At 36.8% G+C, this 144,179-nt stretch overlaps 1 protein-coding gene across 1 annotated transcript; it reads left to right on the forward strand.

Moving 5' to 3' along the window:
- Positions 1–35,181: 35,181 nt before the first annotated feature.
- LOC149807912 (metalloendopeptidase OMA1, mitochondrial-like) lies at positions 35,182–103,759 on the forward strand. The gene is made up of 9 exons (XM_089971925.1): positions 35,182–35,241; positions 43,659–44,053; positions 52,362–52,581; positions 57,618–57,791; positions 64,888–64,995; positions 67,840–67,968; positions 80,554–80,628; positions 84,664–84,810; positions 92,690–103,759. The coding sequence occupies exons 2-9, from the start codon at positions 43,749–43,751 to the stop codon at positions 92,864–92,866; spliced, it is 1,335 nt and encodes a 444-aa protein (XP_089828051.1). The 5' UTR covers positions 35,182–35,241; positions 43,659–43,748; the 3' UTR covers positions 92,867–103,759.
- The last annotated feature ends 40,420 nt before the right edge of the window (positions 103,760–144,179 follow it).

Here is a 144,179-nt window from a genome sequence, read left to right on the forward strand (position 1 = left end):
TAATATGTATTTATACAAATGAATATTGTTTGAAAATTGTATTACCAATACATACGAGTTCTGAGAATATTCATACAAGTATAAATTATTTACTGCATATATGTCGAACATCATCAACATAGACAAGTAGATAAATATTTTAAAATATAAACTAATTTGGATAGAACATTTGTAGTTTATGACGTTTTAAAATCCCAGTCCTGTCTGACTTCTCATATCGTTTAGAATAAAACTTTGATATAAACATGGGTCACATTTATGACTTTCTAAAATCCCAGTCTCCTCTGAAACATTATAGATATTCTTTATAGATGTAATTAAAAATATACACCAGACAGCAGAAAATGCTCTTCATGGAACCTAAAGGAGAATTTGTGATAATATGTGAAATTATTTCATGTACGGAGAAATAATATTGTCGTACAGGATTTATTATCATTTTAATGTGTCTCTTGATTGACCACTCTGGAGGCCTAGTGGTTAGAGCGTCCGCCTCGGAAGCGGGAGGTCGTGAGTAGTAGTAATTGGGGGCACCCTAGCGACAATGGGAATTAGCATTACAAGACCCCTTGGGCAACTCTAGTGACAATGGAAAATTAACATGGAGAAAAATCGTGGGACAATCTGGCGACAAGGGAAATTAACATGGAGAAAAATCGTGGGTCACTCTAGCGACAAGGGGAATTTAACATGGAACTATAGTGTGGGTCTGTCTAGCGACAAGGGGAAATTAACATGGGAATAGAGTTTGGGTCTGTCTAGGGACAAGGGGAATTGAACATATGGAAATTGAACATGGTGGGTCTGTATAGCGTCAAGGGGAATTGAACATGGTGGGATTGTCTAGGGACAATGATGGTAGAGGGTCAAACACAACAGAGACAGAAACATACATACACTAGTACAAGCATGAGATTTATATATAAAGCATTACCAAGACCTGAAATCTTGCTGGGGTGTTCAAAAATTTGCATAATTGTAATGATGCTATAAATAGCTATAATCAAGGAAATGCTCAACGACAAAATGGATGTGACTAAAAGTAACGCTAAAATGACGAAATTGTCCCAGAATTTAAAGGAAAATAAACATATCCCCGAAAATTAAGTTACAATGGTTTAGACTAAAATGGATAAAATTAGTAACTACTTACAATATCAACTTCTGTGACGATCGTGAACAAATACCTATGTATCTATAATCAGCTGAAATTCCTATGAAATCCCACTATCTATTTATAGCTCCAACTTGTGGGTTTTTCCTTTGGAAAATCCCACTATCTTTTTATAGCCTCAGCTTGAGTGACGTTCCTGTTTATGAATTCTAGTATATATGTATAGCTACAAAATGTGGAAATCCCCAAGTCGATATTTATAGTCTCAAAATTTCCAGCGTCAGTGACGTCACTGTACTGAACACTAGGGGATAAATGTCAACCTTGTTGCAAGTGGCTGACCTGAATACACGCTACTGCAGGTAGGTAGGTAGAGTGTATCTGATAGGGATAAAGTGAGTTTTTATAGGGACAAACAGAGACCAATACACACACACACACACACACAACGTACGCGCGCAGACATACGCACACACACACACACACACACAGAGGGAAGAGGAAAAAACAAACCCCAAATATACTATCAATACAGAAGGGAGATAACACAAACCCCAAATAAACTATCAACACAAACGTATGCGAACGCATACAAACCCCAAATATATTATTCACACAACGTCGCTAACGCATACAAACCCCAAATATGCTATCCACACTCGGGAGGAAGAAGAAAAAACAACCAAATATACGATCTACACAACGTACGCGAACACACACACACACTCACACACAGAGGGAAGAGGAAAAAACAAACCCCAAATATACTATCAACACAGAAGGGAGATAATACAAACCCCAAATAAACTATCCACACAAACGTACGCGAACGCATACAAACCACAAATATGCTATCCACACTCGGGAGGAAGAAGAAAAAAAAAAACAACCAAATATACGATCTACACAACGTACGCGAACAAACACACACACACACACACACATACACACACACACACAGGGAAGAGGCAAAAACAAACCCCAAATATACTATCAACACAGAAGGGAGATAATACAAACCCCAAATAAACTATCCACACAAACGTACGCGAACGCATACAAACCCCAAATATACTATCAACACAGAGTGAAGAAGAAAAAGTTTTTTGAAAGCACCTAAGCCCTCACCTGCAATGACCAACTCTGCCAAACACCTACACCCCACCCCCACTCCCAACACTACAAAACCCATTTAACCCGTTATTTTATGGCATCAGTGTGTGATTTAGGAAACATCAAGACACAAAATGATGGATGAATAGACTGACTATTGTTTACCGACTTGCATGCCTAAAGAGCGTGCGTGAAGGAAAACATCCTTCCATTTCAATTCTAACTAAAACATGATCCAGAGGGATAGAGAGAGGTGAAAGAGCACAATTTCATAAAGTGTGAGTAAAAACAAAACACGCCATCCTTATTATACAATGTCAAGACCAAGAGACACTTACGTTTTCTTTCTGGTCTATTCTCTTTTAGAAGGTAGTATGAAATTTCACATCAGGGCCAACGCATCGGCTCACATTGTCAATTTTTCCATTTCCATGTCTTTACTGGCACAAGTTCTTCATCATCTTCAATTTCTTCTTCTTCTGAATCCCTCTTCTCTGTTTCGTCTTGTTTTTGTTTCTTCTCTTTTCTCGTAGGGCACTCTAAATTCCAGTGTCCTTTCTCCTGACAACGATATTAGGTATCTTGACTTTTGTCTCTCTTTCTTAGACGAAGCAGGTATTCTGGAGACAAATACCCATTTACCTTTGCAGATATAGCAAACTTCATTAGCACTTACACACTTTCGTATGACTCTCATCAAATCAACGATCAAAAGAGTAAGTTTTGTTGCCACTTTCGCCTGTGAATTAGGCTTTCGTATGACTTTTAGCAAATATTTGACCAGCAGGTCGATCTGTGCTGACTCTTCCATCTTCTTGATCGTTTGAGAGTGGAATGAATACTCTGACGCTAAGACACTCTCCTTATATACAGGGACCTGCTGCGTATGAAACCTAGTCAAATGTAATTTTGCAATAAGATGAAACGATTTCATTGAGGAAGTAAAAAGCAATGATGTACCGTATCGCCTCACACAAAACCTGAAGTGTTAGTTCAAATCCGTGTCAGCGATTTCGAAGACGACATAACTGAGCTTTAATCAATGCTCTCCAATTATGCCACAAAACCACGAGTCCTGATTCACGCCAAAAGAAATTTCGTTCGGTCCATAAAAAATAGTATCATATCTGAGGAACGCAAAAAGGAACTTCCAGAAAACTGAGAAAGACGGCTTACACCTACAACGTAAATGTATGAGTTCAAGTAGTGCGTAAAACTTAGTCAAATTAAATTTTTATAGTCAAGACGAAACGATCTCTTTTCGAACAAGAAAGCAGACACCAAGCGACAATGGCGATCCGTGTCACACAACACTTTTCAAAATGTATATTATCAGAGGTTTGTTCTAGCGATCTGCACGGTTAAATTAAATGTTGATGTATTTTGCAATAAGACGGACACAATTTCCATGGGATCGCCCATGGTACGAATGTTCGTGCATTAGTTTAATTTTTAAAAATATTTTTTTTTTATAAATCGCCTATAGGATAGACCCAGTAAAGCATGGCCATTCTCGTCACTGTCTGAATAGCTACTCAAGTCAATTCGAAGCGAACGCGGTAAGAAAATAAGTATAGCCAATGAAATGGCTTACAACGGGCGATGCATTGTTTTGTTCTAGGACTGTGTGGCATAATAATCCCTATGTTCTTGCGTTGTTACCATTACAGTGCAGACAGACTGAAATGTGAACTTACAAGCCCTCTTTGTGTGTGTTGTACCATTTCCTCTTACCACATCAAAATACTGAGCGTCACAGTATTGGTTCGCGTTTTCAAACTGACCATTTTTTTTTATATCTCACTTAAACATTTCGACATAAACACTCACACTCACATCGGTAGAGTCAGAACAGACGTGTTACAGTATTGAGGGGCATGTTATCTTTTCCTTTTCAAACTAATAAATTTGGGGCTTGTATGAAGTAAAGAACCGAAAGTACAGTGAAACTCAAGGATGATGTCCCAATCTGTCTGTCTATTGATACGTGTATTTACTTAAGAAGAAATATGACCTCTAAAACACAGAGATACGGCAAGCATGATTAGATCAAACACAACGATGTTTTCCTTCACGCCCGTGTAATTTAGAGTTTCAATCGTCTTTGAAGACAAACTTGGTCTCCTTTTGTAGGGCTTGAAATAATAAAAGAAACTGAAAAATCTTAAGCACTTTGCTATAGATAATTTCATCAACAGACTAAACAACATAAATACCGTTACAACAATAGAAAGCCTTAAATCTTCTATCAAAAAGAAATGCATGAAAAAAATTAAAGATTAACGATAACTAACCAATGAAACCGAATTTAACAAAGGCAATGACATGTGAAGAAATGCCTCTCACTTTGGAAAGGTAGGCGAATGTACTCTGTCATGCACCATCAACTTGAAAAAAAATTATAAACAGAGAGAAACCTGAATTCAAAATTCAGTTGTTTCTTTTTCTTCAAAATTGTTTCGTTTCTTTTTTCTTTTTTTTTTTTGGAACAAATCTAAGCACTAATATAGAGTGGAAAAGGGAAAATGCACATACAAGCTTTGATATTTCTGAAAAAATGAGGGGATATTCCTAACGTTCATAACCACCTATATATGCTTGGACTTGTCTGTGACTTATCCACAAAACAAGATGTACATATTTCTGGTCAAGCTGCAGGTGCGTGCGTGTTTTTGAAAATGGTAAAAATGGGATATACAATTTTCTCGTGACACTTATAAAGTGAAGAGTCTGTGCAAGTGTCAAAAGCCAAAGTCATATAAGTTTTGTATTTTGTACGGCTTGTAAAGATTTCCACTTTAGAAAATGTGAAGTATCACAAGTTATTATCACAAACAGAAGTGGAACATAGGGGCTTGCAAGAAAGAAAATAACCCAAACAGTTGGTGTCATCAAGAGTGCTAGAGACGGTACCCGAACTTGCTTGCTTGCTTACTTGAATTAAAGTGATTTTCACTCTAATGGAGCATGTATCACTGGTTTAATAACGCACCGCGTGATTTTTAATTACTCCTGGGGAAGGAAAGAGAGCCTCATGCCCCCAGGCTTTTATGTACTCACAGACTACTTTTAAATTTAGCCAATCAGGTGTAGGACTAACTAGTCCTTAACAACCTGACTGAAAGGCTTTAAACATGAGTGGGAATTGTCTCACCACACACTCATTTTTCTGTCCGAGCGTGGTAAAGGAGGAAAAAGGTGCTCAGCAAGACAGCCATGGATGTTAAGTACTCACCAAAACGCTAGCCCGTACTTATTTCAAATCAAGTCGTGTCACCAAAAAAGACGACGTGTACGACATCAAAGGCATTGTCAAACGCAGAATGCCTCAGTGCTAACTGGCTAGGTCTGCATTTCTTGCTCCCGCTGCTGTTGCGTATATTTCTTCCCTCCACACCGAGTTCTGGGCCTAATTCTTTAAATTTCGTTGTACCCGAACTTACATTATCCATATTATCACCAACAAAAAAAACAACAAAAAAAAATGCACAGACCTAAAAGAAACACTCACTCACTTTTTACAGAACATTACTATTTTAAATATTTTGATAAGCGACGGAAACGAACAACTTAGAGTCACACTTTCTAACCAAGATAAAGAAATCATGTGCTGATAGACTCACTTCTGTATTTTTTCTTCTAACTGACTAACATATCATAGGCAATGGAATGTTATTTCTTTTCGAGAGTATGGGGTAGCCCTAAAATTTTTTTGGGGAAATTGAAGCGATCGCCATAGCGATCAATGGTACGCTATGGCGATCGCTTCAAGTTCCCCAAAAAAATTTTAGGGCTACCCCATACTCTCGAAAAGAAATAACATTCCATTGCCTATGATATGTTAGTCAGTTAGAAGAAAAAATACAGAAGTGAGTCTATCAGCACATGATTTCTTTATCTTGGTTAGAAAGTGTGACTCTAAGTTGTTCGTTTCCGTCGCTTATCAAAATTTTAAAAATAGTAATGTTCTGTAAAAAGTGAGTGAGTGTTTCTTTTAGGTCTGTGCGTTTTTTTTTTTTTTGGTTTTTTTTTTGTTGGTGATAATATGGATAATGTAAGTTCGGGTACAACGAAATTTAAAGAATTAGGCCCAGAACTCGGTGTGGAGGGAAGAAATATACGCAACAGCAGCGGGAGCAAGAAATGCAGACCTAGCCAGTTAGCACTGAGGCATTCTGCGTTTGACAATGCCTTTGATGTCGTACACGTCGTCTTTTTTGGTGACACGACTTGATTTGAAATAAGTACGGGCTAGCGTTTTGGTGAGTACTTAACATCCATGGCTGTCTTGCTGAGCACCTTTTTCCTCCTTTACCACGCTCGGACAGAAAAATGAGTGTGTGGTGAGACAATTCCCACTCATGTTTAAAGCCTTTCAGTCAGGTTGTTAAGGACTAGTTAGTCCTACACCTGATTGGCTAAATTTAAAAGTAGTCTGTGAGTACATAAAAGCCTGGGGGCATGAGGCTCTCTTTCCTTCCCCAGGAGTAATTAAAAATCACGCGGTGCGTTATTAAACCAGTGATACATGCTCCATTAGAGCGAAAATCACTTTAATTCAAGTAAGCAAGCAAGCAAGTTCGGGTACCGTCTCTAGCACTCTTGATGACACCAACTGTCTGGGTTATTTTCTTTCTTGCAAGCCCCTATGTTCCACTTCTGTTTGTGATAATAACTTGTGATACTTCACATTTTCTAAAGTGGAAATCTTTACAATCCGTACAAAATACAAAACTTATATGACTTTGGCTTTTGACACTTGCACAGACTCTTCACTTTATAAGTGTCACGAGAAAATTGTATATCCCATTTTTACCATTTTCAAAAACACGCACACACTTGCAGCTTGACCAGAAATATGTACATCTTGTTTTGTGGATAAGTCACAGACAAGTCCAAGCATATATAGGTGGTTATGAACGTTAGGAATATCCCTTCATTTTTTCAGAAATATCAAAGCTTATATGTGCATTTTCCCTTTTCCACTCTATATTAGTGCTTAGATTTGTTCCAAAAAAAAAAGAAAAAAGAAAAAAGAAACGAAACAATTTTGAAGAAAAAGAAACAACTGAATTTTGAATTCAGGTTTCTCTCTGTTTATAATTTTTTTCAAGTTGATGGTGCATGACAGAGTACATTCGCCTACCTTTCCAAAGTGAGAGGCATTTCTTCACATGTCATTGCCTTTGTTAAATTCGGTTTCATTGGTTAGTTATCGTTAATCTTTAATTTTTTTCATGCATTTCTTTTTGATAGAAGATTTAAGGCTTTCTATTGTTGTAACGGTATTTATGTTGTTTAGTCTGTTGATGAAATTATCTATAGCAAAGTGCTTAAGATTTTTCAGTTTCTTTTATTATTTCAAGCCCTACAAAAGGAGACCAAGTTTGTCTTCAAAGACGATTGAAACTCTAAATTACACGGGCGTGAAGGAAAACATCGTTGTGTTTGATCTAATCATGCTTGCCGTATCTCTTTGTGTTTTAGAGGTCATATTTCTTCTTAAGTAAATACAAGTATCAATAGACAGACAGACTGGGTCATCATCCTTGAGTTTCACTGTACTTTCGGTTCTTTACTTCATACAAGCCCCAAATTTATTAGTTTGAAAAGGAAAAGATAACATGCCCCTCAATACTGTAACACGTCTGTTCTGACTCTACCGATGTGAGTGTGAGTGTTTATGTCGAAATGTTTAAGTGAGATATAAAAAAAAATGGTCAGTTTGAAAACGCGAACCAATACTGTGACGCTCAGTATTTTGATGTGGTAAGAGGAAATGGTACAACACACACAAAGAGGGCTTGTAAGTTCACATTTCAGTCTGTCTGCACTGTAATGGTAACAACGCAAGAACATAGGGATTATTATGCCACACAGTCCTAGAACAAAACAATGCATCACCCGTTGTAAGCCATTTCATTGGCTATACTTATTTTCTTACCGCGTTCGCTTCGAATTGACTTGAGTAGCTATTCAGACAGTGACGAGAATGGCCATGCTTTACTGGGTCTATCCTATAGGCGATTTATATAAAAAAAATATTTTTAAAAATTAAACTAATGCACGAACATTCGTACCATGGGCGATCCCATGGAAATTGTGTCCGTCTTATTGCAAAATACATCAACATTTAATTTAACCGTGCAGATCGCTAGAACAAACCTCTGATAATATACATTTTGAAAAGTGTTGTGTGACACGGATCGCCATTGTTGCTTGGTGTCTGCTTTCTTGTTCGAAAAGAGATCGTTTCGTCTTGACTATAAAAATTTAATTTGACTAAGTTTTACGCACTACTTGAACTCATACATTTACGTTGTAGGTGTAAGCCGTCTTTCTCAGTTTTCTGGAAGTTCCTTTTTGCGTTTCTCAGATATGATACTATTTTTTATGGACCGAACGAAATTTCTTTTGGCGTGAATCAGGACTCGTGGTTTTGTGGCATAATTGGAGAGCATTGATTAAAGTTCAGTTATGTCGTCTTCGAAATCGCTGACACGGATTTGAACTAACACTTCAGGTTTTGTGTGAGGCGATACGGTACATCATTGCTTTTTACTTCCTCAATGAAATCGTTTCATCTTATTGCAAAATTACATTTGACTAGGTTTCATACGCAGCAGGTCCCTGTATATAAGGAGAGTGTCTTAGCGTCAGAGTATTCATTCCACTCTCAAACGATCAAGAAGATGGAAGAGTCAGCACAGATCGACCTGCTGGTCAAATATTTGCTAAAAGTCATACGAAAGCATAATTCACATGCGAAAGTGGCAACAAAACTTACTCTTTTGATCGTTGATTTGATGAGAGTCATACGAAAGTGTGTAAGTGCTAATGAAGTTTGCTATATCTGCAAAGGTAAATGGGTATTTGTCTCCAGAATACCTGCTTCGTCTAAGAAAGAGAGACAAAAGTCAAGATACCTAATATCGTTGTCAGGAGAAAGGACACTGGAATTCAGAGTGCCCTACGAGAAAAGAGAAGAAACAAAAACAAGACGAAACAGAGAAGAGGGATTCAGAAGAAGAAGAAATTGAAGATGATGAAGAACTTGTGCCAGTAAAGACATGGAAATGGAAAAATTGACAATGTGAGCCGATGCGTTGGCCCTGATGTGAAATTTCATACTACCTTCTAAAAGAGAATAGACCAGAAAGAAAACGTAAGTGTCTCTTGGTCTTGACATTGTATAATAAGGATGGCGTGTTTTGTTTTTACTCACACTTTATGAAATTGTGCTCTTTCACCTCTCTCTATCCCTCTGGATCATGTTTTAGTTAGAATTGAAATGGAAGGATGTTTTCCTTCACGCACGCTCTTTAGGCATGCAAGTCGGTAAACAATAGTCAGTCTATTCATCCATCATTTTGTGTCTTGATGTTTCCTAAATCACACACTGATGCCATAAAATAACGGGTTAAATGGGTTTTGTAGTGTTGGGAGTGGGGGTGGGGTGTAGGTGTTTGGCAGAGTTGGTCATTGCAGGTGAGGGCTTAGGTGCTTTCAAAAAACTTTTTCTTCTTCACTCTGTGTTGATAGTATATTTGGGGTTTGTATGCGTTCGCGTACGTTTGTGTGGATAGTTTATTTGGGGTTTGTATTGTCTCCCTTCTGTGTTGATAGTATATTTGGGGTTTGTTTTTGCCTCTTCCCTCTGTGTGTGTGTGTATGTGTGTGTGTGTGTGTGTTTGTTCGCGTACGTTGTGTGGATCGTATATTTGGTTGTTTTTTTTTTCTTCTTCCTCCCGAGTGTGGATAGCATATTTGTGGTTTGTATGCGTTCGCGTACGTTTGTGTGGATAGTTTATTTGGGGTTTGTATTATCTCCCTTCTGTGTTGATAGTATATTTGGGGTTTGTTTTTTCCTCTTCCCTCTGTGTGTGAGTGTGTGTGTGTGTGTTCGCGTACGTTGTGTAGATCGTATATTTGATTGTTTTTTCTTCTTCCTCCCGAGTGTGGATAGCATATTTGGGGTTTGTATGCGTTAGCGACGTTGTGTGAATAGTATATTTGGGGTTTGTATGCGTTCGCATACGTTTGTGTTGATAGTTTATTTGGGGTTTGTGTTATCTCCCTTCTGTATTGATAGTATATTTGGGGTTTGTTTTTTCCTCTTCCCTCTGTGTGTGTGTGTGTGTGTGCGTATGTCTGCGCGCGTACGTTGTGTGTGTGTGTGTGTGTGTGTATTGGTCTCTGTTTGTCCCTATAAAAACTCACTTTATCCCTATCAGATACACTCTACCTACCTACCTGCAGTAGCGTGTATTCAGGTCAGCCACTTGCAACACTGTTGACATTTATCCCCTAGTGTTCAGTACAGTGACGTCACTGACGCTGGAAATTTTGAGACTATAAATATCGACTTGGGGATTTCCACATTTTGTAGCTATACATATATACTAGAATTCATAAACAGGAACGTCACTCAAGCTGAGGCTATAAAAAGATAGTGGGATTTTCCAAAGGAAAAACCCACAAGTTGGAGCTATAAATAGATAGTGGGATTTCATAGGAATTTCAGCTGATTATAGATACATAGGTATTTATTCACGATCGTCACAGAAGTTGATATTGTAAGTAGTTACTAATTTTATCCATTTTAGTCTAAACCATTGTAACTTAATTTTCGGGGATATGTTTATTTTCCTTTAAATTCTGGGACAATTTCGTCATTTTAGCGTTACTTTTAGTCACATCCATTTTGTCGTTGAGCATTTCCTTGATTATAGCTATTTATAGCATCATTACAATTATGCAAATTTTTGAACACCCCAGCAAGATTTCAGGTCTTGGTAATGCTTTATATATAAATCTCACGCTTGTACTAGTGTATGTATGTTTCTGTCTCTGTTGTGTTTGACCCTCTACCATCATTGTCCCTAGACAATCCCACCATGTTCAATTCCCCTTGATGCTATACAGACCCACCATGTTCAATTTCCATATGTTCAATTCCCCTTGTCCCTAGACAGACCCAAACTCTATTCCCATGTTAATTTCCCCTTGTCGCCAGACAGACCCACACTATAGTTCCATGTTAAATTCCCCTTGTCGCTAGAGTGACCCACGATTTTTCTCCATGTTAATTTCCCTTGTCGCCAGATTGTCCCACGATTTTTCTCCATGTTAATTTTCCATTGTCACTAGAGTTGCCCAAGGGGTCTTCTAATGCTAATTCCCATTGTCGCTAGGGTGCCCCCATTTACTACTGTCGTGGGTTCGAACCCCGGCCGAGTCATACCAAAGACTTACAAAAATGGTACTAACAGTTTCCTCGCTAGACGCTCAGCATTAAGAGGTTAGTGTTAGGACTGGTCGGCCTGGTGTCAGGATAATGTGATTGGGGTGGACATCATGCTACATGTCTGAGGCATGATGCCCCAGTGCTAGACCACTATAAAATGCCACACTGCAGACATCGTAGCAATATGACTGAAAAATTGTTAAAGCTACGTTAAAATCCTAATCACATAATCACATACATGTCTCTTGATTGGCACCTGTCACCTTGCCTGCATGTACAAACCCCAATACTCTCTTGACTAAGTACATATTGCCAAAATCCTAGGTATGGATATATGCATTCATCCACATCAGACAGACTCGCATGGTAACCAGATAATTAACACTCGTCTTATTACAGTTACTCTGGATTCCTCTAACAGAAATCAAAGTATACAAAAGTTAATACAAACAGTGTCACTATGTCATTGCTACTCCCTTTTGCCCATTTTGGATCCTGACTAGTCACAACAGCCTCTATCCCCCATGACTTGGCAAACAAGATACATACATCGTGCAACCCGTAGAAAGTGAAGATTGTTTTACTCGACTTGTATTGTCTGTAAATCCGCAGTTGCACGGTTCCTGCTCTGTGCTCGGAGTTGTCGGTGATTTTCCATTAACGTCAGCACTATCTCGAATTCGGCCGCGCTAATGTTTTCCTTGAGTACCACCAAATACAGTTTACTAATCATGTTGAGACTACTTTGTGCCGCAGCAAGAAGTTCTGAATAAACATGTGTTCGTGTAGTATGGAAATCAATTTGTTAGTACCACCAGAGACCTAGGTTACCATCGATATAGCCCCGACAATAATTCCGTCTGGCACACCTACAATGATTGCTGTAGTTGCAATTCTAGCCATACCAACAGTTGTCGCCGCAGCATGACCACAAATGTAGCATCTACAACCAAATATGTACATTTGTAATTCAAAATGAGCGCGGTTCTCTTGGTAATTGTTTATTTCCGCTTGGATTACTTTTTCATGTCGGTAACACCGAGGGTCCATCATGGTCCTATAATCCAATTGCGTAGTTCACGACTGTTAGACATGAACGGACTCTTCTCTTGGGTCGGTGGTTCTTCCCAGGGTTTTCCCGGATTCTTCCTCCACCATTAATACTGACCGCCATGCATAGCCTATCGTGTGCTGAAAAATGGCGTTAAACCCCATAACAACAACAACATGAACGGACTCTTCTCTTGGGTCGGTGGTTCTTCCCAGGGTTTTCCCGGGTTCTTCCTCCACCATTAATACTGGCCGCCATGCATAGCCTATCGTGTGCTGAAAAATGGCGTTAAACCCCATAACAACAACAACATGAACGGACTCATCACGTTGAGGTGTAATACGCACACGTACTTCTAGAGAATTGATCTTTTTTGCTGGTACAATTGTTATATGATAATAGAAAACCTCTTCTTATTGAATATTTAAATTTCCGGTAAGTGTGCGTTCTGGAGGTTTAGTGCCCCTTTCACTTAAAAACACAACGATTATGTCTTTTACTTTTACATCTGATGATCGTATCTCCAGTAACTTTAACCAGAACAAGTGGATCCTTCCTGAATAATAAGTAGAGATCTTATTTTGTCTCAGTCGAGTCAATAGTGTTGTAAAACATTTGTTGGTGAATGTAAAATGAGTCCCAAAGAAAACTCAAATTTCAACTACTGTTTCAAACTGCCTTTCAAACGACTAACAAAACAACTGTAACACCAGCAACTAAATTCCAAACAACTATGTTTATTTTTCCGTCCACAAAAACAAAACGTTCAGTAGTCGAAATGTTTACCAATTGGGGAAACAGCATCACCGATATATAGAACCCCAACCCCATGCCACCACCACCACCACCCTCAAAAAATAAAAACGTGTTTGTACTACCTAACAACTAGAGCGAAACACAAATACATCAAAGAGAGATCTGCCGTATCGAGGTGTCTCCATAAGGGCTGTTGCAATCATGGAAACTACCACAAACCTTGTCGAACAGATGTACGAACTATCGAAAAATCCAGATTAGCCACTATTTTGGAGACAGGCGATACAAAACCAATAGCGAGCATTAGCAGCTACTATACATTGCAACCTGGTACTGCTATCGAAGGCAACCAAAACACACCATGTGCAAAAAAAAAAAAAAACTGCAAGCGAATCCCTTTCTGCTGGAAACACAATTTCTTCTACGTATTTTGCAAATGACCACCACCAGTACCACAAACAAAACAATGCGTGTTATCAAAGAACGTGCTCCACCTACAACAACCCAACAAACTAGGATTCGACAATGTCCAGCAACGCACAATCCGGCAATGTTGTGTCTCTATGTACTGGGGAGCTAGATATTTTGCTGTCTCGTCTTCGTTTTTGATACACAATTGCCGCCGCCAAACATTTTTAGCAGCCCAAAAACAAACAAAGAAATTTTCGCCTTTTCCCCTGTATATTGTATTATTGCTAATTGAAAGGCTCACATTCGGAATGCTTCCATTCTTGCAGCAAATCAAAAACGATTTTTTTTCTCCTGCTCGACTGTACGAAATAGATACACATCTTCTCGAACACGATCTAAATCTACAACCATTTTGTTGATGGACGGTACAACGGGCAGCGTCGATGGTGTCATTGTATATAACATTGGTAGTCCATGGATCCACCAATTGATAGTAGGCTTCACGAACGCTTGTCGAAGACTCCCCCGCCCCCCCCCCCCAAAAAAAAAATAATAATAAAACAAACAATAAAACGTTTGTGCAGCACTTGCAAACAAAAAAGATCAAACTATTGGCGAAGTAGCCAACAACAGAAAATCGATGGTGGCATAGACAAAGACAAATTAAAGGCATACCCACAAAGATGTGCAGGGATTTGGCAATCTTCCACCAGCTCTGGGAATATGTTGCCATTAATAAAATCTCCCAACAATCCCTCCTGCAGTGTAGCTGTCGGATACACCCAAGCTGGTATACTGCTATCTGGTTCAAGCCAGAGACGTTTAGCAGGCATAGTCTTTGTTGTAATATCCAAACGGTTCTCCTCAAGGGCATCCACCACAAGATGTTTTACAGCAGTTTCCAACTTGATCACACTCTCCTCCAACGGGTCTATCTTGTCTTCCACTTGTATTTGCTCCGTCACAACCTGCTCACATGATACTCTAACGGGTCTAACTCGTCTTCCACTTGTATTTGCTCCGTCACAGCCAGGCCAAATGATCATTGAACGGGTCTATCTCGTCTTCCATTTGTATTTGCTCCGTCACAGCCTGGCCACAAGATCCTTCAGCGGGTCCGTCTTGTGTTCCACTTGTATTTGTTCCGTCACAGCCTGGTTAAAGGATCCTCCAACGTGTCTATCTCGTCTCCACTTGTCACAGCCTGGTTACGTGATCCTCCAACCGGTATGCCTCGTCTTGCACTTGTATTTGTTCCGTCACAGCCTGGCCACGTGATCCTCCAACGGTTCTATCTCGTCTTCCATTTGTATTTGTTCTGTCACAGCCTGGCCACATGATCCTCCAACGGGTATATCTCGTCTTCCATTTGTATTTGTTCCGTCACAACCTGGCCACATGATCCTTCAGCGGGTCCGTCTTGTCTTCCACTTGTATTTGTTCCGTCACAACCTACAACCTGACCAAATGATCCTCCAACGTGTCTATCTCGTCTCCACTTGTATTTGTTCAGTTACATCCTGGCCACACGATCTTCCAATGGGTCTGCCTCGTCTTCCACTTGTATTTGTTCCGTCACAGCCTGGCCACATGATTCTCCAATGGATCGACCTCGTTTACCACTTCTTCTACTACAAACTTTTCCAGTGCAGCAGCATGATCTTCCAATGGGTATGCCTCGTCTTCCACTTGTTTTTATTGCACCACATACTTTTCCAACCTGGCCACATAATCCGCCAACTGATCTGCATCGTCTTCTTGTTTTTTCTTCACAGGTGTATCGACTACCATTTCTTGCACCACACCATCCTTGTTCTATTTTTTTTTCTGTGGGGGGGGGGGGAGATAGTTGTTTTCTGCATTTGCCGTTTTCCATGTCAGATAGAACCGATTCCACGATTCCACATCGTTTCCTGGCTTCTGCCACGGAGATCTTTCCACGAAGGTTTCATGTCTCTTGTTCCTGTCTAGATAGAAGGACTCGTACAACAGGCATTCTATAAATCTAGAATATGTCCAATAGACATAGGTGTTACGATAGATCTTGCTATTGTGCTGGAAAATTAGGACGTGTCTAGATGACACCCATACAAGTACTAGGAATATATACAACCAAAGGCGAAGCAGCAGAGAGACTGAGCCCACCAACTATTTCGTCAAACAGAACCTTCTATCGAAAACACTCTTGATAGAAGGTCTTGTCTTCACAAATAAACCCTTCTAGTCAGAAAACACTGATAAATAGGCTTTCTTCGCTGACCAGAAAGGTTATCTCATGAAAAATATCTACCTATATAACTACTTCTCGATACAAGGGTCTACTAGACGAAACATTCGGTGTTGTTTCAGTCTCTCTGCTGCTAAAATCCTTTAGGATTTTAATGCTAGCATTTCTAATTCTAGAATTTCTAACTAAAAATTGTATCTAACCCAACTCGATACCGTGTCCGAGGATCATGTAAATTTATCGTTACAAATCCGTGTGGTTTTGCCTGAGCACGACTAAAGAAATTTCTGAATTTATTTATGTCCATGTCACCGCTGCACCAAGTCTGATGTATATTTCGTAACGTGTGTGCGTCAACGCCGTTAAATACCGCGAGAACGTTACAGTTATCTCTGATCACTTTCGGAATTTGTGTATATCGCTGAGTTACATAAATCACATCAGTGTTTTGATGCCTGCCGCGTGAGAATATCCTGGCAGGGTTTGATTGTCGTCGCCGTTTCTGCTGCTGTGAATTAAAAATTTAAGTTAACAATAATGGCCAACATCGGAGAAGCTCATTCTGCTAGACTAGCTCGAGAGCGACTAGAAGCAATAAAAAAATTTCTTCCTGTACGAGATAGTGTAAGACAAAAATTACAAGCACGGCAGCAAGCACAAGTTGAATTTTCAACAGGTGCAGAAGAATTATTTAAACCCGTCACAACAGCTACTGAGAAAGCTGCGGTGGTCACTGAAAGAGCTTTACTGGGAGATCCAGGTGATATAACAAAACCGGGTATTCTTCCAGTGTTAAAACAAACCGCCGAACAGACTGAAAAGATTGCTAGGAGAACTAAACAAACAAAAAAGATTTTACGAGAGCTTCCATCTGGCATTGCCAGGGATATAGCTGCGGCAATACCGCCCAAAGAAGAAGAAGAAGATGCTCCAGAAGTGGTATCAGAAACAGCTCCAGTTAAGGCTAAGGTTGATTTGGTTGATAAATTTATAACGGGTGCTGTTGATGGTTTAAGAAAAATGCCAGAAAATCAGTTAGGTCCAATGGCTTATGTGCTTTTTACTAAGCGAAATAAATTTTTAAAACCCGAGCACGTGAAGAAAATGGGTCGTGAAGAATGGTATAAGGGTATATTTCGTGGGTATTATGATATTCCTCAGGTTAGACAAGACAATCCTAAATGGCTGATTTTATTGGCGGTATTAACAATCATCTTGCGAGAACTGTTCAACAACAAGAAAAACAAGAGCAAGATATTCTCGTGGATCTTGGACTTATTGATCCTCCTAAAAGTTTAACACCATTAAAAACACAACCAACTAAAAAATCATCCGGCAAAGGTTTGGTGGGTGATTTTATTCCCTGCCCTGATAATATCATCAATGACGTATCGCGGTTAGAAGTTCTCATAGGAGGAAAACGTGCCCGTAATAACTCACCAGAAATAATTAATGAAGCGGCTGATATCTGTCAGCGATTATTTCGCGGTGGCATCATGGATACTCACATCTATCGAGAACTTATTGATGAACTCACGGACAGCGACTGAAAGTCGTCGCGATTAGAGAAATAACTAATTAAATAAAATGATCGTACACAATTCTCATCGTAGACCAGTCATGGTCAGGGTGGTAAATTCACGAGTACCCGTATATAGGATGACTTATGGAAACGGACTTGGTGATGTTCTTCGGGGTTTATTTGCGAGGATGGCACCGAAAGCAATACCGACCGCAAAACAATTATCGATGAAAGCCATTGATGTTATTAAAGACAAAGCTGTTCGAACCGTTGGTGACCTTGCCGGAAAGGCATTTCAATCAGTCAAGGATAGACTAGCACGATTAATATGCAGAACCCAAAAAGGTCCACTTCCGCCAGTAAAATTACCAGCCACCGCAGATATGCCTGCAAATGTTAGTAAAGTAATAAATGAAGTCGCAAATCAAAAACTAGCGGCGCTGATAAATCCTGAACAAATAAACACAAGTTTGGTGGCAGGAAGTGGTCTTCGTTTTAGACGATAACTTTTATAATAAAATGTTTAAACGGGAATCCGACCCAGCATTCGACATAGACGAACCGGTTCTTAAAAATGAATCAGTGCGTGATTATCAGTATTACTCTTATGACGCACGAGAACCAAATAAACGAGGACGAACTGAATTGCAAGTTCAGGATACAAGTAGATATTTCCTGCCCGCTGAAGCATTTATTGAGGTAGAAGGAGACATTATAAAAACAGATGATACAGAATACGGACCCAATGTTAAAGTCGGTTTTGTCAATAACGGAATTATGGCTTTGTTTGATAGTGCTATCTACATGATTGATGGAAAAAATATTGAATTGATTCAGAAGGATGTCGATGTTGCTACAACAATAATTGGTCTAGCAAGATATTCTGATGATTATACAAGATCATCTGGTCCATCAATGATGTTTGCCAAGGATACTTCTAATTTTCCTAACAGTGATCAATACGATATTAGACGACCAAGAAACTTTGCCGATAACGCTGACGCTGATGTGTGGCCGGTGGTTCGTGGTGCTAATACAGAATTTAATTTAGGTTTCGCTGCACGTAGACAAATGTTGAAAGGTAATCGTAGAAATTTTTCATGTGCCATTCCGCTGTCGCACATCTTTGGATTTTGCAGAGATGTCAGAAAGGTAATTTTTGGAGCAAAACATACGGTCGTGCTTGTTAGAAAAGCCAACGACAATGATGCTATATGGCGACCTCTAGGTGACGCTGGTAAGGTAAACATAACAAAACTATCACTGTGGATGCCGGTAATGACTCCTGCAATTACTGAAGAACAGCGACTGCTTTCTTTTATGGATCAAGGCGGTAAAGTGTTGTTATCGTGGCTTACAACAACCACAGATAGTGCTCAAAGTACCAATAACGGTTTATTCACATGGCATATAGCATCACAGCAGGGAGTTTCCGCGCCGCGACATATTTTCATTGCTCTTCAGGATGTTGCACGGGTGGGTAATGAAACACGTTCGCATATGATATTTGATCAACTTGGTATCACTGACGTTTCTCTGAGAATAAACGGGCATCAAGAACCGTCTGAGAACATACTGTTAGATTTTGGTAATAATCATGTTGCACGTGCATATCAACGATTGACAAAGTATCTAGCGCGTGATCTAAATATCGATACTGGTTTGCAAATATCACAATTGGATTTTATATCTCATTATCCAATCTATTACTTCCCGTTAGAGCATCTTGATTTAACCAGACAGTCTGTCGTTGATATACACTTTCGGGCTACCGTGAATAGAGACGTAGGAGGTATAGCTAATTACAGAGCAATCGCGGTCATACTTTCCGATAAAGCAATGTTGCTTGAAGGTGTTGGCGGCCGAATGATATTCGCTGATGCACCAGTACAAAATATGTAACAATTAGATCAATCTCGTATTAAATAAAATGTCGTACAATCACGTTAATGTCACTCTGACTCCTGGTCAGGTGAAGAAATTACAATCGAAAAACGCGAGCACATGTGGGGTAATAATAACACTAAAAAGTGATCAGATTACTGGCGGCCAAAACAAGCTATCGCTGACTAAAACACAACTTAATCATTTCAATAAAGCAAAACAAGCAAAAAATGGGGTTCAACTTAGTTTTGCTCCAAAAGCTGTCAAGGACATGATTAAAACCGGTGGTATATTTCCTCTTCTCGCCGCGATACCAGCACTGATAGCTGCTGCTGCTCCCGCAGTCGCAAAATCAGCCGCGTTAGGGGCTGTTGGAACAACTGCTGGAATGGCATTAAAGAAAGCCACAGGGAAAGGATACAAAAAAAAGGAACGCGGGTTAAGACTTCCAGGAACTCCACCCTCATGGTACCCAAAACGGTTCTGAAAACCGCTGGTTTTCTACCAATGTCCAATTTTGATTTGCTCGATGCTGTTAAACAATTAAATATAAAAAATTTCAGAAGCGTCTTTATGCGAGATCAATTACCAACACGACCGAATAATCCAGAAACTGGAATTATTAATCTTGATAACAGTGATGGTCCAGGAACTCACTGGGTTGCTTACGCGATCGATCCACGTGGAATTATCTATTTTGATTCGTACGGGTTAGCACCGCCAATTGAGTTTCTGAATTATGTCAGCAGAGTACAAAGTACTCTGGTGCCAGGCACTGCAATTTGGTACTCAACGTTACCAACACAAACACTGACCGATCCTCCGATATGTGGTCATGAAGTATTAAATGTTCTTGATGCGATCTCGAAATCAAAGATTTCTCCTCACAAAATCGTGCACGAATATACTATGGGTCGATTTAAACAGTTTCCTATCAAATAATGGTTGATATTTACGGAAGATCTCTTCTCGAAACAAAGATAAAAAAAAACGCGCCGATGTGGATTTATCAAAATATGCGACCAAAGATGAAATCGATAATCTTTTAACGTTAACCGGAATAGACCCAGATGAGGTTGTTATTTTTCAGGACCGGCACGGAAAACTAAAAACCAGTAACATTAAGTGGAATGACATAATTCGCAGGGTCCTTGGAGCTACCACGGACAACATCGTTGTATTCACTGACAGCGGCAGAATCAGAGATTCGTCGATATCAATTGCGATGCTGCGAGATGATGCACGAAAAGCCACAGGGGAACGTGTAGCGAAGACCGGTGATACAATGACAGGTGAACTCAGTATGAACGGTAACAAAATAGTGGTTTTAAGAGATCCAACATGCCCGGAAGATTCCGCAAACAAACAATATGTGGACACGAGTGTCCACGCAAGAGTTAGCGCCGTTGACGGTAAACTAACCACGTTGCGGTCAGAGTATGATGTTCACGTAAACGCGTTTACAAATCTCCGTAAAAACTTTCAAAAAACTAATAAGATGACGGATAAGTTCTTTGGGGATCCTCCGGCCGTCGACATAACACTTTCTGATATCAAAGAAAAACTTACTGGTAACGCCAGCGAAGTCAACGCGATTAATGCCCGGTTAGGTCTAGTCAGATCAGATAGAAGTATTTCAGATCAAATCGTGTTGATACAAAATAACATTGACACGATCAAACAAACACAGCAAAACATCGTAGCGGGGATTCCTGAGATCGTTAACAAAACCAGTCTGATTAAAGTCCCCACTGGAGTTACCCCCGGGCATATCACCAACATCGTATATACAGTATCATCTGGATTCGCAACATGGTCTCAACAAAATAATACTATCAAATATACAGCAACAGCCACTGGCGCGTATAGACTGTCTGTGTTCAGTGCCGCTAAATTTGAGATTTTTACAATAACATATCCCTGGAGAAGCCATTCCACTGACAAGTATTCCGGGGTTGTGACTATCATATTAAACAAGGGAACCGAAGAGGATTTTATGTTGGTAGCAGCTGATGAGACATTAACCGCAACATCTTACTGGTGGTGTTTGGAATTTGTAGCTGAAACGCCTCAATTGGTTACCGCGTAAAATAATAAAATGAAATCAGCATCAACGACAACATTAGATGCTCAGCAATATAGATATGATCAAGTACGCGAATGGCAATCAACGCTAAAAGATACTATTGACAAATGCGCAACAAAGATAAAAAAAATACAAACGGCGTGTAAATGTATTAGACACAATAGTGTATTCGGTACCCGCAGTAGTTGCATCTACTGGGGTGCTATTGTCTGCGTTAACTCCGGTAACGACCGCAATCGCGGTCACAATTACAGTTTCAACATCAGCGACAATTGCAGGAGTTGCTAATATCATTGCGAAAAAAATATCCTCGTGTGCCTTAACAAAATTGCACGAGTATGAAAAGTTAAACAGCGCGGCCACAAGCACCTATTCGAAATTGTCCTCGTTGATATCATCCAGCCTTGACGATACAACAATATCAGATTCCGAATTCACGCAGATGGCAGCCGCGTACAACGATTACGAAAACACAAAGAACTTCGATTTGAAACGACGGCAAATAAATAATGACGGAATTACTTCAGCAGATAGTCGCAAATACAAGCCCGGCGCGAACATCTTTGTTAACAGTAACATCAACTAAGCCAGAATTCAGTATTAATTTTCCAACTGCGATTCCAGTAAGCGAAATCGCGTTAGCGCAATTACGAGTATGTCACAGTTGGCCCAACATCAGAGAGAAATCATTTGGAAAATTGTCAGCGAATAATTCGTTTGTGTTTGCATATAAAAATAAACCCGATGGCACTCCAGACTGGAACGTCATTGTGTTACCAACCGGATCTTATCAAGTTGAAGAAATCAATGAGGAATTACAACGTCGAATAAAAAGAATCACCTGGAAGGAATCAAAAATAGAAATAACTGCTCACGAGCCAACGCTCTCGTCCGCGATCGAAATAAACACCCCAGACTACGTCGTGGATATCTATAATAGTTCGATCAGAACAGTGCTAGGATGGCCTGAATCAAAAGCACCTGAAATACCACGTCCACCTGAACCTAAAAAGTCTGATTATGTCACTGACACTCAGTCATATCATGATGTTATCCTGTCATTCAAAGAAACTCTGGATCACATAAAAGGGTCAACGTCTAGTCGTTATTTTTACTTCACCGACAAGGACACTGTTCAGTGGGGTTTTACCCGGGGCTCTGAAACTTTGATTATTACCCTAAACAGTATTATTGAATATTTTAAAGAAATTGATCAAGAACATAAAACACAACTAACACAGCTGCAGTGTTTCTTCCAAGAACATCTTTTTGATATAGCGCTACGTAGCAAAATTATTAAGCAGATTGAAATATTAAATCAACTCGCATACGACATGGAATATCTTAACCAGCGAGTAATTCAGGCAACAATTGATCACATTGATACCGACATACATCGTAGTAAGCAAAAATTTTTAAACTTCTTTAGAATACCAGAGGAGAATCTGCCAAATTTTAAACTTCCTTGGTATAACGTGCCCGAGTTAAGAAAATCCGTCACCGACCTTATCGATAAGTCCTTCGAAGATATACTTGCACAATACAGAAAAACACTGCCGGAGCCAACTATCCTCAGACACAACAATAACACCGAAGGGCAAGGCCGTCATCTATCCCCGGGCATCGTAAATATAACTTCAGTGGTCGCGGTCAATCTTGTGTGTGATGTCATTGATGGCAGTTACAGCACGGACACGACAGTATCAAATCAAGCCCAGCAAGGATTTATTCTTTATTCATTTACTCCGAAAGAACCACCTGGATTTCAGATTGTGCAAGAGCCAATCAATCCGGTCTATCTACGATGTCATAATCCATGGCTGACCAAAATAAATTTCGCGCTGACGGACCAGTCTGGGAATTCCCTTGATTTACGGAATGAAACACTACATATTAGCCTGCTAGTGAAATTCTAAAAATCTTCGATTTTCGGGACTTTCAATCGTAAAGGATTTTGGGGACTTTCATCGTAAAACGATTTTTCAATTAATAATATTATATAATAATAATGTCCCAGAAGAAAAAATGTGATGATGATTTCATTGATGATAGCACTGATGTAACTGACGATGATAGCACTGATGTAACTGACGATGATAGCAGTGATGTCACTGACGATGATGATGTCACTGACATCACCGACGACAACAGCAGTAATGTCACCGTCAACATAAAAAATATTTCAATAAATTATAAAAATTATAGCATGACTCATGCATTTCACAAGATCGTCTCAATAAGATATTGCAGTAAAAATATTTTACTTTATATATATTTTCTGCAACACTGACAAATTCACTGAAATTTATAGGGTATTTACTAGTAAAAATCACAGAAATCGTCTGAAATTCACAAGCAAGTATTTTTTTTGTGCAAGCGAAATCGTGAAACGATTTTCCAGTAAAAATATTTTACTTTATATATATTTTCTGCAACAGTGACAAATTCACTGAAATTTATAGGGTATTTACTAGTAAAAATCACAGAAATCGTCTAATTTTTCAACCCTGATGGGGTATTAGCTAGTAAAAGTCAGTGCCGGTGACAGATTTCCCTGACTTGATGGGGTGTTAGCTAGTAAAAGTCAGTGTCATCGACCGATTTCCTTGACTTTACGGGGTATTAGCTAGTAAAAGTCAGCGTCGGCGACAGATTTCTCTGACCCGATGGGGTATTAGCTAGTAAAAGTCACAGAAATTCACAATTAATCAAGCAAGTATCATATAACGTATCACCACGTGAAATGTTTCATATATGATAAAGTACTTCTTGATAACGCTGTCAGAACCGGAAAAGTTACCCCGGTAAAAATAATTGTTGATATATACGGTCATGACGATTTTATACTGACTGATGCACAACTGCAAGTATTGATAAAAGATCATGTTGTGATCGCGCAATTCGATACGCATCAAATCCTCTAGTATATACGCTTTATTAGATCGTTAGATTTATATAAATCTCAAATATGTACCACCACATAAATGTTTTTGTGTATGACAAACAAGCACTCGAGCAAGCAGTCAAGACTGCATTTGCACAAGAAGAAATTAACGTTAAATTGCTCATTGATGAATACGGAGAAGAAGATTTCTTACTAACACAGCAACAGTTAGCTAGTCTCAGACGCGAGCATATTACCGCAATAGTCTGTTACAGAGATCAAATTCTCAATTATGCACACTCCTGCATTGAACCCAACCAACTAATCACCCTGATTTCATCATCTTGACGAAGTCAAGGATTTCATCTCCTTAATTTTGTTGTCCCGGGACTTTGTTGTCATCCTTGATGAAATCATCTTGACTTCGTCAAGGAAGTAAAAAAAAATATATTACTTTATTTTTACTTTCGATTTCACTTCCAAGTAATTGATAAAGTCAATGATGATGAAATCAAGGTGAGGTATTTACTTCCTTGATTTCATCATCCTTGACGCTGTCATCGCTGACTTTGTCAGCGGACATACAATGTTTCAATTTTCTAACGCGATTATTTATTATCTTTTTTGTTTCATACTCGGCTGCCAATGCCAACCTAATTTTTTCAATTGCACGAGACAATGGAACAAATTCATTTATTTGTGCTTCTTCTACGCTGGCCAGCGATTTATACAAATTATTTTGGATCATCTTTATGAATCGATATTGAGCAGGAAGAATATAACGCCCTGCACATTTAGCTTCATATAATGATTCAAAATCGGACAGAATTGTTTCAGGATTTAGTGATATATTAAATCCTTGTTTTTCTAATTTTTTTAATAGCATCAATCACATTATTGATATTTTCATGATTCATATATTTTTATATATTTAAAATAAAAAAATGTGGGTCGTTTTGTATTTACATATATAACTTAATTCTAACTTATCCTAGGACGGTACAACATATAACTTAATTCTAACTTATTTTAAGACGGCACAAACACATAGTATTTACAATATTTACAGTAGAAGCATATTTACAGCAGTAGAAGCATATTTACAGCATTGTATTTACAGTAGAAGCATATTCACCGCAATAACTTAATTCTAACTTATCCTAGGACGGTACAACATATACACAGCACAGACAGATGCGGGGTTATATTCTACGTCCAACAAAGTTGCACTCCCTCCTCCAAAATCAATCCCGTTGAGTGGTAAAAGACCACCCCTGACGGGGCGATAACGGAGAAAGCTGTGCAACTTCGTTGGGTTTCGAAACCCCGTTATTATTTGGACGATGTCGTATATAAACCGACTGATACTTGGAAGTTCAAAAATAGCTCAGCATGATTTGTTTAAAATGTTTTATCTTAAATATGATCGTGTGGAAAATACAGATGTACCATAAACCCGAATAAGTGTAATAAAATAGTGATATTGTTCGTAAAACAAAAGATAAATACGCGTATGTCCCTGACTTTGTCAAGGATAAAATCATTCTTGACTTTGTCACCTTGATAAAATCAAGGGGAAATAAAGGGAAATTATTTACTTCCTTGTACACAGAAAACCGTCTGCTGTTACCTGTAAACGATTTACCGCTGAATAAATTTACCAATCGCACAAAGGGAGGGAACTAATTGCATGAGATATGCCTAACGGAGTTATCTCCATTTGGAAAATCCTCGTGATAATGAAAAGTAATCTTCTGCTTATATGTTTTTGACAGAGTAGATTTGATTATATTTTCTGCAACACGTTGAACCGAACGGGGGTTAATACCAAAATATTTGGCAGCTGAGTTCATTGAGTGAAATATTATTTCTTCACAAGTACTTATGTTGAAAGATCTGACAGCTCTGGGAATTTTTGCAAATTTACCAGTGCCACCTCGTACAGAATTCTCTCTCGGAGTAATGGATTGTACATTTTGGAGAGAGTTATTAAGTTTATTATTTTCTTTGTGATCGATTACAAGACCATCTTTGATCTCTCCGTTAAATACCTCAAACATAAACCTGTGAATGTGATAAGTTTTTTTTCCAACATTAAATCTAAGATAACCAGCATTATCAACAACACCAACTGGGTTTTTCAACCTTCTATTTCTGACTATTCCCCCGCGAGATGCTTCATAATTCTTAATGGTTGGATGTCGAACAAATTCTTGATTCATTTATACTATAATATATTTGTTAAATTTATAATTTGTCTGAAAACTTAGTTATATAATCACTCTCGGATTTCAGCGCATCTCCATTATTTTTTTTATTGTAATATCGCTTGAGTTCACGGTATCGCTTTCCTCCGCATCCCGCACATAACTGTGTTTTACTCCTGACCCCAATGCCACATCGCAGGCATGGTATAGGTCCTGTGCTTCCTCGTTTGATGCTTTGTATGTGTTCACCGCAGAATTCCTTCCTGCAGGGCTTATTACAGACTGTTACAGATCCAACTTTTAACCACTTGCAGTTATTCATTTGTATATATATAATATTTCTTATTTAAATATTTGTCTTAAATATAACATGAAGGAGTTATTTGGCGCCGGGAGATTCGATCTTGACAGACTAAACAGAGACTCACAACGACGGAATCTAACTGATCTATTTAATATTATCAGGGATGCCAAAAAAGAATTCCGCGACGACGGCGCATCTCATGTATGGTCGTCGTTTAAAATTATCCGCGATATTGACGAAATTATCGATGACAACATCGATGTTGACGAAGTCATCGATGCTACAATGACTGATGCCCGAGCGAGAACAATTATTGATTATCTTCCCCTTGATAAACATCAACGCGGTAAGAAATATTTTTTCAGAATAAAATTTATTGTGCAAACAGATTCCGATACGTGGATTATCCGTGACAAACTCGACCCCGTTCTTGCTAACGGAAAGACCATTCTGTTAAGTAAAGATTCCAAACCAGGAATGCTGACCGGGATTGATAAACCATATTACGCTCGAGCGTATCCTGTGACCTCAGTCGTTTATGGAATCTATCCGGTAAAAAAAAACAAAAATTGATAAACTCACCCCGATGAAAATTACTTCGTCGTTGGCGTTAAATTGTGTAGCCGAGCGAGTAATGGAACATTTTAAAAACGCAAAACGAGGAAACGGTTTAACCGATCTGCGACATGAAAAAATTGCAGTATGGGCTGAGCAAGTCAAGGATACTGGGGCATCAATAAATGATGTTGCTGTGCTATCAAGTAAATTAAAATTTTCAATAACAGTAAAAACACTAACCGGGGAAATATTATATAATTCGAAGCATTATAAAAAGTCAGGATCACCGATTGAAATTATTGATCATAACTCTCATGCCTGGACTGATGCAGTTACAATATTTCCACGAGATCGTGTTGTAAAACTTTACTTGGAAAACATATTTGATGTTATTTAAACGCTGAGTAAAACCGACCCTGTGTCAGTGTGGTTATTTAGGAGTTCCGAAGATGGCGAATATGATCAATTTGTAAAACCCAACGGTGAATTATACCGGACGGAGTCGTTGCAAAAACAAATAAAAAACTCGCAGAGAAATATGTGAAAATCGAAGGAAACATTGAGCAGTTATTGGTTAATTGTTTTACAGTTCCAAGTGTTGCCGCTCACGCCGCAAAAGAAAGAAATTCGTGGAGACCAACCTGAAGTCAGTTTCTTTCGGATATACAATTAAGTTTTGTCGAGTATGGGCATGGCGGGTTGTGGAATAGCCGTTATGATTACCGGGACATGATTTCTGTGGATATGATTGCTTGCTACCCACGAAGCTTTCTCGGGATAGGCAAGTGTCGCGAATACTTTAAGCGATTTGGACATCCCACGAACTCGATGACACGAGTTGCTATAAACGGTCCTTTACCCGATTTTGACCTGACAGGATCTGCTCGTGTGACTTCGTTTGAATTCGCCGCGAGACTTCATCCGTGCTGTTATGTTTGGTTTGGCAGACACTTCAGTGAAAAGCGCTGGGTACCAAAAGTGTTATTTCGATATATGCTTGACAGCCGAATACTGGTATCGTTGACTGTCAGTGAAGCAATCATATCATATCAACCACAGACCTCAGTTTGGTTGCCAACACCGGAGCGTATCAGTCTCGATGAAGTTATTAGCGAGTATGCACGAGAGAGTCCAAATACCCCGATGGATGTCATTATTAAAGAAGCTCCTAAAGTTCTCAAGATCAAACTTAGCAATAGTGAAAAAACAGCAAAAGATCTTGGACGAAGAATAATTGGTAAATTTACTCAAGGTGCTGCATATGATCACAAACTACATCACTCGCGACTGATTATCGATGATGCTGAATTGGATTTTATAATTGCTGATGCCGTTGCGAGAAATATATTTTGTAATCGGGAGGATGCTTACTTGTCCGACGGGAAAAAGTTGGGCACAATTGTAAGTTATATCAACGGAGAATCACCTCAATACACACATCTAAGATCTTCAATGCTGGCTTATGTTTCTATAAATTTGCTATCAATGATAAATCGATTTCCTGACACCGCATTTAGAGTTGCAACGGATTCATTTTATATCAGTAGCAGATACTCAGAATCACTGGCTCGTTTTACAAAGAGCGTCGAAGACTTTTGCGATGAATCATGAAGTTCGTGGAGAATAAGAGCGGAGATGTTACATGAATATTGTGAATCCGCTGATGTTGTAATTAAGGATGATTATTGTAAATCAGAATTATCAGAAATGTCGACGACATTGACAAAGTCAATGTTGCCATCTGTGTATGATCCAATCACTAGACACAAAACTGTTTATTTGAACGGGCCGGGTGGGTCTGGTAAGACAATTCGAGCGATTGAATTATTTGGAAAATCGGACATAATTGTGCTAACACCTACACACAGGCTCGCCAGGGAGATGAAACAACGAGGAGTCAATTCTTGTACTTATCACAGCTTTTTCAAATACAGCGGCGGTGTGTGGACGTCAGATCGAATGGCAACAAAATATATTCCCGAGAAAATAATTTGGGATGAGATATGTACGGTGCCGTTGGAAACGTTGAAAACATTTCTTGATTGGCTGCTAACGAAAAATACTGCACTGATTATGTGCGGCGATCACGGTCAGCCACCTCCGTTTGTCGGCGCATCTCCGCATGATTGGTTAAAAGATTTTGTTGATTATTATGAAGAAGTGTCTGATGATCATAGAGCACTTGATGCAACGTTGAAAGAATTTAAAACATTAATCAGATTACAACCGAATAAAATTCAATGTGAAATTATGCGCGAGATGATTCCTGAAACTTCGATGAGCGACTTTTGGAGCTCGTGGAAACCAGACGATTTGATAGTGGCAAGTAGAAAGATAGTCAGAGACACACTTCAACAGCAGTTATTTCAATTACAACAAGAAAAGTTTCCAATGTTGCCAGTGCCGTTATGTTATAGACCAGCTGATACGCGGTTACAAAATATAGATGTTGATATACCAGGGCGCCTGACTGCGTCAGGGACAGAGAAACAGAATTTAGTATTGAATGATATTGTGTTAGTTGATATTAATGCTGTCAAAGACGCACTAAAAATGAATAAATCCCCGTGGACGCTAGGATACGCAATGACAATTCATTCATCTCAAGGACTAACTATCAGTGATACAACTGTCTGGATTGTTGATGATCGAATCAATGGTCAAACCTAGTCTACTTGGCTGTGTCCAGAGTCAGAAGAATATCTCAACTGCGAAGGATTGTATTGGAAGATTCAATAGCTGATAAAAACAACAGCATCACCGATGGTGATGTAATAAGAAGAAAACTCGCCGGTTACAAACAGAGTGGCAAAACAAATAATCGCGATTTCGACCTCGACGATGACTTCGTTGTTGCGCTGAAACAACAGCAGAATAATCACTGTGAGAGCTGTAATTGTATAATGCTATGGCAGTATTCGAGTAATAATCCAAGACAATTTACCGTAGACAGAAAAGTTAACAGTCGCGGTCATGCACGTGATAATATCATGCTGACCTGTCTTGAGTGTAATCGACGTAGAGGCGCCAGCGCTAGTTAAGTGATCGGGGTGGTAATTGTGTGTCCTCTGGAATTACTTGTAATTGCTCACGTGTGAATCCGCGTTGAGGAGCAATTGAATCCAACCTGTAGATTGCTGGTCTACCAGTAGACCTTGTTATGTTAGATATCTTGTGTGTGGTAACACTCCAGATAGGATCAGTTGCTCTTTTTTTACCACCTTCAAGTTCACCTGGTTCATATAAATATCTTACAGTGACATTACCCAGTATTGGCTGCGCTGAAGAATCACGTCGTTGTGGTATATGTTTTTTTGTGATCGCGATGGCAGGTTTCATGTTGGTTGTTCGTGTGATCTCATTATTTAGCGCAGCTATCACGCATGGTAATCTTGCAACCCATTCGCGCGATCTCGTATCCTGAATAAATTCCTTCGCGTATTGATATCCAAATAACCGCTCAGCAAGTGTTCGATTGAATCGCTCAACAATTGCCTGATCGCGATGAATTTCAGTATGTCCTGGTCTGATGGTGACGTTATGTTGCTTCATCAGTGATGATATTGCACCCTGAAATTCTTTGCCAGGATCAACTTGTAATAGATTTGGCCATCGCAGACCACGTTGATAAATTCGTTTAAACGCAGAAGCAACCTCAGATGCTGTTTTAGTCGTTAACGGTTCAGCATCTTTGTATCTACTTGCAACATCAACTACAATTAACGCGTACTTGTATGTAAGTCTTCGGATAGTATCATGTGGCAGAAATAATATATCAGCCTGATGAACCTCATTTGGCACACTAACATCGAAATGTGCAAAGTGAATTTGTTTAGGACGCGGCAGATAAATTTGCCATATTGCCTGTCGGGATAACCAATTTTTAGCAGTAACTTTTGTAACTTTTGCTGCTTCAGCGAGTTTACTAATTGCTGCGCTACCTCTCCAATATCCGCTTGGGGAATAATAAATCGACTCCATTATATACCAGTACCTAGCGCTAATTTACCTTTCATTGCAGATTTTATCAACCAGGATGCTAACTTTTCTTTGAAAGATTTATCAGTGATGGCATTTAACGCATGAATTAATTTCACGTCCGCCAGATGGCGCTGTTGCAAATCCTTACTTCGGTAAGCTACATCATGCGCATGACACGCCTTATCAATAGCGTTTATCGGATACTCACCTGGATTTGGCTGATCCTGAGCATCAAGTTCTGATATCAAGTCGGGTACCAGGACCACGGTAATTATATCCTGGAAGATGTTCTTCTCCTGGGTATTTAGCCCACGGTGTTCCTGGTAACTTGGCTAAAATGGCTGCGATATCACCTCCCTTTTTTAAAAAAATAAATTTAAACTTTTTATGCCACATCGTTCACACTTGCCTGTAAGCGCTTGTCGATTATTTTTTGTTGTAATTGTTGTCATATCCGCAGTTGGGGTACGTGCTCGGCATTTCACACAATATAAATTCATATTATTTTTATGATATATCTAATGGAGATTACTGACTTTTCTGCGTCAAAGCGACGAGAGCCAATTAAACATAACTCAGTGCTACCAAATTCTGTTCGAATGATTATTATAGGTCCATCTGGGTCGGGTAAGACACAGTTGTTACTTAATTTAATAATGAAGTGGGATAAATTATATTTGATAGCCCCATCAGTGGACGATCAGCGATGCTACAGCGTGTTAAAAGATTTTAACGAAAGTGCAAAATCGATAAGTGAAGAAGATGTTGTTGATTTTATAACTGATATTGATGAAGCACCGAGTATCGATGATATTGATGGGAGTATTGATAATTTAGTTGTGTACGACGATATCATGTTGGACAAACAATCAAACCCTGCCAGGATATTCTCACGCGGCAGGCATAAATTTTTGTCTTACACTATCTCGTACAGGAAGAAATTTTTTTATTGCTTCTAGTCGCTCTCGAGCTAGTCTAGCAGAATGAGCTTCTCCGATGTTGGCCATTATTGTTAACTTAAATTTTAAATTCACAGCAGCAGAAACGGCGACGACAATCAAACCCTGCCAGGATATTCTCACGTGGCAGGCATCAAAACACTGATGTGATTTATGTAACTCAGCGATATACACAAATTCCGAAAGTGATCAGAGATAACTGTAAAGTTCTCGCGGTATTTAACGGCGTTGACGCACACACGTTACGAAATATACATCAGACTTGGTGCAGCGGTGACATGGACATAAATAAATTCAGAAATTTCTTTAGTCGTGCTCAGGCAAAACCACACGGATTTGTAACGATAAATTTACATGATCCTCGGACACGGTATCGAGTTGGGTTAGATACAATTTTTAGTTAGAAATTCTAGAATTAGAAATGCTAGCATTAAAATCCTAAAGGATTTTAGCAGCAGAGAGACTGAAACAACACCGAATGTTTCGTCTAGTAGACCCTTGTATCGAGAAGTAGTTATATAGGTAGATATTTTTAATGAGATAACCCTTCTGGTCAGCGAAGAAAGCCTATTTATCAGTGTTTTCTGACTAGAAGGGTTTATTTGTGAAGACAAGACCTTCTATCAAGAGTGTTTTCGATAGAAGGTTCTGTTTGACGAAATAGTTGGTGGGCTCAGTCTCTCTGCTGCTGGCGAGCATGTCTATTTTTCTGGTTATGTGGTTTGTTTATGTTAGGTCAATGTAAAAACATAGATATTACACGTAGAATTTCATTGAGCGCGTTCTTTTGTTTAGTTTGGAAAGTCATTCCATAGTTTAGCATATCAGTGTAAACATCAAACTTTAGCGCCTATTGCCTCATCCTTGAAACTTCGTACGTCATTGTTACGAATGAAATTACTGAACATATCAAGAAAGAAATCATATTAAGATTCAAAATGGGTATGTACAAGAAAACAATTAAAAATAATAACTGGTGACTAAATACAGTCTGGTCATTTTCAGTTCATGCAATACCTATTTTGACCATTTTGGTGCCATTTTTGGTGAAAAACGTCTATTTAAGCCTTCAGAGACTTGACCAGCAGTTACATTTGTCACTTTAAATTTAAACTGTTTTCTTGTTGCATACTACTTCAAATATTTGAGTGGTGTTTTATAAATTAAAATAGTTTCTTACTTTACAACGAGAAAGCATCTGAAGTGCCCATTTTATATTATATTCATAAATAAAGTAAGGAATTATTCGGTTATTACTGTAATGCACAGGGGCTCGTATCGTTGCTTAAAATTGATGTGTCCTACATGTACTACATAATAACTAATTATTCTATAGTACATGTATGACTGGTCAATTTAAAGCAACGAAACGACCCCCTGTGCTGTAATGCTATTCATCACTGAAGAATAACTTAAGATGGCGATCTATATCATTTATTAATTAAAAGAGACAAGACCTCACTGAAGGTATTTTTCTCATAGTGAAGGAAAAACAAAAACCAGCCGTTGGTCTAGATCAGTTCTAGTCCAGTGTGGAATGAATATATGTTTACCTTTGCTGTCAAGAACAGGTGAGTGATAATTTAAAGCTAATCCGATTAAGACCATCACTGCAATTATTAGTAATTTCTAGAAACAGAAAACATGAATCAGTTTAAACATTAATCCAGAATGAAACATCTATAGTTGCTCTTTTGACATAAAGGTCCAGATGGAATGTGGTATGGTGATAGTCCGTTCTCTTGCAGTGTACAGGCCCGACACTAACAAGTTGTTTTTTTTTTTTTTTTTTTTTTTTTGTCTCACCCAAAACCTTGAAGGTTACGCTGGACAGATATTCACAGCTGTAATGAAGCCATATCTGACAGTCCTTACATCTAATATTGTTTGTTATAGCATAATCCTTGCATTCGACATCGCCAACGTGATACGTGATATTCGCCACATTACCAGCGTGATACGTAATACTCAGGGTCTTTTGGGACAAGGCATTGTAATTGAAGTTCGTGAATGAACTTCAAGAACAATAATCAAGAGAAAAATGGATGATTTTGGTATAAATCAAGTTTGTTACATATTATATACATGATTTATTTATTGGTGTTGAGGCAGAATTAATAATTAATGAATGAAATAGTAAACTTCGTCACAAAGTAGGTGCAAAGACAAAGATTTTGTGAGAAAATTGTCGGAAGTGCAAAACTTCCACCATTCAGTGTAATGATTTGCAAAGTAGAAATTACAGAAATGATGGTTTCACCGAAAATACTTTTCACTAATTATTGCAAAAAATTTAACAAATCCCACCGGTCAGTATGAATTACAAATAGATATTAAGGGTTCACAGATAATGCTGTTCTAAACATTATAAAAATATTATATGAAAGTTAGGTATTCACCCAAACAACTAACTCTTATTCATGTTAACTACATAATATGTTATTAAGTGTATAATGAACAGATGTCGGAATAGTGTGAGGTCAGTTTGTTTTCTTTTACTCAGAACTGAGAATACATTATTTAGTCCAGTTTCTATCGTTTACTGTGTTTATTTTTTAAAATAATTTTTATGATGTTATATAACACCATTTGATAAAAAAAAAATAACGAACACAACCACGATATGCGGGAAAATGTTGATGTTGTCCCTCAATTCAAGATTTCCTGTCTTTCCATTATAATTATTAACTAATAAAACTTCATTATATTCTTTATTATTTTTATGTTTTTAAACAACACCAATAATAAGAACAATGACACAAAAAGAAAACGATCGTAATTCGTCGATTTCATTCTTACATATACCATTTACGGACATGAAGCGTGTCATTTTAATTGTTTGATAGCTATGTCACGTGCGGAGTAGGCAAATCATCAAAACACGTCTACATCAAATAACAGGAAGTGGAGGATCTTAAGTATATACCTAATTCGCTTGTATGTATTTCTTGGATACACTTTAGTGTATTTAAGTAAAAGAAGAGGTGCCGAACTACGTACTTTCATTCTTGCACAAGAATTGTATGCTCTTTAGAATTTCTTTGAAATATTCTGACACAGTTTTTTGGGAGCTTGACACCACTTCTAATTGGCATGGTTTCTAATCAACATTGGCAAATTTCTAGGTCAAACATACGGATCATATTTTTGCCTCGCAGAAATAGTAGAGGTGCTCCGAATGAACAAGCAATGGTAAACGTTAATTTAATAAATCCTGGTGTTGGTTTTGTTGTAAGTTCTGTATAAATTTTTTAGTTAAAATCTACAAATGATTGGATGGATTTGATGATATTGAGTCTAAACAATCATAAAGCTAACCGGTCATATTACTGATAATCTCAACCAAACCGCAGGTGTTCGTAATCGTGTAGTTGCTTATCTATCTATCTATAAATACGTTGACGCAGTCACACTTGACTATTAAGCAACGGGTGGTACATGATCAAAGATAAAGTAAAGATGGAAGTGATAGGGCAGTCAGAAGAGTAATGATAGGAAAGGCAGAAATAAGTATAAGTGTGGCAGTGTACGTTTTCGTCCATACTCAGACCAATCCGGCTAACGTAGCGGCAGTGAGATATGGAGCCTCAACCGGCATAGCCCTGAGCCCTGAGAATCACTAGGTCTTATTTGTAGCTGACTAGTTCATTAGAATGTGATTTTGGAAAGCTCCAGCTTGTGAGATACCAAGTCAGGAGCTTCAGCAATTATTGATGGTAATTTGTTCCAAGTCCTTTTTGTACATGGGAAGAAGCTGAACTTGAAACAATTTGTCTATGCTGACTTTATGAAGTAGAATTTACCTGTCGGTCACAGGGACATCACATACTTTAAAAAAAACCTGTTTTTTATAGTACATGTATGACTGATATGTACATTTTAAGCAACAAGACAAGCCCCTGTGATCTGAATTTGTGATGCTTGCTGTTATTACCCACATGTACATGATTCAGGGAGAAACCATAGACCTACATATAAGACCTCGACGCTGATATTTATGCTTTGGCTATAGTCCGACTCTACATCCCCGTTTGTTTGTACCCCCCTACCAATTTAAAAAACGATAACGTTTAATGTGATAAAAAGTGCACAGAACTAAGTCAATTGAATCATTGATTTATAATTTCTAACCTGACTGTGACCAGAATGGCACTAATGCTGGCATCCCCTGCACCATTTCATGTTTAAAGGACTTTCCATACTAACATGGCGCCATATTGCGTACACTATAGACTAGTTTATTCCCATCAGATGACATAATGACGTAGTTCATCCTGTTCGGCAAATGCTGAATAATTGCGTAAATTATATAACGTTGAGAGTTTGGAATTATATCCCTCCACATACATGAACATAGAAATTAAACCGCTTGTTAAATCCACAAGAAAAGCGTAGTTGTCATTTTCCTTTGCTTGATTCGACATTGTAAATATCGGAAGCAGACGACTTACGTATGTACATATGTACATGTGTAGTAATGATACACCCCTTTGCTGAAAATGGACTTGTCCAGAAACTGGAAATGGATCCGAGCATGGCCATCTATTGCACTGAAAACTTCCGTTATGCATGAAATGCGCATAAGATGGTGGTGTTAGGGCCACTCTACTAGAGTCAGGTTAGAAACGTTAAATCAGTGAATGAATTGACTAAGTTCCTTGCACTTTTTATCACATTAAAGGTTTCCATTATTTAAATCGATAGAGGGGTACAAACAAACGGGTTTGTATTATCAGACTAAACATAAATAACACGTGATACGTCTTACATTGTATGACTAGGAGTAACTAATGACAACACCCTAAATTGGAGATGATGTTAGGCCTACTACTACAATTTAATACATCTGCCCTGATGTTTATGTTCTGGGGTCCACTCAGGGTTAGACGTCTTACATTGTAGGACTATGGAGGGTGTTATCATTAGTTTCCCCAGGAATCAAGATATTGTGTTACAACCATATCATTTTAGAATGTCTTCTGCTAGGAATATTATACCATGAAAGAATATAAGCCCTCAAAAGTATGGATGAAAGATGAAACTCGACTTTTGGGCAACAGTGGAGCATTACATATTATCAGGTGATTTCTTGCAAAGGTGTATATGTTTCCAATGTGTAAATCCATAAAAGTATTATTTTATTTTCACTTGCTAAGGCTGCATTTTTCCCCACAAATTTATAAATGTAATTAGACCTACACTTTATACAATGAATAAAATGATTTAGTTTAATTGCAATGAGTCTAAACTTGTCCCACGCCACATGTTGGGCAAACAGTTGATTGCTGTTTATGTGTAAACCACTCATACATATCGTAATGTGCCATGTCTCATGAAAAACATGATTTTGGATGCCCAAAACCCTTGACACAGTCATGTTTCAAAAAACACAATTTTTAAGAATCTTAGCTGCAATTTTTTTTCTAAAGACAAAAAAACCCCAACATTTCTTGACCATCATGATATAATTATACTCTTAATCAGTATGTATGAACAGTAAACAGTCCGGCTCAAAGCTCAGCAGTACCAATCAAATTGGGTATGCAGCTAATGTAGAGGCAGTTAAAATGTAAGGCATTCTGAAATAAACAACCACCTGTCAGAGATTACATAATTGGCTGACAATAGCCAAGACCTGCATGGGTGAAGTGTTTAGTCCAGTTCTGCTTTGGGAGTGTCCATTTTGCTAATTTGCATAGGAAAAGTATACACAGTAGAACAACCCAATTCTTTTGAAGTGCATCACAGATATGTGCTGAAAACTATTGTTATTGAATGAAAATGTTGAAGCTGACTTTAATAAAGTTTGTGTTCATCTGGCAACTTTTCTTTGAAGTCAGACTTTTATTTTATATAAAATGCAAATGATGATTAATTGTCTGAATAGTATTCAAGTGTGATTCATTTTTTAATACTGCAATTCATGAACAAAGTGCTGTCAGCAAAGCAAGAGTTGTCCATTAAAAATAAATTAAAAAAACTCTTGGTTGTCAAGCACAGCAGCTGGAGAGGGAGGGGCATATTTAATTCATAGCTTATACTGTCAACATATCAACATTAGTTATTCTGAAGTATGTGGCATCCATCTGTATATAGAATATCTGACACGCTGAATTGAACATTTAGGTTAATTTTATTTTTAATTTGTTATCTTAATTAATTGAACCATGTTTTTCAGGATGATTTTAGTCATGAAATAGATTGATTGAATGACAGTAATGAGCACACGCTCGTTTGCATAGTTGATTTGTGTTATTAACACCCAAACTGGACAGAGGTGTATATTACTTTGCAACCTGTAAAATCCCAATTAAACTTAAAAGTATTATGTTCTTCCCATTTCCCCATTGATACAATAATCGGTCCAAAATGTGTTATATATTCATCTAGCTATTGAAATAGGGTCCAGTTGCATCAGATTCAGTTCTAACAATGCTAATGTTATGGTTGTTATGAAAAATTCAGTTCTGACCAGGATTCACTCATAGAATCCAACAAGGAAGCTTGGACAACAGTACCATACAGTCTCTAGTGAGTGCATAGATGAAACATGATGTCACTTGCATTTCCTTTAAACCCCTTATTGAATTATTGGGAGCAGCATAAACTGCATCATATTAAGCATATATTTTGCCATCCAATTAATTTTAAAGATGGAAACTTGATGTATTTTTTTAGTTATTGTCAGTGTGGTTGTGATTATGTGAGTGTTTGCATGTGTGTATGTGTATGGTTTTGATATTTGACAATGCCAAGGTTATGAAATATTTCTTGTTTTGTAAGTGTATGAAATGCTTTTGAAAAAATAGATAAGTTTATTTTTTTGTTCAGATTTGGATTTCCAAACATTTATATAGGTTTATATGAAAATATAGCTTATTTGCAATTGGACCTCACTGTTTTTGGTCATGCACACTGACCCCATTTGAGTCTTACAAAAAACAACACTGTTTAGGAATGACCTCTAGGTATGACCTCTATCCATTAACTAATAACCCTTAATTTTATTTGTAACAATCTGCATTCTATACATTGCTTATCATGTGATTGTTTGTATGTGGTGTATCGTTTGACTCGTGTTATGACAGGGTTGAGTTCTTACAAGCTGTGTTTATATTGGACAATTTAGGTAAGACATATTTTCCTGATGATGACGTGGATGTGAAAATCATCCGTACTTCAAGGACAAGTTTAAACAGTCATCATAAGGGCTGTTCCATTTAAACATACATGGTACCCAGGGAAGGCAGTTTTTAAATAATATATACCAGGGTACTTTGATTTCACAGAGTTCAAATTAAAATGATAAGGAATTTCTAAATTGCATATATGGGTGAGTAACCCACTTTAAAAGTGCCTTCCCTGGGTCACGTGTATGTTTTAATGGAACAGTCCTAAGTAGAGATTCAGAACTATATCACATAATTGGAATGGTGGGTAGTTCTTGTGTCACTGACAGCCAGGCACATGTTCATTCCCATGTTTATTGATCTTGTAAATGTTTATAAATGGGAAGCTAAATTAAACCATTTACATGGGTAAGTGTGAAGCCCTTGTCTTGAATAGAAGATTGAGATATACAATTCACTTTTTTTGCAGCAGTGGCGGTGATGTCAACTTTGAAATGTTGTGTTTAAATTGTTGCAGATCAAATATTGGTTAGAAATTAGATTGTAGCACAGATATAGATCAGGGTCCAATTTCCGCACAATGCTTATTTTCATTTTTTTCAAGTTGATTGGTATATATATGCCACACTTTTGCTAAATAATTTGTTTCCATTATTTCAACTGAATATAATTAGTTAATTTTTACGTAGTTTAAGAACATCATTCAGTTTAGTCACCAGCTTTTTGTAACAGGTTGAGGTTGAGGGTCTGCACAACTTGTAGCATGGAACTTGTAATTGCACATTTTGATTTTGTACAATACATTCTAAACTGACAGAGGAAACTAGCATGTAACATTAAGTACATTTCATCTCAGCAACTTAGAAAACTGCTGTTAAGAATAAAAAATAAATAATGACCATGAACTGACTTGATCCATGCAGCGACTGGCATAGACCCAACTTAGTTACCTAGTTGATCAGAAAATGCAGATAAGATAACACTTCTTTAAAATAGCTGAAATAAATATTTGAATATCGTTTGACAAATATTTGAATCACAAATTGGTATTCAATATTCATTGTATCACTGTGTCAATTATTTCTAATGATATCTACATTTACTGCACTGACCCTTGCCGAGTCAGTACAAAGACTTATAAAAATGGTACTTGCAGCTGCCTCACTTGGCACTTAGCATTAAGAGGTTAGTGTTAGGACTGGTCGGCCTGGTGTCAGGTTAATGTGACTGGGTGGGACATGATGTTACATGTCTGCGGCATGATGCCCCAGTGATTGCCATCACTACAAGCTGTTACACTACAGGCATCGTAGTGATGTGACTGAAAAATTGGCTATGTTAAAAGTCCAAAACACACATTTCCTGCACATTGTAAACTAAAACTTTGAGATGTCAACTCATAAATGTTGTGTTACTTAGTGACCATACTATGTACATATGCACCTACATATTACACACCTACTGTATTTCCACAGAGCTGGCAATACAGGTGAAGCCATGGACAAACCATGCAGTGCTATATGTGAACATTTTGAAAAGGATAGAAAATAAGGACAAACAGATTTTGATAACTGCTATTGACACATTACTGCCATTACATGTAATAACAACATTGATAACTGCTATTGACACATTACTGCCATTACATGTAATAACAACATTGATAACTGCTATTGACACATTACTGCCATTACTTGTAATAACAACATTGATAACTGCTATTGACACATTACTGCCATTACTTGTAATAACAACATTGATAACTGCTATTGACACATTACTGCCATTACATGTAATAACAACATTGATAACTGCTATTGACACATTACTGCCATTACTTGTAATAACAACATTGATAACTGCTATTGACACATTACTGCCATTACATGTAATAACAACATTGATAACTGCTATTGACACATTACTGCCATTACATGTAATAACAACATTGATAACTGCTATCATGACACATTACTGCCATTAAAATAATAAGTTTGGAGGCAAGTAGAATTTATTCATTGTTTGAAATGTTGAAAGTGATGAGTTGTTTAGTAACTCAAGCTTACAGAGAATTTACCTAATGATTTTGTTTCATTTCCATAATTTTATTAATTCAGTGATATAACCAAAATACCCGAAGTTCTAAAATATTTTATCCACATTGAATCTTTTTGATGTTTGTTTAGACTTTCACGTGGCCCTTCTTTTCTGTACTTTTTCATTGGGCTCCATAGTTTTTGTTACATTTGTATTTGTTACACTTCATTCCTATTATCCATACCATTAAAATTTTGGAGACATTCCTTTCTCCATTAAATATGCATTTACCATCATGGAGAGACTCTGCAGCACGGTGCTTACTGTTCATTGACTTATGCAGTTTTAAGGGATCATCTGGTGCTCTGATGTCATTTATTTGCCTAGTTTATTTATTTGTTGTGCTTCATGAGTAGTTGAGGCAACATGTCAGCCTTGTATGAACTAAAGTAATCATTGTTAACTGCTGGACTCAGTTTTTTATCAGTAATCATTTGATGAATACTACATAAATACTGCAAATAGCAAAACTGTTTTCTGTGAATCTGCTGGGCATACAATTTTATGGAGAAATAAAATTCTGAGTCAGGTAGAAAAGTAAGCTTACAGATTAGATACATTGTTAAAGCAGGGTCAGGCAGAGTCGAGCTGTATATGTTTTAGTGATGAATAAGAAAATATTTTGAGATTACACCGTGTCAGTTTTCTCATGCATTTTCAGTTTTCATTGGCCAGTGCTTATTTTGCAGATACAATAAATATATATTAATTAAAAACAAAGATTGTTGATTAAGGGTGTTTCACTTTGTCTGGACTATAATCTTTTTGCTTTCCACATGTGAAACTGTAATCAGTAACTATAACTACTATACGTAGCTAACAGTTGGGATGTCTTTGTGGATTTTTGGTTATTATTGCAGAATCCTGAAGTCATTGAAATATGAACTATGTTGGGCTGCAGACCAATGTCCCTTGGGTTCAAACCTATCATATGGTGCAGAGGGGATATGTCTGAAGGGTCCACATTCCATTCTGTGGTACAGTGGTTTTCTCTGGGTGCTCCGGTTTCCTCAACCTAATAAAGGCAGCCCTTGACCAATGTGGGTATGTGAGAAAGCTTGCCAGTAGCTTCCCATGGGTCAGTGATTCTTCCTGGGGTCTTTCCAAAATGTCAAAGGTTAATGCCATATACTGAAGAAAAAAAATGGTTTCTGCAATTTGAGTTCTCCAATTTACAGTTACCAAACTCTGTGGAGAGTCATAGGAAGAACCCTGTGCATGTTGGGGTGAAAATGTCAAAGGTCAATGTCACAAGAGTCAACAAATAAAAATGGTTTCTGTACACTAACATTAGTTCTGCCTTTTCATATTTTGTTGGAGGTTTGCATTCATTGTAAGGAAAGAAGTCTACCAATGTTGTGGTCAGATGCCAAGGTCATAATGACTAAAAGAACAAAAATGGTTTTCACATAATAATATTAGTTCTCCATTACAGGCATAGACCCATCCTTGTGGATAAATTGCACTTTGGGTAAGAAAAATGTATCAGAGGTCAAGATTATTGTAACTGAAAGAAGAAAAGTGGTTTCTGTACAGAAATTTCAGTAATATATATGTATGTGTATATATATATATATATATATATATATATATATATATATATATATATATATATATATATATATATATATATATATATAACACTATTTTATTTAAGACTATTTACATGGAGAAGTGTATAATATTCCATTCATGGTACTCTTGTTCAGTTATGCTACAGCAGAGCACACAAAACATGACAGTCTTTGGAATTATTGTTTCCATAGCCTACATACAGTAAGAAGAGTTACATGCATGTAAGCATTGTTAGCAACTTTTAATTTAAAAAAAACATGTGGTGACATCATGGAAATCACCCTTTCAATATCTAACAGGTCACACAGCAAGTTCCCTCAATGGATAACTGATTTTGCTTGCTATTGGCAGGACTCTTTATCCGCAAGAGGGCACCTGCTCATAACACAGTTTCAGCTAAATATGTCATGGGTTGATTTGAATCTAAGTGGATTGATGAACCTGGACTGGTGAGAATTGAAAGGGAAATGACGTTGTACTGGTTTTTAGAAGTGTGTTTTGATATTGCTATTGATGAGAAATTAAATGTAAAATTGCTTTCTTTAATTTCAGAGGTGATAGCAGGATCTCAACCTTTAAATAGTCACTCCCGTTGATGTTACTAGCTTTTAGGGGAAAGGAAGGCAAAGGAGCAATTCAGACATGGCTTTCTTTACATTAAGACCTCTTCATCTCTTTAACTGCCTGAACATTACAAAAAATGCAGATAAAAGTATTTTTGCCCAGAAGTTATTGACAAACACTGTACAGATCCCAGAGGGCAGAAAAATCAGTTCTCATTCTGTTAGAAAGTGGAAAGTTAATCTGGATGTTCAAGCTCACAAGTCATGTTATAATAGTATAAGAAAGCACAGATTTCACACAAGTGGTCAACAACGAGCAGTACCTCCACTGATCTGGATGGTGGTCAAACCTGTGGCCAAGATTGGAGTCATAATAACAGGGAGGTAGGAGCAACTGAAATTTTTCTTTTGCTTGCATTATCAAACAGGAAGTCACATGGTACCTCTTTTGAGAGCAATGACATTGGTGTCAACATGAATCTGTGTTAAAGTTTAGTGTTTGCAAATCACTACACTAGGTGTACATTACAGTCTGGTACACAGGCAAATTACATATTCCTGCACATGCATGCATTTATGTTTGTATGATTGTGTCATCGTGTTTGGTTCATTTCCAGTCTCATAAATGGCAGTGATTGTCAGTTCTCTTCGAATTTTGAATGTCTGACAACACAATTATCGAGTTAATTGTTGTAAATATTTCTGAATAAATTCCTCGCTCACTTGGCCAAAGGTGCATACTGAAAATTTCTTGAAAAATCTTTGAAAAATGGTTATATTATAGCAGTTGAAATTGTATATGATCTACAGACTTGTCACTTATCTCTATTTACACAGGATCATCCTGATTTGTTTGTGTAAAAATCCAAAAATTACAATTCTGCATAATTATTTTACCCAAAACTAGCGATTTAAAAATGAATTTAAAAAAAACAAGTACCTTTTTATTCATGATGGCTGCGCAAAGAGAGCAAAAGTGATGCCAGAATTCCATGAGGAATACCTGTTTGTTATTCTGTGAAAATCATTCTTCCATTTTCATCTGTTATGCTTATATTTGGTGTATTATTTGAATTAATACTAAGTATCAGCATAAAAGAATAAGATGGAAAAATGATAGATTTTCACAGTATTACTGCAGCATACATTTTCAGCATTAAGTAAATAGCATAAGACAGCACAGATGTCATGGCCGCAAACACTGATTCTGTTATTTTCTACAAATCCTGAATTTTTAAAACTTTGACATCCAAATTTTCATTCAAGGTGAGTGGATTGCATTTAAAGTGGCAGTCAAACATGCGAGGCTGTTTGTCTGATAAGCTGCCATTGCACTTGTAAATCACATAATGCTGATCCCTTTGCCAGTGATACTATTGGTCAATAGTCCTATATGTGAGAGTTTGAAAGACCTGTGGTGATATGTTAAGTCACCCACATAAAGCACATGGTTACTATTATTAGAGTAGGCAGTCATGTTACTAACAGTTTCTTCAATATGCACAACCAGACACTAGATGCAAATAACAATGATGATAACAGAAAACAGAAGTTTAAAGAACATTGCACCTATAACTCAACTTACTGTATATATTCACTTATTAGTTAGGCCAGGTGGAAACTGCATAGACCCAGGTTTGCCACTTAATAATGCACCAGCAGATCTGGGTCAATGAAGTTTGTTAAGAGTAATAAGTAGAACAAATGATATTGACCCTGATCTATTGGTGCATTATGTGACTGCAGATCAGGGTCTGTGTTGTTTGCAATTGTACCTGACTTATAAGTAAGTATATATGATAAGCAAGCTTAAATGTTTTTAAACCCTTATATGTTTTCAGTTTTATGAGCAGTTTATGTGTATGAGACAAATCATATAGTTCCTCTTATTATGCATTACTAGTCAGTTCCCATTCATTAGCTAACTTGATTGAATGGTCAGTAGAGTTTATAGTATGGCCCTGTGTTTAGTGTGGATCATTTGTTGTCCTTCAGCATTGCTGATTTTGACTTCTCAAAATCTATTGGGCCAAATTGAGGAAAACTTGATAGGAATGTCCCTCAGGAAAGCACTGCCTAAAATTATATTTGGGACAGCTGTCAGCATTGGGATGGCTTCCATGTGTAGGTTGCTGAGATCAAAATTATATTTGGGATGGCTTTTTTAGCATTGGGATGGCTTCCAGGTGTAGGCTGCTGAGATCAGAATTATATTTGGGATGGCTCTTCTAGCATTGGGATGGCTTCCAGGTGTAGGTAGCGGAGATTAAAATTATATTTGGGATGGCTCTTTTAGCATTGGGATGGCTTCCAGGTGTAGGTTGCTGTAACCAAAATTATATTTGAGATGGCTCTTTTAGCATTGGGATGGCTTCCAAGTGTAGATTGCTGTAATCAGAATAATATATATGAGTGCTCTCCTAGTATTGGGATGGCTTCCAGGTGTAGGTTGCTGAGATCAAAATTATATTTGGGATGGCTCTTTTAGCATTGGGATGGCTTCCAGGTGTAGGTTGCTATAACCAAAATTATATTTGGGATGTCTCTTTTAGCATTGGGATGGCTTCCAAGTGTAGGTTGCTGTAATCAGAATAATATATATGAGTGCTCTCCTAGCATTGGGATGGCATCCAGGTGTAGGTAGCGGAGATTAAAATTATATTTGGGATGGCTCTTTTAGCATTGGGATGGCTTCCAGGTGTAGGTTGCTGTAACCAAAATTATATTTGAGATGGCTCTTTTAGCATTGGGATGGCTTCCAAGTGTAGATTGCTGTAATCAGAATAATATATATGAGTGCTCTCCTAGTATTGGGATGGCTTCCAGGTGTAGGTTGTTGAGATCAAAATTATATTGTGATGGCTGTTTTAGCATTGGGATGGCTTCCATGTGTAGGTTGCTGAGATCAAAATTATATTTGGGATGGCTCTTCTAGCATTGTAATGGCTTCCAGGTGTAGGCTGCTGAGATCAAAATTATATTTGGGATGGCTCTTTTAGCATTGGGATGGCTTCCAGGTGTAGATTGCTGAGATCAAAAGTATATATAGGATGTCTTTTCTAGCATTGGGTAGGATTCCAGGTGTAGGTTAGGTTGCTGCAATCAAAATTATATTTGGGATGGCTCTTCTAGCATTGGGATGGCTTCCAGGTGTATGTTGCTGAGATCAAAATTATGTTGGGATGGCTCTTTTAGCATTGTAATGGCTTCCAGGTGTAGATTGCTGAGATCAAAAGTATATATAGGATGGCTTTTCTAGCATTGGGAAGGATTCCAGGTGTAGGTTGCTGTAATCAAAATTATATTTGGGATGGTTGTTTTAGCATTGGGATGGATTCCAGGTGTATGTTGCTGAGATCAAAATTATTCAGCCGATTTTGTCTTGCATATAAATAGCATAAAATACTTTTAACCCACCATCAGTCCCGCTAATGAAAAGTGTCACACATATGGACACACCAGATTAATCTGTTTGAAATATATATAAAAAACACAAGATAACTGAATAATATCCTCTACTTTTTTTGTAGTCTGATAAATTAGCTGCCGTATTGAAAATGAGACTTGATGTCTTATTGTCCATCAGCTTGTATTAGTGGGTTACCCCTGACCAGAATCCTATCTACCTTTTAGTGGGCCACCCCTGACCAGAATCCTATCTACCTTTTAGTGGGCCATCCCTGACCAGAATCTTTTCTACCTTTTAGTGGGCCATCCCTGACCAGAATCTTATCTACCTTTTAGTGGGCCACCCCTGACCAGAATCTTATCTACCTTTTAGTGGGCCACCCTTGACCAGAATCTTATCTACCTTTTAGTGGGCCACCCCTGACCAGAATCTTATCTACCTTTTAGTGGGCCACCCCTGACTAGAATCTTATCTACCTTTTAGTGGGCCATCCCTGACCAGAATCTTATCTACCTTTTAGTGGGCCATCCCTGACCAGAATCTTATCTACCTTTTAGTGGGCCACCCCTGACCAGAATCTTATCTACCTTTTAGTGGGCCATCCCTGACCAGAATCTTATCTACCTTTTAGTGGGCCATCCCTGATCATATCTACCTTTTAGTGGGCCACCCCTGACCAGAATCTTATCTACCTTTTAGTGGGCCACCCCTGACCAGAATCTTATCTACTAGTGGGCCACCCCTGACCAGAATCTTATCTACCTTTTAGTGGGCCACCCCTGACCAGAATCTTATCTACCTTTTAGTGGGCCATCCCTGACCAGAATCTTATCTACCTTTTAGTGGGCCACCCCTAACCAGAATCTTATCTACCTTTTAGTGGGCCATCCCTGACCAGAATCTTAATTTTAATTTACCTTTTAGTGGACCAACCCTTGACTAGAATCTTATCTACTTTTTATGTTTATCTAAATTTACATTAATAAGGTGTTAACCTGAGACTACTCTTGAACTGACAGTGTGTAATGTACTATTGAGTATTAGGATGAACGCCATCACAATGAATGTTTTGTTACATAATATGCTGATAATTTGTGTAGTAAAATCATGATTAACGGTACCAAAAGCTTTACATAGGTCTAACAATAAAGCTATTGTTTATTTTCTGTTATTAGTATTATTTAACCATTGATTAGTAAAACCAGCAAGTGCTATGGTGCATGAATGGTTTAGACGGAAGACTGATTGACAGGGGGCAATCTTCTTATTATTATTAAAATGAAAAGTCATAAAATGCATTGACAGCATATTTGCTTTTAACTTTCCTAGAGTGGCTGAGCCGATTTTGATCCAACTTGTTCATGATGTTTTTTTGCATGTGTTCTGTTAAAATTGTGTCCTGACGACTTTCATTGTAGTGATGTAAATTATGTTTAAGATGGATCTACAGCAGTAATGCTGCTTCCAAATCAGCAGGATAGAATTTCTGCTCCAGAATGGTTGGGTGAGATTTGATTAATTTGTATTAACAACTCATTGTGCTCAACCAGAGTTTTTATCCACGGTGAACCCATAGTACTAGTGTATCTTCTGTGGCAACTAGATAGAAAACATGTTTTCAGCATGTCTTCAGAATGATGGGATATGATCTGTCAAAGCTGTGTCATGAGTGGCTTCTCTAGCAATGTTATGGCTTCCCTAGCAACAGTGTGGAAAACATACTTATAGCATATTCAAGTATTCTGTTGTCAGTACTGGTAATATATATAAATATCATATAGTGATGTTTTCTCCTAAACTTCTCTTTCCTTATCAGGCCAGATGCAATAGATAGAAGCCTAGCTTGAACACCTTGTTCACATTCAGATAAAAGCACTAACACCTTGTTCACATTCATACAAAATCAGGAACACCTTGTTCACATTCATACAAAATCAGGAACACATTGTTCACATTCATACATAATCAGAAACACATTGTTCACATTCATACAAAATCACAAACACCTTAAGATTACTTTTTGTTGAAACTTGACTTGGGATTTTACAAATTCCTTTTAACACCACCTAACATAGTTATAAGGGAGTCATGCATAATTATTGAGCAATATTGTTTGTTTGATTGAACAGTCTATATTAATAAATATAAATATATGAATACAGATAGATATCTTGAACACACACCCCCAAGTGGCCGAGTGGTCTAAAGTGCTCTCCATTATGGATCACATTCAAGAGGGCTCTCAAAACTCACTTATTTTGACTGCAAGAACAAACTTAAAGATCTAATAATGTTTCCTACCTGAAATATTCTCAGCATGTTTTTTATTTTTTAATGTTTTTTCTAATTTCATGGTGTTTATCTTATAGGTGTTGTCTAATGTTGTAAAGCACTTAGAGCTTCTAAAGATTGGGCGCTATACAAAGTCCTCATTATTATTATTATTATTATTATCATCTCACCTCTGTCTGCGTGGGTTCAAGTCTCAGATTCGGCTAATATGGGTATGTGAGAAAGTTTGCCAGTAGCTTCTCGTGGGTTGGTGGTTCTTTCTGGGGTTTTCCCAGGTTCTTCCTCCACCATTAATACTGGCCGCCATGTATAGCCTATCATGTGCTGAAAAATGGCGTTAAACCCTACAACAACAACAACAACAACAACATCACCACCCACCCACACACATGAAGAATATGCAGAAGTCTTAACATCAAGAGAAATAGGCTGTTACTTAGGTTGGAAAGTGACACATAAATTACTCACTCATTAGTAGATACATGTTAGCTGTTGTATTCTACAACCTGTTCAAGTTTAACGAACTGGATGAGTTGTAAATTCTTCTTTTTTCTTCCTCATGGAGTACCAAATTGTATTGCTTCATAATTGCTACAAACCTCAAACCAATGATTTATCAGTAGAAACAATAGGACTTTGTCTTCCATCCTTGAATTCAAATACCAATGTGGAGCAGAGCAGGTAGATGATAATAGTCATGAAGATGATGATGATAATGATAAAAGCACTCAGGAAGGAGAAAACATATGAGGAGATAGAGATGAAGAAAGGACAAGATGATATGAACAGGTAGATAAAGAGAAGAGTGGGATAAACAAGAAGATAAATGGTACAAAACTTGGGCAGGAGGAGTAGGGTATTAAGTGGGAGAGGTAAAATTGTAGCAAAAAGTCAAACAATACTTGTGCAAGTGTTTGACATGTGAACCATTGCTCTGATTTATCATGAAATTGATCAGCATCCCATGGAATGGATGAAAAATGTTGAATGAAAGAATAATTATTGCCTCAGATTTGTTCAGAATAATTTATCAGAAGTTTCTCTAGGAATCACCAACCAGTAAGAATTTTAAATATGCTATAGAAATGAAATACAATAGACTGACTTAATATGTGCAAAATTGGTAGCCTGTAATAAACAAGAAATAAAGTTTAGTTTCATTCTACACTGCATGTAGCGCTCCTTACTCTATTTACATTTACATCGAAAACTGAATACCTTTTTGCATTGTAATTTGCATATTTTTTTTATAGCTTATATAAGTTTGCAATTATCAAAGCAAATTTTTTGAAGCAGAAGCTAGGTAAATGAGACAGAAAGGGTTTGAGATTCTTTGTTCCTTTGAATATTTGCTTATTGGTTTGCTAGAGAAGCCATTCTGGAGACAATTCATACAAAAGATTCCAATACACCATCTAGCCCAGCTGTAGTTACTCAGAGTAAAAACACTGCTAAAGAACAAAAGGCTGGGAAGTATCATGATGTGTGTGTCTTTCAACCAAGGTACTAACTTCATACATTTTCTTTTTCTGACCAGGTGAATAATATCAGACCAGCTCTTGACCTCTTGTTTTCACTGATATCACTATTCAGTATTTTTTTTCCATATTGAATGTAGATATGGTCATATTGTAGTCAAACTGTTGCATGTATTGTTGCCAGTCATGTCGCATAGGACACAGACAAACTGGCATCTTGAGAGGTTTTTGGCAGGGTACTAAAACTAATATGTAAGATTTTATGAGAAATTTTCATTATGATGGAGATATTGGTAGTATCAGATAGTAGAAAGAAAGTGAAGTATAAAAATTAGACAACACTGTCACTTGTGTGTTTTTTTCTTATTTTACTCCAACTTTATTTGCAACAAAGAATCACAGCTCTACATGTGTTTTAACTATTATGCCATGTCACAAAGAATTAAAAAGGATTCGTTTATTCATTTTGAATTTACAATAGGCAAGGTAATCAGAATGAAGATGAAATATTGACTTGCAAGTTATAACCTCTTAGCTTTATATTTTAATTACATATTATATGTGTTATAACCTATGTGATATTTATAGTAATTGTATTCACTTTGTGTTTTGGTTTTGAATGAGCTTGCCCAGACAGTTTGTCCATATGTTTTTCAGTACAAATTATTTGACCCATATCTACACCGTTTAAGATGAAAACTGGATCATTGATTGCCAAACCAGTTGTACAGTTTGATTCAGAATGTTTGGGTTCGGTTTGGGTGGATTGTGGAATGAGGAATTAATCAGAAGGATTTTTGAAATATTTGGGAAAGTGTTCTGAAGATTCTGAGATACTAGCCTTAATTGTAATATGTGCTGTTTTCATCTGGAGCCATCAGGCTTAAGTAGGAGGATGCTAAAATTATAAAAGACAGTTTATCAAGTTCAGATTAATAATGTATTGAGTTTTAGTTCGACTCGTCATATATCAAAAGACCATATGGGATGGCCTGTTGTCTGTCATCCATCATCCATCCAGTCCTCTGTTAGTACAAGTTTGTTATTGCTACTCTGCCTAAGCTACTTGTAGGATTGCCATGAAGCTTGACACACACTGATGCTATTGTCTTGTTGGTGGTAAATGAAAATCGCCCTACTTGGATATCCAGAATGGCCACCTCAGTGAAAAGTGTAGATTTAGTCTCTGGATGATTGATATTTCATTGTATTTAGAAGTGAGTTGAAAGTCGTGCATCATTTTTGTGACTAAAAAGGTTCTGTCCATGTGAGCCACTGTGGCCAGCCAGCCAATTATCTCTGTGTGTCTTTGGGACAAGCTCTTTTAGCTGCCATTTCCTTGGCATGAAATAGCCATTAACCTGTTGAATGTACCATCAGACACCAACAAACAATCAGTGTTTTTGGAAAGGCGCTTATCTTAAATTGTTTTTTTTTTTGTATGCTAAAGCCAATAATGTATTAACACTTAAAAGTGTCATTATAAACCAACCAACCATTATCTTATTTACAGGCTGACTAGAACATGGTTAAGGAGTCGTCCTAAAGTTGAGAGGATTTTTTATTGTCGCTGGATTTTGTTTGGCTGGTTGGGTAGTTTGACAGTTGGAGGGTTGACTGGTTTAGCATACTACTACTGCCACATACAGGAAGTTCCAGTGACTAATAGAAAGAGGTTCATCACACTTACTCAGGAACAAATGCTGAAAGTTTCTCAGTATGAAGCAAATGCGGTAAGTACTTCCAGATTTTTAGGCTATGGTTTTGTAGGTCTTTTGGTTTTGTCATCACTTCCTTTGTTGGTCTTTATAAAGGTAGCTCTGATAATCATTAATATAAAGACACAGCTTAGACATAACCCTAGTCACAGGTTAGTAGGGCTAGGGTTAGACATAACCCTAGACACAGCTTAGTAGGGTTAGGGTTAGACATAACCCTAGACACAGCTTAACAGGGTTAGGGTTAGACATAACCCAAGACACGGCTTAATAGGGTTAGGGTTAGACATAACTCTAGACACATCTTAGTAGGGTTAGTGTTAGACATAACCCTGGATGCAGCTTAGTAGGTTTAGGTTTAGACATAACCTACACAGCTTAATTTAGTTTTAAAATTCAGAGGAAATGCTTAGAAGCAAATCTTACCTAGATAGTATAGTGCCAGCAATATTGCTTTGCACCTTTGTGGGCTTGGTTTAAATTCCAAGTTATGTCATTTGTGTTTTAGTGGTGCCAGTCCCAAACTGCTATTTGTTTTCAAATTTTCTCATTTAATTCATGAAAAAGATCACCTTATGCCAACAGCGGCACTATGGGAAAAGCTTGCGATAAGTTGTATGAGTGTTTAGTTATCACCTGACTGTAAACAGTTTTGTCATCATCAGTGTTAAGATTCATTGTTAAAGTGCGGTAAAGTTTCATTAGTCAGGTACAGTACATGCATTATGGCATCACTGCAAGAGAGATAGCACATTCAACAGGCCTTGCATAATCGTCATCAGAGATCTGGAGATGCTTAATTACGCATTTTGGACACAGAACTTTTTTCTGAATGCAGAAATTTATCCACGAGGAGTCCTCCGTATGCACTCTTTTTTGCAAACAGGAAACTTTCGCGACAATAAATACGTTCTAATCACTATGAAATATTAAACAATGCTTTTATTATAAGTTTGTTGCTGACTTACATTGTTCAAAGGTCATTGGCTTGCTTTGATGAAGGTGCATGTGTTTTTGAAAGCATCGCTAAAAGCTTTCTTTGAAGGACCAAACAAATATCTGTTTGCTAATTTTGCTTTAATATCAGATAATTGTAGAACATTGAGACAGAATATTTTTTATATTCTTATCATATATTGGTGCTTCAGAGGTAATCAGTTTTCTTTGAAGTTGCTGCAAAACTATTTTTTCTGGTATTTTTTTTTATTTTATTGCTGTTGTCTGGCCAACTAGTCATATCCCAATCCAGCCTTCAGAGTTGGTCGATTGCAGCTAGTCAATTGCTTGGCTGTTTTTGTTATATGACAGTAGACAATACCAAGACCAGACATCAGCATAAGCATATTATGATATAACAATGCACTGTTAGGGTGGTTTGTCAATATGAAACAAGGATTTGTTTATGTAACAATAGATTCCTGTGCATTTTTATATTCACATTTGTGGCTTCCTGTCATGGTGCCTTTGAATTTCTCTATACCAAACCCAAGACTGTATATCAAGTTTTTACCAGCCAATAATGTTGTTGCCAAAAATATTGTCACCAAAATTACTGCCAGATGTATATTTTATCGATAATAAGAAAAAAAATCAATAAACTGGGACATTGGCAAAGCCCAGCATGATCCCTGTTATTGTCTTCATTTCTGATTGTAGCCATATAAATATTTAATGTGACCTCGAAATCAAGACACGTCAAGACTTGGACAAAATGCTGTTTGCAAATTTGGATAAATATTTTGGGGTTAAACAGAAAACTGATGACGATTTTAATGAGATTCAGAACTGTGCTAAAGTTGCTATAACTGATAGTTCGGATGGGACAGTAGCCAAGTGTAATAAAGTGCGTGATGCCTGGCTTCGAGTTTGGAATAAAAACATTCCTTGGATTGACAAAATTCATTCTGATGGACAGACAAGAGCTATATGCCAGTGGTGTAAAGAATGTGGAAATTAAACTCTGTGGCAACTGCTGGTTCTTCAGATCTGCAAAGTTACACATTATCTAGACATAAGAGATCTAGAGACCATCTACTTGCTAGGTAGTCATAAAATCATTGAACTACACACTGACAGAAGCCTGTACAACTCTGCTTCAAGAGTACAGAGACATGTTTACAAACTTTGCAGTCTTAGCTGCAATTGTGTTGATGTCATCAGTGATATCTGTGGCATGCGAGGGAGGCTTTAGTGTGCAGAACAAAATCAAGAGGAAGGGAAGGTCCAAAGTAAAACGTGAGACCTTAACGCAACTGATGCAAAGCAAAGAAGAGGGACCTAGTGTGGAGGAATACGATCCAAAGCCAAGCATCAGAAAATTTTGTGAAATGCGACATAGACGAAAGTGAACTATATTGTAGTTAAAGAATATGATATTTGTACATGATATCAATTTCAATACATAACCTTTTAAAGAATAATAAATAATTACAAATAAATAAAACTGAAAAAGTTTTGTGTCTGTTTATTCCTGTCATTTTGATGGATAATTAGCCACTTTAACATGTTTCTGGAAGGGGACTGTGACTTTGCTGGTGGGACTACCATTTTTAGCAAATAAAGAGTCATGGACTCCTAGTTTTAAAATCCTAATGAGACCTCTGATCCTAAAGTAAAGTTTTTTAGAAAAGTGTTTCTTCAACCTTCACTTCTGAATTCAGATTTCTACGATGTTTTTCATTTCTCATGAATGATAGAATTACTACCTGCATTTGTTTTGATGGCTTGAAAGCAGCTTGAATAATACAATTCAGATTCTTTTACTTTTTGAAAGATGTTATTTGAAGAAAAAATAATTCCATCCAAAAGCCTGTATATTTTCATTTTTATTTGAATGTAATTTTATGCAAACATCTATCAAGATTAGGTGAAAACTGACGAGAAGTCACATGGGCTATATAACATTTTTTAACAGGTGGAAAGAGCATTGAATATAATGTCATAAAAGTATATAGCTACTTAATGGATAAGGAATGGCCTGCATTTTTTTTAATAGTTCTAAATCAAAACCATTAAAATAATTGGACTCTTAAAAGTCAATCACTTTCTTCTATAGATGGCTCCAATTTTGTTATTTTCATGGACCTACATACAGTACAAGTAATAGACAGCTGTTTTCAATTAGGAATAATGGTGTTAATTAGTTCAGAAGAAGAATAGTGCCAAAATACAGTCAAGAAGAAATGCCAATTAGTCTTTAAATATGTAAATCAAAATTTTCTTTCCTTTATGGATAGCTACAAAATAATCTTTAAATTGTGCTATTCCATGGACTGTAATTTCCAGTCCGACTAGTAAATCACCTTTCATCAGTTTTGTTTACATGCATATAACTAGGTATGGAAATAAACAAATAAATAAAAAGTCATTATCACTGACTTGATCTTTATGTGATCCAAGGTATATTCAATAATCGACATAGTAAAATACATGGCATCAAAAGTTGTCATTTTACCCTGAATTCATCGCTAAATTATATGAAAAGTCAAACATAAAACCTGAACAAGCCAAATTTCTTTTCCAGAATGGCTGAGCCAATTTTGATTAAACTTAATTGGAATATTTTGTTAGGAAATGCTTGGTCAGAATTGTGGCTTGGGGTATTTCCATTAGCAATGAAATGTTTTCTATACTTGTTATGAGTCTATGCTCTTAAAATAAGTAACAGAAATGAGCGAAAGGCAACACGCTTAGTAAAATTCAACAAATAATTTATTTCCCAAGAATAAAAAGTGAAAATGAGAAAAAAGAACTTAACAGTATTGCAAATTAGATCCCAAGAATTACAGACAAAAGTCCTAATAATTTAAAGTCCTGAATAAAATTCAGTTGAAGTCCAGAATAAATCCAAAAACTGAAGGTGGTGATATGTCTGTGGTAGCTTTTAGAGTGTTTATGTGTCATCAGTCATTTGTTGAATCACAGTAATATAATTCCAGGTTTGAATTCACTATAAATTCTATTGAATTTCTCTGTCCATGAATTTTGTCAGAGCACTTTTGTATTTCCAGAGAAAATAATCACTTGAATTCAGTAATTTCAAGAAATAGAATTTCCAGCCCAAAAATGATATACTGGACACCACATTATACAATTTGAAAGTGCTAGATCTTAAAGCACAACTGACAAATCCTCTCAGTTACAAGATTATATTAGTTCTCTACTTGACCTTAGGTCACGATTAGCATTTTCTAAAAAAAATACTATTACTGTACCTAATGGAAAATAACCTTCTAAAATGATCCTGATGTTTACAGAATAAAAACCAGAACCTGGATTATGTAGAATACACTAAAGAAATTACAAAAACTTGACCTAGACCAAAATAAACATTTATTTATATTGATAATAATACTGATTTTAAACACATACACACAAATAATAATTTAGCTATTAGTTGTTTACACAGAATAATATTTAAAAAGTCAATTCAGGTCAAGCAGAAATGAGTTTTGGACAAAGTCAAATCCAACATACAATATTACATTACAATAGCATGTAATGAAATAAAAACTATAAAAAAAACCTAAGAAACAAACAATGCAGATTAAATATACATAACAATACCAAATACATGGAGAACCTATTTTCAGCTTCTCTGGAATATTTTTGTTTCCTTTGAGAAAATTTAGTTTCATTGTTTTTTAAAGTATATTTTATCAAAAGTGCATTCAGACTGCCAAACTTTCTGCCTAGGTATTTGCTTTTCTCCTTTTTTCTCTATTGCAGATCCTATTTCTGCCAATATGTAGTCAGAATAAATTCCACAGGAAATCAGGTATTTTGTTGTGGGTCAAGCAAGAATTTAAACAAAGAAAAACAGTGGCTTTTACTTCTTAAACTCTTACATTTAATGATTCTAGAACGGGTCTTTGTCATACAGCAAGAAAATAATGTAGATCAAACTTTTTGTTTTTGCCAGGTAATGCAGGTAGTGACTCTTAAAGATTCTTTGTGAAAGTTCTGCATCGTGTACAGGGGTGGGAATATGTTACATCAAAGTATTGTATGCATACAGTACAATTGTTGTAGTTTTAATTCTTCTCTTTCAGTACCATGAACAGTTTCAAAAGCGTACAGTTGGTACCACAGATCCAAGATACAAACGAGTTGTTGCAGTTACAGAGAAACTGGTGATGAGCAATCAGGACATTCCCATGCTAAAGTCTCAGAAATGGGTCATTACAATAGTCGAGAGCAAAGACATTAACGCATTTGTGCTTCCAGTAAGCTATTCAATTGATAGTAATACTTGGATGGGGATTATCAAAAACCTGTACCAATGCACAGAAATTCTTTGGTTTCCTTTGATTTACATAGTAGAAAAGAGACATCCTACACCATTTGCAAAGATAATATATGTGCTGAATTACACGTTTTGAATATAACAGTGAGTACATTATTTTTTTGCTTAGGCAAACTTTTGAATTCAGTAAACTGTGTGCAGTCAGCATCCTTTATCTTTGGTGAGCAAAAGAATCGAATTAGGGTGAATTCTTTTGTTTTCCTGTCTATTGATTTTTGTATCGGACCATATATACCCATATACAAACTGAGTTCAACTGCAAACAACAGAGACTGTGATCTACCATCACATAATGTGTTAGTAGATCAGGATCTGTGTTGTTTGTTCTACTGATTACACTAAATAAACCATATAGACCCAGATCTTCCACTGCATTATGCAGTGGCAAAACTTGGTCTTTTAAGTTTATAGTTTAACATGAAAATGAATAGAGAAGATAACAGAAAATGACATTGGTACATGAATTGAAGAATTGAAGACAAAGTTCTATTGTTTCTACAGATGGACAATAGAATTGGGCCTGGTGATTGTAGAAAATATATGTATCAAATGAATTTTGAGGTTGCAAAAATTTCTCATTTCCTTTCTACATATTTTGACCAAAATACCATTATTGGTTATGGAGATCAATAGAAATCATATCTGACCCTCATAGCATGGTGTGAAATATACAGGAAGTACAACATCACAAAAATATCAAAGCATGGTCTGAATTTTGTGTGTATGTGTGCGATTTGGATTTTTAACGTAGCTTTAACAATATTTTAGTACTATTGTGATGATGTCTGCAGTGTGGCAGTTTATAGTGATGTCTAGCCCTGGGACATCATGCTGCAGACATGTAGCATCATGTCCTACCCAGTCACATTATCCTGACACCGGGCCAACCAATCCTAACACTAACCTCGTGATGCTGAGTGCCTAGCAAGGCAGCTGTTAGTACCATTTTTATGTCTTTGGTATGACTTAGTCCTGGTTTGAATCCTTGAACTCCTGGATCCAATGCAGATGCTCTAACCACTAGGCCACCAGAGTGAATTTTTTTCCAGGAAGTACAACATCACTAAAATATCACTGCATGGTGTAGATTGTCCAAGGAGTCCACGATCACTTCAAAGTTATAGCATGATGTGAATTTTTTTGTACTACTGATAGTTATGTATCTAAGTCCAGATACTAATCGTAAGATAGAAAAGTATGGGAAAATGTACTTTGTGTCAAATTGATAGTCGTTAGCTTGAAAAGTATGAGAAAAAGTACCGTTTCACTGATTCTTCATGAAATAATAGTGGAATGAGTATTAAAAAATGTATAAAATGTACACAGATTGTAGTTCATAGACTTCTCTTATCCAGTACAGAAAGTAAAGGTATATAGATGTGTCAGTTTTTTTTCTGAATTACAGTAAGTCATAAATTAACCTAGATTGCACAAGGACTCATTCTTTCTGTTCATTTGATCATTTTCTTTCATGCAAAACTGTTATTGTGATTATTATTATTGCATAATAATATTTCTTGCTCATTATTTAATAATAGGTAGAAGTTGCAACCACATTATTTTAATCAAATCTTTCTCCAGTATGTATAAAACTCGAGTGCCCTTTAGAAAAATAGTGCCCTATTGATGACATCATGATATAATGATCATGTGATTTTAAGCTCTGTAGTAAGCATAGACTTTTCAAAGGGAGATTATCTTAAAATGGGCAGTTATTAAATTGATTAATGCTGATTTAATAGAATGAAACAAAAATATTGTAAAGGCTAAAGTCAAAATGACTGATACAATGGCTATTGTCAACAGTACTGATACAATGGCTATAGTCACCAATACTGATACAATAGCTATAGTCAGCAATACTAATACAATAGCTATAGTCACTAATACTGATACAATGGCTATAGTCACCAATACTGATACAATGGCTATTGTCACCAGTACTGATACAATGGCTGTAGTCACCAATACTGATACAATAGCTATAGTCACCAATACTGATACAATGGCTATAGTCACCAATACTGATACAATGGCTATAGTCACCAATACTGATGCAGTGGCTATAGTCACCAATACTGATACAATGGCTATAGTCACCAGTACTGATACAATGGCTGTGGTCACCAATACTGATACAATGGCTATAGTCTCCAGTACTGATACAATGGCTATAGTCACCAGTACTGATACAATGGCTATAGTCACCAATACTGATACAATGGCTATAGTCACTAATACAATGGCTATAGTCACCAATACTGTTACAATGGCTATAGTCACCAGTACTGATACAATGGCTATAGTCACCAATACTGATACAATGGATATAGTCACCAATACTGATACAATGGCTATAGTCACCAGTACTGATACAATGGCTATAGTCACCAATACTGATACTATGGCTATAGTCACAATGACTAATGGTCATGGCTAGAGTCACATTGACTCAGATACTAATTTCCGTCTTTTGCTTTTATCAGTTTTGTCTTGATATATATGATACATATTAGCTGAATATGATTTGTAATGTTCACTTACAAAACGTCGCAGTTATAATTAAATCTGGTTTTTAAAGACTGGCAAACAATTAGTCTATCAGATCTGTACATGTGTAACCTATTTTTGAGGTACAGATTCATTTGGAAAATCATCTTTGAAACATTTGCTGTAAAGCTTAAGGAGTGTAATATTATTGTTTATCTGCATCACATAGTATATTACCATAAGTAATTTATGTATACTACAGCCATAATCATGAAAAGATGCGTCCTTGTAGGGTCCTTGTATCATGATGTCTGCCATTCTGGATATACGTTAGTTTCATATTTGGAGACTCTCCACTTTTGCTATTATTCCATCCATTGCTAGCACTTAACTGATAAGTAATTTCTTGTTTTAGTAATAATATGGTTCAGTACGGTTGTGTACATGTACAAACCTATGGTAGTTGTGCTAACATTATGGAGTGAAAGGCAATTAAACATCAAAGTACTGGTATAGTCACTGGTCAAAATTCCCTCTTAACCCAAGCCAGTTTCAGGGTTTTAATGATTAACTGGCCAGTATTGCTGTTGGAAAACAAGAAGACAAATCCACCAATTATAAAAAAAGGACATGCCAAAACATCCAGCTTTCCATTATGTGGAAAATTATGATTTAGTTTCCAGCCAAACTATAAAAGTAAAATAGATTGATGATGATCTTAGCTGATTTATATTTAGAATTTTAGCCTTTATTATTACCATTCCTTCATGAACATGCGACAGTTATGCTGGTTATGTGCCTTGCATAATTAAACATAATTTTTCATATTGATTACCTCAGTTTGTAGCATCACTTATATCATTGAAAAAGAGTACCGCGTGACTGTGTGGATCAACGTAGATGAAACAGCTATTACTGACTAGCTGAAGTGTTATCTTGGAGAATGCGGTTTGGTGGAAACAATAAATAAAGCCAAATCTGCATCTGATATATTTTTGAAAATAAACAAATATTAAAGTGACGCTAGGCACCAACTGTATCTATTACTGAGATGTTTTTTATCACCTGAAATATTGAGCTAGTGTCCAGGCCTTGGGTTCACTATCATTCTCAACAGTTTTCTTCAGATTGACTTTTTATTTGATTTTGCTTATGATATTTCAGGCAATATCAATAGTTTGATCAGAGGTCAAGTTAATGAACTCTTTTGTTTTTAAAATTTAATTCATGAAATCCTTGGCATATTTTATTATTTTCATTAAAGGAGCCTTGCATTATCTCAGTGGAAATTACTTCTTTAAAAGATTTATTTAAACCTTGCTGTTAGTAATTATCAGAGAACTAAACACCTACTTCCATTACAGGGAGGGAATGCTGGCCATAAACTATTTACTTTTATTTTTTAAGGTTGCACACAGTTTGCACAAATTGAAAAGTTTGATTTTGTTTCTTATATTCTTTTTGACTGTTTTTATTACTTGTACACACAAACAGAAACACACACACACACACATGCACTGGTTTTTCATTATGGCATGGCTTTAAACAAATATTATCTGACTCTAAATACCATATTTCATGTAATTTTTCATAGACTTTAATTTTTCATACACAATCCAGTTATCAAAATAATATTTATTAAAGTGTATCATAATTTTTTGTACATATCACTTTGTATTTTTCGAGAGAAAAAAATTCGTTAAATTATCGGACATAAAATTTCTACTAAGAAGAGTTACGTTTGCAGAAAAGATCGAAAATACTGTATTGCCATTTTGTTTTCACAAAAATTTATAATTAATTGTTAGTGAGAAAATACAATGATTGATGCATAAGCATGGGTGCCTGCAGCATAGGTCAAGGTGGTCATTTGACCCCAACCCTGGAAATCATACTACAAATATAGATATATATATATATAAATTCCGACAAGTTTAATCATGCAAATGAAGCTGAAAATATGTCACAAGATTCAGTTCAAAACGCTTAGTAAATATTAGCTTTAGTTTCAGACTGCTTGCTATGCTAACTCTCCTGGCCGTGACTGAGTCCCTCCCCCCCGGCAAAAAATCCTGCGGGCGCCCATGTGCATAAGCCTTCTTATTGTAATTACAATATCTGCTGGTGTTTATTAACAAATGGACAAAGGACTTCACAGACCATACCTTTAAATATTATCGTTAGTTAGTTCTCCTTATTAAGTCTGTCACCATAACAAAACACCATGACTTTGTGCATTTTAAAATAAGTTCGGAAGGCCTCTGATGTTTTCTTATCCAACAAAAATTACATCTCAGTACATGTTAAAGTGAAGACCACAGACCATTGGTCAACTAGTTTTATTGTTTCATTATAGTCATACAAACATAAAATATAAAAACCTAGTCATTTTCTATCGTAAATATGAATGTCATGGACTTCGTTAATATGAATGTCATGGACTTCGTGCTTGTTCTGTTTTGACTTGGATATAATTAACATTTTATTGCAAATCTATTCTACGATTTACCCCACTGTATCTTTTTTGGCAAGTTCGAATAACAAGTAATGTGTATGATCGCTTGCCCTTATAACATCTGCTGTATGGACAACAGTTTCAATAGCACATTGACAGATTTTCATTTCCCTAAAGTAAGCCTCATTTCCCTGCTGGAAGCCTCACTGATTTGACCTCATCTGTTCATTCTTGCACTCAATCTGGTTTGAACTGGAATAACCAAAGCGCTAAGCATGTTTAATTACTGTGCAAATAACACTGCATAGCCGTGTGGTTGTTGTGACAATGTACATTGTAATTAAAACAAGAATGAATTGTTGATTTAGCAGTGTTTATTGATAATGGAATATAGTAAGGTGATAATACCTGAGGACTATCATAATCGTTAGGTAACAGTCTTTTCTCTCTTTGTAAAAGCTACAAATAAAAACCACCCTGAATAAATACGGTCTTGTACACTGACAACGTTTTGTTTCATCTCTATCTTGCTCTCAAACGCACATGCGCTCATGCACATGAACTAAAACATGATTTCACGTTCTTTATTTTTTTATTGCAATATGATGAGATTATTGTTGCTGTAAAACTACAAGTTACATTTAATTTCTTGACAATGTGGTCTCATATTGTTGCATACAGTTTACCAATAAATAATACCCATGACTAATACATATTCAAACCATCTTAATCATTTTGCCAACATTACACAACATAACGGCTACATATGCTCTAAATGCAGACGAGCTTGCACACTGAGACCAAATCATCTCTCTCTCTGTCTTTCTCTCTCTCGTTCACTAATAACAACAAAATTCTTTGAGTTCCTTTGTTTTTATTGTAATTAGATTCTTGAGTTGAGAGCAGAATGAGACAGAAAATATATGTTTACTTTGAACATTTGTCCTGCTAGGTTGTCGAGTAGCGTGTGTTGTGTAGAACTTGTTCAGGTAAGATCCCTTTATTTTTGTACGTGGTCAGTACCACCAAATGATAATTATTTATTTTACCTATAAATATTTGTCCATTGAAATTAATAAATATTTTTTCGTGTACGAAAACTAACATGAAACATGGTATACACATACCTTTTGTCAGGTTTAGAGGGCATTAAGAGGATTAGCTGTATGCTAATTATGTTACCTTCTTTAAATAAAAGGTCATTACTGTATATCATTTTTGTGGATATCAATAGTTTTAATTTTGCAAAAAAACATTTGTATATAAATTCATGTTTCTAGAAAGGGGGGAGGTATGTTGTTTCCACAGAAACATTGTTGTTAATTTCATTAGTCTAGAAAGTTGTATTTAAATTTGTGATTCAGAAAAGGGGGTCTTTTTTTTCCAGAGAAGTATTATTGTATTTTAGATCATGATTCTGGAAGGGGCTCATATTGTTTCCACTGAAGCATTATTTTTCTTAAAAATTCATGGTTTGTAGAAACTTAAAAATGCATGAGAATTATTACCACCCAAAGGAACTGAATTCACACATTATTATTATTATTATTATTATTATTGTTCTGAAAATACCTCTTCTGGTACTTGATCATGTATTGATTGCCATCTGTTAGTTCTTAAAAGACTACTCCTATGGTCCAGTTGGTTTGAGGATATGCATTGAATGTGGGAGGTTGTGGGTTCAGACCACGCCAAATCATACTAAAGATTTATTAAATTGGTACTAGCAGCTGCCTCACTTGGCACACAGCATTAAGAGGTTACTGTTAGGACTAGTCATCCTTGTGTCAGGATAATATGAGTGACTGGGTGGAACATGATGCCACATGTCTGTGGCATAATGCCCCAGTGCTAGACAACACTATAAAAACTGCCACACTGCAGACATCATAGCAATAGAACTGAAAAATTGTTAAAGCTACATTAAAAATCCAAATCACACACACAATTTTTTAAAAATTTCTTTGATGATGATGATTTATGGAATCGTTTTATCATGATCATACAGATGTATACTATTTTTTGGTATGTTAGAGAATGGTACATGTTTTTTTTATTTTCTTCCTTTTAGACAGGTGATATCTTTGTGAATACTGGACTTCTGGAGTTGGCACCTAACAATGATCAGCTAGCTGTTGTCCTTGGCCATGAGATGGCTCATGCTGTCTTATCTCATGCTGTAAGTGTACACTGTAGATCTTAATGAGTTCTCATTGTTAATATCCATATTTTGTCCCTCCTGGGGGATTTAGAATAGGATTGATATGTCCTTCTGTATGTGATAAGAGGTGACTAGTGGATGCAATTTGTTTCACTGCTGGATGCATCCTGTGATGGTGCTCCAACTGAGAGCATCCTGACCTTTTTTTTCAAAACTTCATTATTCTCTGAAAGATTTTTTTATATTTTAAGAATTTGACCCATTATTGCTTTTATCTTTATTTGTACTCTTTTCATTAATGTTTTGCAATACTCTTTTTGTTCTACATTTTTTCCAGCAAATTTCACATGTAGCCGTATATTTATGAAATTGTCTATACAAGCATTCAAAGGAGATATAAAACTTTTACAGATAAAAAAAGAAAACATCATGAATTTTTCTGGAAAAATGTCCTTCTTGCTTCATATTTGCTGCTGCTTTAACATTACAGTTATCCTTCCATAATTCACTGGTTTCCTCTCAATTTATTTCAAGCAACTACGTGACTGTATACTATGTAGAATGTTGTGCAACAACAGTATTATATTCCACTCTACTGTTTTTAGCACCACTGGTCAAAGACCGAAAGAGCTTAATATGTCTGTTGTCTGTCATCTGTCTTCCATCTGTCCATTTGTTTTTGCTAATCCTCCTAAGCGACTAAGCCATAAAATAATTAAAATTGTGCCACATGGACATTAAATATGGCTGACATAGTGCTTAACTTTAAAATTGTATCACTACTCCTTGTGAATGGATGATCATGTCAGCAAGTTTTCATTAAATACTTCTTGTAATGTCATGTTGGTGCTGATCTAAGCAGAGCAGCCATCTTGAAAATCTTGTTGCTATTCCTCCTAAACAGAAAATCAAAGAGTTTTCAAAAGAAACTTCTTATGTTGTTCTTAATGAAAATGGTGCTTCTTAGACATCCAACATAGCCACCAACACCATCTTGAAAATATTATCACTTCTCCACCTGAATGGATGGTCATATCAACATAGGGTTTACACTAAAAGACTTCTATGATGTCTCGTTGGTCGTAAATGAAAATAGGACTGTTCTGACATCCAATATGGCCACCTCAGTAGCCATCTTGAAAATGTTGTTGCTTCTCTTCCTGAACAGAAAGCTTTAGCAGCATGTGGTTTTCACCAGAAGTCTTATTGTGGTGTCTAGTTGGCCCTAAAAAAAATTGTGCCGATCTGATATCCAATATGGCCACTGTACTGGCCATCTTGAAAATTTGATCACTAGAAGGAAAGTCAGATCAGTATTGGGGGCCCCGAGTGGCAGAGTGGTCTAAAGCACACAGCTATCTCATCTCTGTCTGCGTGGGTTCGAGTATCGGATTCGGCTAATATGGGTATATGAGAAAGCTTGCGAGTAGCTTCTCGTGGGTCGGTGGTTCTTTCCGGGTTTTTTCTGGGTTCTTCCTCCACAATTAATACTGGCCACCATGTATAGCCTATCATGTGCTGAAAAATGGTGTTAAACCCTACAACAACAACAACAACATATCAACATTGGGTTTTCACTGGAAGATTTGTTATGATGTCTAGTCCATACTAAATGAAAATGATGCCTAGTTTATCACAATAGTAATGCTGATCTGATGTAAAATATGGCTGCCACAAATATGGCTGTTACAATGAAGATCCTGAAAATCTTGATAATAATGTTTCTGAATAGGTGGTCATATCAACAAGAAGTATATATATATATATATATATATATATATATATATATATATATATATATATATATATATATATATGAATGAAGTTTTGTACTTGAGTTTCTACAACTGTGAAATGGGATAATGTGGAGATGGCCATAGACCCTGAAACATCCTTACTGAATCACATTAAAATTCTCATAATTACTCCCTTTCTTGACAGTCATATATTTTGACAATGATTTGACTAATTTATTGTGTAATCATTGAATGGCTATTTATATATGTATCATGTTTCTGGTGGTTAGTACAGTTGTCAAGAATGTTACAATATTTATATCTTGTTTCTAATAAATTGCTGTATTCAAATAATACTCTCTGTTCACATAAGATTTTTTAGACAGTGTCTAAAATGTTTATAACAACTTAAGGTTTCCTCCATTTGAATGTGAGAGATGTCAGTCTATCCCAGTATAATGATCCAGGTGTGTCTTATGTGAGAGATGTCAATCTATCCCAGTATAATGACCATGGCGTGTCTTATGTGAGAGATGTCAATCTATCCCAGTATAATGATCCAGGGGTGTCTTATGTGTTCATGCAGGGATAATGGTAATGATTGTGCAGTGAACATGGAATTGGTAATACTGTTTAGGAGACAAACCAGTAAACAGATTGGCAGAGACAGGACAAGAGGTTTGATGTTGGATGGAGGAAACCAAAACACTAATGAAAGTATGGAGTGACTCCAGAACTTAAAAATGATTTTAAACATGCACAGTAGTTTTCATGATTGAAAGCATTGCATAGTATAGCTATACTGGCAGAACTATGCCAGTTCATAAACCTTATATATGAACACAGCATATAACTATAGGACAATATTACTTTTTACCCAAAGTTTGTGTCTGATTGTTACTTACTTGCTTAACACTGTTTATATGCTTTGCACTGTGTTCAGTCTTTATATTGTGTTCATACTTCATACTGGATTCATACTTCATACTGTAATCATGCTTAATACTGTGTTTATGCTTATACTCTATTCAAACTTCATATTCTATTCATATTTCATACCGTTTTCCATTAAACTCTGTTTGACTCTTGGAATGTTACTGCATTAAAATCCTTGGTTTATTTTCAGGCAGAGCAGATCAGTTTCTCCCAGCTGATTGACTTTTTAATCATTGCAGTGATGGCAGCTATATGGACTATCATGCCAAATGATGGAATAGCCATTGTCACACAGTGGTTCTACAATAAAGTCATGAAAGTAAGATAAATAGAATCCTAAGATTTCATGGATCAGAAAACTCGCCCATTGTCAGAATGTTGGATCAGATGTAAGGCTTAGCCAGATGTTGTTTGCCACATTTTGGATCGTGGGTTTCAAGTTTATAATCCAAGTCTGATATTTATGGAAGGATTGTTTCTCACATTCCCACATTAGAAAACATAATTTATGTTACTTTTATTATATTTGATTTAATTTAATTGTCTGTTTGCAAGTTTTAAATTTTTTAAAATTTCCATTACACGTTATAGTAATGTAATTTTGTTTACTGGAATTTGATATTTCCCAGAAATTAGTTCGACCTGACTGTTTTTTGTAAATACCTAATAATAGAACTTTGTATCTAAAAGCTGACATAGTTCCTGGCCTTGACTGAGAATCAAGTAAACAACTTTTTTATTATTATTCATTCTTAATGTGGGATTGATAATAGTGAGATCAAGGCTTTACTGGAGTATGTGACCTTAGACATGTAAATAGCTTCTAGAAAGTGACCACATGGTCCTCATATGTGGATCTTTGACATTGAAAGGTGTTTTGTTGTGACCAGTTGATTTGAAATTCTATTTTATGGAATTATTAATTCTTTTTCCCTAGGAAGATTTATGTGCTCATACAGAATTCTTGGACAAAGACATTTATTGAAATTTAATTCATAATTCAAACACTAGACACATTCATGCTATACTGACTACACTATTTGTCATCGCCTTCCATTTTGGATTTTTGTCGGGACTCAAATTCATTAGGACATTATATTCCTAGGACTAATAATTTTTAATTCTTGGATTATTTTTGGATTTGATTCTTAAAACCATAAGTTCTTTTCTTCATTTTCCCTTGTTTTTCAAGGGAAATAAACTATTTGTTAAATTTTACAAAGCTTGATGTCTTCACTCTTTTCTTATTGCATTTATTAAGAGCCTAAACAGAACAGTTACAAACAAAATAGTGCCCAGTTGGTATAGATATCATAACCAACACAAGAATACCAATACAAAATGTTTGAATGTTAAGAAAGAGTGAGGAAATAAAATTCACTCGAAAATTCTGTTAACATGGGAATATGGTTATAACACGAAAAGATAATTTCATGAGTGAATTTGAATCAATACAAAGATGGAGATTTTCAAGATGTTTTGTATATGATTGTATCATATATACAGCTATCCAACAAAGTTATTGTTCCAATCCAAATGTATTTTTGTAACGTTATGTAAGATATTAAAGATATTACATGAGATGTTATTAAAGAATACTTCATACAATATCCTGTAAATTAGAGAATATGTGATAAAACAGAAATAGGAGAATGTGAGAAAAAACACTGTGATTGATGGATTAGGTTATGAAAAGATAATGTTTCACTCTTCCAATGTAAATATGATTTCAGCAGCTGTCATCTTGTCTTATTTCAGAATGTGTGCAGTAATGTTTTGGGACTCTTCTTTTTGTCAGAACTGATTTAGAGTTTATTGTACAATCCCAGAATCTGTGTTGCTTTCTGCACACCTTAAAGCATATAGATATGACTGCATCCAAATCCTTCTATTTTCTCAGGACACATGAATGGGGTGGGGCAGAGGGGGCTAATACTGTATATAATTTACATTCTTGGTTTTAGTGTTTAGTTCATTACCATGTAGGGGTTTTCACTCTATATATGTACTGTTTATACCTGGAATTATGAATCTTCATGAGTTGTTTTATATAATGAGTACTACACCCCTCATCTCAAAAGTATGATGCTGTGACCACACATTTCTCATTTCACTGACTGGTTACATTTTGTATTTATTTCTCTGCCTCCCGAATCCACCCCCACCCCCGATGAAAATTAATTTTTCCTCTTGCATTTGTCTATAAAGGCAATAACTCTTTCTCATTACCTTCCCTTCCTCTGCAAGGTGGCATTAGTTTTAAGCTTTTGCTATGAATTGGTAATACATTGCAACCTCGCTTTAATGCACCCCGCAATAACACAAATTCGGATAAAACGTGGTCGTGGTGTGGCTCCCGAAATTTCATATATCCAAAAGCACATTCAAAAATATTTCTTGTTCAAAGTACATGAAATAGTGTATAATAAATTTATTATCATTATGGGGAAGAGATTGCGTATGAATTCGAATTTAATATGATCGTGGCATGGTTCCTGAAATTTTAAATACATGTATGTGTATTTTTCTTGTACTGGGGAAAAAAATATTTTTTTTTAAGTACGAGAAATAGTGTGTAAAACATTTATTATCATTTTGGGGAAGAGTTTGCATATGAATTTTAATATAATACGATCGTGGCAAAGCTTCTGAAATTTAACAATATCACCAGGTTCTTGAAGTGTTATGCCAAAATAAGCATTATCGGAAATGTTAGTTATTACTGGTCTATGAGTAAAGCCAGTAAGTCGTCTTTGTGATTGTCTTCAATTAATTCTGAATACAATCGTTGCTCAAACAATAGCCAACATGTTTCTTCTTTACCCGCATACACAACCAAGCAGCAGACAATGCAGTGGTTGATAAAAGATTCTCACAGTTTAATAAACATCAAAAAACAAAAGTCACCAACATGTTTGCTCAGTTTGGCGATGCTATTAGATGCAGTCAGTTGACCAGTAAATAATGTCCGCTTTATTAGCTGGAAATTGAAAGGATATGAAATTGTACATGCGTTCAGTTTTAAATTTTTTTATAAAAGTGACTCGTGACCATTGCAAGCCTACTGCACTTAGTTCTCGAGTTTTACATGTGTAATGAGGTTTGCTTATGAACTCGTTATTAATTTCCTATTTTTTCAAGAAAATTATTTTACCCTTATGCAGGGATGGTCCTGGCTTTTAAAAAGCTGTTGCCAAAAAAATCGCCAACCTCAATATTTTGTCGCCAATTTTCAAAAAGTGTCGCCAGAACAAGTAGTGTACATTTTTGAAGTGTTAATTTAGTCTATTAATGTAACAGGCAATGAAAATTACAAAAGATGGGTTAGTTAATACTCTAATTACAATAAGCATTAACAAAATGTTACAAAGTGTTATATGAAGATCCGTCGCGATTTTAGGGCTGCCAACTTGTTGAATGCAGTTTCAACGTCTAATTTTTCACATCAGTACATGCTGATTCTCATTAAATTCTCGAGAGATGAGATGCAGAGTTTACTTCTGATGTCAGTTTTTATGAAGTTCATTTTGCTGAATCCACGTTCACAGTCTACAGTGCTGACAGGTGACACCAGTTGTCTCTCGGCAGCCCCCCCACCTTATGGCTAGCTTCACAAAGCTTGAAGTGAATTGCTTCCTAAATCCCAAGAATGATCACTGAATGCTGTATAAATTTTCTCGACAGGAAAACTAGGATCTCCATTCCCACGAATGAAACTTACATGAGTCAACACCTGGCAATATTGGACCGTATATATAAGCATAAATTCACACCCAATTTAGGGATTCTTTCACTCCTGTATTTTGAGAAATAAATAATTATTATTAATTATGCAAAACTGTGGCTTTTTTTGCTATTTCTTGTTGCGGAGTTTAAGTCTCTGCAGCCATAATGGATTGATGGCAAAAGGAAAATATCAATGAGTAAAATGCTGCACTGGCGACAGATATAATCGTGATTGAGATTTTTTCCATTTACTTTGTATTTATACGCAATAGTCGGTACTTCAAAGGTTATCAGTTTTCTATGAAGGTTCAGCAAAACTATTGTATTGGTATATGTAAAAAAAATAAAAAAAACAACAACAGAAGGATTAGCCATTCAGTTAATTGTATCTGTTCTATTCACGTCTTCAGAAGTTGGTCAGTTGTAGGTATAGTTCGGTAGCATGATTGACTATATCACAGCATACAGTACTCAGCCCAGATGTCAGCATAAGCAGATTATGATGTAACAATGCACTCTAAAGATGGGGTTGTCAATACGAACAAAGGATCATTTGTGTAACAGATTGATTCCAATGCATTGCTTAGTCAAGTTGGTGGCTTCCTTTCATTCTCCCTTTTAATTTATCCAGTCAAAATCCATGACTGTATGTACAAATTAAATCACCAAAAAGTGTGTCGCCAAAAAAATCGCCAGATGGGATATTTTTGTCGCCAATAAGGAAAAAAAATCGCAATTTGCGACACTGGTGAAGCCCAGGATGATCCCTGCTTATGGAAAAGCAAATTGACAAATGCAATTCGTTCTCTACACTTTACACAATTTTTTTATCATTTTGGGGAAGAGATTGTGTATGAATTTGAATATAATACGATATATAATACGATCGTGGCGTGGTTCCTGAAATTTTAAAAACATTACTTGTATTTTTCTCATACCCGGAAAAATACTTTTTTAAAATACGAGAAATAGTGTGAAAAACGTTTATTATCATTTTGGGGAAGAGTTCGCATATAAATTCGAATATAATACGATCGTGGCTTGTCTTCTGAAATTTTACAATTTCACCAGGTTCTTGAAGTGTTATGCCCAAATAAACTTTATCAGAAATGTTACTTATTACTGATCCATGAGTAAAGCCAGTAAGTCATATTTGTGATTGTCTTCAATTAATTCTGTATACAATCATTGCTTAAACAATAGCCGACATGTGTTTCTTTTTTAACTGCATACACAACCAAGCAGCAGACAATGCAGTGGTTGATAAAAGTTTCTCACAATTTAATAAACATCAAAAAATGAAAGCCACCAACATGTTTTCTGGGCTTGGCGGTGTTATTAGACGCAATCAGTTGACCGGTAAATAATGTCCGCTTTATTAGATGGAAATTGAAAGGGTATGAAATTATACATGCGTTCAGCTTAAAATTTATAAAAGTTACTCGTGACCATTGCATGCCTACTGCACTTAGTTCCATAGTTTTACATGGGTATGGTGTTTGTTTATGAACTCGTTATTAATTTCCTATTTTAAAAAAAAAATACTTTATTATTTTGGAAAAGCAAGTTCACAGATGCAAGTCGTTCTCTGCACTTTCCACAATGATTAGTATAGTAGTTTTCACACGTTTCTTTCGATATTCACAAAATCAGAAGTAAAAGTTATATGCACGCTTAAAGCATGTATTGATTGTTAATTATTGGAAATTTGCAATGGATAAATGTACACAGAAACGCATATGAGAAAATTTTAGCAGTATGAAATTTGTACAGACACAGTTCATAGACCCTGGAACATAATGAACCATACACGTGCTTCATCTTTCTTAACCTAATTTTGCTGTTAATATTTCCCATTGAATTCAGACACATAATGATGTGTTACAAAATTATTGAATAATTTAAATATGTATGCAATTTTTGCAATGGAATTACATATAATATAGATTAACTGCAAGCCCCGATGGTACGATATCCGACAGCAAGTAAACGGTATTGATACTCTGTTCATGTTGTATATTAGATGTTGAATTCAGACACAGTGATCTGGGAAAAAAATTATTGAATATTGTAAATCTGTGCGCAGTTTTTCAATGGAATTACATGCATTATAGATTAACTGCATGCCACGACAGCACGATAGGAAACGGTGTTGATAAACTATTCATCATATACATTAGACATGAATACACATATATGTGCCAATGACTTGTTCTCTGAAAAAAGTAAAATACTGTAAAATCCCACATTAACGCGACCCCGATATTAACGCAATCCAACTTTATGAACCCCAATTATCGCGTTATAGCGGGGTTCCACTCTACTTCGTTCACATCACCTCCTGAAATGCATCGGAAATTTTTTATTATTTCATTCAGCCACTGAAGATTTTATATATTCAGATGTTTAAAGGTTATTCTACAGGTGGTTTACATAATTTTTTAAAATTGTTACCATAATTATGTGCATTTTTTCACTTATGTGGACTTAGTTTCTGCGATATCTGACCACATGGTTATACAATGCAACATTGTAATAGTACATGTTGTAGTTCATGTTCACACACACTATTTTGTCAAACCTGTCACTAATGCAGTCAAGATTTAATTTATTCATTATTTTTCTTAACTTTGTTTTTCATATTAAACATGAGAACAAAATGCATTAATTGTAAGATGTTCAAAGCCAGTGAGGATTCTTGTGACTCGTGTCTTGCCTGTACAAAGTGTTCAGTGTTGGCTCCTTGCAGCTTGCAGCACCGTGAAAAGCAGAGACAGATTTGGAAACTAAAATTAGAAAATAATGATGTCTTGAGTATTCGTTCTAATATAGAGTCTTTGACCAGTCTTGTGGGGGGGGGTTGCCACTGCCTCCACCCCAAAGATATGTTCTTTACATATGGCTACAGTTACGTCTGGGATAGTGGAGGAAACTGATTTCTCTTAAACTGCCTATACTGTCTCTGTATCTCTGTAGTTAAGGTATGTCACTTGGTACAGCAAGTCATGATAGAGTTTATTAGTTTTGGCCAGTTTTTCCTAATCCTTTCATCAACTTTTTCAGTCAAGAATTTTGACACTTTGTTGGAGTATCCCCCAATTCCAGGCAGGTCAGTGGATGTAAGTCCCCCAGCATGTCCAAGCATGACCTTTGAACTTGTAAGTCCAGATGCATGGGGTTTATATATGACCTGAATAAGCCATACCATCTAGCTTCACCTCAGGTTCTCGCCATATCGACCGCCAATCATAGTGTCCAGCCATCCATTTCTAGATCTATAATGTTCGGTGTTCGTGTAGCATCGGTAGCATATTGATCAGTGCCATGCCATGTAGAGCCATAAAATGTTAACATTGCTGGTGATCTTAGTGACAGATCCTTAATCCATCTAACGGTACCAATACTCCAGTAGTATAGCTGCTAATACTGCTTTTTGCACACCTGACGCCCATATTGACTGATTTTGATTTTGACAAGCCGTCTGTGGCAATTCAAAGACTCCACCCCATGGATGTAGCTAGCCATTTATTCCCAGTTTACCCTCTTGAACAGCATTATGGTAGTCTTTGAGGTGATGACCATGCCTCATCTATGCCACCAGGAATGTATTATCTGGACATCGACCTTGATCCAAACCAGGATGACCTGCACACTGAGTATAGGGATAAGTCTGATGATGTTTCATACTCAGATCACTGAGTATAACTTTAAGGCTGCAATACAGGAAATATATCAGGTGCTGCAGAGCTTGGAATGTTTACCAGCTCTCTCTTCTATACATCCCAGCAAGGAGGGTCAAGACCTCTGTTGAAGTCAGCATTTCCATCCATCTTCTCCCATAGTCTGAGAAAATCAAGAAAATTGCAGAATGGGCATCTGCCAAGATCAGTGATCCAGCCAATCCCAAAATATTTTATCTATGAACCAACTACCAGCATCCTTTGCATCTCGCTGATAATCCATCTTTGTTGTTTGGTGGCACAGTAGAGGACACATGATGGCTTGCAGCCCAAAAACAGAACCCCCACCTTGCTGTGCAGCTGCCATTGCCTACTAAATCATCTGTGTCTCATCCTCAAAGATGTGATATGTTGAGACAAAGAGATGCAGGATCATTTGCTGCTCATTTTCCAAACAGGCTTCAATCTTGACCTAATGTATGGAGACAACCAGCTAGTCAGTCTAGGAGGCAGTCATATTGGGTATGTAGGAAATAAAGTTTCTCTACACCCAAGCCCCCATCTTATTGCCATTGACTCAAGTCCCCAGTCACCCGCAGACAGCTTTCCAGTAGGTACAAGAATGTTTCAGTTCAAAGAGCATTAGATTGATCTTCCAAACAGTGAGTGATCCAGATCATCTTGGAGGGTCTTCATATCTCATTTTGCTAACCCCCTGACCTTTCATGCTTTCCATTCCTGATGGAAGTACCATCTGACACAGTAAAGGATGCACTTTTACAGTAAGTGAGCAGGACAATTGCCTCTGCATTTGTCTGCAAGAATTGTTAGACACATATTTTCAAGTTAATGCTCCGGTGGCCTAGTGGTTAGTGCATCTGCCTCAGATGCGAGAGGTCATGGGTTCAATCCCCAGTTGAGTCATACCAAAGATTTACAAAAATGGTACTAACAGCTGCTCACTTGGCACTCAGCATTAAGGGGTTAGTGTTAGGACTGGTCAGCCTGGTGTCAGGATAATGTGACTGGGTGGGACATCATGCTACATGTCTGAGACATGATGCCCCGGTGTTAGACGTAACTATAAATTGTCACACTGCAGATATTGTAGCAGTATGACTGAAAAAGTGTTAAAAATAGGTTAAAAATCCAAACCACACACACACACACACACATTTTCAAGTTCCCATCCATCATTTCTGTAGTTTGCATACCAAAGGAATTGTTAATAGTTTTGCACTCTCCCTTTCAGGTTGAACACAAGTCCTTTTGTCTTATGAAACTAATCAACTGTTTCATCTTCCTATTCTGTGCAACTTCATCTGCTTCTATGGTGGCATACTTGGATGACATCCTTCAGAAATCTATTGTACGTTTAATTCTAGTCAAGGGAAAGAATGATCTCAAATCCCTTTGAAATTATCTTGTCTTCCTGATCAATTAGGAAAAGTTAAATCTTTGTCCATCCCAGCATATCATACATCTTTGTATGGAATTTCTCACCCACCTCAACCTTGTACCTCTTCATCACCTTCATGTGGTCCAAATCATCAAGCTCAAAACATTGATTTCCAGCAAGCAATAGATCACAGCTAGGAATTTTCTTCACCTCCTCAGATTGTTAAATGCAGCAGTGAACCTAATTCTGCTGGATCACATCTGCATGCTCCCTTTGCAGATGTTCTTGCTGCCTGAGTGGCACCTCTTTTAAGTGCTGCTTGATTACTGGATTATCGTAATGAGCAAGGTAATATAATTCCTGGATCAATGGTGCAGCCAAAGTTGGTTCACAACAGGACATCTGGAACAACCCCAACCAGACATGGTGGATGCAAGTGCTGATAGTTGGGGAGCCCATCTGTTGTTGGGCTTTGACATTGACAGCAGCAAATGGGGTAAGGAGAGTGCAGGTCTCCATGTCAATTTCTTGGAGATGAAAAGCCTTTATTTTTGAAGAGACTATCTTCAGGGCAAGATCATACTGATCTTGTTTGACAGCTCGATGGTATTGATGTGCCGCCTCAACCATGGTGGTACCAAATTACTCCACTGCAGCATTCTAGTCTTGTAGTTACGTCATTGGTGCACACATTGCATCATTGATATTCAGATCAGACATTCCTGGCAGATTCATTGCCTTGACCAATTCTTTGTCCAGGAAGGGCCAGATTCTCCAAACAGAATAGTCCATCCATCCATCCATTGATCTTTACTTAAATTTGCCTCCTATGGGGCCATTCAGTGATCAATCTTTAAATCACAAACTGCCCACCTTTGTCTCAGCATTACCAGATCCTGACAGGGTCATTGACACCCTTGCTTTCAATAGGAAAGTTTGTGGGCCTTTAGCCCTACAGACACCATTTCTGTCATTATGGAAAGGTTTGTGAACCCCCCCCCTCAACCTTTCTATCAGTTGGAAGGTTTTGTGTGCCTTTGCTCCCCCACCCATGAATGATTAAATAATCTTACAGAAATTGCAAAAGTGCAAAATGATTCTGATTGTCCCTTCTGTTGGGAAGAGTTCTGATTCAGTGATCTCCTCAGTCTGAAATATATCTGCCCAAGAAGATCCTGGCTAGACCAGATCCTCTCAAATAGCTTTGGACCCCAAAATGTGTTCCATTCTAGTCAGGGCTGACTTCTCTTTCATGCCTGGTTTTTGTCAGGAGAGCCCTGCTACATAAACAAGTTAACTCTTTGATCATAGAAAGAATTGCAAAAGCAAGAAGGCCCTCCACTGTGATAGCATATGAGGGAAAGTGATGTGTCTTAGGGATTGATGCAAAGTGATTAACATCACCCCATTGAGTACCTCAATCCCACTTTATTTTTTTTGGCCTCAGATACTATGAAGGGCCACTTCTCTATGATATTAGACACTTTCCTTCATCATGGCAGGGAGGATCTTGGTCATGATGTTGTTGTTGTTATTGTGAGGTTTAACGCCATTTTTCAGCACAGGATAGGCTATACATGGCGGCCAGTATTAATGGTGGAGGAAGAACCTGGGAAAACCTCGGAAAGAACCACCAACCCATGAGAAGCTACTGGCAATCTTTCTCACATACCCACATTGGCTGAATCTGAGACTCGAACTGCCACAGACAGGTGAGATGGCAGTGATCCATAACAGAGAGTGTTTTAGACCACTCGGCCACTCAGGGCCCCGATCTTGGTCATGACAAAGCCTCTTTGACTTGTTGGTCAACTGTGACTTGCATAGGCCTAAATCACTCACACTGTTTCTCCAAGCGAGATTGTTCCCAGGGTCTGACTTGACTAAATTCAATCAAATTTGAGCCATGACCTTGCTCTATGACCTTGCTCTAGCTCCTTTCATATACAAAACCTGTTTCCTGATAGCTTTAGCTTTGTAATGTAGAGTCAGTGAGTTACCGTATTTGCCGGCCTATAAGACCATACTTTATTACCAAAAAATCTTACCTTCTTCTTATGCTCAGAATATGAATTATTTCATTCGAATCCTTTTTTGTTAGAAAAAAAACTCCTCAAAAGCATGTGTGCAAAATATTTCATTTTGGAGAAGAGATTGTGTATGAAAAAATGTATAAGCCCACATTGAGAAGGATCTTAAACAATTACATGATCGTCAGTATTAAAAGTTAATGTACATCAGATGTAATTGTGCTAAAGCAGCATGCACTAGTAATGTACATGGTTTGTTAAATAGTTTGTTTAAATTTGACTACATATATGTGCATTAGAATTGACAAGTTAAAAGATTAATAACCATGGCAAAGACAGATATTCAATTACATTTTTCTTCTTGCACTTCATGATCAAATAAAAATTAGTCTGTATTGTTCACTTACCTGATGACTGTGATCTTACTTGTGTACAAATGCAGTAACACATTCCATTATGAAGTAATACCACTAGGTGAGCAATTCCTTCTAGTTTTAGTTATCACTTCCATTGTCCAAGAATCACATGACTTTGTAGTGGTATTTACATGCTAATTAAATATGCTACAGCTGTAGTCAGGTTTTCCAAGCTAACACCTGTTTGAGGTCAAGATTCAGCAGACCAGATCAGATTAGTGAGGCTACCAATAGGGAAATGAGGCTACCAATGGGTATTATGAATATGGTACCATATCATGAAAGGAAATGCCGGGTGGTTACTCATGTACATTTCTCAACCTGGACATCTTTTTAATTTGCTGATAGAACTGACCGCAATTTAAATTAACATCTGGCATGAGCAAAGATCAAAAACAGTTGCCCCCTAAGTACACAAAGAGTACATGCACTTACAAAATAATCTTATTTGTTGGGAATGGAGAGGTCATTATACTTGCAAAGAAAAATACACGAAATGGTCATTCTTTGATTTAATGTAAATGGATAAATATTTATACCTTGAAGGAGTATGGTATGTATTTTTATAGTATACATTTACAATTTAATTTATTAATGTTTTCTCTCTTTGACAAAAGCATTAGCTAAACAGGGGCAATAAGGTAAAAGAAACAACTCAAACAGGATCTTTTCTTCTAGTTAATAGGGAAATAGGATATAGCCCTCTCATCATGGTTGAAGTGGGTAATACACATGGGATTCTCTCGCCAGAACAGAGTCAGATCTTGCAAATCTTTGTTCATGAGATAAAGCAATCTCTGCAAGCTTTGCCATTGATCATGATGTTTATATATGAGACATTGTTGACACTATTGTCTTGCATGCACAGTTGACCTTCTTTAGGTTTACTTAACTCCACAGCAACACGATGGCTATGGTAGGCCCAGTCTCAGTAACACAGGTGGCTACTATTTATATCAGAACAACCTCTTGTTAGGCCTTCTTTGCAGCTTTCTCTCAATTTGCCCAAGTAATTTTGTTTTGTCAGAATATTTATTCTTCCTAGACGTAAGTGACACTACCTCCATTGTGCTGGAGGGTGGGTCGCTGTTCATTTGAAGACTCCAACAATTTTCCCTTGAAAAATACCTGAGGTATAGATTCAATGCTCAACATTCCCTCCTCCTATTACCTATTATGCTAATGTTAAATTGTAAAAAGGGAATGAATATGAAGGAGAAAGCACATTTTTCAGTAAATTATGTTTCTCCTAGTATTCTTACATTAATATCCTCCCTGCAATATGAACAGCCCGTTCACCTGGCAGTGGCAAGAGGAGGTAATGGGTAAGTGTTATTGTCCTTTGTCTATGTTAGACGGGAAAGACAAATTTTCATCTTATGGGAGTGCTGAATTTGGGATGTAGAAAATTTATTTTTTTGCATATTAATTCATGCTAACAATGGTTGCTGGCTGGAAACTACTTAAAGCTCTATAATCTGTGGTTTCTGTCTTATTTTGCAGGATGTTTTAACAAGTATAGACAAAACAGTAACATAATGGTGGTTATTTTAGATTGATGAAAGTGTCTGTTATGGATGAGTATCTAGTGTATGCATGTGTATAGTATAGCATCTTACTCGGTATATTTATCTTTCAATGTTTGCCTTTCAGCTGACAGTACATATGCCATACAGTCGTCAACTGGAAAAAGAAGCGGACCAAGTGGGCCTACAGCTGGCAGCAAAGGTACAGAGAAAAGCTAAACACAGCAGATTATAATATTTTTATATTTGCCCTTTAGTGGATCTATTGTTATTTGGCGCACGTCCATCTTTCTTTTGATGGGTCTCTGCATCTGTCCATCAATTTTCCATGTAACCTGAACTCCTTCTACACTTATTCAGAAAGGTTAATCATATTTTCTATCTTGTTCCATGAGGTAGAGTTAATTAAAACGTAAGTTTTGGATTAGGGATGTGACCAGATTGGAGAAGCAGTTTAGTTTTAACAGTATTTACTTAAGAAAACACGATCACATGCAATTCAAAACCACGAATATCTGTGGATTTAGTGGAAAGCTGGAAGCTTAGTATACTCTGTCTCCCATTGTTGCAGAGAAATTCTAACAGTCAGGATTTGTCTACTGACTTAAAGCGAATAGATTATGTACAAATATAAATGTATCTTACATGATCAATTCTTATATATTTAATTAATGCAGAGATCATATAATAGTGAGAAAAGTTAGAATAGATAAGTTGGTTTTAAACCATGTAATAATTGTAATAATCTGAAAAAAGTTTGATAATTTAAAAAAAAAGTTTGCACTGATGTAAATATATCATTAATTTCATCAGAGTACATGGATTTGCCAAATAATAATGTCTTAATTTTAAGTTTATATGATAATATGAAAAGGACATGAAGTCTTAGAGCTGTATATGTTTTGACATTCTAATAGGAAGCATTCAGCTGTCACAGTATATCCATATGTACAATACCTATTGTTGATAACAGTATTTGATTTTAAATCCCCTGTGCTGAACTTGAGCCACCCAATCAACAACACAACAGTATTAGATAAATATATTTTTGGTCCCAATTCAGGTAAGTTTTGAAATGTTAAATTGATGGGTTACATAACATTTATCTTGGTATCATGTAACATATTTGAATTACAGAAGTCAGAAACTAATTTTAATACATGGTAGTTTTACAAAGAGGCGACTGAATGGTATTTTATGATCAGATGGTGAAGGTCTCATTATTGACAACAGAGGGTTGAATTGCATCTTGTAAGTAGTTTGGAGTAAGACCATTGGACATTTTAAATGACCAAATGAATTTTATGGAGGAGAAGTTGGGTACCCAACATGACATTTTTATCAGTAATATAAACTTGTCATTGTAACCAGAATCCATCTGTTTTGGTTGAGAGATGGTGATCATGGTACATTCATTCAGGAGTAGATGTAGATGACAATGAAGGTTTTGAATCATTAATTCAGTCCTGTGGGATGGGGCATATCAGTATTTTCACCTCAGTGTGGTACTTGTCAATTTCTGCAAGCTGAAACCTTGAAAGTTGATGCCTTGAACCCTCTTGAAATTTACTTGATACAAGCACCCCTACATGTAAAATTGGCTAACTAGGGCACTTAGAGTAGAATAATTTTAATAGTTATATAAAAGATTCCTTAGAATATAATAATTATGGTTAGTTATATATGTATTTAACATTCAGAATCATTGACATTTTGAATTATAATGTGGGATGCATATTTAAATATGGGAAACTTGTAGTTATCTTCTAATACAGATGTATATTCAGCTTCTTTTAGCCAGTATAGCTTAGCAACCTTTTTATAATTGATTTCAATTTGATAGAAGAACTGCCTTCTATTTGAGCCTATAAGAAGCAATGCCTGACTTCAAGTATATTTTATGTACAGCTTTATATTCATTAGACCTTGGATGTGTTTTATCTCCAGCTTTTACAGGGAATGTAGACCCTGACTGCCCATCCTCCTGAACTTTGTTTCCACAGAACACATTTTCTGTCATCCTACAGGGAATGTGGACCTTGACTGCCCATCCCCCTAAACTTTGTTTCCACAGAGAACATTCTATGTCATCCTACAGGGAATGTAGACCCTGACTGCCCATCCTCCTGAACTTTGTTTCCACAGAGTACATTTTCTGTCATCCTACAGGGAATGTAGACCCTGACTGCCCATCCTCCAGAACTTTGTTTCCACAGAGCACATTCTGTGTCATCCTACAGGGAATGTAGACACTGACTGCCCATCCTCCTAAACTTTGTTTCCACAGAGAACATTCTATGTCATCCCACAGGGAATATAGACCCTGACTGCCCATCCTCCTAAACTTTATTTCCACAGAGAACATTCTTTGTCATCCCACAGGGAATGTAGACCCTGACTGCCTATCTTCCTAAACTTTATTTCCACAGAGAACATTCTTTGTCATCCCACAGGGAATGTAGACCCTGACTGCCCATGCTCCTGAACTTTGTTTCCACAGAGCACATTTTCTGTCATCCTACAGGGAATGTAGACCCTGACTGCCCATCCTCCTAAACTTTGTTTCCACAGAGCACATTCTGTGTCATCCTACAGGGAATGTAGACCCTGACTGCCCATCCTCCTAAATTTTGTTTCCACAGAGAACATTCTATGTCATCCTACAGGGAATGTAGACCCTGACTGCCCATCCTCCTGAACTTTGTTTCCACAGAGCACATTTTCTGTCATCCTACAGGGAATGTAGACCCTGACTGCCCATCCTCCTAAACTTTGTTTTCACAGAGCACATTTTCTGTCATCCTACAGGGAATGTAGACACTGACTGCCCGTTCTTCTAAACTTTGTTTCCGCAGAGCACATTCTCTGTCATCCTACAGGGAATGTAGACCCTGACGCCCATCCTCCTAAACTTTGTTTCCACAGAGAACATTCTATGTCATCCCACAGGAAATATAGACCCTGACTGCCCATCCTTCTAAACTTTATTTCCACAGAGAACATTCTTTGTCATCCCACAGGGAATGTAGACCCTGACTGCCTATCCTCCTAAACTTTGTTTCCACAGCACATTTTCTGCCATCCTAAGGGGAATGTAGACCCTGACTGCCCATCCTCCTAAACTTTGTTTCCACAGAGAACATTCTGTGTCATCCTACAGGGAATGTAGACCCTGACTGCCCATCCTCCTGAACTTTGTTCCACAGAGAACATTCTATGTCATCCTACAGGGAATGTAGACCCTGACTGACCATCCTCCTGAACTTTGTTTCCACAGAGTACATTTTCTGTCATCCTACAAGGAATGTAGACACTGACTGCCCGTAATCCTAAACTTTGTTTCCACAGAGCACATTCTCTGTCATCCTACAGGGAATGTAGACCCTGACTGCCCATCCTCCTAAACTTTGTTTCCACAGAGAACATTCTATGTCATCCTACAGGGAATACAGACCCTGACTGCCTATCCTCTTAAACTTTATTTCCACAGAGAACATTCTTTGTCATCCCACAGGGAATGTAGACCCTGACTGCCTATCCTCCTAAACTTTGTTTCCACAGAGCACATTCTCTGTCATCCTACAGGGACTGTAGACACTGACTGCCCATCCTCCTAAACTTTGTTTCCATAGAGCACATTCTGTGTCATCCTACAAGGAATGTAGACACTGACTGCCCGTTCTCCTAAACTTTGTTTCCACAGAGCACATTCTCCGTCAACCTACAGGGAATGTAGACACTGACTGCCTATCCTCCTAAACTTTGTTTCCACATTCCAACTAAAATTTGGTATGCAAATTACATTAATGAGGCCCTGGATGTGTTTCATTTTTTGTCACCTACTTCTATTTAGATTTTGGTTCCTGTAATATAAGAACACCAGGCATATTTGGATTTCAAACCGATTTATTATAGGGCTTTGTATTGATGAACTATTGTTTGAATTTTACTGCCTAGTATTTTACATCTTTATTTTGTAGAAGTATGGACCCTGTTTGTTGTATACACATATAGTTCCTCTGTTTTTCAGGCCCTGTTAAGCAAATTTTGTTTCTGCAAAGCTCCTCTGGTAAATAAGCCCTCTTCAGCAAATTTAAGCAGTTGTAGCCCTCAAGATACACATTTTTATTAGCTTTGGTTTTTTAAGCAAAAGCTAACAATATAATCATTTAAAATTTGAAAGTATTTTGTAGCAGAAGTGGAGATTGTTGTGAGCTGGGTGCACTTTTTTTTTCAGGCATGCTTTGATGTGCGACAGGGAAGTGTCTTTTGGTCCAAGATGAAAATGCTTTCAGAACTGAAACAGGAAGTTCCCGTCGAATTTTTGTCAACTCATCCAGCTCATGAAAAAAGAGTAAAGCATATAGACCACCTTGTTCCCAAGGTCAGTTTTATTTCACATTCTTCCAGGACCAGGAATAATATTACAATATTGCAGGTTTTTTATTTGCACACTGTTCATTCTTATTAAATTCTACCCATCCATTTCTTATGTAATAATAATAAACACTTCAACATTTACAGGAAAACTTGAGTTAAATTTGCAGTATGTTCATATGAATATTATTTTAGTGATAAATCCATCGTCCTCCTAATATTAACATTGCTCTGGTAGTACAGGTGTCTACATTGCCATCCATACCCCTGACACCCATACTGGATGTTTTGATTTTGACAAGCTGTTTGTATCGATTTGATGACTACATCCTGTGGATATGTCTGGCCATTTACTCACGACTTGCCATCTTGGATAGTACCGTGACAGTCTTAGAGATGAAGGACATGTACTATCCAGATATCTATCCTGATCCCATCCAGCACACTGAGATAGAGATAAACATGTTTATAGTTCATGTTCAGATTCCACCATAGAGCAAACTAAGTATACCCTTAAGGCAGCAGTCGAGGAATTTACGGGGTGTGCCAATCTCAGAATGTCCACCACCCCATACACTGTTCTACAGACATGCACGGCAAGGCCTCAGTTGGTTTTGAAGATGGGGAAGTCGGCCCTTCTTTCAGCCTTTTCCTGCAGGTGGAAAAATTCTTTTTTGCCAAGTCTATCTGCCATGATCAGTGACCCAAGCAATTCCAAAGTCTTCTTTCTTCTGATAGGCACCTTCCAGCATTCTTTGCACTGTCGCTGATAATAGACACAGTTTGACACCTTCTTTACAAATCTCACGGTATTGACAAGCTCTACATGGTGGTCAGTCTGACTTTACCTGTTTCTAGAGTGGATAAAGACATTTTCCACACCACTTTGAAGCTTGTTTGAAATATAGTGGCCATGTCTTTGTTTTGGACTTGGTGTCTCTAGCAGATTTTTTTCCAACTTGCAGTGAAGTCTGGCCATGCATATCGTGCCCTGACTCTGTGAACCTCCCATTAGATTGCCTTTGCTGTTTGGTGGCAAGATAGAGGAATTGTGCAGGCATGCAGTCCATCTCTGTGTGCAGCAAACATTGCCCTATACGTAATCTACGATTCACTCTGAACGACATTATGACCAGAGAAAAGGAGAGACAGGATTGTTCACTGCTCAACCATAAATCCAGCTGCAATTTCAGTCCTTTACATGAAGATAATCTGCTAATCATTTTGGTGACAGTTGTATTAAGGGGGTAGGAGACATGCCTCTACTCTCTCACCATTGACTCATATCCCAGAATGCCTGCAGGAAACTGTCCAGTAGTCACCTGACTCTCATTTATTTTTTCAAACAGCATTGCATCAGTCTCCTTCTGCCAAACAACTGGGCAATCCAAATAGTCTCAGAAGGGTGTTCAGGAGTTTGTTATGCTAACCCCCTCCCCTTTTGTCCTCTCCATTCCTGACAGAAGTACTGTCAGACTCAGTAAAGTACACACTTTTGTTGCAAGAAATCAAGATGCTCATTAAGAATTGGGTGGTGGAGATTGTTTGAAATCGACATTCCCTGGACTTTTCCTCCAAACCTTTTCTGGTTAGGATGTCCAATGACATTTAAGATAGGGATGGCAAGATCAGTCCTCCTCTTTGTCCGAATGAATTTGAGTCAGTTTTGATCTGACAAAATGCATATTTTCATGTTTCTGTCTATCCATCCTTATGGAAATTCCTATGGTTTATATATCCAGGAAATTTTTGTTAGTTTACATGCTCTCTCATCTGGTTTGAACATGAGTCCCTTGGATCTTTATAAAACTAATCCACTGTATTGTATTCCCTGTTTCATATGACATCCTCTATTTCCATGGTGGCATATTTGGAAGACATCCCCCAGAAACATATGATCTGTTCCATTCTGATCAAAGGAAAAGCATGATCTCATTTCCCTTTTACATCATCTAGGTTTTCTGATCAATTGGAAAATGCCATCTTTGTCCATTTCATCAGTTCATTCATCTGGATATGGATTTTCTCACCCACCTCAACCTGTTACGTCTTCTCACATTTTGGTGGTTGTCCTCACAGATTCCATTTTCCCCCCAAAATGGATCACAACCAGGAAGTTTCTGCAACTCATCAGATTGTTCTATGCCACAGTGGATCTTATGCCACTGGGTTGCCTCTAAATGTAACCTTTGTAGATAACCTTGCTGTCTCAAGAGCATCCTTGTCACTTGATTACAGGATCAGTGTAACGAGTATCATTCCTAAGCCATGGATACATCCAGGGTTGGCTCATGACAGGAATACCTCCTGAATGTTTGCACCTGGATGTGAACATATGTACAAATGCAAGCAACTGTGGGTGAGCAACCCATCTGTTACCGTACTTTGACACTGTCAGCGACCAGTGTGGACCAGCACACACAGGTCACCACAACAATCTCATGAAAGCTATCATCTTCAGAATGAGATGGCGCTTATCATATCAGACAACTCCATGGTTATGGCATACCTTGTCAAACAGGGCTGTGCCAAATCATCCTAGCTCAACATTCTGGTCTGTGCATTCTGATGTTGGTGTACACAATTCAACATTGACATAGGGATCACATATATTCCCGGCAGACTCATTGTATTTGCCAATTCTCTGTCAGGGAAAAGATAGTTTCTCCATACAGAGTTGTCCCTCCATCCGTTGGTCTTTCATCAGATTTGTCAGCTATGTGGGTATTCGATGATTGATCTTTTTACAACAAGGTGGAATCACAAACTGTACATCTGTGTTTCACCAGAACCAGATTCAAAGGCTTGATCCTTCAATGCTCTTGTCATTTGTGAGGGTTTGTGGCCTTTTGCCTACCCACCCCCCCAGCAATCTTAGTTCCTTGGATTATGCAGAACCTGTGAGGCCTCTGGTTGCCCCTCTCTGGTGGTACAAATCCAGAAAAAAACGATCTTCTTGATTAGTTATAGATCTAGCCAGGAAGAGACTGACCAGGCTGAATTTTCTCAAACACCCTTGAACCCACGTGTTCCATCCTAAACCAGACTGCTCTCTCCTTCGCACTTAGTTCTTGTCCAGAGAGCCCTGCAGCAGAAACACTTCAACCCTTCAATCATGGGAGGAATTGCATGAGTTACAAGGCTGTCCATTTTAACGGCTTGTGAACAGAAGATGCACATTTTCAAGGACTGGCACAAAGTCAAAACATTGTCCTTTTCAGTGCCTTTGTCTCTAGATATAGCTGACTTTTTCTCTGCCTGTTTGAGGAGAAAAGGTTTGCTCCAGGTACTGTTAAGGGCACATCTTGTTTTTATGGTAGGGAGGACCTTGGTCATAACCACAGCCTCTCTGACTTGTCCAACTTTGACTTCATTAAGTGAAATCTTTCCTGTGTTCTGACTTGGCTGAATTCAAACAAATTTAAGCCTTCAGCCATGACCTTGCTGAAGTTCCTTTCATACAAAACCTGTTTCGTGATAGCGGTCACTTCGGCTTGCTGAATTGGTGAATTACATGCTGTGTAAGTTTTGATCAGATGGCTCACTGGTTCTTATGACACAAATGGGTTTTGTTGCCAGTAATTGGTTGTTATCATCATACAACCTCTCTCCTGTATTGATACAACCCAAGGGCAAACAGGACCTGGTACATTTGCTCAGACTTTATCTTATTGTGGAGCTCCAGGGCACTTCTTTCTCCCCATTAAGCCTGTGAAAGAGGACGTAACCTCTTTTATAATGGTTGAAATGGGTGGTATGCATGGCATACATATCGCTTGTGAAGCTTGTCATGAGATATGAGTAATCTCTATGAGCCTTGCCTTGAATGTCATATCTTTGTTATAGATGTCAGTTAGCATACACAGTAAACCTTTTAGAGTTTTATTTAGGAGACTAGCAACAAACTCTTGATCTGGTAGACTCAGTCGCAGAAGTGGCTACCAGACCCAGTTGACATCATCGTAACCTCCAGATGAACACTGCACTGCTTTTCTTGAATTTGTCTGGAAATTGTTTGCAGTATAGAAGATATCATTATTTCTTCTTTCCATATGTAAGGAATGTCACCTCCAGTTGTGCTGCTTGCAGTTTAGAACAGTTCATATGGGGAATTCAATGATCTCCCCTCGGAGGTTACCTGGTGTATAGGTTAGAATCTCAACATTCTGTCTGACTGTTGTTTGAAGAAGAAAGAATTTTGTTTTAGTGAATTGCTTCTCCTAGAATACCTGATCACATTAATTTAATACCCTCCCATCATCCCCGCAATGTGAGCATCCACTTCATGATGTTCCACTCAGCTTAAATTAGAGACAACCATGGACATCAAGAGGAGGTAATAAGCAAGAGTGATTGACACACACAGAGAGATATATATATATATATATATATATATATATATATATATATATATATATATATTAGGGACAGAAAAGACACATTTTTGAATTTGGGAGGTAGTTGGGTTTATATTCCTAATGTTAATGTAATCGGGATGGCGTTCTAGGAGAAAAATAATTTACCAACAGATTTGCTTTCTCTTTAAAGTAATTTCATATTCTTCATTCTCCCTTCTCCCCCAATGTATTCCCAGTCCTTTAAATTGTACCAATTGGCCTCTATTTTCATAAGCTATGCCAGGAGCTCTAACTGTGATGGAATTGACATAATAATAAAATACACATGCCCTGAATTCATAAATTTTGAATTGAAAAATTTTCCGCATTGATCCTAACTTAGGATTTTGCATTCATGATTATTTTGTGAAATTACCAACTGTTCACAGAAAGTATTGGAAAGACTAAAGACTAACTTAATATAAAGCTGTATTTTGGACAACAGACATTAAAAAACATGGAAAAGATCATTTCATGGCAATTCAATGGAAATCTTCATTTTCACACTTTGAGAACATATTTTTGGTGTAATTTGAGACAGACATTAAGGAGATGGGGAGGTGGCAAAAACAAGTTATTTCCTGTAATTTTGTAACTGGTCTGTAGATTTCAGAATTGATCCTCTACCATTCCAATTTACATTCATGATAACTGATTTATTGTTCTACCCACTACAAAATATCCTATTGAATTTTTTTTTTATTAAAAGGTTTGTTCCAAACCAGGTGGTGAATACCCAGTTCATTAAAATCTTATCCATAGTTTTGAAATTGGCCATAAATATATATGAGAAACCCCATACAATTGACAAAATGGTTTTTAATGGAAGTAATCAGTAAGAGATTTCAAAGCTGTTTCTTTAAAGGTACAGTCAAACCCGGTTATCTCGATTACGTCGGGGGTGTAAAAAAATCGTCGACATAACCGGGTCCCGAGATATCCGGGTTCATAAAAACCGGTAATTTTAAAAATGTCCTTGAGCATTACTCCTGTCTCTTGCTGGTGTTTACTGGAATCCCCTCCCACTGCATGTTACAATAAAATAAACAAAACGCTTAATTGATAATAAAATGAAATGAACTAACCTGGTGTTGTTATCATTTATTCCTTTTTTATCATCATAAGTAATTTATTAAAGAAAAAATATATCTATGAACTCCTTATATCACATGTAGCGTATGCATCCATTACTGTAGTGTGCATCACTTATGTCAGATAACACACGACACATTTTTATAATTGATGTGAATATTGAAAAACAAATCATGTTTGGTTGTACTCAGAGGTTTGAATATGTTAGCAGATTGAAAAATGGATCAAAGAAAATCACAAACGAGAGAGTGAGAGAGAAACATTCACCGATTGCTTTCAGGCACCCGCCATTCACGCATAACGCGGTGTTAGGTGCAAAATAACCAAGATTGTATTATATCCAGGTTAATATATGACAGTATCTCGCAGATAAAGATCAATAAATGTTTTTGAAAATACATGTACATGTACATGTACATGTACATTGACTGTGAGTGCAAATGACACTCCTTTTGCTAGCATGGGTTACAAAGAGTATTTATTAAAGCAAGTTAATGTTGAGTAGACTACTTACCCCGCAGGCATCAGTGCGAGTTTGTATCAATTATGATTCCAGTCAAATAGCTGGATGACAGGTGATATCTTTACCAGCTGGTTACGCAAGTTAGATCGCCACTTACAGTTTGAAAAACGAAAGATCGCATTGATAATAGACAACTGCCGTGCTCACCCACGTGTAGAAGGGTTACAAGCAATCACAGTGTATTTTCTTCCTCCCAATGCTACCAGTAAGCTTCAGCCACTCGACCAAGGAATAATTCAGGCTTTTAAAATCCATTATCGGAAAGCTTTAGTTTGCAATTATTTGCTTGCAGTTGAGGAAAAGTGATCCTATAAACCAACTCTGCTAGACGCCATCATGTATGCCCGTGCAGCTTGGAACAGTGTATCGCCGAAAACCATTCAAAACTGCTGGTTCCATTGTATTTTTCCGGAAATTTCTGATGAAGAATTTCACCAGCAGTGTTTAATTGCACAAGAAATTAAAGAGCCTCAATCAGAAATAGGTCTTGAAGCGATGGCTGATGAGATTGCGGACTCCATAGGCATTGCTCGGGATGAATTTTCTAATTATGTTCACGTGGATGATGATGCCAATGCCTATGGTGAACTTACTGATGAGGAAATAATCCAATCGGTGACAACGAAGCAGATACAATCATGCAAGCAAGATGATGATGATGATGATGATGATGAGCCTATCACTATCCCAAGCTACAGTGAAATGGCTGAATGCATTAAAAAAATGAAATTGTTTGTGGCAAGTGTCGACGGTGCCGAGCATATGTATGAAAACATAAGTGCTTTTGAATCGTTCTTGTACAATTTCTGTGAGATTGACGTTAAAAAGTTGCATTTCGTCGAATTAAGCGGGTCCACATGTTACTTCGGACCGAAACTTATGCCCGACATAACCGGGTTATCGACTTAACAGAGGTCGAGATAAGCGGGTAAAAAATAGCATAACAAAGAAGAATTTTTTCGGGACCAGACCAAAACGCTCGACATAAGCGGGTTGTCGAGATAACCAAGGTCGAGATAAGTGGGTTTGACTGTAATATGACTTTATATAAATGTTGAAGTGTGATATGCCTTTAACATTAATTGTATTTAGTTGCAGTAGTAATGGCATTTACCATTGGTATGTCTGGCAGACTATTCACGTTTATTGTCTCATCTACACCATTTAAAACTTAGTTAAAGCACTTGTCCATCAGCCTGATGTCTTTACATATGCTGTTGCTTGTAATCAGTACAGGTCAAGAACAGTTTAACATATTCTAATGCAGTTTATTATGAACATTGACTTATATGTGTATTTTATGGGTTGAGTCTTACCTGCTCTATTTTGAATAAAGTTATGGCCTATGTCAGTCAGCTTCATGTCTCTGCATGAGATGTTACTTTGTATTGAAGAAACTGGATTTCATATATTCATTCCATGTATTCATTCCATTTATTCATTTCATGTATTCCTTCCATGTATTCGTTCCATGTATTCATTCCATGTATTCATCATTTAGAGGAGTTGCAACCCCACAGTATCACAATATGGCTTGTTTTTCTGCAGATTTTGAATAATCGTTTGTTGCAGAGCATTTTTTACAATCGCATTTGCCATTGAAACCATAATTACTGTAGATGTTCTGATTATTGGGGATATATTGTATTTACTGGCATGTAATGTGCATCCATTTAAAAACAGTATAGACCCAAATCTGCAGATTGAATGTTTGCTGGAAATTTTGAGCAGGACAAGCAGCCAGTATAGACCCTGGTCTTCTAGTGCATTATGCAGTGGCAGATCTGGATCTGTTTTGCAGTTGGTTACATTTTATTGAGAAGAAAATATTTTGCACAGGTTTGTTTAGTAAATGTTACACCCTTTTTTCACAGTTATTGGAGGTGATGAAGGACTGCAAATGCCCTCCACTGAGTAAACAAGACCCAAGAGAGGAAGTTGCTCAGGTGCAGGAAATTGTGACAGATACCATAACAGCCATGAAGGCAAGACAGAACTTGAGCAGTGTGAAAACTATGTCTCTTCCTCAACCAAAGAAGCAATCAATTTAACTGTAATACAAATCAGTATTTGTTGTGTTTGCAATGAATATATCTGTGACCAATACATGGGTATCATGTTATTGTAAAACCTTTCATAGAGGACACCTGTATAGAACACATGCATACACATATACAAATGCACAAAATACTCTAGAAAAGGATGAAACTTTTTATACAGTGAAACTTCCCCAAAGTAGCCATCACTAACCTTGCTTCCTCTGCACACTGGCTACATATTTTGGAGCTAATATTACTGCTTTAATACTAAGCAAACCTTTGTATATGGTCCACCTCTATACAGCATCTGAGTTTTTTTTAGTCCAAACAGATTCATGTTTAGGAGAGTTTTCTGATAGGAGGTCTCACTTGTCTAATGTGGACATAGGGTACATATTTTGTTGCATGTGCTCATTGTCATACATTTTAAAGGATGTCATCTTTTAATATCAAAAGGTAAATGTGAACTTTTGATTTTATTATCCACCTGCCTCAGTAAAATGATGTCCATCTGTCTCTCAGTCTGATCGTCCATCATAGACTCGTTTCTACAGTATATTTTTAATTTGTTTTGGTATCTTTTGCTCAAACCTCAGATGTGCTTTACTCATAGGGAATAGGCAGAAGTTAGATTTGGAGCTCTCAAGTCCATGGTCAAGTCACTTTAGCAGATAATGTGATTTTCCTATCCATATGACAGGTTGAGTTTCCTTGGCTTAGTTTCATCAAACTTAATTGCACACAGACAAGCTGCATGAAGCTGAGGTGAAAGGTCAAGGTCATTGGAAATGACATTGTAATGTGTATGGTTTTCCTCAATAAAGATTTGAAGATCCAGTTTTCATCTTAGGTAGTCTGCACTTTGGCAGTGGCATCTAATCTACATATTGGTTCTTGGGAATGGGAATGTGGACAGATCTTGAAGATGGTTGAGATCCCCCCACTTTTACTGTATATACATTAAGTTGATGTGAAATATAAAAAACTAACATTCATGCTACAATGGCCTTGGAAGCATGGCATTTAAATAGGGGATGGGATGAGTGTTTTCTGTTTTGGTCTTAACTTTGAAATCATTGAGAACCCAGCCCTCTAAATACATATGTAATATTCGGCATGAAAAGAAAATAGATATGTACATGTTAGATTGGTTCCTCATTCATGATTCGTAAAATTGAAGTGTTGCCCTTGGGTTTTAACTTGGAAACTCTTCAAAATTCATTTCAAAAACAGCATAAATTCATGCATGAAGAATGTAAATAGTCAGAAACGCATAAGCAGCCTACATCTGATCCATGGCCTGTCCTTACAATCAGGGACTTGACCAAGGGTCCCAAAGGATGGGATCTAAATGGGCAAGATCTTTGTTTTATGAACACAGGATTCTTGTTTTAAAGAAAATGTGTGACCAGAGAATAAATGTTATTATTTATGTACTGAGAATAATCAGTTGTATTATTTGTGAGCCTTGGTGAGTAAAGATAATAGTGATTGAGTGATGTTCGTCAATTTCACTGCTCATACTGTTCATAACAAGGTTACCTGCTTTTTTTAGTAAAGCTACAAAGTTGTTTTGTGAATTGATTGAAATATTTGTGAATCCTTTGGACATTTTATGCTTTTGTCTTGCACAGCATATGGACATCACTGTGATTCTAAAAAATGTTGTGTCAAACAAATGGAGATGGATTTTAAAACTTTAAATTTAATGATTCAGAGTCATTCCAACAAATAGTTAAATTGAATTTGTACAAAACCTGTCATAATGAGGACACTGTAAATGACAAAATGCCATGTCTGCTGACTGTATTTTGCATTAAGGACACTGTAAATGACAAAATGCCATGTCTGCTGACTATACTTTTTATTAAGGACACTGTTAAAGATAAAATGCCATGTCTACTGACTGTACTTTGTATTAAGGACACTGTAAAAGATAAAATGCCATGTTTGCTGAATGTACTTTGTATTAAGGATATTGTAAATGACAAAATACCACATCTACTGACTCCATTTTATAGACACTGTAAATGACAAAATGCTATGTCTGCTGACCATAGCTTATAGACACTGTAAAAGATAAAATGCCATGTCTGCTGACTGTATTTTGTATTAAGGATATTGTAAATGACAAAATGCCATGTCTACTGACTGTATTTTATAGACATTATTTATTGTAACCATGACCTGTTGTTCCTTGCTCAGTGCTTGAAGAATCCCTTGTCTGACAGTCCAGAAGTTTGAAATAATGTTAAGTTCATCTATACTTGCCCATAATATTATACTGTATATTCTTCTTTATAAGTTGGTTCCAACTGCGAACAAATAGATCCATAACTGCCATAGCATAATGTGTCCGGATATAAGGGTCTATGTTATTTGTTCTTAATAATACTAACGAGCTTCAAATGGCCATATTTGCTGACTCGATGTGATGGCAGGTCCTTGTCTATGCAGGTTGCAATCAAATCTGACATATAAGTGAGCATATATGGTATAAAGAATGTGAAGGAAATGTTCTAGGTGTTAGACAAGTTCATAAAAGTTTTATTTCAGGCAAGTAAAACATTTAGAATGATTTTTCAAGCATTGCTTCTCCATTGCTATCATACATTTTTGGAAATATGACATATTCTTTGTTTGGGATGAATGGTTTATAAAAGTCCGTATTCTTGTTGGGATGAATGGTTTATAAGTCCATATTCCTTGTTGGGATGAATGGTTTATAAAAGTTCATATTCCTTGATGGGATGAATGGTTTATAAGACCATATTCCTTATTTGGAATGAATGGTTTATAAGTCCATATTCCTTGTTGAATGGTTTATATGCCAAGATTCTTTGTGATTATTTTGGAATGAATGGTTTATAAGTCCATATTCCTTATTTGGGATGAATGGTTTATAAGACCATAATTCTTATTTGGGATGAATGGTTTTTAAGTCCATACTCCTTGTTTGGGATGAATGGTTTACAAGTCCGTACTCCTTGTTTGGGATGAATGGTTTATAAGTCAAGATTCCTATTATTTTGGGATAATATTAATTGACTTGGGAAGAATGGTTTCCAAATCAAGATTCCCCTTGATTATTTTGGGATGAATGTTTTATACGTCAAGTTTACATGGATAGTTGTCATTGCAAGCCTGATGATTAATATTCTTGCTGTTAGACTTTTTATGTAAACATTATTTTTGCATAAAATTCAAGAAAATGTTCAACTGTTCTTTGATAGAATTTATTAATACATGATCACACAGAATCATGAAGAAAAGATCATATTTTATAAATAAATGCAAAGCTGCAGTATGAGCTTTTGTTGAATGCCATGTCTTTAGTGATGTATGAGTACCAATTTTGTCTGTTGTTATAGGCCTTAAATATAATGTACAAATGTTGTGTTTTACAAATTATGTTGCAACTCTATTTTATTAGAGTTGAATTTAATGAGGTTTTTTGTTTAACTAAATAGCTGTTTTCAATTCTTTTACATCTGGTTAATATAGTGAAATATTTTAAATTATTTTGTGTAGTGTATTCTCAAGTAATATGCATTTGATAATTTTGAAGTTTTTTTCATGAATAAAGGAAGATAGGTTAAACCTTCAGTTTGTGTTATCAATGTCAAATCATGCTATTAGTGATTTGCATTACATAAAATGAAATTTATTTACAGTTATTGCTCTGACAGAAACCTAAAAAGATTTGTACATTGAACTTTTGTCCCCAGTTGACTAGGTGATAGGACATTGAAGTACTTTGACCAAGTATATTTTCCATATGATTTCAGTCGAATATTGTGTGGAATATTATCCTAACAAATCCAGATAAACACTTAGATTGTGAGATTTTGTTTATGTTCTTTGGAGTTGCATCTGTTATTGACTTTTATTTTTGGAATATACATTTTAGGGGTTTTGAACAGTCCATCATCCACATTTTGTGTTGAGTTTTATCCATATTTTTATGTTTATCATGTTAAAATAATGAGGTGTGCCGATTTGGTTCATACTGTCATTATGGCATTGGATCATCTTTACAGCCTAATCTATTGATTTCAACCACATTTTTTTATGAAAGACTCGTACACATTTATAACAGTTTAAGGTTTTGACCCAATGTTGACTTAAACTGAACATTCGACTTTTTTCTTGCTCCTGATATTTTTGACCTAACATGATAAGGGTAGGACACATAGTATTACTCTAGTCTGTATGTCTGAGTGACTATCACATCTTGGGTAAAACATTGTTTCCAATAAATATCTCACCTGAGATGGTGGTTCATAAAATCAATATCTCATTTCTCATAAGCAAATCCAATGAAGCCTAATTATGCATGAATTTCATAGTGATATTCAAAGGTAATTGAGATTGGCTATTTTGTCCTGATTTGTGCAGAGGGGTAAAACTTTGACTTCTTTTGGGGGAGTGGGTGGGGTAATGATTTCAGCCTTTGAACAAAAGTACCAGACTTTTCACCAACATTGACCTGTTTGGGTTCTGTTTTAACTGAACTTATTTTGTTTAGCTTTACTGAAGGAAGACTACAATACAGGTGCAAGATTCAACACAGAACCAGCATTTGTTTACTCTGAAAATTTGCATCTCTAAATGTCTGCTTTTTTGTGATAAAACAATACCTCAATTACATAATATCATTTTAAACCTAAATCTTGGAACCTCAGCTAGTGACATGATTGCTCCTGGAAGAAGTTTACTATGTCAAGTCATCCCTTTGGTTGAATGCAGTAATAGATTTGCTAAAATATTTGTATCAAGTGTCTAAAAATGCATATTTTTGCCAAAAAATTTTGCATATTTGATTTTGAAATGCTGAAATGTAAACAAATATTTATGAATATCATGACTTTGAATGCAGTTATGCCATGTTTAAATTATTTGCTGTGAAAGAAGTTAAGGCATCACCCTGAAATGGGGTAGATGAAAACAGTCCATCATTTCTCCTCAGTAAATCCAGGTTTTGCATGATTGTCATGTCGATAGTTGGGTAGATGTCTTGTGGAAGTAATTTGTGAATGGATATTTTATTGTAACTTGTAGAGAGAGGTAAATATTGGACTTTCTTGTTTTTTGCTTTATGGTCAATCATATCTGGCAATTCTAAAGAACAATAGTTGTCAGCCTTATCATACTTTATCAAACTTTTCACAAAGTATAAGCTTTTTGGTGCCTCTAATATTCAGACACAAGATCCAAGATCCAAATCATAACACCTTTCTTCTGGAAAAAAAAATAGATCTTGATAATTTTGCATTTATAGTTGAAATTTTGTAAAATATGTAGAGAATATACATTATTTGATATCACTTTAATGCTTAATCTTTCCTCTTTATGCAAGGACATTACATATGGGTCTGTGTTAAACATTAATGATATCACCAATGCTGAAAAAAGGCTACCACTTCTTGCCTCTCAAGTGGTCACTAGGGCAGAATGTGGTAATTTTTTGCACATAAGTCATTGTTGGAAATGTTTTGGGACCTCCATGTTCTGTGTACACATTCTAGTTTTGTTTTGTTCAGTGTACACATTCTGGTTTTGTTCAGTGTACACCTTCTAGTTTTGTTCAGTGTGCACATTCTAGTTTTGTTCAGTGTACACATTCTAGCTTTATTCAGTGTACACATTCTAGCTTTGTTCAGTGTACACATTCTAGCTTTGTTCAGTGTACACATTCTAGTTTTGTTCATTGTACACATTCTAACACATTCTAGTTTTGTTCAGTGTACACATTCTAGTTTTGTTCAGCATCTGACAGGTATCATGTGAAGCATTAATCTCATAAATAGGGAGTTTGATAAACATATTTTCAGTTACAGCTAAGGATTATAATGGCATGTGAATATACTAAATAGTTTGCAATTGTATGCAACACAAATTGGCTATACATGATCCTGAATTAGTTTGTAAATCAAAAGATTATCCCATTTTGTTTACAGTCATGGCCCTTTTATCAAATTTGATTATGCTTAATTGTTCTTTCTTTGAAACTCTAGAGCTTCAAAATCTCCAATGACAACTGATTTTTAAAAGAATTTTTGACAGAAAAAATGCTCTTAATAGATTATCAGTTTGCTATTTTCAGAAATTATAAAATAAGAACTTAATAACTAGCCTAGCAGGACAAGAATGTTACTCTAACAGTATTAATGTGTTGTCGAGGTTACTATATGTATCTGGCAGAACCCGTATCATACATACTTGACCAGTTTTTAAATAATGTCATACATGTTTTTAGTGAAATACAGGAGTGGTACAATGCATGAGACTTGCAGACAGAGCCCTTATTGTGCATACTGGACCAGTTTGTAATGGAGTCCTATTTTAATTGCCAAATCAGAGTTGAAAATGGTCATTATCCTACATTGTCAAGTGCTTTGTATAAGAAAATGAAGTTTGTTCATCTTTGTACCTTACTGCAAATATGATCTTTAATTATGTAATTTATTGGAAACATTTGACAAATGTACTGCTCTTTACAATTTAATGTTGGTTATTGTTAGAGTACATAGTATATGCATTGGGTATGTTTAGTCAGTGTTTTGATCACACGGGTTTAGTTAGCTCACCTGGCCGTGTGGCCAAGTATGCTAATTGCCTTTGCCCATCCTCCATCATCCATTGTCCATTCACAATTGCTTTTTCAACTTCTAAAAAAGTGCTTATCAACATTTTACCAAAATTGAAATAAAGTTTCCCAACATGAAGCTCATTCAAATTTAATTTTGATTTGCCATCTAGTAGATCGACTGTTAAAGATTTATAGCAAAAATCTTTAATGTCATCTGAAAAACTGCTTATCTTAATTTGAACAAATTTGACGAAAGCATCCTGGTATTAACATCTTTAAAATTTATTTGAATAATGACAATCTGCCATTCACTATGGCTGCTACTATTAAAGGGAGAAATGTCTTTAATTGACTTCTTCTCAAACGATGTTCAGCAAAAATTGTGATTAAAAAATTTGACAGAAAGCACCCTGACAAGAAAGGCTTTTAGATTTTTGTTCATTGATGCCAGCTCACCATCAAATATGACGAGCATTACTGTAAAAAAAGAAAAATCTTTGAACAACTAAACAAAATTCCACATTTGACTGAAATCATCCTGATATGGAGTAATTTCAGATTTGTTTAAATAATATTGATCCACTGTTGATATGACCACCATTACCAAAAGCAGAAAAACCTATAAACAACTTCTTTTCAAAGACCATTCATTGGAATTTTACCAGATTTAACCAAAAGTATCCTGGCATGAAAATCTTTGAAAAATGAAAAAGATTTGCACACATGATGCCAATCAACAGTCAGATATGGCAAGCATGACTAGATATAGAAAAAACATGAATTTTTCTTTTAAAAAAAATGCAAAACAGAATTTGACCAAATTTGATTGAAAACATCCAAGCCTAAAGCACTTTAAAAAAATTAACTGAAGAAAAACCCAATGATCCTTTGATCCTGAAACCCTTACACATTTAATTACCTATAACCATTAAAAACAAATCCTGATATATATATATATATATATATGGACAGTTTGGGAAAGAAGATAATCACAACAGCTTTAACATTCACTGTAGCAACTTTGTGCACAAAGATATTCTTTTTCCATCACTGTTTTAGTAAATGTGTGATTTGCAAGTCATCTACCCAGATGAATTTGTTTTTCTTGTCACATCACTGTTTTGTACAATATCAGAGATTGAATGTAATATAGGATTAAATGATCATGGTTGGGTATTTATTGATGTGTAAATTTTACCTAATCACTCACAAAGTAAATAAACGGACTTTATTTACTTTGTGAGTGATTAGGTAAAATTTACACATCGATAAATACCCAACCATGATCATTTAATCCTTATAATTCCAATTTACTTCCTTTCTAACATCAGATCAGCAGATTTAACCAACAAAACATTCACTTTTATGTACATCAAAGTTTTCTTTCATTAGCCTCTTAACTGCAATAGAATACATAGCCCTATCTTCGCTAGCCTAGATTCATCGATTCTTTATACAGTGATACAGGGTAGAATATCATTGTGGGTCATTCCAGTGATATACTGTTATGATCAATATTTTAATATTTAAAAAATGGTTGTTGCGGTTAAACTTGGAATATTCCTTTTTTTTTGAAATTACGTTTGTGTATGACGTGTTGTTATAGCAACATCATTGTTACTTTCTACGCATTTCGATCTTTCAAAAGCAAAATCGTGTCCATTTTTAGTGACATCCCTTGGTTCACATATGACCCTGACCTTTAATAACCACTGCTGTAACATGTTGTCGAGGTGAAATGCAATAATTTCAGAAGATTGGCTTCTAAAGCCAGCCATATGCCGTCTTCGGCAAAAGGGTTGAGTGTTGGAGTGCAGGAAGGCCTGTGCAATTACATTGTTTTAACTTCTAATTGTCAATTTTAAGCTGTGGCTTGTCATTTTTTATCGGAAATCACAGGAATGGGTGGGTGGGAGCTTATTATTATTAAGGTGTAAGGTGTTGATACAGATAAAACTTCACATCAAATGATTTGGTAACAGGGAATCAAAAGTAGTCAGCAGAATTTATCGCTGTGTAAAAAATTCCAGATCAGTATTATGTGACCGTTTACATCCAATCAAAGCATAGAAGATCCAGTCAATTTATAATAATTGGAATTATTGTGTAATGAATACACTTTTTGTACTGATATTGCCTAATAGTGGTATTCCAAGCTGTGTTGTATTGCTGTGTATTCATGCACTGAAGCTTCCATGTATAGATAGTGTAAGGAAAGTTTACTTTTTAGTTGGAAGGTGATAGTTTACAGGAATTTGCTGGCAATATTTTAGATATATTTATCGGCAACATTCCTCACTATAATAATAATGATAAAAATCGAATGTTTGTTATCTAGACACCAATTATTCCAGTTGTTTACTCATATGGACTCCTACCATTAAGGATGATTGCTTATGATTGAAAAATTTATATATTTACATATGTTCCACTCTATAATTTTCGGAGCACCATATACAGTGGTCAAGGCACATGGCAAAGTTGTTTAATCTAATTGAAACATACACAATGCAGAGAAAGTTAACATACATTTCTTTGTGCTTGGAAAATGTACTTGACATTGTGTTATGTATAATTTGCATTTTTTATTAGTTTTTTTATATAAAAATAAATATTTTGTTATATGGTATTGTAATTTAACATTATATGTTGGACTTAACCTTGTCCAAAATCAAGTTTATTTTCTATTTATTTCCACTAGGTAATAGGCTTTTTTAGAAAATGCTAATTGTGACATGAGGTCAAGTAGAGGACTATATAATCTTGTCACTGGAAAAATTATTCATTCGTGCTTTAAGATCTAGCAGACTCAATTTGTATTATTGTTGTGTCCGAAACTTCATTTGGGCTGGAATTTATTTCATCAGATTATTCAAGTGTTTCTTCATTGGAAATACAGATTGCTCATAACAAAAAAGACTCTTGGATAGAGACATTCACTGGGATTTATAGTGAATTCAAACTTGGAATTATATTACTGTGTTTCAACAAAAGACTGTTGGCACATCAACACTTTATGAACCATCGCAGGCACATTAACACTTTATGAGCCATCACATGCACATCAACACTTTCAGCATTGGACTTAATTTGGAATTTGGCTTTCTGTTAAAGTTTATTCAGAACTTTTATTATTAGGACTTGTATTTGTTATTCTAGGATTAACTTTCTATGCAGTAAGTTCTTTTTTTAATTTCACTTATTATTCCTTGGGAATAAATGATTTGTTGAATTTTACACAGCTTGTTGCATTTCACTTTTTTCAGTTATTTTTTTTAAGAGCATAGACTTATAACCCTTGAAATAGCATAAAGTACATTAGCTTTACATGTCTCTGAAATACAGAAATTAAATTTGTCAACATAGACATTACTATTTTCTGAAAGTGCACTTATGAAAATTTAAATTATTGAATAAAAGCTTGTAAATGTTTAATATACTGGCTTTATTTGTTTATTTTCATAATTGCACTTCTGAAGTTCTGAAGAGAAAAATAGCCACACAGAACTAGCAGTCTTTTATTTGATATACATCACAATTAAAGAAAATTATAGGTTCCCGTAGGATATCCACACACCTTATTTTATAACCCAGCGCAAAAATGTGAAACTCGGGAGTGAAACTATATGTAAGGGTACTAGTAGGATATGTTCACTTCTCCAGCAATCCAAAATCATAAAAAATTTTATTGGCTGGTGTGCGTTTTCTTGCATTAACTGAACATCCATCTCATTGCCTGCAGAGTATGAGATAAAGTACCCTTTCACTGATTATCGATAAAATAATAGCTGTCCAAGTATTTACCAAAATAACCAAATTTACACAGGTTGAAGAGCTGGGCTGTTCCATTTAAACATACATGGTACTCATGGAAGGCATATAGGTATATTTTACTGGAACAGGACTTGTAGAATCTGCTTATTAAATGTACAAAGAAAAAGTGAGTAATTTTTGTCATATCTCTGCTGGTCTATATCTGGTGGTGACAATTTGTTAACGTTTTCATTATAGTTTTTAATTTGTATATATTTCCTAAACTACTTGTTAGATTTTTATTACACCTGACATTAATGATTTTGGAGCTATGTTGACTTCTTTGATGTGCTCACTCACCACTTTGACCTTGCAGTCCAGATCTAGGTTGGAAGGTTTGCACTAAGGTTTTGATTAAAGCTTTCTTAAAACCATTGGTGGATTCTTGTTACACTTGGGACATTTAATCATGAGGCTAAAATAATTCATCACTGGTTCACACACTCTTCTTATTGACCTTGGAATTAAGGAAACATAAAAAAGTGCATTAAGTTCTTTCATTTGCTTTTATTTTCTAAACCACTTGGAATTATAAAGCTAAGACCATTCATTCTGCAACTTGCACACTTGCCCCATTGATACTGTAGTCAGTCCTATACAAATTTACATTAAGGCTTTTGATAATTATTTTTATTTGCTAACATTTTCTTTGATTTTGTTCTTAACCTGGATTGATTATACGGCAAAGTGTTATTCAGCAACACACTTGCTTGCCCCTCAAACCGTGAAAGATTTTAACCCCTTCAAGTTAATGGATTTGTTTAAACCTCAGTTGAACTCCCCATTCATTTTTACATTTTGCAAACTTTACCTTTAGTGCTGAGGTGCTGTAAAATGTTACTATACATACATACGTACATACTTACGTACATACATACATACATACACATACATAGAGACAGATACAGACAGACAGACATACATACATACATACATACATACATACATACATCAGACTTGAATGAATCAATATGAAGCTAAAAAATTCATTATAAGTGCTAAATTCCTAGAACTCTCATCTCAGTTGATTGCACCTTCACTTATGTATATCTTCTATCTAAGTATTTCCACTGGGTATTTTTTCAAACAGGCTAATACTGGCAAAAGTAACTCCAATGCATAATATGGGAGCACTTTCTGATATGAATAGCTATAGACCTATATCAGTTTTATCATCATTTTCAAAGATATTAGAAAGACATATTTGTAATGAATTTGGAAACTACCTGGAATCATTTAATTTACTAAGTTCAAAACTATCCTGCTTCCATGAAGAACATTCATCCCACACAACACTAACTAGAATGGTGGATGATTGGTTAACAGCAACAGATCAAGGTAACCTTGTAGGCACATTTTTTCTTGACCGTACAAAGGTTTTTGACTTTGTAAATCACAAAATCCTGTGGAATAGCTCAGCATATATCAAGTTAACCTTGAAAGCTTAACTTTGTTTCAAACCTATCTTGAAGGCAGACAACAACAAATTTCTATTTTAAATAAACTTTCAGATAAGAAACTGATAAAGTCAGGTGTTCCACAAGGATCCGTTATTGGACCATTACTCTCTCTGTTGTACATCAATGATTTACCACATCACCCTGAGCTATATACCACCAACATGTTCACAGACGATACAACATTATATAACATTTGATAAACAGGTCATGAGATTAGCACTAAATTAAGTAAAGATTTGACAAAAATAAATAACTGGTGTTAACACAATGGTATGAAGATAAATGCAGCCAAATCAAAAGCTATGATCATAGGTAGTTGGGCCTGAGTAAAAGCTGAGAACAATGATTTCAAAGTAATGATAAAAGGAATGGATATACAACAATCTGAACATGAAAAACTACTTGGCATCATGACAGACAATAAATATCTTGTACTGGAAAATACTAGTTCATAAGGTGATTAAAAAAGTTTACTTTATCTCTTGAACAGAATAAAATCTGATCTCCTCCAAGAGCAGAGAAAGTTATAATATAATACATATATCATGCCACACCTAGAATATTGTTGTTCTATCAAGGGTAATAGTGACACAGAAAATCAGGAAAGATTACTGAATTTTCAAAATATAGCAGCTAGAGTTATTCTTGATGCTGATTTAGATAATCCATCAACAAATCTTTTTAAAACCTTAAAGTGGCTTCCATTTCAGCAGATAATTCAGTGTCAAAAGGGTTCACTAGTCTATAAATCCTCATATGGCTTGGCTCCTGACTTTCTTTAATGTAATTTTAAATTTGTTAAAAATGGACATATGTATGAACTAAGATCCATCTCAACAAGTTTACCTGAACCTAATTCATTGTTTTATAAGAAGAGTTTTGTTTTTTCTGAAGCCAAACTATGGAATTCCATACCACCTTATATAAAATCAGCTGACTGATACCAAGCTTTCAAAAAGCTTCTTAGTCAACATCTACAGAAACAATAATTTGTATAATTTTGTTTAATTCAGTACTACTACTTTTTGCAACATTGTTATCATGTACTCACCCATAATGTTTTACACATGTTTGCTACTACTATTTGTATGAATCCTTTATGTACTCATCCTTGGCCTTGTTAAAAATATTTTTGACCTTTTTTTGCTCATTTAGATATGTTTGGTTATCAAGTAGGAAAAGGGCTTTCAGTTTTAGGTATATAAATAGAATGAATGTATACATATAGTATTTCACTAATGTGTCTTTATTAATTTTATAGAGTATGTATTTGTAAGAAAGTTATTTATTTTTTAAAAAATAAACAACTTTTAAACTTCAATATTTTTCTTGCATTTGGCAGATATTAGTTATCATACATCAAAATCCTTTAACAAATCATTGCAGGTGGAGTTTCTTAATTAGGAGGGCCCTGTGTGATGAAATCCTATCTGTCTGTTATTCTTTCCATCCATCCATTAATAATTTGGGTTTTTGTGCAAGATACATTTACTGTTTTACTGCGAGTCATAGGATATGTGCCAAATTTGGTTTATGATTTTATATTGATGCAACTGATTTTGGTGTATGGCTTTATATTGATGTAACCAAATTTGATATATGATTGTATAATTACTCAACCAAATTTGGTGTTTGGCTTTATATTGATGCAACCCAATTTGTTATATGGCTTTATATTGATGGAACCGAATTTGGTATATGGCTTTTTATTAATGCAACCATAGAAGTTAACGTTTTAGTCTTCTGTGTCATCATTTAGAGGAGTTATGGTTCTTGATGGTCTATCCTTCTAAGTTATTATACCCACAGCTTAACATTACGAAGAGTTGTTGGATTTCAACCAGATTTGATCCATTCATATAAGTTTGATTTCTACTGCACTACCTTTCTTCTGATTTTTGGATTTGAACCAAATTTAGTATTCATCATTATATTGATGAACCCTTGAATGGGTTGAATTTCCAGCTTTCCACTGTCTCATTTGAATGGGTTGGATTTCCAGCTTTCCATTGTCTCATTTGAATGGGTTGAATTTCCAGCTTTCCACTGTCTCATTTGAATGGGTTGGATTTCCAGCTTTCCACTGTCTCATTTGAATGGGTTGAATTTCCAGCTTTCCACTGTCTCATTTGAATGGGTTGGATTTCCAGCTTTCCACTATCTCATTTGAATGGGTTGAATTTCCAGCTTTCCACTGTCTCATTTGAATGAGTTCAATTTCCAGCTTTCCAGTGTCTCATTTGAATGGGTTGGATTTTCAGCTTTCCACTGTCTCATTTGAATGGGTTGAATTTCCAGCTTTTCACTGTCTCATTTGAATGGGTTGGATTTCCAGCTTTCCACTGTCTCATTTGAATGAGTTAAATTTCCAGCTTTACACTGTCTCATTTGAATGGGTTGGATTTTCAGCTTTACACTGTCTCATTTGAATGGGTTAAATTTCCAGCTTTACGCTGTCTTATTTGAATGGGTTGGATTTCCAGCTTTCCACAGTCTTATTTGCAGAGCTCCCTTCTGATTTTGGTCTCTGCAGCATTACTTTACTAAAGAATGTTGAATTTCGAACAAATTTGGCATGCAGTTTTATATCGTGAGACATTCGATGAGATTTGACTTCATTTTACAACATCATTTACATTAATTTTGCCTCCTTATTGTCCAGCCTTCTAATATATGGTCTCAGCAGCATTACTTTATTAAGGATTGTTGTATTTCAACCAGATTTACCATGCATATTTATGTGACATGATCCTGATTTTCAGCATTGTCATCATAAGATCAGAAGAGCTTATGAGATGGCCTGTTTCTGTCTGTCAGTTATTGCTACTCTTCCTAAACTACTAGGAGGATTGCCATGAAACTTTACACACATTTTCAGCCCAAGATCACATTGGTCCTAATTGAAAATGGTGGTGCTTGAATACTAGTATCCAGTATGGCTGCCACAGTAGCCATATTCAAAATGTTTTTAGCACTATTCATCCTGAATGGAGTATCATATCAACATGGGGTTTTCACTTAAAGACTTCTTATAATGTCCCATTGGTCCTATGTAAGAATGGGCGCCACTATTGTATCCAATATGGCTACCATATCAGCCATCATAAAAAATCATATCACTACTTCATATTGTACTGTTGTTCTGAACAGAAGACTTCTAATGATATCTAGTTTGTGATAAATGATATTGATGTGATGTCCAATATGGCCACAATGTCAGCGAATCTTATTATCACTATTTTATATTGACATAGGGTTTTCACCAAAGAGGCTTCTTGACATCCAGTATGGCAACAATGGCAACCATCTTGAAGATTTTCCTATTGCTAATATTTCTGGATATGTCATCATATTCATATGGGTGGTTTTGCCAAAAGACTTCTAAGAACGTCTAAATGGTCCAAAATGAAAATGGTGATGGTCTTACTTCCAGTAAATAGGCAAGTGAAATCTGGCTGAATGGATTAATGTCCTCTCATTGTTTGCTTTTTCTAAAGGTCATAGAAAGTGTAAGTGATAACAAATGCATGAAATAATTAACAGATTTAGTATTTTAAAATTTTCCAAGGATACATAGGACATAATATTCACATATTTTATAAAGATTGGATTGATATGTCAATCAGCAAAGAATAATCGAATTGACCTGCATCTATAAATACATGAAAAATTATACCTATATAACTTGTTAAGCTGATTTTCATTATTGGCCTGATTTATGAAAAGTTTCTAAATGCTTTTAATTCAAACCATAACTATATATGTTCTTTATTCTGGTCTTTAAAAATCTAAATGCTATACTTCATATAAATTTTATTCTGAAATCAGCTAGAAATTTACTAAGAACTATCTTATGTAACATATTCCATACTGATTTAACTGAGGAGCTAGAGTTCAAGCTAGAAACACATGATCTCCATGCTTCCCTGTGATACTGATTAAGGACCTCTCCCCATTCACAGAGAGCACCTTTACATGCATCATCAAACCATGACATGCTGACATGTTTAGGAATCGCTGAAGTTTTTGGTATTATACAATCCCATGCAACATCCTGGAGCATTTTTGTAAACAAGAGTATTGCATTCCCTATATTGTTGAAACAATCAGCTGTCAGTTTTGACTTGCAGAGGGATTGAAATATCTCCCAGTCTGCCATGTTCAGTTTCCATCTTTGCCCGAGCTATGATATTTGAGAATATTTTTATTCCCATTACATAGGTAGCTATGGGTCAGGGAGCTACCCCATGGACTACCTTACAGTTCCTTTTTATATATGTTTTGTCTTCTCATTAAAGGCTTCAAACAGTTAGATTTTGAGCTATCACAACAGGGGAAAAGTACAAGAAGAAAAGATGACAACCTAAAAAAGACAATCTGTAAAATATATTTAAAAAAATAGAAGTGTGGAGAGAAGAGATTATGAAACAGGAGTATTGTAAGAGTAAAAGTGTATGTAATAAGTATACATATAAATCTTATACAACTAGTGTAAGATGGTATGTACAAAAATATCCTTCCTTGGCATCCGTCCGTCTACGGGAGACGATGGCATAGCTCCAAAGTATGCTTTTGCTTATCCTTCTTTTTAGCTCTCTTTTCAGCTTGCTTTTTTCTTCTCTTTTCCTCTGCATTTTGAACTCCCTGCCTGACAGCTAGACGCCAGCTGGAATGGTTGTTTGCACAGCTCTCCCAGACATTGACATTGATGTTTGCTGTCTTCATATCCTTCTTGCAAACATCTTTGTAGCGCAGATATGGTCGTCCAGTTGGTCGTGCACCTTCTGCTAACTCCCCATATAACAGGTCCTTGGGAATGCAACCTGGGTCTATTCTCTTGACATGGCCGAGCCAGCGAAGGCGCCTCTTGCTGAGTATGGAGAACATGCTGTTCATGTTGGCGCGTTCTAGAACCTCTGTGTTGGGTACTTTGTCCTGCCACTGGATGTGCAGAATGCGCCGCAGACATCTCAGGTGGAAGCTGTTGAGTTTCCTCTCGTGTCTTGCATAGGTGTTCCATGTTTCGCTGCTGTAGAGAAGTGAGCTGAGCACGCACACTTGGTAGACACGCAGTTTGGTCTTCTCTGTGAGGTTGGGGTTGTTCCAGACCCTCTGGTTAAGTCTGGCCATCACTGCTGCTGCCTTGGCAATTCTGCCGCCCACCTCAGAATCAATGAAGAGTGAACTGGAGATGTTAGACCCGAGGTATGTGAAGTTTTCGACAACTTCCAAATTGTACCCATCGATGGAGACAGAGGGAGGGGAGTCTTTGTCCTGTGCCATGACATTCGTTTTCTTCAAACTGATGGTCAGTCCAAATTCCTTACATGCATGGGAGAGGCAGCATACCAGCTGCTGAAGACCATCTTCCGTGTGTGATGTCAAGGCTGCATCGTCAGCAAAGAGCAATTCACGGATGAGTACCTCTGTGACTTTAGTCTTAGCACGGAGACGGGCGATGTTGAACAGTTTGCCGTCAGCCCTGGTATGGATGTACACTCCCTTGCTGCAGTCCTTGAATGTGTACTGGAGAAGCATGGAGAAGAAGATGGCAAAGAGCGTCGGTGCAAGGACACAGCCTTGTTTGACTCCGCTAATGACTGGGAATGCTTCAGATGTTGCGCCATTGAAGCACACTGTGCTGTGCATGTTCTCGTGGAACGACATAATGACAGCAGGCAGACGTGGGGGGCAGCCGATCTTCTGCAGGAGTCTGAAGAGTCCACTCCGACTAACAATGTCAAACGCCTTCGTCAGGTCTATGAAGGCAATGTAGAGGGGCATCCGCTGCTCGCGACACTTCTCCTGCAGCTGACGTAGTGAGAAGATCATGTCCACAGTTGACCTGCCGGCTCGAAATCCACACTGGGACTCTGGGTAGACGCGGGAGGCTAGGATCTGCAAGCGCGCCAAGGCAACACGGGCGAAGGCCTTTCCGACGATGCTGAGGAGGGAGATGCCCCGATAGCTGTTGCAGTCGCTACGGTCTCCTTTGTTTTTGTACAAAGTGACGATGTTGGCGTCACGCATGTCCTGTGGGATGTATCCCTGTTCCCAGCAAAGGCAGAGGAGTGTGTGGGGGGGCTGGAGCAGTGCTGGTTTTCCGCTCTTGAGGACTTCATGCGGAATGCCGTCGCTTCCAGGAGCCTTCCCACAGGCAAGGCAATCGATGGCTTTTCCGAGCTCTTCCAGGGTGGGCTGTGTGTCTAGCTCCTCCATGACAGGCAGGTCTGGAATGGCGTCCAGGGCAGTTCCAGTGACATTGTTTTGGGTTGCATATAGCTCGAGATAGTGCTCAACCCATCGCTGCAGTTGTTTCCCCTGGTCTGTGATGACTTCGCCCGCTTGGACTTGAGGGGGGCGGTCTTGTAGCTGGGGGGGCCTGTCGCCTTTTTGATACCCTCATACATTCCTCTTGTATCCTCGGTGTCAGCAGCCGTCTGTATACTGTTGCAAAGGTTCAGCCAGTAGGTGTTGGCACAGCAGCGGGCAGTCTTCTGGGCGTTTTTCCTTGCAATCCTGAGGGCTTGTAGTGTTCTGGGGCTAGGTGCAGCCTTGTATGCCAGGAAGGCTTTCCTCTTTGCCTCAGTCACGGGCTCCATCTCCTCCCAGTTTGCCTCATACCAGTCGACATTCTTTCGCTCCCTCTTCCCGTAAGCTGTGATGGCTGAATTGTACACAGAGTCACGGATATGGGACCACTTGGAATCAATGGTGTCATCAGGTGTCACTTTGGTGAGGGCTTCCTTCAGTTTGCTGATGAACTGCTGTGTTTTCTCTGGGTTGCTTGCACAGCAGGTGTTGATACGTGGGTGACCCTTCTTCTTGGCGTGGTGCAGCTTCTTGGGTAATATTCGCACCTTGCTAGCCACGAGGGAATGGTCCGTGTCAGAATCGGCACTGTGGTAGCTGCGGGTAAGGAGGACACTGGCCAGTTCTGCACGCCTGGTGATGACGAGGTCCAGCTGGTGCCAGTGGCGTGAACGTGGGTGTCTCCACGACACCTGGTGGATCTCCTTGCATTTGAAGAAAGTGTTGGTCACACAAAGGCTGTGGGAGCAGCACATCTCCAGCAGTCGCTGACCATTCTCGTTGATCTTGCCCCTTCCGTAAAAGCCGAGACAGGTGGACCAGGCTCATGGTCAGCTCCCACTCTAGCATTGAAGTCTCCTAGTAAGTAAAGGCTTTCATTGTTGGGGATACTGGATACTGCCTGATCCAGAGCCTCATAAAACTTGTCTTTCTCCTCGTAGGTGGAGTAGAGGGTTGGGGTGTACACACTGAAGATGTTGACCGGGCCTAAGAATGTTGACAGCCGGAGGGCAAGGATTCTCTCAGTACCTGATGTTGGAGGTTCAATGAAGGCGATTAGCGTGTTCTTGACGGCAAAGCCTACACCATGCTGCCTAGGTTCTTCCAAGGGCTTCCCCTGCCAAAAGAATGTGTAATTGGCTTCCCTGATGGTGCCGCTGTCAGCCAGTCGGGTCTCCTGGAGGCAGGCAATGTCGATGTTCAGTCGGGAGAGTTCTCTGTCAATGACGGCAGTCTTCCGTGCATCGTCGATCTGCTGTCGGTCAGTGGTCAATCCAGGACACATGGTCCTGATGTTCCAGGTTGCAAAACGAAGAGTTGGAGTCTTTTTATTTCTTCTTTTAGTCTTTCCTGGTGCAGAGTTTTGTGGCCCACTTGTCGAGATGGTTCTCTAAGCTCCACGCACCCAGTGAAGCAGGCAGGCCATGGCGGGCAGCACCTTACTGACTGGGGGCTGCCCAGCTTGAGGCGGGCGGTAGCTGTCCAGTGAGACCTGATGATCTCTCCCACCGTCAGAAGTAACCCGTGGCGCCAAGCTCTACGCCAATCGAGCTTTGACTTAGAACCGGTAAACTGCTCCTTCTCGTGTTGTGCCGACGCCATACGACGACGCTGGAGTGTCCTCTCCAGTGGAGCTATGAAGCCTGGGCAGGGTGGTATGGAGAATCAGCTGTTGCCCATGCAACAGATCCCCCTCTCCACGCAGCTGGTGTGCCCAAGGGAACGACGAATGCCGATACAGCTTGGCCCCCACGGCGTCGCAGGAGTTGCCGGAATGACGTTGAAGTCAATGTCATACCGCCTTAGGGACTCCATCTCCGGATTTTCTGTTGGGGTTTACTCCCTTAGCCTTTCCCATGAGTGGGTTTAGCCACAAGGCAGCAGAGGTTTGGAATCGGAGTTTTCCTTCTCCCAGATGAGCTACCATCCAAGGTTTACGAGTCCCATCTACCCGAAGCAACTGGTTTTAAGGCGCCAGTGGGCCGCCTTCACCCCTTCTCCTGTTAGTAGAAAACGTGGTCTGCCGGGCTTCAAATCTAAGCCACTCGCGAAGGCCAGGAGCTGGATTTTAGTTGACAGAGGCAGTAAGAGACGCAGGCCGTATGGGGCATTTTGGAGGATTGGGGCGCTTGTCTCCCACTCCCACCCCGGGCAATGTCAACCTTAGACCACAAAAATATAACCAAGAGATAATTAAAGACTGTAGATTCATCAACTAATTTTCACAAATACATCTAAAACATTTCAAACAATAGAAAGTGACTGTCCTTTATGATTAAATTAATAAACGTGTGCCATTCAGTTTGAAAACAATCAAATTATTGTTTCTTTTGGCTAATTCCATCTCACAAATGTAGTATTGCTTTTTAAAAAATTAAAGGTATGGATGGAGGTTTTCTTTCATGGCACATATTATATATGTATTGTTTAGATATCAGCTTTATAAAGTTCAAATTACTCTTCCTGCCTGACAATTATTATTTCTAATCCACTGGCTTAAATCATTCCAAAAAAGGTGAATCAGTGTTTCAGGGGAATCCATACAAGAATAACATTTATTACTATGTGCTATTCCAATTGTTTCTAGAAAAGTGTTTGGAAATATTACTTCTTACATATATTGGAAAGTGATCCCCACCACAAAAGTCATCACCAATTCAAGCTAAAGAAATGGAATGCAGATGGTCTGATCTAGGGACAATTTTGAACTAATAACAGAATGAATGTAGCTAATAATGATAAAGTTTTGTGTAGAGACAGACAAATTGGTTTCACTTGTAAGAGTAGTATTATGATCCATTTTATTGAGAGGAGTTTTGTTTTTTAGGGTGACGTCCAACCCCCAGCAGCCTTATCTTGAAACGTTCTTGTATGCCGTAAAGTTTCTAAAATTAACACTTCAACTTTTACAAAAGACTCTTGAAGGCAGAATTTTGTCGGATCATGTTCTTAAAGCATAAGACTGATATAATTTTTATTCGTCACTGTGTTATCATGACGGACATATTTATGGTAGTGGTGGGAGTAAAAGACTTCTAGGAGCTTTTCCTGGTGTGATATCATGAGAGTCTGCAATGTCCATACTCGCTAGACATCCTTACTTGTTATACAGTTTGATATCAAGTAGATTCTTTAATCCTCTCTTTAATCCTCAACTGGTGCTGCAAGGCTACTACTCTTTTTGGTGGGCCGGAGTTGATAATATTCTGTGGCATACTGACACTGTGACCACTGAAGTTTTGCACTCTTTTCATGGCCTGGTGTTGGGAAGTTTGTCATTGGTATCTTATGTGTTTAGGCTCTAATAAACAGTAACAAAAGAAAGAGTGAAAACAACAAGCTTTGAAAAATTTAACAAATAATTTATTTCCCTGAAAAAAAAACAATGTAAAAATGAAAAAAATAAGAAAAACTTATGGTTTTAAGAATCAGATAAAAAATAATCCAAGAATAATCCATGAATTAAATTTTAGAAGTCCTAGTAATGAACTGTTCTAATGAATTCAAGTTTGAGTCCCGATGAAAAATGCAAAATGGAAGGCGATGACATATACTGTAGTCGGTATGGTGCTGTACTGTCTACAGTTCTTTGTTATTCCACGGACAAAAATATTCCGTTGTTTGAATTTCCAAATAAAATTTAAAGAAATGTCTTTGTCCAATAATTTTGTATGATCACTCTATTATTTACAGGAAAAAGAATTTATCTTTTAGAATCCAAATAATTTGAATAAGAATTAAAATATACCTCCAAACTGGTAACAACAAAATACTTTTTCGGTGTCCAAAGTAAAAGCCCAAATGAGAAATATCTCTAAATATCACTATTGAATCTAACTACTGTGCAATTTTGGAAAACCCAGAATTGCAAAATAGAGGCTGTTTACAATCTAAAGTCACATACTCACAGTATGACCTTGATAACAACCAATTATTTTACTCAGAGAATAAAATAAAAATAGAAAGCTGTTTACTTGTCTCAGTGATTTCTGAATCAAGGTTGGAAACTAAGTCAAAAATAGAAACAGTTTCTATTATTAGGTGTTTATGAAAAGAGTCAGGTCAAACTAAATTTTCTGGAAAATGTAAAATTCCTAGTAAACAAAATTACATTACTTTGACATGTAATGAAACTATAATAAAAAGATTTTAAAACTTACAAACAATTAAGTTAAATATAAATTAAATCAAATATACATAACAGGTAGCATTAGATATGTTAATAGCACCAATTTTACACTGATTCTTTCATATATCTACTTATGTGGCTGCTTACGTGTGTTTTGTTGGAGTGAGGAATGTGAATTTGGTTTGATCTTTGTGCCATGTAATGTCTGTCCAGGTACAGAGATTATTTGTGGAAGGTATTATCGCCACTCTAGCTGCTCTGATGTATGATTTACCAGCTGTTTTAAGTGGAATCATGACTATAATTAATTTCGTGGCCTCAGCAAAACTCTGTTTCGCGCATTGGGTCTTCTCTTTTTTCACTTGGGACAGATTATAGAGTACCAGAAATGTTTTCTTTGGAAATGTACGCAAGATTTTTTCTGCGCAGTACGATCCACCGTGACCCTCCTGCTGAGTTTAAGGAATGAAAAGTGGACAGGGATGTTCAAGAGCACAAACTGGCTTAACCGAAAGTCAGTATATATGTGTTAATAGGAATTAATTTGCCGTTACTGCAATTGTTGAATCATTTTACTTCAGAGACGTTCTGAGAGCTGAGATTTTTGAGCATATGGGCCTTATTGCTGCCATCTAAACATTTAGATCGAACAACACCTCTTGCTGAATTGAGCAATAATTCTATACAAATTGTTTTGCGAGAATTAATATTATCAGAATGAGTTTTCCAGCTACACCATATAAACAATTATTACCACTTTGTTTACACTTCTTTGCTGTCCAGTGCAGCTTGAAATGCTTCGGAATATAAAAAAGATGACAGCTTGATTAGTTTTTTGATCATCATCATTGGATTCAGTGAAAAGAAATTTCTCTGACTCGGACAAATTTCTACGGTAAATTGTCTTGAATCATTACTCGAATACCTCCACTGCATTATACAACTGCAACTTGTGCAATGATTATTCTGCTGCTGTTTTAACTCAATAATAAATTCAACATCAAGGTCAAAGTCGCGTTTATTTTTTTTATCAGATTGTTTGTATCCGATTACTTTTTTCTTATTATATCATCATCAATGACGTTGAATTTATTAACGATTTCAGGAATTATAATTCTACGTAATTGAGATATATTTCTTAACCTCGATACCGCTAAATAAACTAAATTTGACCACTCGATGTGATCGTCTACAATCCAGACTCGTGTGTCAGAAATAGTTAATCCCTGAGACGAGTGGATCGTCATAGCGTATCCCAACACCCATGGAGATTTGTCAGCGTGTAATGCATCTTCGACCACACTGATATCAACAGCGACAATATCATTTAATACGAGATTTTGATTCTCAGTCTGCCCTGGAATATCAACATTAATATTCTGTTTTCGTGTATCTGATGGTCTGTAACATAACGGTACGGGTAATTCTGAATATTTTTCTTTATGCAGTTGAAATAAGTGCTGTTGTAAATCGTCTCTGATTATTTTTCTGCTTGCTACGATCAAATCGGTGGGTCTCCATTAATTTAAAAAATCACTCATTGAGGTCTCTGAGATTACTCCGCATATTATTTCACACTGAATTTTGTTTGATTGTAATCTGATTAATTTTTTTAATTCCTTTAAATTTGCATCGAGAGCTCTATGATCATCGTCTATTTCTTCGCAATAATCGACGAAATTTTTTAACCAATCATGTGGAGATGGTCCAACAAAAGGCGGTGGTTGACCATGATCGCCACACACCACCACAGCGGTATTTTTCGTCAGCAACCAATCAAGAAACGTTTTTAATGTATCCAATGACACCGTACATATCTCGTCCCAAATAATTATTTTAGGTATATATTTTTCTCCCATTCGTTCAGGAGTCCATGTATCCCCGCGCCACCGAAAGAAACTATGGTATGTGCACGATTGTGCTTGCCGTTGTTTCATCTCCGGTGCAAGTCTGTGTGTGGGTGTCAGCACGATCATATCTGAATTTCTAAAAACATTAATCGCCCGAGTCGTTTTGCCGCATCCACCAGGTCCATTGAGATATACTGTCCTATATCTAGTTATTGGATCACTCAACGATGGTGCTTTCGAATTTCTGATATTTTATTACACTTACGATAAAAATGTCTCATCGGAACATCTGCTGATTCTGTATAATTGTATAATATTTCCTTTTTTATTCTCCACGAACTCCATCGTTCATCATTACTTGTAAATTTCATAACAGACTCTAAATATTTACTCGAAATATAAAACGAATATGTTGCGACTCTGACTGCGGTCTCAGGAAATCTATTAATCAACGATAATAAATTTATGGAAACATAAGCCAACATGGAAGATCTTAGATGAGTATACTGTGGGGAGATATCATTTATGTAACTAACGATCGTACCCATTTTTTTTCCGTTGGATAAATAAACACTTTCTCGATTTACAAATATATTTTTCGCTGTTGTATCAGCGATTATAAAATCGTACTCGGCATCATCTAAAATTAATCGTGTGTGATGTCTTTAATGATCATATGCACCACCTTGAGTAAATTTACCTATAATTTTTCTGCCGAGATCTTTTGCGTTTTTGAGTTTAATCTCGAGAATTTTAGGAGCTTCTTTGATAATATCATCTTCGGAAACATCAGGACATTTTTCCTTAAACTCGCTAATAACTTCATCAGCACTGATAGAATCTGGCATGGGCAACCAAACTTCGGTCTGTGCATGATATGATATAATTGCCTCACTAACCACCAACGATGTCAGTATCGCACAATCTAGCATGTATCGTAATAAAACTATAGGCGCCCAACGTTTTTCACAAAAATGTCTGCCAAACCAAACATAACAAATCTTGTGAAGATTTTCCTTAAGCTCGAATGATTCAACACAAGCGAATCCAGTCAGATCAAAATCAGGTAATGGTCCATTAATTGCCACTCGCGTCATCTCGTTTGTAGGGTGACCGAATCTTTTAAAGTATACAGAACAATCTCCGTATCCTAGAAAACTTCCTGGATAACATGCAGCCATATCAACCGAAATAACATCGTTGTAATTACATTTGGTATTCCACAATCCGCCATGTCCGTATTCGACGCAACTTGCGCGTACATCTTCAAGTAAATCAAATCGTGTTGGTTTCCATGAATTTCTTTCTCTAGCGAAATGAGCCGCAACAGATGGAACGGTAAAGCAATTAGTTAGTAATTTGTCAGTATTTTCCGCGTGTTTGCACTTGGAAAACTTCTCCGCAAGATTTTTCATCTCGTCGTGGAGAGATTCTGTTCGATATATTTCACCGTTTGGTCTAACAAACTGATCAAATTCACCTTCCTCATTACTTTTAAATAACCATACCGATACAGGATCGTTTTTACTTATTTCGTTGATAAAATCAAACATATCTGCCCCAGAATTATCTGGGGGGTAAAATCTAACAGTTCGATAACGTGGAAATATTGTTACTGCGCTGGTCCATGCGTGCGCGTTATGATCAATAATATTTATTGAAGCTCCTTTCGATTTATATTTTGATTCGTACAGTACTTCTCCCGTTATTGACGCTACGGTTATTGGAAATTTTAATATTTTTCCTAACTCAGCAACATCTTTTATTGTAGCACCGGTATCCTTAACTGAATCAGCCCACGAGTTTATTTTTTTTACGTCTTAAATCAGTTAATCCATTTCCACGCATCGCGTTTGTAAAGTGTTCTATTACTCGCTCGGCTACACAATTTAACCTTGAAAATTTCATGGGTGTCAGTTTATCAACGTTGGGTTTTTTATTTATCTCATAGATTCCATAAATAACCGCTGTTACAGGATACGCTCGCTCATAATACGGTTTGTCAATACCCGTCAATAGACCCGGTCTGGAATTTTTACTTAATATGGCAATTTTATTATTGCCAAGGACAGGATCATATTTGTCACAGATAATCCAACTACCTGTTTCTGTTAATACAATAAATTTTACTCTAAAGAAATATTTTTGATTGCCCTCGTATTCAGTGATGTAGTTAATGATAGTTGCCGCTCGCTTGTCATTCATTGTGGCTTCCTTGACAGTATTGCGTATAATCTTGAACGTTGACCATGTATGAGATGCACCATCCGTGTAAAATTCTTTTTTGGCGTCGTGAATTTTATTGATCAAACTTTTATTTTTCGGATCAACCAGATCTCGTACTGGCAAGTCTGGAGATAATCTGTCGAGGTTGAATTTATATTTAACAGGCCTAGTTTGGAATAATCTCTCAAACTCATTCATATAATTAAAACAAATATTTAAATAAAGAAAATTATATATATACAATGTCTCAATGCAGATGGTTGATGATCGGCTCAGTAAATCGATGCAACAAATCCTGCAAAAAGGAATTTTGTTGGATGCACTTACAAAGTATACGACGAGGAAGTCTAGAACCAATACCGTGTCTGCGATGTGGTATTGGAGTGCGAGAAAAAACAGAATTATGTGGAAAGTGCGGTGGAAAACGGTTCAGAGAACTTAAAAGATATTATGACAAAAAAATTAATAATAGTGAAAACGCTATAAAATTCGTGGAGGATTATATATCAAGATTTCAGACAAACAATGATTTAAACAAATAATATTATTGCATATATGGAGCAAAATATATTTGTCCCACATCCCACAATAACAAACTATGAATCAGATCGTAATGGCATGATCAGACACTGTAGGTTGAGGAGACCAGTTGGTCATGTCATTAATTCTGGTTATCTAGCGTTCACATGTGAGGGAGGAAAGAAAAGCTATCTCTGTCATCGATTCACGTATGAGTGTTCTTCGGAGTGATCAATGACGGTCTTGTTATTGATCATGCTGACGGGGATCCTCTAAACAATAATTTATCCAACCTTTGTCACACAAAGCGTGAACTATGCATGTGGTAATACTGGAAGATGTAAAACAATCGGAAAGAGGGCGGTAAATTCCACAAACACAGAAACTGGCGAAGTAATTATATTTCGTTCGATACGTTCTGCTGCGAAATACTTTGATATTAATCCGTCTTCAGTACAAAGAGTAGCAGAAAATATAACCAGATCTGCTTTCTCAAAAAATATAAGCAGAAAATCACCTTTCAGTACTGTTAACTATCATCACCACCTCGAATTATATTTATTTTTTGTGGGGTCAGAAATTGTCATTATTATACTACTTATTTTTTTTACTCACGAAAGGGAGGTAATTTATGGTCATAATCATATACAACATCCAAGGTCTGTGATGCCTGGTGGATACAGTATGCATTACAGATTTCTAACTTACAAAAATATACAGTTCGTGTATTTTTCTGCCCTATTAGAACAGCGCAACACATAGAATACATGTATATTTCATCTAACCTACAGAAAACCGACATGTATATTCCAGCCTACTGAGTGCAGAATCCAGCGTCTAGTCTGTATCGTGTGGCAATGTACTGACTCATAGGTACACGATAGTGTTTGGAATTAAAAATCAGTTGCATTTTCCTTGTTCAGTGCAGAAATATAATGCGAGATTGTGTATGTATGTGTGATTATTTATTTATCGAGTAAACTCCCTTTGACCAGTCTAGCAATTAGATGATCTATACCGGATGTTCTATCATACATGGCGTGGTATAGTAAATAGGAAATTCCTTAATTTAGCTTTGTTTGGTGAAAATATATCATAAAAACGTATTTATTGAATTCAGAATTGTATTTTGAGTAAATATATTCGAAACTAGTTCCTTTTCAATGATTATTAGCTATATATTAACTTTCGAAACATATGTTTGTAACAAGATTTGATAGCTCAATCGGTCTCGTATTGGACTGTGACGCTCACGGTCCAGGATCGAATCCCCATGGCTGACAACATGTCGGTGGTTTGCGCATAATTGCGATTTTTATAATAATTGGGGGCTCCGCCAGATCCCCCCGCTCATACATATTTTCGTATCACCCACGGGCTTGATTATTGTGGGTGGGTTTTTGCTGAGCGTATATGTTTGTGCCGTCCTTTATTCAATTATTCATTGTATATATTTCATTTCATACTTAATGAACTTGCTAAAAAAACTCGTTTCATAATATATGTTTGTAATGTCCTTCATTCATTGTACATACCCATTTCATTGATACTTAATGAACTTGCTAAAAAAACTCGTTTCATAATATATGTTTGTGCCGTCATTCATTCATTGTATATATCCATTTCATTGTACATACCCATCCATTTCATTGTATATATCCATTTCATTGTATATATCCATTTCATTGTACATACCCATTTCATTGTATATCTTCACCAAACACACCCTCTTGGGCCTCTAGACCGTTGTTTGACGGGTTAGGGGCTCTCATAGCGGGGTAGTGTTTCGTGTACCTGTACCTTCAACTCGCTAAAGACTCGATAGGGGTTCAGGGATAAATTTTTTTTTATTTTAAAGATTTATATATTATATAATGAACCATGAAAATATCAAAGACATTATTTCTGCTATTAAAAAACTAGAAGAAAACGGAATTAATATATCTGATGAAATAAATCCTGAAAAAATAATATCTGATTTTGAAACGTTAGAAGAACTTAAAAATGAAAATAAGTATGTTCTATCATCTCAATATAAGTTCATAAAGCGGATTCAGGCAGCTATGTTTCAGTCACTGGCTATGGTGAACGATGATCAATTAATTGAATTTATTCCTCTTTCTGTTGCAATAGAAAAGATCAGGTCGGAATTATCCAGCGAATATGAAACAAAAAAAAAAAAAAAAACAATCAGTACCCGCATAAGATACTTAAGAAAAATTATGTCAGCGGGTAACGACTGAGTAGTAGTATAATTTCCCTCACTGTATATCACATCAGAATTAATTTACATAAAAAAATAAAATATTTCAGAATAATAATAAAATATTTTTTGGAAAGCTGATTGATTTCTATACTTTTAAGTACGAACCACCCCAACAGAATTAGCAAACTGATTGATTTGTATACTTTTAAGTGGCAATCACCCCATCAGAATTAGCACACTAATTAATTTGTATACTTTTGAGTAGCAACCACCCCATCAGACTGATTCATAAAAACATAAAATATTTCAGAATAATAATAAAAATATTTCAGAATAATAATACAATATTTTTTTTGTAGTATTTTTTGGAAAACTGATTAATTTGTATAATTTTCAGTACCAATTACCCCATCAGAATTAGCAAACTGATTGATTTGTATAATTTTCAGTACCAATTACTCCATCAGAATTAGCACACTGATTGATTTGTATAATTTTCAGTACCAACCACCCCATCAGATTGTACAAAATTGATTAATTTATCCCATCAGTGATTATATTTATTTATTCTGAAATATTATTTTTTTAAGTTGGTCGAGTTTAATACAGGAGTGTGTATAATTTAGAATCTGATCTCTCTACAGATGATCTCGATAATATGTTCTCGGCGGAGCTCATCTAACTGTTCTCGCTTCCGTATTCATCAATAACTAAATTAACGCTAAATTGCTCTGTGTTTTGAAAACACTGTTCTGATGGCGTTTTTCAAGTGTATAAAAACAATCACGTGCTGGTACATTATATAACATTTGCTGGATTAATTAAGATTTCACATACAGATTTATCACAAGCTCTTCTCCACGCATGTCAATTAAGCGATTAAGGTGGTCTGTGAGCTTAAAATTTATTCCTGTTAACATATTACTGTGACACCGCAGATACACAGGATTAGTTGGTTCTTGCACGATTAAACTTCCAGGGGGAACTTGTGGTGTAAATGTATATAAAATATATCCTTGTTGAGCCTGATTTGATTTTCCGAGGTCTATTTGATAGCTGCCATCGACTACGTCACAAACCAGATTGACCACAATCGTGCTGGTTATATTAACGATTCCCGGAGAAACGTGCCTGCCGCCGCCGTGTGGATCATTATTATATCTAAGAACAGTTGGAGGTGGTGTAAGTTTTTTCCACGCATCGAGTATTTTAGGAAAATATTCATCAATGACATCATTGACAGATTTTCTCCGAGCGTCCGGGTCATAATCGGGAAATTTGAACGTCGGTATATCAGATTTCTTGATTTTATATTTATCAATTAAAAACGTTTTTGGAGCAGGAGATGATTTTAAAATTATGTCTATAATTTTGTTGTGAGTGCGTTCCATAGCTTCTGCGATATAACTCAGAATTTCTATTTGTTTGATAATTTCCCCTCGTGTCTCGTGAGATGTTATATCGAAAAGATACTCAATGAGACATTCACGTAGTTTATTTAGTTGATCTTTCTGATCAAGATTGGAAACGTCAATAGTTCTTTCAATTTCGTGTTCATGAATATGGCCAGGGGTTTTATCTTCTGGCAAAGCTGAAAATATGTCACCACCATAACCAATTAAATCATCCAAACTATCATCCCAAGTTCGAGGTCCACGCCACCACCACCAAAGATCTCTCATTGTAACTTCGTGACGAGATCTATTTGTTGACGTAAAATCAGATTTTTTCGGTTCTGGTGGTCCTTCATACACCGGCGTGACATCCGGCCAACCTAGTACGGATCTTATCGTGGATTGATAGATATCAACGGCATAATCAGGAGAATGTATCTCAGCCGTCGAGGACAGCGTCGGTTCATGAACATCAAATGATATTTTTGCTTCTTTTCCGGTTATTGATTTTATTCTACGTTGAAATTCCTCATTGATTTGTTCGATCTCATAACTACCAGTGGATATTCCAACATCTATCCAGTCAGGAGTACCATCTGGTTTGTTCTTGTTAGCAAATACAAGCAAATTATTTGCTGGTGTACCATTAAATGATTTTGATCTGATATTTGGCCGGCTGTAATATACCCGTAATTGAGCTAATGCTATTTCTTTTACTGGAATTTGCAGTAGGAAAGTTAATACTAAATTCAGGATTAGTTGAACTTACCGAGATCATCGTTATCTTTGGCGGAGTTGTGTTAGTCACGATCTGCTGGAGTAATTCTGTCATTATTAGCATTTATGTCTTTAATACCGATACCTTCGTCGTATATTTTAGTCATCATTGAAAACTCGGCATCAGATATACTTCCATCACTGAGACTCGCTGATAACAACGAGGATAACTTCGAGTATGCGACCGTCGCTGTATGTAATCTTATCATGTAATCGGATAATTTTTCATTCATGCAAGTACATATTTTTTTTTTGTGATGATATTGAGCACACCTGCAATCGTTGTTGCTGCTGAAATACAAATAGTTACGGCTGCTGGTGCCATCATTGTCACCGCTGATAATATAACACCGGTTCGAGCAACAACAGCGGATACTGAATAAACAATCACGTCCACGATAACTAATCGTCGTCGATATTTTTGTACTTTATCTGTATATTGTTCGACTTGATCTTTTAGCGCCGCCTGCCATTCACGCGCTTGATTGTATCTGTATTGTGCACCGTCCATATATTTTTATGCAGTAACCAATTGAGGTGTTTCAGCTACAAATTCCAAACACCACCATTAAGATGTTGCGGTTAATTTCTTATCATCTGCTTCCAGGATAACAATTTCTTCGGTTCCGCTATTTAATATAACAGATACAACTCCGGAAAACCTATCCGTTGAATGACGTTATGGATACGTTGTAAATATCTCAAATCACGCACCACTGAACACAGACAACCTGTACACGCCAGTGACTGTTGCGGTATATTTGATGGTTTTACTTTGCTGCGACCATGTTGCGAATCCCGATGATACAGTGCATACGATGTTTGTGATATGCCCAGGAGTTATTCCGGCTGAAATTTTAATCAAATTGGTTTTATTAACGATATCAGGAATCTCCGCTACGATGTTTTGCTGTGTTTGTTTGATCGTGTCGATGTTCGTCTTGATATCAGAAAGTTTCATGTCAACGGAGTGCGGAATGCCGAAGAATTCTTCTGCGGTTCTTTGATGGTTTCTGCGAAATCTTGCAAAAGCGCCCACGTGAACGTCATACTCAGCCCGCAACGTGGATAATTTACCATCTACGGTGTCGACGTATTTTTTTGTTGCTGCATCTTCGTCAGATGTTGGATCTCTTAAAGCTACTATTTTATTTCCGTTCATGCTGAGTTCACCTGTCATTGTGTCACCGGTATTTTTCACGCGATTAGCAACGCTTCTTGCAATTTCATCTCTGATGGTTGTAAATGATACACTTGAATCTCTGATTCTACCACCGTCAGTAAACACAGGAATATTATCTGTAACTGCACCAAATACTCGTCGAATTACATCATTCCATCTGATATTGCTCGTTTTTAGTTTACCATATCGATCTTGAAAAATAACGACCTCATCTGGATCAACTCCAGCCAGGCTCATGATATCAGCAAGTTCATCTTTAGTCGCATACTTCGACAGATCAACATCACCGGATTTTCTCTTAATGCGGGAAGATCTTCTTCCGTAAATATCAACCATTAAAGACGTAATTGAACTCCAGTTTTTGATTCTAGGGCTTTATTGAAATGTTTAATCTGATTATTTGTCAACGATAATTTGTTTGGACCACCACCCATCTGATCTCGTTTTAGTGATATTTTAGTTCCGTATTTGCTGGTGGTTTTTGATTGAAGCTTTTTGACCTGACCGGGGGTCAGAGTAACATTAACATGACTATACGACATTTTTATATAAATAATATTTTTCTGAATAATTAAAGATTTTCCACTGGTGCATCAACGACTCTCATTCGACCACTACCACCTTCAAGTAACATGGCTTTATCGCTGAGTATGACCGCGATTGCTTTATAATTAGCACCACCTGTATTCAATGTTGCTTTAAGATGTACATCAACGACAGATTGTTTTGATAGATCAAGATGTTCCAGTGAAAAATAATAAATCGGATACAAAGTTCTGAAATCATATTGTGATATTTGCAATCCAGTATCAACATTTTGATCACGTCCCATGAATGACATTTAACGATGATATGCACGTCCTATACGATTCTGTTCATAATTTAGTTGTATATTTTCTGTTGGTTCTTGTTGTCCGTTTATCCGTAAAGAAATATCTGTGATACCTAGTTTATCAAATATCATATGAGAGTGAACTTGTGAGCCTAATCGATTAGTTTCCTGAAACGCAACAAAAATATGTCGCGGTGCAGAAACACCCTGTTGTGATGATATATGCCATGTAAACTGACCGTTAACGTTAGTTTGCATACTATCTGTGTTTGTTGTTAATCATGACAACAAGGATTTACCACCAGTGTCCATGAAAGAAATTAATTTTTGTTCTACTGCGATCGTTGGAGTCATAACCGGCATCCATAGTGAAAGTTTAGACAATATTACTTTACCAGCATCACCAAGAGGCCTCCACAGAGCATCGTTATCATCACCTTTTCGCACAAGAACAACCGTGTGTCTAGCTCCAAAAATAACCTTTCTAAAATTTCTACAAAATCCAAAAATATGCGACAGTGGAATTGCACATGAAAATCTTCTATTGTCTCCTAGTAACATACTTCTACGTGCTGCAAATCCCAAGTTGAAATTTTCGCTAGAACCATGAACCACTGGGGCCACATCAGCATCAGCGTTATTGGCAAAATTTCTTGGTCGTCTTATATTATACGGATCGCTTTCAGGGTTATTGGAGTTATCTTTCACAAACATCATTGTAGGACCTGCTGATCTTGTATAATCATCAGAATATCTTGCTAATCCTATTATTGTTGTAGCAACGTCTACATCTTTCTGAATCGATTCAATATTTGTTTCATCGATCATATAAGTGGCGCTATCAAACAACGCCATAATCCCATTGTTGACAAAACCAACTTTTACTGCACCTCCGTAATTAGTATCATCCGTTTTTATAATTGTACCTTCTACCTCAAGAAAAGCCTCAGCGGGTAAAAAGTATTTACTTGTATCATGAAGTTGTAGTTCAATTCTTCCACGTTGATCTGGTATTCGTGCCTCATAAGAATAAAACTGATAATCACGTACCGATTCATCTTTAAGGACAGGTGCCTCCATATCAAATGCTTCATCGGATTCACGTTTAAACATTTTATTATAATTATTTTCGTTTAACACGAAAACCGTGTTTGGACACTCCACTTCCTGATATCATGCTTGAAATATTATTTCCTGATTCACTGAGTCTTTGATCTATCAAATTTGATGTTATATTTCTTTCTGCCTCTTCAGATAATTCCGCTAGTTTTTGATTTGCAGCCTGATTTATTATTTTACTTACGTCTGCGGGCATAATTTCAGTACTTGCCAGTTTCACTGGTGGTTGTTGTTTTCGTCGCAATAATCGTGCTATTCTTTGATTGCCGAAAACGCCTTACCAGCAACATTGACAATTGCTCCAGGAGCTTTTTCACGAACAATATCGATAGCTTTCATCGATATTTGTTTTGCAACGGGTGCTGCTTTTGGAGCTATCCTTGTGAATAATCTCCGCACAACATCACCAAGTCCATCTCCGTAAGTAGCTCTGTAGATTCGTAATCGTGAGTTCACCGCTCTGACCTGTACAGGTTTACGATGATTATTATGTATGATCATCTTTTTTAATTTACCATTTATTTAACAATTAGTCATCAACAAGTTCATCGATAAGTTCTCGGTAAACTCCGATATCCATGATACCACCTTGAAATAATCGCCGACAAATATCAGCTGCTTCATTAATTATTTCTGGTGAATTATTTCCGGCACGTTTTCCTCCTATGAGAACTTCTAACCGTGACACGTCATTGAGGATATTATCAGGACATAAACCAGATCCTGTTTAAGGTTCATCTTGAGGTGTTTTAAATACTGGTGGTTGCATCACCGGATAAAGTACTTCAGTGGTGACCGGGGATATGCTAGGTGAGTCACTTATTCGAAATCCATGTGGTGAATCTATCGGTGTAAATGTCATTTCCGGCGCAGAAATTTTTTTACGTTGTAAAGGTGGAGGAAGCTGATACTGGGAGAGTTGTTCTTGTTCTCGTTCTAGTCTCTCTCTGCGAAGTATTTCTACTTCTTTATAAAGATCTTTGTATTTCGAATCATCATTTTTAACCTGTCTTTTGTTTGCATGTATGCGATATATCCATTTACTGAGATCTTCATTTTTTACTTTTTCATGACGGGGTTTTAAAATTCCAGATTTGTCAGATATATAATCTAATATTTTTTCGGGTAATTTTTCTATTTCAGTATTCCTAATTTCTTCAACAACCCCTTCCTTAAATTTTGCAATTAATTTTATATTTTCTTTTACTGGCTTGAATTTAGGTGCATGTTCTTTTTGCACGTCGGCGACTTCAGTACGAAGTTTTCCAATACTTTCAAGTATTTCCTCACCAACAGGTGGAGGTTGAGCCGCAGCTATTTCCCTGGCTATGCCAGGTGGAAGATCTCGTAAAATCTTCTTTGTCTGTTTCGTTCTTCTTGCTATTTTTTCAGTTTGTTCTGCTGTTTGTTTTGATACCGGAAGAAGATCTTCTTTGATGACAGTAGCAACTTGTTCAGTACCTGCAGTGACGGGTTTAAACAGTTTTTTAGTTTCTTCTTCGTACTCAACTTGTGCTTCTTGCTGCGCTTGTAGATTTTTTCTAAATGAGTCTCTGACAGAAAGAAATTTTTTAATTGCTTCTAATCGTTCTCGTGCTATTCTTGCAGTATGAGATTCTGGATATACCATTATTTTTGATATAACAATTTTTTAATTGATATCAGCAGAAGGGGTGTAAATTTAATTAAACAGATATCATTAATATAATGAACAACTGTGCGTGGTTAATTCAAGGAACAACAGATAAATGCAAGAAAAGGTGTCGTGGAGAATATTGTAAAAACATAATTATATTTTAAAGAAAAATCCTCATGCTGGTTCACGAAGTTGTGTTGGATGTAACAACGGCGTTAGAGGATTATATCAGATTTGCAAAAATTGCGGTGGAGATCGATACAGAAGTTTGATGAACTATTATAGAAAAAGAAAGAACATAAATCCAAAAATAGAAAAACCACCATCAGAACTTGAATATTACTTGAAGAACAAAACAAAAGATTCCCATGATTCAGATGAAGATTCCCAAGATTGATAGCAGCAGAGAGGGTTCGTCTACAATTCTGTTTGGGACAAACAATAATCGTAGACGTGGTATTGACCTCTATGAAGGGTCACTATTTTTTTTTGGTCTAAACACAAGGGTGACCATTCCTTTAAGTGGTCTGTTCACCCTCTCTGCTGCTCGAGTCGCTGGTGTGATTTTTCTTTTTGTGGTCCTTTTGAGACTTGGTCTCACGTTATTGATTGTTTTGGTCGCTTTTCCCACCACTAAAACCCCGCCACCATAATGCGTTTCTCTTGTCAGGGATATATCTAAGAAACGTATAATCTTTACCCAATTGACCTTTGCAACAGCCCTCAGGGGCCTTGTCCTTTGTATGGTTTGGTGAACAACACTACTAATTTGTCATAAAGCAGTAATTTTAACTGTACCGAAAACAGTCAAATATCAGAGTTTTTAACATTGCTCTTGAAGCTTGGCGAGTCTAGACTGGGTCCTTCTGACCACCTGTCTAGATGAAGAGAAGGTCAAAGTAATGTGTTGCATCGGAGAGGAAACATTTTGCCTAACCTCTGCTTGACTGCCATGATCCTCTCCTCCAACAATACAGGATGCAATGGGTTGACTCCGCTCAGTCACATCTTACGATATGGAGCGAGGACACATTGGGCCTATTATACAAACACGTGCTGTAGGAGGTAATGAAGGTTGGGAGGTGCAATTTGCCCGGTGCGTCAGGCAATGGGAGCACCGTTGGGAACTTTTTGTAGATGGAATTTTCACTTTACCTTCACATTAGTGCAATCGGGGCAATTCGTCCCAAAAAAAAGAAGCTTATGATTAGGAGGGACTGTGGCTGGGAGGAATATTGACACCTGACATATAAACTCTGGGGGAGTTTCCACCCAATTCTATGTAGCCCAGGTGGTGTACGTCACCCCCAGCATGGCTGTAGGGCCTGTAAGTCATTGCGCATGAGGTTTATAACTAATTTCAATGACCATTTCTTTCTCCTTCCGTTTTCCTGTTTTAGGCGAGGACTTCAACACTTTTGAGGCGTTTCCACACAGCAACCCTGGTGGCGTATTGACTGCCGACCGTTCCGTCCAGCCGTCCGGCCCATCATCCATACTGTACAGTAACCGTATTGTTTCTGCTACATATCGTCATATACCTTATCATGTTGAGCCGTGGAACGTTAACATTACCGGGGATCTTTTAGTACAACCGCATTTAATGCCGTCAATAAAGCCAACACCAGTACTGGCTGTTTTTTTTTCGACAAGCCATCGGTACCGATTCGACGACAACATCCTGCAGTTACAGCTGGACATTTACTCACAGCTTGCCCTCTCGGCCGGTACCGTGACAGTATTTGAGACAACGGCCACGCTTGTCTATGCCTCTGGGAATGTATTACATGGATATCGATCTTGATCCCGTCCAGGACGACCCTTACATTGAATGTGAGGATAAAGTTGATGATGGTTCATGCTCAGATCTCACCATAGAGCGGAATGAGTATAGCTGCAAGGTAGCGATACAATTTATTGTGTTATCGAATCTCCTCCATCCCCTCTTCTACACTGGCATATAAAAGTAAAGGCCTCCATTCTTTCCGACGATGAGGCCACCATCCCTTCCTTGGATTTTTGATCAATTGGTAAATTCCGCCTTTGTGTATCTTGGCATGGATTTTCTCACCCATCTCAATCTGGTACTTCTCCCTCGACTTCGCCCTGGTCCGAATCAGCGTCTTCACAGAATCTATTCCCAACACGAAATGGGTCACAACCAGGGAGTTTCTGCAACTCCTAGAATTGTTCTGTGAAACAGCGGATCTTATCCCACTGGGTTTCCTTTAAATGCGTCCTTTGCAGAACGACGTTGCTATCTTATGGGTGTCACCCTTCCATGCCACTCGATTATAGGATCAATGTAACGAGTGAGATATTATCATTCCTGGACCAGTGACTCAGACAAAGGTGGATCAGGACAGGAATACCTCAGACAGACACACCCGGATGTGACCGTGTGTACAAACGCAAGTATTAGTGGCTGAGCAACCCACCTGTCAACAACTAGTGAGGTCCGGAGGACATAGGTCTCCACATCAATCTCTTGGAGATGAAATGTGTCATCGAAACCATTTATTTCCGAGCGACCATCTCCAGAACGAGATGGAGCTCGTCATATCAAACAACTCAGCTGTGCAAACATACTTTCTCAAACAGAACGGCACCAAATCACCCCAACTCTACATTCCAATCTGGACATTCCGGCATTGGTGCACACGACGCGTTATCGAAATCCAGATCAGACAAGTTCCAGGCAGAGTCATTGTCTTAACCGATCCTCTGTCAGGGAGGGAACATATTCTCCATACAGTGTGGTCCATCCGTGCATTTGTTTTTTATCAGATTTGTCAACTATTAGGGTGTTCGATAATTGATATATTTTGCAACCAGGTGGAATCATAAACTTTCCACCTGTGTTTCACCAGTACCAGATCACCAGGCTTGGTCCGTCGACGCTCTTTTTTTTAGTTAATTATACAAACTTGAGGGGCCAGGAGTGTAGAATGATTCTGATTGCCCTCTTCATTGAGACAAATCCTGGATCAACGAACTTCTTGAAGTAGCGATAGTCCTATTTAAGAAGATCCTATTCATGCTGAATCTTCTCAACCTACGTGTTCAATCCTTGTCCGGACCGTCTTCTCCTTCAAGCTCTGTTCGAGACGAGGAAGTTTTGCTGCAGAAACAATTCAGCCCTTAAATCTTGGAATGAATTTAACCAGGTAGAAGGCGCTCCACTTTAAAGGCTTATGATCAGATCAGCTCAATATTACTGGAGGTAAACATGTTTACTTGAGTTTGAATTCTGGATAATGGTCTGATGCACATGTTTCTGTTTTTTTTTCTTACAAAACTTTTAGTAAGAAACCTGACCTCATCCTGGTTTTTAGACCGTGTCTAGGTTTTTTGGTTAAGGTTTATTATTTTGGAATTACTCATTCCAACCTAAACATCTAAACTGGATTCAGTCTTATTGTTGCGCTGTTTTTAATTTGGGAGGATTTATTTATTTAAATTATTCATCTGAATTACAATGCGCTCATTAGTTTTGGAAGTAATAGCATTCAAGGAAATTTTGGATGATATTATTGTGATACATTCAAGAATGTTGACACATTGCACATTCAAGGCTATTGGCACATCAGCATATTCAGTATTGGAATGTATTCGGAACACTACTGGAATTCATTTGCAGATATTAGCTTCAAACATGTGTGTTTCCGTTTGTGTTAATTCAATAAAATGGATTATCCTGGAGCCAATAACTGGGCTTTCAATTCACGATAAACTATGTGAGGGGCTGTAGTCATTGGTTCTGTGTCATTCACTCATCGAGCCGACTTCTTTATACTGAATCCAATATTTGTACTCGGTTATGAATTAGTTGTGCGTATAGAAATTAATAATTTGATATTAGAAAGCATTTTAGAAATCGAATGCTTGAAGTAGCGTGATAGCAGCTTTGAAAATAGTTTCGTAATCATTTTTTTAAAATAAATCTTGGAAGCCTAAGGCAATTGCATGTAGTAGTATTTCTGTCTCTCGTGCTAGGCACGTTCTTGAACACCATATGTTACCCTACATCTTCTGGGTAGTTATGCAGCCATATATCTCGCCAAGCAAAGGAAGAGCTAAATGTACTTTAATTAAACTACCAATACTACCTTATTCAAAAGATTTTTGGATCAAATGCCTCTGGAAACCTTTAAAAAAAGAAACAGGTGACTCTCCAATACTATTATAAATATCAGTACAAATGACTTATCTACAAGCAAGTGGGGAAATTTTGAAAGAATTGAAACAAGGGTTGCATGCTCTAAAGTAACTGAGAGCTCTCTCGCTTACGAGGTTTTAGTGGTTCGTTTGATCTTTATTTTACCAAAATGGTAAAATTTCTATAAAAATATAAGCTTACAAACCATGTTATGTAATTCTGTTTATTGATATTAAGTGCCAACCACCTACGAAGGTCTTAACCGTTTGTTTATTTGTTTTGCTGTTGTTATTCTGTTATGGGTTAAACTCTGTTTTTCAGCACACCTCAGGCTATATATAGTAGCCAGTATAAATGGTAGCGATTGTGCCCGGGAAAACTTCAGTAAGATCAACCAACCCAGGGGAAGTTACTGGCAAGCTTTCTCACATATCCACACTTGCCGAGCATTTATTTTGTGCTGTAGCATACTAAATGGGAACACTGTACGTATTTCCTTTGTTAACACTATTTATGAATATTTTATTTATGTTTGTTTTTATTTATTCATTATATTCTTTTTTTTGAGAAACATCTGGATACAATAATAAGGCACAATTGCGACAAAAAAATGGCATGTGAGGTACCAATTTCACGCTTAATCTATTGCCTAAGTCGGTATTCAGCATATTCAAATGTTTGTCTGAAAAGATAATATTTTTGTCTAGAAAAAAAGGATAAATTTCTCTTAAAATAATTTTTATGTAAGTTTAAAATACAAGTTTATTACAGGTCGTCTCGGCACACATCTCGACTCTTTCAGTAATGAGTTTAATTGTTGCAGACTTTGAATATTCACTTTTTTCGATCCTCATATATCCAAAATTATTTGAACATATACACATCTGAGAAATACGCACAGCAGAATTAGTGTTGAAATACGTGGACAGTTTGGATGACGTCATTTTAAAGGTATGATTAGTACAAACCGGACTGAATGTCACGCGCTGTTATATCACAATGAAAATCGCATGTGTTGAAAAGAATTCGTACTAACTATGTTATTTGTTATCATAGACTTCACGTCCTGTTTTCTTGACCAAGCGTTGTAACCAACCACCACTGAAATATCCATTGCGATCAATAATTTTTGTATGAAACTTGTTTTTGTGTGTTTATTTTTTGTTGTTGTTTGTTTGGTACTTGTTAGGTGCAGAACATTCAACAGTCAAGACTGAATAGACTCTATTAAACTGTATTAGTATTACATTTTAGAACAGCAATTAATATTCAATTCAGGTTGAATAAATGCACATATATGACCACGTTGACATCCACCTTAAACAGCTGATGTATTTATTTGTTTCTCTGGACCGATTTTACCTTTGAAAAAAGTTTGAATAGTTTTAGTGCCTCAGAAGTTGAAAAAGTATGCTAAATTAATACGAAATATCAAAGTAATGGCTACTTTAGCATTTAAATGAAAGCGTGGCCTAGATTTAAGTATGATATCTGTATTTTAACTAGCAATTCACCACGGGCGACAAGCCTCTGCGATCTTTTATGATAAAGGCGCTTAGCGAATTGACTTCTATGGCTTGCGATGATGACACTATTCACTCAACTTAGTTTTCCTAATTTAGATAGCAAAATATGCACAATAAAAGATTCGCGTGATATTTATTCTAATCGTCCTCATAAAAATATATTATAAATGACACCCTCCCCCTTCTTCGAAAAAGAAAAGTAAAGAACAACACAATCTTGCCGAATATAAGTGACCGCAAATTTAAACGTTTCCCGCTCTGATAGTTCATGGCAAAAGAAGACAATTACCCGGATCACGAATTTATACGCATGCGCAGAATAAATCAATGCTGAGGTTCCATTTTGCAAGATGGAGAATTGGGTATCTAGATCCAATTACAGATGTTAATGTCAAGGTCGGTTTGGTCTGCATTTATTTGAAAACAATAACGCCTCACGTACATGGTGGGCTATGTGTTTTTGACACACTGTAAACCTTCCAGAAGCGTATGAGAACGTTATCAGAGGCCAAACAAATTTAGACCTCCCCCCCGCCACATGTTTATGCTGCCAGCAAGATGCGAGTCTTGCAAGTAATTTGACATTTATTCCATAGTTTAATTTTATCATAATATATAAGAAACAAAAGACAGGGCATCACGATCTTTTTCTTCTGAGATGGTTCTATTGTTAAAAAAAAGAACGTGGTTTAAGTTTATTTTTTAGTATTGAATCTTATCAGAAGAGGTGGTGGTGTCGGCTAAAACCCACAGATGTTCGACGCGAGCTAGTTTGGTACAACTCAGAAAAGTCAATGATGGCTTGATGAATAACAAAATATATCAGGAGTAAAACAAACCATATAGTATGGTCGTGTGCCGTTAAAGATGGAAATAGCAGAAGGAAATCGAGGGTCATGGGTGGAACCACAGGGGTTCATTACAAAGAAAATTTGGAGTATCCGTCAAGGGATGGGGGTTCTAACCTGTAACAATATAACACAAGGGAAGACACCAATCCGCACCCCTTGATAGTTTCAACACTGCTAGTTTATCCTAATTGCGCCTGCCAATTTCCAACTTAAGCCAGTCGTAATCAAGAATAGTTCAGTTTTCAAAACAGCTAGACACACATCGTTCAGTTTGTGACATAATGGATAAAATGCAGTAATTGTCGCTGATTTGGACACTGGGACAAATGCCGTCTAGAAGTGACGTTTTGCATTAGGATAGTCTTGGATTTCACCATTGACCGAAAGGTAAGATCCGAACAACCTCGAGTCTGCAGTTCAGTGCTAAATACAAGCAGACTATAGCAAGGAAAGAAATGGATAATTTTATTGTGCCATGGTAAAATAAGATTAGTAGTGTAGATACTGCTAATTATCAAAATGTTAAACTGTGTTAAATATTTTATATATGAGTGAGACTGTTAAGAATATAATTCATATTAGTATTGGGCCGACTATTATTGTTTTGGTCAGTGTCACATTATGCTGTTTTAGAGCAATTATATCAATATAACTATAAACACTACTTGAAAAATAAGAAATCCATCACTCGGAGAGAAAGATAGAGAACTTGTACTAACATATTGGCTCTATTGCTACTGCATATATGTAGTCACATACATTTAATAGCACCAACATAACAGGTTTCCCCATTAATGATGTTGTTGTTGTTGTGGGGTTTAACGCCATTTTTCAGCACACGATAGGCTATACATGGCGGCCAGTATTAATGGTGGAGGAAGAACCCGGAAAGAATCACCGACCCACGAGAAGCTACTGGCAAGCTTTCTCACATGCCCACATTGGCTGAATCTTAGACTCGAACCGCCGCAGACAGAGGTGAGATGGCAGTGATCCGTAACGAAGAGCGCTTTAGACCACTCGGCCACTCGGGGCCCCCTCCCCAATAATGAAGTGTATGGTCCAGTGTGATGATGAAAAGCACACATATTTAAGGATATTCAAATTTTCCTTTGACTCTCTCTCCCCCTCTCTCTCTGTTTCAAGATATCTCCAAGTTCATCCATAAGCAGTGACAATATAGTCAAATTCCACAAAATGGACATGCATTAGCAAAAAGCCGGTTTGCTGAATAGTTTGACCTGTTTGCTATCATATTATTTAGCAAATGTTATAAAGTGTGACATATTTAATAAAAAATACTGCACCTATCAAGTATAAAGAATAAATAGCATAATAATGTCAATTTGTTACCAGTGATGATGGAAATTTGGATGTGTCTCCTGATGATGAAGGTGATTTAGAAATGGCTTTTTTGGGTTTGCAATACATCTGAAAATAACTGAAACTGCAATACACCAATCTTATGTTGAGTATGTACATATGTATATATGTATATATGACAGAAAAAAAACTATAATAAATATGCTATGTATGAAATTATTGTTGAAAGAGTAGGATTGTACCTATTGATCATTATTAATGCAGAAACATTCCAATTTGCAACACGTATAGAAATTTGTAAGCTGTTTTGTTTTACCTGCACAATTAGTTGTCCAATATTAATGCAGTGTTCTCTTCAGAAGTAGGAAATAGTAGACTGTGGCTAATTGGTTAGGGTGTCTGTGCCTTGCTTATGAAAGTCCTTCCTGATTTTTTATACCAAGCTGGCTCAGCTACTCTGATAGGCTTATGGTCAATGAGTATTCTTTGATAAACAGCACAACAGTGTATGCAATAGTTTAATTCAGATTTAATGTTACACATCAATCTGTTGCAATAAACATAGGTCTATTAACATTAGGACTGCCTCACTAGTCATTGGTGTGTTGGCAAGGCTGTAAATTTTCTTATATGCCATCACATTTTTGCAAACTGAATGACTTTTTGTCCTAATTGTTGAATAATAGTGGTTCAGAAGTGAAAATCTTGTGAAGATAGTCTGTTAAAGCATAAGAAATTTAATATGAACCTAACATCACTGAATCCTTTTTTCTTGTAAATATTTCTCAAATTCAAATGATGTTTTCCATTCATTGCAATTCACTTATATATTTCTATACTGTGCAGAATGTCTTCAGATTTATACAGCACTATGAAAGAAACTGATCTGTGCAATTTTGAAGTTTCTTGTAGTGTCATTGCAAATGAACTTTTCCACCAGTCACTTTGTAAAGCGATTGGTTATTTGTAACTTGTGATGGAAAGGGTGTGGGTTACAATCATACAATCATAGCATGTACATTCAGCTGTAATGAATGTAACACAGTTTACATGTGTGTCTTTGGGCAAGGCACACTGTTGTTGCTGTTCATCCTTGGAGTTTGAAGCATACTATGACATCACTAACAAGTCTGGTTTCTGCAAGTGTGAGTTGCTGATACTACAAATTTATGTTCTGATCTTTGTCTGGCACATTGAACAGGAGAAACTGCTTTGAATTTCTTGACAAATTGAGGATGTGCTGCAATTTTCAGGTTCATGCTTCTGCAATGAATCTTCAGTTGTCCCTTTTTCAGAGTCTGTGGATACAGTAAGATGAAGTGACCCAATATCTTCCCAACACTCTTGGTTAATATTGAAGTGTTTCATGGACGACTTGAAATTGTATTAATTAAATTACACTATACTGGCAAGTTCATTCTATCATTTATATTGAACTTAATTTCACTGTCACTGGATTTCACATTTAGTGAATCTGGGTTAAACTATTTAAAAGAGAATTAATGCTTCACTTTATATTGTGCAGAGATTATTTATGTGTAACTGGAGATGGAATGTGTGGTCTCCAGAGCTACTATTTGCGCATGCAAAGTCTGCTATAAGGAATCTAATAGTGCTTACAGGTGTACCCTCAGGCAAATTCCTTTGTTCTTGTTTGCTCTTTGATTTCGAAGATGACCATGACATCACTAACAGGTTTGGTTTCTGTGAGTAGCTGACCTGGCAGGTAAATTTATGCTCTGAACTGTCTGTGGCACACATGGTTGGAGATGACTTTGATTCACTTAATCAACTGAGGATTATCTTGCTGGTCAACAATCAGGTTAAATCAGATCTCTACTGTCCTATGTGAAGGACAGTGGATCTGCTGTCCCCATCATAACTGAGCATGCCATCATGGAATAAACCACATAACAAATCAGTCAGTTTATGCAGCTCCTATCTAAGCTGTATTATTTTTTTTACAGATACTATTCTGATTCTTGCTTTTCTGTGCATGTGGGACAAAAAGCGTTCTTTTGGTAATGCATTAAGGTCTTCAGTTCTCATAAAATCAGCATGGAACCATATATCACATTGATCACAAGCAACAGAATTCTCACTTGCATCTTTGCCACAGACCAGTGAACTGTACACTTTGTTTGTTTTTTTGCCTTTCCTTTACCACTGCTATTTGCTTTACGTTTTACACTGGACTTTGAATTTTTAACACCGTCTTTCTTCTTAATTGCTGGCGAAGGGCTCCTTTTTTAAATGCCTTATTCTTTAGATACTCTTTCCTTAGCTGACCAATGCTCATCAGTGAGTATTTAGAAATTATTTCATCAAGAATACTCTCCTGGATGTTTAACCCGCATCTTCAAAACTGCCATCAAACGATGTAAATAAGTTTGTCCTATATTTATTCAATGTGTAGTCATTCTTTGACTTTAAATTTAAAAAAAACCTGAAATTTTGTTACCATTTAAATTCAAATTTGTGTCTGTCTGAAGAAGTCTCATTGATTTGTCAATAGCCATAAAAAAAACGGAAGCATGTATCACTGACATTTATGAGTCCTCGTCTTACATTTTGCTTCCTATTAATTTCATGTAGTGAATCCTGTTGTGTTGAAGTCTCTAATAAATCCATTTCATCAGCTTCCAAGTGCTCAATAAATGTCTTCTCCAATACCAACTGTTCCACTTCTTTCTTATTTTTGGGATTGTACATATTTTGCACTATTCTCTTCATTCTTCTTTTCTTGAGGATATGTAGGCACCAACCTGAGATGTATCTTATATTGCCTCTTCCTCCTGGTGATTCATCATATTCTTTTCCTCTACTTTGTTCTGCTTGCTCTTTTGCATGCTGCCTAATTGGATTTGTCTGAATGTTCAGGATTTCTCTGCGAATAGAGCATGACAGTCTAAACATTACATTATAATGGCCTGAGGATGGAATTTGTCCAAACAAATGCTTGACTTTCCATTGGTACTCGTCATCTGTAAGCAACTGATTACACTCCTTATAAAATTCAGTACAGTCCTTGTTCGCTACTGCTGGTGTGGAAAGAAAATACTTCTCCTTTAGTGGCCATATCTTGGTCCAAAGATAGTCCACAAATTGGCATGTTTCCTTCATGTGTTTTTCAAGGTATGTAACTGTATTTTCTATGGATTGATGTAGAGTTTCTTCACTGTTGTCTTCAAGGCCCTCGAGCAAATTGTGTACATCAACTCCTTGGGGCAATGGAAACTTTACTATGTTGCTGATGCTCTGCTCCATTCTTTCTACCTCTTCCAGAAAATGAATGTCATTGTCACTAGACATTTCATCAGTGGTGTCTGTTTCTGCTTCTAAATGTGAAAATCCAACTGGTAATAATTATTAGAAACATTATGGGGTTGCACACAACATGACAAGTCAGCTTGTTCTGGTAGTTTTGTCTTTGCATAAAAATTATTGACAACAGGTGGTGGTGCCTTGACAAGATTGGTTGAGAAGTTGAACCTGCAATCCTTTTTTCCTTGTAACTCGGCCTAATGCAACAACAAGTTGTCCATACTGAGACATATTCTGACAGTCAAATGAAACTCTTTCCAGTGCAAGTCCCTGTGCCTTATGGTGCTGAGTTAGTGCAAAAGCCAGCTTTAATAGTGTACCTACATCTTTCTGTAATTGTACACTGTACTTAGTAAAAGCATATTGTTTCACAAATACCTGTTGTTTAAGTAAAGGGAAATAAACAGAAACGTCTGCTGTATTGTTTTCATGACTTCTCCTGTAAGCCCATTTACAGGTTCATCAGATATATTGACAAGCAACATGACAGGACACCCCACTTTAAGGTGCAGTTCTTTTAATCCATCACAACCTTCAGCATGTCCTTCTTCGTGACTATAATATATATGGTTCTCACCTGAAAGAAGATGAAGTACAGTTTAAAGCTCTATATATATATATATATATATATATATATATATATATATATATATATATATATATATATATATATATATCGACCTTGGTCACCTCCACCCCTATTACAGGGTTATGCCCATTGTGGTTGGGGCTGCAGATTTGGGTTTTTGTCACTAAATATCCCTGTCTTCAAATTTCACAGACCCTTGAAAGTGCATGTGAATTAATTTACTGAAAGACTCAATTACGATAGTGTTTTGTGAATTGGACCACTAGGTCATACATTAATGTAAATCCTGGAGTATGGTGGACAGTGTAAGGGGGTGCTTGGATTATTTTTTGAAAACACAGTCTTAGACTTATATTTAGTTATATTCACTTTTTCAGGTTGTTTTCAAATATTGTCAAAGACAACAACAGGACAGTCTATTCAAAGGACCTATATGCATATTATGAGCAAGTTTGCAAATCCAATGAGGTTCCATGCAGGTCAATACACGTATTTTGTAGATTGTTAAAGCAACTGTTCCCTATGAGTAAACATACAAGAATCAGCATCAACAAAGTCCAAACACGTGTGTACACTGGAATTTCATACCAAGCATCACAATTCCAATTGGAAACGGGCAGTGTAGATTTGTCAAATATTTAAAATTACCTGGACCATTCGTCAATGTTGATTTCAGAAACTGAAAATTGTGCTGTGATCTATCTGATGACTATATAATATCCAATGGAAATCAAGTCTTGAAAGAAATCACCTTCATTTTTTGTACTAACATTTGGGAACTTAAGGTACGTGGTCATCCAATCAACATGAACACTTTGGGCGTTTCAAATTACTTTGACAAAACAGTCTCAAACATTCAGAATGTTCTTCACATTGTAAATCAGGTAAAACTCTGAACTGGTCTTCAAATTGTACACAAGAAATTAATGCCAGTTAATATCTGAAATTATAGGTACTGCATGTAACACAAAGACATCCATTTTAAGAAAAATGAGATGTTCAACCTGCAAAGATGTTCTGTGCTGGTTAAGCACAGGTGATGCTTGTAGAAACAGTGAAGAGTTTATGTGACTTTAAGAAATCCAATCAGGATAAATGGATAAATTTAGAATGTACCGATGATCAAGATTTAACAAAATTTTTAGATAGTGTATTTGCAAGTGCCACAGATGAATTGAAATTATTCTTGAAAATTCAGCATGATGCCTTGAAGATAAAAGATGCAAGAAAGCTCATATGGGACAAAACTATTATTAAAACATGCTTGAGTCTTTGGTCTCGAAGCCCCCAGTCATTTCAAGACTTAAAAGACTAATATTTTCATTTTGTCATCTGGGAGGCAACTACAAAGATATAAAAAGATAGTCCCACAAAATGCAGGCCTCAATCAAGACATGTTCAGGTGGATGTATAATACAGCCAAAAAGCTAAATCTCCTTCCATCCGGGTATTTTCGTGGTTTATAATTCATGATGAAGCTTCTATTCAAGAAGATTTGGTACTGAATATGAAATGTAATGAAAATAAACTGATTGGATGGATAGAGACTGGAGAGGAAGCGGAAGCATTAAAAATTTTAAAGTAAAAGAAGTAAAGCAAACACTTGTGTCAAAAGATTTACAGGTGTCATTTTTGGGATACACTGATTTCCGATTTCCCATTGATCATTATCCTACTGGAGGCGTAAATGCTTCTGAACTTTGCATAAAAATCTAGGACATTATATCCCATTTACTCTCTTGGGGTTTCACATTCTTCAAGATGGAGATGACCAAAATTGGGAGTTTATGAAGATGCATTTCAACAATGATGCTGATGCTAAGATGAAAAATTACATGAGTGCCAATCTAGTGATTCCAGTCAGAAAAATAGCACATTCACAGGATTTCTCTCATAATGTGAAGAAACTGAGGAATGCAGTACTTAGCAGTGGCATACATTCCTTTAACATAAGGAAGCTAGTCAAGTCAGATCAATGCATTGTATGGGACCAGTGGATTAATGCTGCCAAATGGGATGAGGATACAAACTATCGCAGAATTCATTACAAATTATCTTACTCACATCTACATCCAGATTCATCCGAGAAAATGAAAAATCACTTTGCTGAGGAAGTTTTGAACCATGATATGTTAAACTTGATGCAACAGTACCAAAGTTCATTAATGAATAGCAGTGTTCTGGATAGTACTATTGAATATTTGGACAATACTTGCAAGCTAATCACAATTTTCAATGATTCAAGACTAATTGTATCTATGTATGATACCCGAATAGAGTCCTTAATATTAGCCATTTTACATTGGTTTCAGTCATGGAGAGAGGAAATAGAAGCAAAGCCACTGTCAAAAAAGGAAAAAGGAAAAAGGATTCCAAGTAAACAGTGTCTCGATGACACAGAGAGTTTAATTTCAACATTTATTGAACTATGTAAAATACATATCAGTGATTTCCCTAGGTCTTGGTATTTGTCCAGCCAGTTACAACTCTGATATTATAGAAAACATATTTTGCCAATTGAGGGGCCTGCACAATGGCAATTTAACTATTCCAAATTACAGCACGTAATCGTCCACCATTAACAGTGTTATTTTAGGACAATCTAGTAAATCTCGTGGTCGAAACTCTAATGCTGGCATTTTAGCAGCAGACCCATACAAATTTTAGTTGGATCCACCTGTACTGAGGAAAAGGAAGACACTGACTGACATCACTAACAATCTAGTTTAATAACAGAGGTCACTTTAAATTACATACAAATCAATGCTACCTCCATTCTGTGTGATTTGTGTGTGTGTGTGTGTGATTTAGATTTGTAATGTGGCTTTAACAATTTTTCAGTCATATTGCTACAATGTCTGCACTGTGGCAGTTTATAGTTATGTTTAGCACTGGGGCATCATGCCCCAGACATGTAGTATGATGTCCCACCCAGTCATATTATCCTGACACCAGGCCGACCAGTCCTAACACTAACCTCTTAATGCTGAGCGCAAAGCGAGGCAGCTGTTAGTACCATTTTTATCTATACAACATAAAACTAACATTGCATGTATCTCACTGACATGCAATGATTATGTTTCCTGAAATACAAACCTTCCATTTCACATAGGGATCTGGCATTCCAAAGATCTACCTCAAAATTCCTTGCAAACACCTTCACTGGATTTTCTTCTGGTGGTAATGTCCATCTCATGTGACAAATTAGCTGTTCCGTTGCCAAGGTTACATTACCTCTGCAAAACAAAAGTCCGGTTCTAAACAACAGTGAAAGTACTGATTGTTACAGTAAAATAACTTGTATACAGTACATATGTTATTTTCAATTGAATTAATGTACTTTTCAATTTTCTTCCTTGATAATTGATAATGTTTGAGAAGAATATGTAGATTTTGGTTCAATTTTAAAGTTAAATTTGTCTTGATATTCAATCTCACTTGCCTATTTATTGTTTCATGTCAAGACCAATTGACTTTCTTTACAGTTTATGATGCTATATAATCA

The sequence above is a fragment of the Sinohyriopsis cumingii genome, chromosome 1 (assembly GCF_028554795.1).
Source record: "Sinohyriopsis cumingii isolate HCF-2022 chromosome 1, ASM2855479v2, whole genome shotgun sequence".
Lineage (NCBI taxonomy): Eukaryota > Metazoa > Mollusca > Bivalvia > Unionida > Unionidae > Sinohyriopsis > Sinohyriopsis cumingii.

Bases quoted from the DNA above. Each gene is read 5' to 3' on its own strand.
- LOC149807912 (XM_089971925.1), top strand. From the start codon at position 43,749: ATGGCTTTCTTTACATTAAGACCTCTTCATCTCTTTAACTGCCTGAAC. The intron at 52,582-57,617 runs GTAAGTACTTCC...CTTCTCTTTCAG, and splicing joins CTCAGTATGAAGCAAATGCG to TACCATGAACAGTTTCAAAA. The intron at 64,996-67,839 runs GTAAGTGTACAC...GTTTATTTTCAG, and splicing joins ATGCTGTCTTATCTCATGCT to GCAGAGCAGATCAGTTTCTC.